The sequence below is a fragment of the Eublepharis macularius genome, chromosome 2 (genome assembly GCF_028583425.1).
Source record: "Eublepharis macularius isolate TG4126 chromosome 2, MPM_Emac_v1.0, whole genome shotgun sequence".
Taxonomy (NCBI): domain Eukaryota; kingdom Metazoa; phylum Chordata; class Lepidosauria; order Squamata; family Eublepharidae; genus Eublepharis; species Eublepharis macularius.
Window position 1 is genome coordinate 15025459 of NC_072791.1, and position 137062 is coordinate 15162520.

Genomic DNA, 137062 nt, shown 5'->3' on the forward strand with positions numbered 1-137062 from the left:
AGACATCTGTGACTTGAGGGCGCTCTCTACCATCACCACCACCACGTTTGCCAGTTGACAATCGCCCTGCTTAAATTTTAATCTTAAAACTGCTGACAAAACTATATTGCAATGCCAGAATAACATTTCCTGGGTCTGAATGACAGCCATTGTTTCTAGCGACCAAGTTCACTTCCTCCCCCCTGTCCCTTCCTCTACAAAGCATCATTAAGTACAGCTCATAAAGGAAAGCTCACTGTGGTTAAATGTCAAATTGGTTTCAAGGTTAATTCAAGATTTGATACAATAGTCTGACACGTTAAGATTAGTTTCTGTTTTAACTGGCTTAGGATATTGTCCGTATTCCCCACTTGGAATCGACCTGTGATTGCAAAAGACAGCCAGAAAGCGGGCTGCAGACCCAACGTCACATAAGAGCTGACAAGCAGATGGAGATTTTTTAAAGGGGGGGGTCAGTATGTGTGGGCCTCAGATGCCACCGTTTTCTTGACAAGCGGGGAAATCTTGCTTGCGCTGCGTATGGCAGTAGCAAAGCTCTATCTGCAACTGGCCACCCTCCCCAAGCCCAGATCTATGAAGATGTCGCCATATGGATAAGAGAAGGAAAATGTCATCGTATCCCACCCACACCCGGATTTAAACACATCTCTAAAGAATGCTAACACTTAGGTTAAAACCTCATTAAAAAAAACACAGTAAAAAATAAGCAGCTCAAAGCAACTAACTACAAATGATTGCAGTGTCTCTGTCTTAGATGAGTCAAGGATAGGGTGGGGTTGCTTTAAATATGTGCTCCTATGAGCTACCTGTGCATCATGTTGTCTAATGTTGGTCCTAGAATTGCTTCTGTTCTGTTTCAGCATTTCTTCAACTCTATATTGGGTTCTTGCTAATGCTATGTCTTTGTAAACTTGTATTTATTAACCCTATGGCATGGTTTATGGAAATGTCCTTGATACTGATTGTACTAATCTCACACTGGGTAATCCACCTTGCATCTCAGTGAGAAAGGCAGGCTGTAAATGACATAAATAAATAAAGAAGGACAAGCCTGAAGCCAGTCCTAGAGTACAAATTTCCCTGCCTACAATCACTGAGAATCAGCGGCCAGGCCTGAAAGGCAGCCAAGCCAAATGACACCGACTCTCTTCTGTTGACAAGGCAAAACGCTCAAACATCCAATGAGGCCCGACCAAAGACAACACTTCAGACTTCCTGCCAGTCACATGTTCAGGTGGGCAGCCATGCTGGCCTGCAGTAGAAGAACAAGCCTGGAGTCCAGAAACACCTTAAAAGACTCAACAAGATTTCCAGGGCGTATGCTTCCAAGAGTCCAAACTGACAAAGGGAGCTTTGACTCTCGAAGGCCTATATCCTGGAAATCATCTGGTCTTCAAGGTGCTACTGGACTCGAATCTTGGTCTGCTAATGACAGGAACCGATGCTGTATGCTCCCAGTTCTTCTGCACGTGAAGGGTGCTCTGACGTCCAAGTACTAGACCTAGAGGCTGGGAACTCAGGGCATGAAGTTCAGGCCCCGTCCCCAAGTGTCCAAGGCAATTTAAAAAGAATTTTCATAGAAATACAGGGAAGCCTACTGGAAGCTCTTTGTTGAATCAGAATCATAGAGTTGGAAGGGGCCATACAGACCATCTAGTTCAACCCCCTGCCCAGTGCAGGATCAGCCTAAAGTATCCCTGACAAATATTCATCCAGCCTCTTCTTGAAAACTGCTAGTGAGGGGGAGCTCACCACCTCCTAGGCAGCTGATTCCACCTTTGAACTACTATGAAGGTCAGTGAGGGTAAGCTCATTAGCCCCTTCTGCCCCTCACTCCAATACAAACCTCTATCATCCCGCAGACGAGAACGCCACTGGCAGAAGCTCATGTGTTCTACAGAAAAGGATCACAGCCAGAGACCAGAACAAAGCCGCTCTTTCAAAACATGTCGCTTTACCAAACCTTTTTGCCCCAAGCCAGGGAAAAATTAAGTCAGCATATTAAGTCAGCATCCTTGAAAGCCCAGGGAGAGATACAAGACTATGTATCTCTGTATGCATCTGACTATGTATATCTGATGCATCTGACGAAGAGAGCTGTGGTTCTTGAAAGCTTATGCTACAATAGTTGGTTATGCATCTGACAAAGAGAGCTGCGGTTATCGAAAGCTTATGCTACAATGAAGTGGGTTATTCATCTGATGAAGAGAGCTGCGGTTCTTGAAAACTTATGCTATAATAGAGTTGGTTAGTCTTCCCCATCCTGTTTTAAAATAGTGTTTTTCGAGGTATTTTAGGCACCATCATGGTGTGTGTTTGTGAGTGTGTGTGTAAGAGAGAGAGAGAGAGATAGAGAGAGAGAGAGATGGCGTGTTCTTAGTGTTTGTTTGGCAGGATTTTTAGTATGATTATCCCCGACACCAAGTACAAGCACTACTTTAAAAAAAAAAAAGAAGAATTTACATTATTTATATTTTGTCTTTCTCACAAAAACTTAAGTGGCAAAATAAAATTTTGAGCCTGCGGAAACATGGATGGAAAGATAACATGCCATAAGAAATATGGAGGGAAAGGTAACATGTCGGCAGAAAAACAGTTCTTTAGAAAAATTTCTTTGGCATATTTTCTCTTCTTGAGGCTCCAATCGTAAGTACATGATAAAGGAAGGAAGATAAGGCTCCACTGCCGCCAATGGGATGTTTCTGAGTAAACGTGCTCAGGATCTGTGGGGTGTGTGTACAAAAGTTACATTTGGCAACCACATCAGCGAATAACTCAGCACGTCTTTAAAGTCTTAACACTTAAAATGAATCACAAGTGGACTTCTCCACAGCTTCAAAACGTTCGTTTCTTCTTGCTGTTGAAAGGGATTTGGCGAACTTTCACTCGCCGGCGAACAGAGGAAGCCGTTTTCATTGAGGCCTTCTTTCCAAAGGCCTTCTTCTCCACTGCTCCAAGTTTCCATAGCAACAGCTGAGCATCCTCTCCCCCTGTCAACAGAGACTCATCTGCCATGTCCCAGTAAAAAGAGCGGACTGTTGCCGAGTGTCCTCTTTGAAGGGTTGCCACTGGACTCAGACCATCAATACCACAGCCCAGGAGATGGAGGCTTCCTGTTGATTCCCCTCCAACAATGAAAAGGTGGTCCGACTTCTCATGATAGAGGCCACCAATCAAGTAGCTCAGCTTAGCCTCTCCTAGACTGACCACTTCTCTAGCGTCTGGGATTTGCAACAGTGTGATTGGCTCCTCGGTATCCAGCTGGGCAAGATCCCACCAAGAAAATCCTTCATCGTGTGTCATGCAGTAGACCTGCAGAAAACCTTTTCCAGACCATCCAACAAAACTGACTGACGAGCCTGAATTACAAGTCGACATCAAAGCATCATCTTCGCTGTCCTGGTCAATGTCAAAGACGTTCACCAGCCCATCAGTTGACCCCGAAACTACCAAGTTCGGTTTGCTGGGATGAAAAGAGATTTTCGTGATATCGTCGTTGTGAGATTCTGAATACACGCCCAGAGGGCTTTTGCTGGAAGGCACACTGTTTGTGCCACTTCGGGCATCCCAGAAGGCCATGAACACATCTTCTTCCACCTTCTCTGTCCCAGCACAAACAATGAGATCGTTGCAGTTGACATCGAAACTAATGAAGACGTTGGAAGGATAGCCACAAAACAGCTGGGCTGCCTCTGACGAAGCTAAACGTGTATCCCAACATTTCACCGTTCCGTCACTGCAGGCTGAAAACAGCATGCCTTCTTGCTCGTGCGCAAACCTGACACCGCTGAGCAATCCGGGATGGCTACTGTACTCCCGTAGCAAATTCAACGTCTCTCTGTCGTAAACACCAATTGATTTGTTGGACTGGGAGACAGCCACTAAATGGCTTCCTCCTCCTCCTCTTGAAACGTCTATGTCCAATAAGTAAGTTGGGTCTTCCGTTAGCATGTACCGTCTTGCTATTTGGAGACTGGAAAATTGCTCTCTGATCTTCTCCATAGCAACTGTGGCTAACTCTGCTTCCAGAAAAGGTAGAGGTCTGCAACAAACCAGACAAATAACATTGCCAGAGTTAATAATATCTATAGCATACCCCAAAGGGGGGGGGGCGCAGAGGTTGCAATTTTAAGCTTGTTTATCCTAATAATAGCTAGGCACAGGCATGGTCCAATATCGGTATACCGAAGAGCCACTTTATTAATCCAGAAAAGCAGGAGATGTGTTTTTCTCCATAAACCAATCTTTCTCAGGCTCCAGAATAAAACTCGGTACCATCTAGCAGTGAGAGTTTCAAGTTATAGAGCGCCCATGTTGGTACATTACATACAAAATCCAAGAGAGACATTAGCCCAGTGGTACTCACTTTGTAGTTTGGGGAGAGCCACATCTGCAGTTACCAGCAACCCAAAAAGCCACATGGGCTTTTTTTGGCTCTCTGGCATGAGGCCTGCACCTCAGGGAGGCTCAAAGCTTAACCCATTCCCTCTGACAGCGGCTGTTTCAAGGTGCGAACCAGCTGCCGATCACAAGTGCAGACAAGGGCCTTACCCACCTTCCTGAAACATGGGGCAGGTGCCACACTGGGGAACAGTATTCACAAAAGCCGCAGGAGGCATGTTGAAGAGCCACGTGTGGCTCCTGAGCCTCTGGGTGAGCATCACTACATTAACCAGGGCTTTTTTTCAGCTGGAATGCACTGGAACGGAGTTCCGGAACCTCTTGAAAATGGTCACATGGCTGGTGGCCCCGCCCCCTGATCTCCGGACAGAAGGGAGTTTAGATTGCCCTCCGTGCTGCAGTAACACTTTCTGTTAAGAGAGTTTTCTGAATACAGTGCCTCATGAAAGGTTTACCGATCCTGCTATGATATTATATTTCGTCATGGTGCTTGGACTTCCCCCTGCCTCCCCCTACCCTGCTGTCACTCTTTCAGAAACATTTAAGATAAGCTGCATGATTAGATAATAATAAATCATTGATACATGATTGGAACAGCCAAGATCTTGTTGAGATGTTCAGTGATGGAGTCATAATGGTCCGGCAACAGGAATGCCTGAGTAATGAGGAGTGGATAGAAGCAGGGCTTTTTTTCAGCTGAAATGCGGTGGAACGGAGTTCCGGAACCTCTTGAAAATGGTCACCCGGCCCCCTGATCTCCAGACAGAAGGGAGTTTAGATTGCCCTCCGCAATCTCAACTCCCCTCTGGCTGGAGATCAGGGGGTGGGGCCACCTGCCACGTGACCATTTTCTCCAAGGGCAACCCACTGAGTTCCACCACCTCTTTTCCCAGAAAAAAAGTCCTGACATGAACGCATCCGAGTATGAAATACCTCCCCCGCCCGCTGCTCCTTTTTTCATTCTCATAAGTGTAGGAAAACTTTTACCACAGCTTAGCTTGGGTTCCAGTGACGCAAGAATTGGTCAACGAAGATGCAAGACAGCATTTTTCTAACGGGTTATCTCATCAAAGGAATTGGGGGAGGGGTTGCTTTGTAATGTATTAAAGGGCTTTGGGAAGAATTGAAGAGAGTCATGCAAATTACTCCAGTACTCGGTAAGAATTCTCTCCTTCACCCCATTTCACAGTTCAAAAATGCTTCAGCATATTTCTAAACAGTAACATCCATGGGTAGATTTTTCTAAAAAGCCTGCAGTGAAAAAGCTTAATTCCCAAGTCACAAATAATCTCACGAAGCCCTTTTGCCGCAATAATATCCTGTGACAAGGAGGTCCCCAGGTTAACTTTCTGCATCAAAGCGGCCCTTCCCAGCACTTTTGCATTATTGTTCCTGTTTTAACATCAACATGACGACACCAAGTGGAAACTGTTTTTCAGCCAAGGGACAAGAAAGTACCCATTTCCTTTCGGCTGCCTGTCTGTAAGCAGCAAAACAACGGCGGCCTAAGCTGCCCAGCCTCACTGCCCTAAATCTGTCCTTTGCCCAAGCTATTAGTGATGGAATTACATAAAGAGCACGCCCAGCCCCTAAATACCGCTCAGTAGCCTGAGCATTTCAGAAGGCACGAACTGGGGCTTCCCTGGGATTTCCAGAACACACAAAGCTCCGGGGAACAATGTCGTGCCTCTTTTAGTATTAGCAACTTCTTATTCGCTTCATTTCCCTTGTTTTGCTAAAAATGTTGGGAGTATTTCATTTGAGACTGCAAATGCACAGAGTAAGGGCTGACTGGGCAGATTCTAGGTTGGGGGGTGGGAGAGGCAGAGAGAGCCCAGGGCCCCCTCCCCTCCTCTGCCCACCACTGAGCTCCCTTTTCCTGCCCCCCACATGCCTGTGTGTCTTCTTTCCACTGGCTCGTGAGCCGTCCTACCACCTTCAAAGCTGCCCGCACACCCTTTCCCTGATGGTGCCAGGCAATGTGCAGCTGGGACCACTGCCGCTGTGGCCACACAGAGCACTGCTGCCCGTAAAACCCACCTGCCCTTCCCCTATGATACTAGGCGGTACACGTGGCAGGGAGAAAAGGGGCAAGAGCGGATGGGGAAAGGCCTAGAAGCAGCGGATGGGGCAGGCACACAGGCTGGGGTTGGCAAGAGCATGCTCCAGTCCTGGCACTTGCCCCACCTCAGGGCATGTCGTTGCCAGCCCTGAAAAGTGAGAAAAGGAGCTTGCGAAAGAATTAACTAATTTATTTGTTCGTTGGATCTCTTATGCCATACGATTACATTTTTCTTCTTCTTTCTTTGCTCCATGATCTGCCTTGAATCTCAGGGAGAAAGGCGGGCTATAAAATAAGCTAAAATCAGTCTTACTTACTACATTTATTACCCAACCTTTCTCTCCAGGTGGGGACCCAAAGCAGCTTACATCGTTCTCCTCTCCTCTTTTTTATCCTCACAACAACCCTGTGAGGTAGGTTAGGTTGAGAGTGTTCAACTGGCCCAAGGTCACCCAGCAAGCTTCTTAGGGGTTTAACCCTGGGTTGTCCTAGGTGTTAATCCAAACCAAGGCTTCTCAAATGGCAATACATTAATTGTGGGAAAGATCAAGAATCCAGTAGTACCTATAAGACTAACAAAATTAGTGGTAGGGTTTGAGCTTTCGTGAGCCACTTCTTCAGATACAGCTATAATATGAGTCCATCTGTCCTTATATCTTGGAGAGTGGAGTGATTACAGAATTGCAACTGATGACAAAGCTCAAGACAATGCATCCACCTGGGCCGTTTCCAGATGGCTTACCTGCCTCCGGAACGTTGCGCCATCTTGTGGGGAAAACGCGAAATATCGCGTTTTCTCGCGCGAGTTTTGCGCGACGTCGTGCAAAACTCGCGTGAGAAAACGTGATATTTCGCGTTTTCCCCACAAGATGGCGCAACGTTCCGGAGGCAGGTAAGCCATCTGGAAACGGCCCTGGACTGAATCAAGACCTTGGCTTCCTGTCTCATTACCAGTGCTGATTTCTCCACACCCACCACCCCTCTGCATACCCCACCCTATCCAATCACGCCTGCCATTGTCATTTACCAGCTATTATCATTTGGCTTCTGTAATCACTCCACTCACCAAGATATAAGGACGGATGGACTCACATTCTAGCTGTATCTGAAGAAGTGAGCTGTGGCTCACGGAAGCTTATACCCTACCACAAATTGTGTTAGTCTTATAGGTGCTACTGGACCCTTCCTCTTTTCTACTGCTACAGACAGACTAACACATCTACCCATCTTGATCAAATACATTAATTGTCTCTCAGAGTGCAATTCAGCATTACCAAGAAAATTAAGTAGATTTAGACTTCCCAATCCCCCTTCATAAAGCTAATGCACAGGCAGAAAGGATCTTCCAAGGGTCTATTAAAGTTTTCTTTCATCAGTCAAACCTCCCCTGCAAATGCCCACCTCTGTACCCAGTGCTTTTGGTTGACTTCCCCCCCCCATCCCACCCCAGGCCCCCAAACCAGAATCAAAATCAACCTGGGTGGAGGAGAATGGTGAGAATCAGAGAATTGCTGGAGCCTGGAAGGATAAAGTGTTTCAGCCTCCCACAAAGCCTCCTCCTCCTCCTATTACCAACAGAGGTTGAAGAGCCAGAGTGGTGTAGCGGTTAGAGCATCGGGCTAGGATCTGGGAGACCCAGGTTCGAATCCCCCATTCTGCCATGGAAGTTGGCTGGATGACCTCACACACACCCAGACTAACCGACCTCATAGCATTGTTACGGGGATAACATGGAGTAGAGGAGAGTTATGTAAGCCACCTTGGGTACCACTGGGGAGAAAGGCAGGGTCTAAATACAGGGAATAAAATAAATAAGTCTCTGACTGCTAGCAACAGTCTCTGTCATCAGAAATGCAGAATTACTTTGGACTCATTAGATCCGCTAACCAATCTCACAACAATGGATGCTGGCTGAGGTGAAATTCCATTGCCAATAAATATCTGGGAGCTCTGGACTTTTTTTTTGTCCCCCACTTTGAAATATCTGGAGACCCCCAAGATCAGTGGGCCAGGAGTTAAGAACTCCCTCACTAGCTTACTATCTTGGTACTGCAAGGAACTCTATATATGCTCTGAGGAATCTGCTACAATCTAGATAAAGTGTACTTAGCTGAGTTGGTGGCAGAGAGTGCCCTCAAGACATAGCTGACTTATGGCAACCCCTGCTGGGGCTTTCATGGCAAGAGACTAACAAGAGGTGGTTTGCCATTGCCTGCCTCTGCAACCATGGTCTTTGTTGGAGGTCTCCCATTCAATTACTAACCAAGGCCGACACTGCTTAGCTTCTGAGATCCGATGAGATCAGGCTCACCTGGCCTCTCCAGGTCAGGTCACTTAGGTGCATTAGGCAAACTTTATTGCTTTTCTGTGTGTGTGTGATAGTGCGCTCTTATCTGTGTTTTGTCCCCTTTCCTAACCCTTCAGAATCCACCCACCATTTCTACTCTTTTTTCTATAATAAACCTTTTCATAAAGACATTTTTTGGCTTCCTTAATGCAGTACATTAATCTGAGATATTTCTCTGAATCTCTTCCCTACGTGCCAAATCACTTGAGCACGACATAGTTTGCTATAAGGTATATTCCAGACACCCCCCTCACCATTACTTTACTTGACCTTTTTAGACTTAAGATGATGTTTTCTCTTTTCCCATTGACCTCTCTCTCTCAACAGCTGAGGTTCCACAGAGACCAGAAAAGGAAAAATATACTGACAGCTAGTGTCCTTAAATCTTGGTAAATGTCTTTAGTTTTGAGGCAAGCAGCCTCAGAAAAGGCAGCCCGTTACACTTCTGTGTGAGCGGCTGCTCTTGCAATCAGGACACTGGATCGGAGACTCATGCAGAGACAGTGGGCAACCTCTTCCACGAGTGGTTAACTCTCTCTTTCCCATAAACTAAAAGGGAAACATGTCTGTCCTTTGAATTCAGTCAAGGCATTCTCACAAGTTTCAGAAATGCTTCCTCAGACTTGCTCAAGGGTCCTTCTGGTCATTTGGAAACAGAATAAATCTGGAATTCTTCCTACGGAGTATTGTATATCTTTATGTAAAAATTAATTTCCGTGTTTTCTGGAGCAAGGTTTGCATGTCCTTGCCATCATACGGGAAAAGGCAATATCCCCCACTATGGGGTAATAGCCTACGATGCTATATTTTTGTCGACTGCCACGTCTCATCAAATCGTGTCAGGGACACCCAACGAAATGTCAGCCGGTGAAAACGAAGTCCTGAGCCTCCGTAGGAATGCCCAGCTGAAGGTTACATAAACAACCCAGGCAAGTTCTCCAGGGTGTAGCCGCCAGCTCTTCCCCTTCGTAAGAGGAAGTCGCTGCTGGGTTTGGAAGGGAGAGTTTGAATAGGAAGTAAAAGGAGGCGGCTTGAGGGAGAAATAGGAAACTGTAATCTCCCAAGCCCAAGAGGAAATGAAGAATCGGGAAACAGCCACTTGCAAACTTTCGCAAGGTGGGTGGGTGGGGCTTGCAAGCCCAGCACCCAAGCCCCCAGGTGCCATTCTCACCCCCTAAGTCTGAGTCCAGGGTCCCTCTTCAGTGCAAGAACCCCTTATTCTCTCCTTTCACACTGTCAAACTCTTCTAAAGGGGCAACCATATGCTGCTCACAGGAAAAGACAAACTTGCTGAATAGGTGGCCAGATAAAATCTATGTGGCCCTGAGCAGTAGACGCCGGCTTGCAAACCAGGAACCACGCCCCCCCACACCTTCTTCGCCACCACAGCATCGTGCAGCGCATGCCCACGGCCTCAGGCAGAGGGGAAAGGGAGTGAGACGGGACCCAGCTTTTCCTTTCCCTCTTGGCTCAGTTTCCCAGCATTTGGCTCGATTCATAGAAACATAACAACAACGACATTTGATTTATATACCACCCTGCAGGACAACTTAACGCCCACTCCGAGCGGTTTACAAAGTATGCCGTTATTATCCCCACAACAACAACAACACCCTGTGAGGTGGGTGGGGCTGAGAGAGAATTGAGGGAGCTGTGGCTGACCCAAGGTCACCCAGCTGGCTTCAGGTGGAGGAGTGGGGAATCAAACCCGGCTCTCCAGATTAGAGTCCCGCCGCTCTTAACCGCTACACCAAACTGGCTCTCATAGAGCTGGAAGGGCCCCAAGGGTCATCTAGTCCAGCCGCTTGCAGCAAGTTCACAGCTCCCTCCCCCTCTCTGCCTTCACCCCTCTATTCCTCTGCCCCCCTCTATTCCTCTGCCCCTTCCATGCTTCCAGTCCCAGGTCCCTCGAGAAAGCTGGCTCTCCTGAGATAATGTCATCACCATCACCTTGCAATGGAAGTGGCACCCCCTGAAGAAGACGGGGACGCATCTCCTGTTGTCAGGGCAATGGGAACACTGGCCCCCATCATGAGGCTGCTCCTCATTTCATCTCCTCACCCATCTTCACATCCAGGCCAGCCCCCCACACATCCGTTCAATGAATGTCCTAACTGTTGATCGTTATCATATTTCGCTCAGCGAACGTCCTAGCTGTGGACTACATCGTATTCGCGTGCACTGCGTAATTCGCCTTGGCTCTCCGTGAGAAAGGCGGACTACAAATGAGCAAACAATCACACACCTTCCCTCCTAAGCCTGGTTTGCCAAGACATTTCAGGCCACAGTTTAGAGCTTCGCTTTATGCAGGGGCAGCAGTTTGCAGCGAGGCTCCCGTGATGCAAAAAATGCAGTCAGCACCAAAAAAGGATGGGCGGAGGGGGGGGGTGGATTTGCAGGTCCATGAGTCACCAGCTTCTTCCAACTCAGCAGCCCCTGATTCCAGGGAGAAGGTGTTGGTTGTGCACCAGGTCACCCAAGCTTTCAGGTGTGTTCTGCTTGCACTTGCACAGGACATCTCCAAGAAGAACTTGTTTACGGCGTTCCGATTCGCCCCTCTCCCATCTCTTTAATTCTCCATTCCATAAAGGGGATGCAGAATCCTGTTCACTTTTTTAAAAGGGACAGGGGCACCCACTCTAAGCAGCCTGCCCAATTGACCCCTGGGGTTCTAACGTAATTCGGAATATAAAGATATGTATTGCAATGTTCAGCGTTTGACACATTAGTTATAAACAGCATTTCTTGGGCTAAAGAGAGACCCGTGAGTCATTTTTATTCCTACAAGGTTTTCAAAAATAGCCCGGTGATTCATAAATTACATTCTTCCACCTCCTCTTAGAGAATCTTTTGGCAAGGATGTGATTTTGCATCTCTTTTTGTATTATCCCCAAGAGCAATGCCACGGGGCTGTGTACCCCCTAAAGAGCAAAACCCACAAAAGAAAACAGAGAAAGATTCTTATCTGTATCAAGAATTGTTAACATCTAGCCAGTAATGCTTTCTTCATCCTGTTCTCCCTCTCTCTTCCCTTCCTCTTCAGCTCATTCAGAAAAGTCTCAACAAAAATCTTCTTTAATTATCATCATGCCCCCACCTCCTTTAACTACTTTTCTGCATGTCTCAAGCTTCTAGTCCTTAGTTTTAAAGGCTCCTCACCACCACTTACAGGCAGGATCTCAACTTACTGGGAGGCAGAACCAAAATCAGGCACAGGAAAGGGGGTGCCCTGGTGGCCACGATAATAATATAATATTCAATGTATATATCGCCCATCAGGACAACTTAATGCCCACACAGAGTGGTTTACAAAGTGTGTTATTATTATCCTCACAACAATCACCCTGTGAGGTGGGTGGGGCTGAAAGAGCTCTGGAGGAGCTGTGACTGACCCAAGGTCACCCAGCTGGTTTCAAGTGAAGGAGTGGGGAATCAAACCTGGCTCTCCATATGAGAGTCCTGCCACTCTTAATCACTACACCAAACTGGCTCTCCCAATCCCCAGCCTTTTGACACAACGAGATTGCAACCTTCCCAAAAAACTTCAAATATCTGAATGAACTGAGGTTTTCTAGAGTTGAGGAGTGCCCAACCTTCATAAACATTCTGTTGCACCCAAGAGCCAAGCCTCTAAAATTTTTGCATGGGGGGGGGAGTAGTTTTGAATTTCCTGCATTGTGCAGGGGGTTGGGCTAGATGACCCTGGAGGTCCCTGCATTGGGCAGGGGGTTGGATTAGATGGTCTGTAAGATCCCTTCCAACTCTTGATTCTATGATCTATGATTCTCTAATGGGGAAAAAATATCTCCCAAAGAAACCACACACACCAACAGTTTAATATTTAACATCCTTGAAGTTGGTGCACTTCGTTTTCCACATAATTCAAATAGTTTTCTCAATTCACACTGTGATTCAGAAAACCATAAACATCAAACAGTTTCCTAATGTTTTCAGATCCTATTTTTTTAAGCTACTGATAGGTGAGGTTAAAGGTAAGTCCCCTGTGCAAGCACCGAGTCATTACTGACATGGGGGGGACGTCGCATCACAACGTTTTCTTGGCAGACTTTTTACGGGGTGGTTTGCCATTGCCTTCCCCGGTCATCTACACTTTACCCCCAGGAAACTGGGTACTCATTTTACCGACCTTGGAAGGATGGAAGGCTGAGTCAACCTTGAGCCGGTTGCTTGAACCTGGCTTCCACCAGGATCGAACTTAGGTTGTGAGCAGAGCTTGGGCTGCAGTACTGCAGCTTACCACTCTGCGCCACAGGGCTCTTAAGCAACCGATAAAGAGATAAACCGATAAATTATCCTCCTACTTATTACATCAACCTCCTCTTCTCCCACACGCTTCTAACTTTTAGCATACAGTATAGTTTGGTTATAATATCAATATTTTAAGAAAGCTGCAAACACAAGAAGGAGATCAGAGATTCTTCTTACAAAGACAAGGAAGGGGGGGGGAAACTCTCCACCCTACATGTGACTATATTCACATGCACATGGAGCTATATCATCAGTCCCTCTAGTACCGCATCTATTTAAACCAGCAATGGATCTCTGAGAGTCTTAGGCAAAAAAGGGTCTTTCTCAGTATTTCCTACCTAGCACCGCTGGAGCAGCCTGATTAATCTAGTTCGTTAAGCAGGGTCTCTCTGGGGACCAAGATCAAGATAATCCAAACTGTGGAATTCCCCATTACGATGAATGGATGTGAAAACTGGACCGTGAATAAAGCTGATAGGAAGAAAACTGATTCATTTGAAATGAGGTGCCGGAGGAGAGTTTTGCGGACCACGGATGGCCAAAAAGACAAATAAGAGGGTACTAGATCAAATCAAGTCTGATTTCTCCCTAGAAGCTAAAATGACAAAACTGAGGCTATCATACTTTGGTCACGTTATAAGAAGACAAGATTCACTAGAAAGGTCAATAACACAAAGAAAAGTGGAAGGCAGAAGGAAAAGAGGAAGACCCAAAACCAGATGGCTTGACTCAATAAAAGAAGCCACGTCCTCCAGTTAGCAAAATCTGAGCAAATCTGTTAATGACAGGATGTTTTGGAGGTCTTTCACTCATAGAGTTGCCATAGGTCGGAGGCGACTTGATGGCACATAACACACACACACGAGCAGGGTCAACCATGGTGTCATGTCTGTACCCCTACATCCATGTCATTGTTCTAGGTGGTGGACCATTGCTGATGCTGTACCTTAATTTCATTTTGCAAATGCTCTAACCATCACTTTCATTTCTCAAGCAGCCTGAGAACACAGCTGTCTTATCTCTTTCCTTTGAAGCTCACAGAAGTGACCTTGCACTATCTGAAATGTTACAGTTTACTCTTATGCCTTTTGTCCTGTCTAGGCGAATGTATAAACCCTAGAGGAAATTCCCAGACCCTTTCCTGCGCAAACCTGTGGTCTAAGTGGGAGGGGGGAAATGATTGAGTATTTAGAGCTGTACTCTGTTTACTGTTTACTGTTTTTAATTTGTTGTCAAACCGCCCTGAGCCCGTCTGACGGGGAGGGCGGTCTAAAAATGTAATTAAATAAAATAATAAATAAATAAATACTTTCTTCAAGTCTCTATTCCTACCAAGGAAGCATGTGCTTAGATGCTTTCTTGCCTCTGAGTAATTCTATGGACATATATATGAAAATGATTGGATTTCTGAATAAAACCATTTGACCAAGAGCTTGGATTTCTTGTTGCGATGGTACAGAGACCTGTCTGCCATATCCTGTCACCCATAGCCTGACATGGTTAGTACTTGAATGGGAGACTGCCAAGGAAGACTGGGAGGCAACAGCAAGCCAAATTCTGCTCTTCTCCTGCCTGGATCACCCCATGGATGACTCGGTTGTGACTCAATGACACACTCTTCTTTTTTGCCCTGACCTGGCAACCTAGGTAGGAGATTTCAGGAACTAAGAAAGGGCAGCCCTGGTTAGTTCCTGAAATCTCCTACCTAGGAGACCACCAATGAAAGTCTATGCAAAGGCAAGTGATGTTGAACCATCTCTGTTCATCGTGTGCTTTGAAAACCCCTTACAGGAGTCGCCATATATCAGCTACAAGCCGATGGCACTTTCAAACACCACTAGATCCGTTAACTGGAGAGGTTAGGGACTGATCCAAGGTCCTTCAGCATGTTCAGCCCATGAGACACAGGACTGCCTATACTCTATACAGGTGAGAGCAGATGTGCAGATTTAAGAGCGAATACAGGTGAGAGCAGACGTGCAGATTTAAGAGCAAATACAGGTGAGAGCAGACGTGCAGATTTAAAAGCGAATACAGGTGAGGGCAGACGTGCAGTTTTAAGAGCGAATACAGGTGAGGGCAGATGTGCAGATTTAAGAGCGAATACAGGTGAGGGCAGACGTGCAGATTTAAGAGCGAATACAGGTGAGGGCAGACGTGCAGATTTAAGAGTGAATATAGGTGAGGGCAGACGTGCAGTTTTAAGAGCGAATACAGGTGAGAGCAGATGTGCAGTTTTAAGAGTGAATACAGCTGAGAGCAGACGTGCAGTTTTAAGAGTGAATACAGGTGAAAGCAGACGTGCAGTTTTAAGAGCGAATACAGGTGAGAGCAGACATGCAGATTTAAGAGCGAATACAGGTGAGAGCAGACATGCAGATTTAAGAGCGAATACAGGTGAGAGCAGACACGCAGATTTAAGAGCGAATACAGGTGAGGGCAGACGTGCAGATTTAAGAGCGAATACAGGTGAGGGCAGACGTGCAGTTTTAAGAGCGAATACAGGTGAGGGCAGACGTGCAGATTTAAGAGCGAATACAGGTGAGGGCAGACGTGCAGATTTAAGAGTGAATACAGCTGAGAGCAGACGTGCAGTTTTAAGAGTGAATACAGGTGAAAGCAGACGTGCAGTTTTAAGAGTGAATACAGGTGAGAGCAGACGTGCAGTTTTAAGAGCGAATACAGGTGAGAGCAGACGTGCAGTTTTAAGAGTGAATACAGGTGAAAGAGTGAATACAGGTGAGAGCAGACGTGCAGTTTTAAGAGTGAATACAGGTGAAAGCAGACGTGCAGTTTTAAGAGTGAATACAGGTGAAAGCAGACGTGCAGTTTTAAGAGCAAATACAGGTGAGAGCAGACGTGCAGTTTTAAGAGCGAATACAGGTGAGAGCAGACATGCAGTTTTAAGAGTGAATACAGGTGAGAGCAGACGTGCAGTTTTAAGAGCGAATACAGGTGAGAGCAGACGTGCAGTTTTAAGAGCGAATACAGGTGAGAGCAGACGTGCAGTTTTAAGAGCGAATACAGGTGAGAGCAGACGTGCAGTTTTAAGAGCGAATACAGGTGAGAGCAGACGTGCAGTTTTAAGAGTGAATACAGGTGAGAGCAGACGTGCAGTTTTAAGAGTGAATACAGGTGAGAGCAGACGTGCAGTTTTAAGAGCGAATACAGGTGAAAGCAAACGTGCAGTTTTAAGAGCGAATACAGGTGAGAGCAGACGTGCAGTTTTAAGAGTGAATACAGGTGAGAGCAGACGTGCAGTTTTAAGAGCAAATACAGGTGAGAGCAGACGTGCAGTTTTAAGAGTGAATACAGGTGAGAGCAGACGTGCAGTTTTAAGAGTGAATACAGGTGAAAGCAGACGTGCAGTTTTAAGAGTGAATACAGGTGAGAGCAGACGTGCAGTTTTAAGAGTGAATACAGGTGAAAGCAGACGTGCAGTTTTAAGAGCGAATACAGGTGAGAGCAGACGTGCAGATTTAAGAGCTATTGCTGCTCCTTAATACATTTTCCCCACCCTTCCTTCAACCAGCCCAGAGTGGCAAACACTTTCTTCCCTTCGCCTTTTTATCCTCACAACAACTCTGCAACTAGGTTCAACTTAAAAAAAAAGTGCCACATGCGCATTTATACCCAACATCCACCTTACTTCCTGCCTCTCACAAACTTGGGGGGAGAAAAAACCTGGTCCAAGGATTAAGGGAACAATTTTTGTTGACATCACAAGCGCTAGCCTGTAGGTGCCTTCTGTGACCAGTTTTCCCATGGTTCAAGCCAACTACGTGGGGAACTTGCAGACCGCGTTTATCAGAGCTTTCCCCCAGGACAGAGACAAGAGATGTATTTGTATTGGACACAGCGACTGTGTTTTCAAACCACCTGAAAAAAATTCTACATCTCTCCTTGCCTCCTAGTATAATGAAATTCTTGCTGAACAACTGCTTGCTGTCAGCGTTTATCAGTCCCATCTGAGCCATGATTAACAACAATAACAAGTAACAATCTTGTAAGTGTCCAGGCCATAGTAGGTACAGAGATAAATATCAGGCAGAGACCCTGCACCAGCAAGCTTATATTCTAACATTATAATAGGAAAAGGAGAGGAGGCAGATCCGTCAAGGAAAATCTGAGTAGAGAGACAGCCTTCATAGAAACAAAGCAATTGTTAGAACGGGAAGAGTATTCTTTCCATGGGAAAAGCCCTGGCTTTAACTATCAGCATGCAATGCAAGTTCTCCCCCCCACACACACACCTTTTCTCATCACAGATTCATGTCAGAATCACAAAGAATCTGAAGAAGGGAAATTTTCATACCTTGAAACTTTCATTGATCTCTAAGGTGCTTACTGGACTCATAGCCGGCTGTTCTACTGCAAACCAACATGGCTACCCATCAGAAACTAGAGTTGTTTAGGTTGCATAGCTAAAAGAACATGATATAATCTTAAGCGTAAACTGCCTTATTTGAGAAAGGGGGGGGGATCCTCCAGTTTTGCTCAGGAGAGAATTTTTAATTTGTAACTATTGAAAGCAAAGATGAAAACAAATGCCACCTAAAGGAGAATACGGTGGGATTCAAGCAAGCCTCAAGGTGAAAACATTCCCAAGGTTGTATTGTCAAAGGCTTTCACGGCCGGAGAACGATGGTTGTTGTGGGTTTTCCGGGCTGTATTGCCGTGGTCTTGGCATTGTATTTCCTGACGTTTCGCCAGCAGCTGTGGCTGGCATCTTCAGAGGTGTAGCACCAAAAGACAGAGATCTCTCAGTGTCACAGTGTGGAAAAGGTGTTGGCAGTTCATTTATATCTACTCAGGAGGGGTGGGGTTGAGCTGAGTCATCCTGTAAGAGTTTCCCAGGGTGTGGAATGCTAATGGCGGGAGGCTTCACTGTATCCTGAGGAGGTTCTGAAAAACACCAGGCTAACAAAACACTCTATACCCGACAATAGTCCTGCAGAGAAGATTAGCACATCAAGTACCGATCCATATACAAAAGAACCTCCTCAGGATACAGTGAAGCCTCCCGCCATTAGCATTCCACACCCTGGGAAACTCTTACAGGATGAATCAGCTCAACCCCACCCCTCCTGAGTAGATACAAATGACCTGCCAACATCTTTTCCACACTGTGACACTGAGAGATCTCTGTCTTTTGGTGCTACACCTCTGAAGATGCCAGCCACAACTGCTGGCGAAATGTCAGGAACTACAATGCCAAGACCACGGCAATACAGCCCGGAAAACCCACAACAACCATTCCCAAGGTTGCCTCCAGTTTCACCTCTACACAAACATGCTGGACTGGACAGTACAGAAGGAAGCAGTCCTTCATGCACCTCAGTCCCAAATTATTTAGAGTCATAAAAGATCAGAATCAGCACCCTTCATCTCCCCCAAGGGCATGGGTAAGGCCTCCATTTAACTGTGTTCCTCTCAAAACATAAACGCATCCTGGTGGAGATGACACCAGCAGGAAATGGTGCAAAGCCAACAGGTAAATGCACTCGGCCTTCCAGAAAAGTCGCTGGGTGTTTATAAATAGTTGTAGAAACACATCTTCAAGTCATTGTCACCTCTGCTCAGATTTTTGGTGTAGTGCAGGGGTTAGAGCGTCTTTAGGACTGGAAAGATCCAGGTTCGAATCAGCTGCCCAGCTCCCTAGGAGAGTCACCTGGTCTCGGCCAAACCTACCTTAAAAGATGACTGTGAAAACAGAATGGGAGAGGGGAAGGGCTGTGGCTCAGGGGCAGAGAATCTGCTTTGCATTAACATGGTCCCAGGTTCAATCCCCAGCATTTCCTATTAAAGAACCTGATGTGAAAGACCTCTGCCTAAAACCCTGGAGCAACGCGGCCAGTATGAATCGACAACGCTGACTGTGATGGACGGAGGGTCTGTCTGATTCCGTAGAAGGCAGCTGTATGTGTTCATGTGAGAACGATACTCACTCTCTTGTCCTCCGCAGAGGAAGGGCGGGATAAATACATGACAGATAAAATCACTCTGATAACTAGGAGAAACAGCCCAGAGGGTGGAAGTCGTTTCTCACAACTTGACACAACGAAATAGCTCTTTTAAAGTCTCGGCATGACTCATCTTCCACATTTCATGATTTCTCCGGCTGGGCCTTCGAGCGATCTTGCGATTCCCACTGATATTACATAAACCAGGTTGCCAAGGCAATAGAACCTGAAAAAAAACCACACATGGCAACCAAATTCACATGGCACCACTAAAACGGAGATTTGGGTTGAAGCAGAGTTGTTTCTTTTTTTTACCTCTGAATCACTGGGGGTGAGGAGCCTTCAGTGAAACCCTATGCACAGTAATTCAGAAGTAAGTCCTGCTTCGTTCAGTGGGGCATACAGGCAATGAAGCGCGCCGCAACTTACAGCCCTGGGCACCTGCTGACCAACAGGCACAGTTACAAGAAGGGCCCAGGAGCAGGCACACAACTTAAGAATCAAAAACTCAAGAGACGTACGGATGACGTTCTACCTGGAAGGTCGGCAGGTCTGTTTTCATTTTGCTGAATCGCAGTTGAGAATCAGGCACAGAACGCTCACTGGCCCATAAGACTGGGAAAGGAGGCTTTAGCACATGGGAATAACATCGGATGAATCAGTTCACTCAACGCACAATTCATTTTATCAAGCTCATCCCACAAGGCACAGAGAAAGCCATTAGCTCCGATGGCTTCAAAAGGCAACTGGACCAACTGAGGAAGGAGAAGCCTGTAATGTACCGGAGCCGGTAAGATGTGTGAAAACGGCCATGGTATGCCATTTCCATGGCTCTATAATCCTGGTCTTCTTTGGAGGTCTCCCATCAAATTACTAACCAAGGCTGACCTTGCTTATCTTCCAAGATCTGCCAAGATCGGGCTTGCCTGGACTATCCAGGTCAGGACATCTTCATCATACACCTTGCTTATTTATCTCGTACCTTTTTATCACTCTCTTCCTCCAAGGAACTTGGCGTAGCATCTCACATTCCCCCCCAACTCCATTTTATCCTCACAACAACCCTGTGAGGTAGGTTCAACTGAGAAAGTATGACTGGCCCAAGGTCACCCGGCGAATTCCTATGGCAGAGTGAGGATCATAGCCCAGCACTCTAACCCAAGGTGCCCGCAACCTTTTCTAATTAAAGAGCTAAACGACCTCAAAATCCAGAGCGACAAAGAGCCAGTATTAGAAAGCCTATTTGTATAACTGAAACTAACAACTTAACATCACCGATAATTGACCTGCTGATTAATAACCCATAAAATTCCCACCCTGGTGGTTATGAGTCCTTTATTAGGAAGTGGCACGCTCAAGGTCTCGCAGGAAGTAATAAGTACACACAGGAGCCTGCCTGCATGAATCTGTTCACCTCTCTCATTTCCCTTTTTGGAAAGCATCTCTAAGAAGCCTTTTGAGACCCACAGAGGTCTTTGCCATTCCCTTCACATACTGGTTATTCTAGTCTCCCCTAACTGGCCAATTTTCCTTAAAGCTTTCATTCTCCTTTTAAAAGAACCCTATTTGGTTCCATAATGAGCCTGATGGAGCCATAAGGTTGCATACCCCTCTACTATATCCCGGTGGCATATTATTATTATAATGGATTGCATTTACTCCAGATCAGAAGAACGTGTCATGCCTTCATTAGGCCACTTGATGGCACTAAGCAGCCATCCTTCCGTGAAATCTCTGCCAGTCCTAAACTTTACCAGGGTGCTACGCTGGAGCACCACCTCTCAGCGGAGAGGCGGCCAGTTTCTGATGCTAGCAAAGCACCCACCTTTTAGTTATTTACAAAACGGAAATATTTAAAACAAATTTCCAAAACATGTTCTCAGCAGGGCATGTACATGTCAAGGGAGAACGCGTCCGTCACAAGGACTCCTGAACGGCACAGAGCGGGGCGCAGGCTCTGCACTCAGGAACACGTGGTACACTGCTTAGGGATGCCCAGCAGCCATGCAGCCATTCAATCCCACAGGTGGCAAGGCAAATTTCATGCAAAGAAGCATACCCAGTCATTGAGTGATTCCGCACACGTTGGATAATACACTTTCAATGCACTTTATCAGTCGTTTGAGGTGGATTCTTTGTTCCGCACACGAAAAAATCTGTTCCAAATTCAAGAGGACCAGCCACCAAGGATCAAGCCATAACCCCCTTCCTTCATTTGCACAACCCCACCTAAATTTCCATCTCTTTAAAATTTGACGTTTTGAGAACTGGTCCCCCGGGGTACTGTTATTAGAGTTTGTCCACCATGGCTCTCTGGGAAAGATGAACTTTGCACCCCTGATTTGACCGAGATGCTGAAAGCATTCTGGTTTTTCAAAGACCTTTTGCTTGCACCTGAAGAGTGTAAGACAATAAAGTTCAACTTCTGTTCATTTTCATTGGCCTCGCACAGGAATGGCTGATCTTCTCTCCCCCACGATGACTTCAACGTGTAATTTGTTTGCACGGAAATCATTGGTGCAGCGAAACAAACACCACCATGCCCAAATCTTGATACAACCACGAGAGCCAGCATGGTGCAGTGTTTTTTGTTTTTAAAAAAACCAAGTTTGTAGCCTATTGCAAGGTTTATTGGACAAGTTACCGTCTCTTGTTGCATTATCTACTTTTCTAATCCCATTTTCTTCATTGTTAATATAACCTCCGATACCGTTCTCCTTCCTCCCCTCTGTTTTACATTGTTTTTCTTACTTTTGCAACACTCATCCTATTGCATCGTTCCCTGGAGGTCTCATGCTGCCTGATTACATTGTTTTTATAACACATAGGCTACCTTATGTCTCAGCGAGAAGGGTGGGCTTAAATAAGCTAAATAAATGAGTAAGTAGTTTGTGTTACACCATGGCCAGGGACACCCAGGCTCGGCTCCCTACTTTGCCATTAGAGTCGCCAGGTCCCCTTGCCCTCCTGGCGGGAGGGTGGGGGACCCTAGACTTACTTTACCAGTGCAATGATGTCACTTCCAGGAAGTGACATCATCCTGCAAGACTGAGAGCATGCCTGCGTTTTGCTGCAGGCTGATTTGGGCCTCAAATAGGTCAGCCTATTTGGGGCCCAAATCAGCCTGCTGCGAAGCACTGGAGTACTTTCAGGATGGTGATGGAGGCCTGTTTTCTGCCTTTCCCCCTCCAGCCAGGTTAGCTGTGGCAGGGGGTAAAAGATGGGAGCAGGAGATCCCCCGCTCCCACCAAGGGAATGGGATCCCTATTTGCCATGCAGTTCCCTGAACATAAGACTCAAGAATCCTGCTGGATCATGTCAGCGGTCCATCCATTCCTGCATCCTTTCTGACTCAGTGGCTGGACCGTTACACAGGAGGGACAAAAACATGGCACAGGGGCTGAGGCCTTCCCCTGATGTTGCCTCTTGGCAGTGGTATTCACAGGTTGACTGCCTCTGTGCATGGAGGTTCCCTTTAATCTGAAAACTGCTTTGGCCACTAAGAGGAACAGGATGCTGGACTAGATTGACCACTGGTCTGATCCAGCGGGGCTCTTCTCGTGTTCTCAATCACCAGGGCTAGTAACCATTGATGGAGCTCTCCTCCATAAACCTGCCTCATTCCCACTTAAAACAACCTCTACATCCCCTGGCAGCGAAATCCACCGTAAGCGCTGCAGTCCTAAACACAATTACTCTAATCTAAGCCCATTGATTGCAGTGGGTTGAGACTGGAGTAACTCTGCTTAGGATTGCACTGTTAGTTACGCATCGAAGACAGAAATATTTCCTTTTGTCCCTCTGGAATCTATTGCCCAGCAGCTTCACTGAGTTCTAGTATTATGGGAAAGGGAGAAAGAAGTTATCTCTACTGACTCTCTCTGCCCCACGCATACCTTTATAAACCTCTATCATGTCTTTCCTTAGTCTTAAAAAAAAATGGAAAAGTCCCAAACTTTCCCATCTTTCCTCATAGCAAAGGTGTTCCGACCTCTTAATCATCTTGGTTGCCTTCCTTTCTACCTTTTTTCAGTTCTGCGATATCCTTTTTGAGATATGCTGACCAGAACTGTACAGAGTGTACCAAATGGGGCCGGACCGTATCTCTATACAAGGGCATTACAGTTTGGGCATTTTATTTTCAACCCCTTTCCCAATAATCCAGTATGGTGTTTCCCTTTTTCATCACCAGGTGACCTTCGGCCTAGCCTACTTTACAGGGTTATTGTGAAGATACACTGGTGGAGCGCTGAGATCACATGTTCTACTCTTGTGCGCCTTCATGAAAAGGTGGAAGCAAATATGTAAATTTTTTATAGCTGTAAACAGGGCTGGATCTATGTTTGCCAGTGCCCAGGGCAACCGAAGTCCGGCCCCTCGTCCGCGTGCACAGCGTGCACGCGCTCCTGGCACTGCATGATGACGTCGCTCCATGACATCATCACGCAGGCGGCACGTGCAGCCCCGCAGCAAGCCGGCTGTCCCGGCGCACCGCAGAGCTGGCGGCGGCAGTGCGAGTGGCTGGGAGGCCACCCGCACCATTCGCCTGCCCCGCAGGACAAGGGGCGGTCAGCTTGCCACACGCCCCTTGTCCTGCTGGGCAGGCAAATGGCGTAAATGGCCTCCCAGCCACCCGTGCTGCCTTTTGCCTGCCCAGCAGGACAAGCGGCATGTGGCAAGCCGGCCGCCTCTTGTCCTGCTGGGCAAGCAAATGGCGCGGGTGGCCTCCCAACCACCCGCACTGCCACCACCAGCTTTGCAGGACAGGGGGCGTGCTTGCCACTCACACGCTCCTGGGGTGGCAGCTGCACCCGGCGCCCCCTCTTTGGCGGTGCCGGGGGCAGACTACCCCCCCTGCCCCCCGTCGATCCGGCCCTGGCTGTAAATATATTTTGGAGAGGGGCTATGGGTCACGTCCTCCAGTTTGCAGGATCTGAGCAAATCTGTTAATGATAGGACGTTTTGGAGGTCTTTCATTCATAGGGTTGCCATAGGTTGGAAGTGACTTGACAGAATAACATACACACTATGGGTCTGTGGCAGAGCCCCTGCTTTGAATGAAAGAAGTCCCTTGGAGTCTCCAGTCTTGAAAGCATCGCATTAGCTGGGGCTGCATAAGATCTTGGAATCCTGCTGTCAGACAGAGGGAATACTCCTCGCTTAGAGCCAAGCTACAAGAGATGAATTACACGAGGCAGAGCACATGAAGGGAGTCGCAATGTTAGCCAGGAAGCTGAGTTTTAAAAGAGATCGGAAGGCTCTGTCAATTTCCCCTCTCTACAGCCCCAGGAGATCCCTGCTCAGAGGGTTTGTTTATTTCCTCTTTGCCTCTCAAAAGGGGAGGTGAAACTGACAGAGCCTTTCAGAGGCAAAGAGGAAATTAACAAACCCTCTGAGGAGCCATCTTCCCTGGCTCTGTGGAGAGGAGAAATTGACAGAGTCCTCCAATCTCTTTTAAAACTCAGCTTCCCTGCTAACACTGCGACTCCCTTCACATGCTCCTCCTCATGTAATTCGTCTCTTGTAGCTTAGCTCTTAAATGGCTGAGCGGCCTGATTCAGTATAAGGTAGCTGCATACGTCACAGCGAGTAAAACACACTCATACGGCCTTACCCAGTACAGCTTTCTCCCTCTTTGCAAACCACAGGGCTTTGCACAATTAAGAAAAACATGGATCCTCGGAATCTACCCGCTGCTCTTTTCAACCCTGTGCAAAAGTAGGAATATCAATCTGGCACGAACTTCTTTGCCACACAGTGACTATCGCATTCTCATGGCTAACATATCGTTCCCCAATTCTGCCAGATAAGCAGGACCTCGAGATACCTTCTCTTGCTTGTTGTGTTCATAACTGATTGTTTACATGAGCCATTTGCTGGTCCCAAGTTCAATCGCCAAGTCTGTAATGCTGTCAATTGGTTTGTCGCTTATCAGTTACAAGGTACTTCCCACTGGCCTTCATAAACACTTTCGGCACGTGCCATGGCATAAACCAATAATAGCCATAATCTTGGCAATAAGTGCAGACTTTGAAACAATCCGGAAACGAGAGAGCCCTCTGAGGTGTGGAGGAGACAGAGCTATCGCTACATGTTGCCTTAATAATTAATAAAACATTTTTCACATGCGAAGTTCTTCACAACACACGTGTCATTTGTCCTCACAAGACGTCTGAGAAAGATCATTACATTTGTTGTCTACCAAAGGCCGAGTGACTTCCCCAAACCCACTTGGCTCACCAGAGATTTGAACCAAGGCATCAGACGTTATTTTCCAGGCACACCTAGACACTAGCTCAGACCAGACATCACACTTTAACTACGGTTAGCTTGTGAAACCAGGATTTGGTTCACAGACAACTGGTGAAATCCTGCGCTGCCTCAACAAGCATTCGTTTCATTATCTTCTCTCTGCAGGACAAGCTAGGATACCTTTGGGCAGAATCTAATGAAAAGGTTCAGGTAGCAAGTGATATGAAATACTCTCCCTGGGACTGCAATGAGCTGCTGTCAGACTGAGTAGATGATACCGACCTCGATAAACCAAGAGCCTAACTCTGTCTCAGAGCCAAGCTGCAAGTGACTCCCGACACGAGGAGGACAAGTGTCCGTTTCCCAAAAGTTTTGACAGGAAGTGTAGACGTCTTGTCTGACTGCCGCTGCCAGCTCAGCTCCTTCCCAGCCACTGGGGGCTGGAGTTTGCCAAGGAATTCACATAGATAACACCATAAAACTCGTCCAACTTGCAGAGTTGGAGGCACAGCGCCTGCATAGAGATTGCTAGTATTTACTACATACGATTATTACAACCCAGCGTGGCACTGGCAGGGTGCAGGGAGCTCACCTTCTCCCAGCCCAAGGGCGCCCCTGGCCGTTGCTGCTGCTCCAAGCCCCCTTACACTGTTTCACCACCAATTTGCAAAGCTGCCAGCAGCTGGGACAGTAGGGACCGCTCTGCTGGCAACGGTGCACCCCTTCTGGCCCAACTGTTCTCTTCTTCCGGCTGGCCGTTGAGAGCTCCCTGCCTCCTGTTGGATCCCATGCAGCTCTCCGGCCCGAGACAGGGCAGGAGGGGAGCCGCAGAGGCTTCCTCCGGATGATGAGGCGGCGGCAGGCAGGGCCCACAAAGGCCGGGCGGGCTGCGGTGGGGGTGAAGCAGGTGGAGGGCGGGCAAGATTAGGGAAGCTTCCTGCCCCACCTGCCGCCGCGTGGAAAGCTTCCTGCATGTGTCCACATGTCTGCATCCACGTATCATATGACATTATAGTCAAAGCTAACCATAGTTAATAAACCAACCGGATCTTTATTTGATAGTCTGCAATGATAGTTAGCAGAATGGCCTGCAAGTTAAGACAATCACACTAACTGTAGGTAGTATAACCATGGTTATACAACCACATCAGATCTGTGCTGTAATGGAAGATCTCTGCCAGTCACTGCCAATACTCAGGGCCAAAACAGATACTATAGCAGACAAGAAAATCGTACCCTTGCGCCTAGTTCTTGCCATAAGGTCTACAACAACAACAACATTCTATTTATATACCGCCTTTCAGGACAACTTAACGCCCACTGAGAGGGCTTTACAAAGTATGTTATTATTATCCCCACAACAAAACACCCTGTGAGATGGGTGGGGCTGAGAGAGCTCTGCGAGAGCTGTGACTGACCCAAGGTCACCCAGCTGGCTTCGAGCAGAGGAGTGGGGAATCAAACCCGGCTCTCCAGATTAAACTTCTGCCGCTCTTAACCACGACACTAAACTGGCTCTAGAGAAATTTAACATGTCGTGTGTATTTCAGAGCTGCCATGGGTGAGGCAACTACCAGAAGGTCATCAGCTGAGACCAATCAAAATGTTTCACTAAGTGTTACCGGGAGGGTAAGGGAACAGACCTGCACACAAGACTGCCACTTTCAGCAGCAGCCCTCCACGTACCTGAATGCCTCGTTCCACCCCAAGTCTACAGACAATATTAGCAACCATACAGGTGCTACGGGCAACATTGGTACAAGTATGACATTTGAATACCACCATTCTGCCCCAGCAATCGAGATTTATGCTACCTACAAAATAATAACATGGCAAAAAGAGAAAGGCTGGGCAGAAGGAAACAACACAAATTCAAATGCTAACTCTTAGGTAACTCACAGCACATTCCTAAGAATGTATTTATTTACTTACTTATTTATTTATATTCAATTTATATTCCACTCTCCCCACAACAGCAGGCTCAGGGCGGATTACAACTGACATACTGTTTAAAATTACATTACACAGTTTATACAATTTAAAACCATAAAACTTTTAAAATACCGTAACTACAGTGTGTGTGTGCGCGCATGCGCACACGCGCGTGAGCGCCAACCAACCACCCTTTAACCATCTCCAGAGCATTGTGGCAGGGAATATGTGAGAAATGGAGGGTGTCACTAGTAGGGAGGGCATGTGTTATGTTCACCTGGCCAGGGGGCACTGCCTAGCATCGACCATATGCCTGGCGGAACAGCTCTGTCTTACAGGCCCGGTGGAAAGATAACAAATCCCGCCGGGCCCTGGTCTAATTGGTCAGAGCGTTCTACCAGGTTGCGGCCAGGACCGAAAAAGGCCCTGGCCCTGGTTGATGGCAGGTGGGCCTCGGATCTTTAACAGATGTTTATCACTGGAACGGAGAGTCCTCTGGGGTTCATAGGGGGAGAGGCGGTCCCGCAGATACGCCAGTCCCAGTCCACATAGGAAGAAGTGTTACTCCAGTCTAAACTCACTGAAATAATTATCTTTCAGATAATGGCAACTGTCTCAAGAAAAAAGAAGAGGCACAGCTGCAAACAGCAAGCCAGGTGGATGGAGCAGGCCTCACTCTTTTTGCTGCAGTGAAGTTGAACAGCCAACAAAGGGGAGGAGTTGTGGGAGGGGATGTCGAAGTTAATAACGTTACGATATTATTTTCCTACTTCTTCCGATCAACCTTTTTCCTGGGAAATGTACAAAAAATATTGTTTATTCACCACTGGGTTATGATTTCATGTACAGCTAGATGTTACTATACTAAGCTAAGAAGAGTAGCCATTTGCACATACTTAACAAACACCGGTCTAATAAAGACACGTGGATTACCCTGGGCAGGGCAGGGGGGGGGCAAAGAACACAGGTTCTTTTTAGCATGGTTCAGCATTTGGTGGGCATTCTGCATGTTTGCAGAATATGCCAATCGCAGAATATACAAGGAACCCAGGCAGATCATGAGAGGGAGGGCAGGAAGGGTTACATCAGTGCTTAGTTCTTGGCTTTGGGGTCAGGGAGCAATTTTCCCCAAGCCAGTTTAGCTGTGAATTGTGCATTGTGCAGGGGGTTGAACTAGATGACCCTGGAAGGTTCCTTCCAACCCTATGATTCTGTGATTCTATGATTTACCTTTTACGATTTCTGGATCAGCCCTTATGCCTATATCTGAAGAAGGGAACTCTGATTCTCAAAGGTGCTACCGGACCCAAATCTTGTCCTTTTGGTTGGATGCTGAAGTCTCATTCTGGGGAGAAGCCAACTGGGGCTGATTTCCTCCTAACATTCTGCTTCCTGCTCACATTGCTTTCTGAAACACATGCAAAGACCTCTAAAATTGTAGGGATGGGGTCTCAGGTGCTTCACTAACAAGTTGGGGATCATAGACTTCATCACCATTTTTGCCTCATATATTATCTGCTGCTTTAAATATGTACTCCTATGTACAACCATCGCTCCATGCTGTCTAATGTTACTCCTAGAATTGATTATGTTTTGCTTCAGTATCTCTATTACGTCTTGGATCCTTGCTAATGCTATGTCTTTAAACTTGTATATGTTTACTTTATGGTATTGTATTGAAATGTACTTACTTCATACTGGTTGTATTAACCTCATACTGTGTAATCCACCTTGAGTCTCAGTGAGAAAGATCCAGAGGAGTTAGCCGTGTTCGTCTGTAGTAGCAAAATAGAAGAGAGTCCAGTAGCACCTTTAAGACTAACCAACTTTACTGTAGCATAAGCTTTCGAGAATCACAGTTCTCTTCGTCAGAGCTTAAAACTTATGCTACAGTAAAGTTGGTTAGTCTTAAAGGTGCTACTGGACTCTCTTCAGTGAGAAAGGCGGACTATAAATGATGTAAATAAATAAAAATAAATAAATACTAATTACAGGGAGAGGTACCCCTCATCAAGAACATACTCCCTTCTCGTCCTTTCACTGGATCCATTCTATCCACCCCCATCTCTTCTCGGTATGTCACCTGATCTATTTTTTTTGTTATTTAATTCAGTTACTTTATTTATAGCCCACTTTTCTCACTGATACTCAAGGCAGACCACAGTGTGTGGGTCAGTACAGCCAAATTCAAAAGACATTTCAATAAACAGCGTAATAAGGTTTATAAATGCAAACTCGCAAAGGTTTAAAACCAGGAGGAATTCAATACAGAGCAGAAGAAATGTTGAAACAGGGCACAAGTAATTCTAAGCCTGACACATCAAACGACATAGAAACTCCTTTTGCAAACCCGCCCACCTTCTCACAACAGCAGCGTCAGAAAGGTGTACAAGAGCCCAGGGATTTGTGCAGTTTCTTTTACCAAATTAAGTCATACCTTTTAGGGATTTTATCGTTTATCAGAAGGGGAGACGTGATCTATCACAGTTATACAAGGGAAACAGAGGAGGAAATTTTGACCCAGTGTAAAGGATCCTGCAGGTGTAGGAAACTCATTCCCTGGGAATCTAGCTGGGTCTTTAAGGTGCTACTGGACCCGAATCTTGCATTCTCACACAAGGGCAGCCATTCGCACGTACTTAGCGAACACTAGCCTAGCAAAGACACGTGGGTTACCTGGCGCAGAGAAGCGCAGCTCCGATCCTCCCTTCCTGCTCCTGCAGCCACCTCCCACCGAGCCCCCATTGGCTGCTCACGACAGGATTGCGGCCCGCCTCAAAGACGCTAAGCTACCGCGATTGGTCAAAAAGTGAAGAGGGGGCGTGGCCTCCCAAGTGTGGAGGTCACGGGCTCCATACCAGCCCTTAGAGATAGGGAAAGCTCAACACTGAACCCAGACCATCACTTCGGGTTTCCACTCGAATGCGTGTGGGTTCTAGGCGAAATATGCATCACATCTGATTTTAGGATCATATAGCAGAGTGCGAGTTCCCAAGAATTCTTCTCTCGATACAAATTTTTTTTTAAGTTTAAAAAGAGCCTAATACCAAGAGAAGTTTTTTTAAAAAAAAAATCTAGAGGAGAATTAGAATGGATTAGGTGGGACCTGGAGATCTCCTGGAATCTCCAGACGGCAAAGATCAGTCCCCTGGAGGAAATGTTAGCTCTGGAAAGGGGGCTCTGTGTCATTTTACCGAAACCCCACGCAGGCTCCACCCCCAAATCTCCAGGATTTCCCAACTCGGAGTTGGCAACCCTACGAAAGTCTAATTGGACGCCAATTGGCATGTGATTGCCAATGGGTACAGAGCGATAGGAGCCTAGATCTTATTAATTCCGTTTTGAACCATACATGCACTGGAAGACTCGTACGGTTGCCAATCTGACGTGGGAAAGTCCTGGAGATTTGGGTGTGGAACCTAGAGTGGATAGGGTTTGGGGAGGGGAAGGATCTCACCATAGTATAATGCCAGAGAGTGCAGCGTCCAAAGCAGCCATTTTCTCCAGGGGAACTGAGCTCTGTACTCTGGAGAGCAGTTCTAACTCTGGGAGATCTCCAGATCCCACCTGGAGGTTGGCAACCTTATACTCCAGCCTCTCCCTCCCCGTTTCTATGAAGACAGGTAGGGAGGGCATCACTCTAGTGCCCCATCCTATTTCTATTCTAGAGGAAGCTCACATTCTGAAAGTCTTGCTGGTTTCTGAGGTGCCATCCTATTTCTGTTTCCCTGTTACCCGCACTGACCTCGTGTTCGATTGAGAGCCCGAAGTGCCTCCCTACTTTGAACGAGCACGTTGCTCTTTGCGACTGCCTAGTGGAGGAGGAAGGGGCGGGGCGTCCTGGTCGCGGGAGCTGAAGACGCTACCGTGTAGCCTGGGCACCAGGGGGCGCTGCCGGGCTGCGGCTTGGTTGAGCTCAGGAAGGGAGGTGCTTTGGCTTACTGGAAATGCAATCCTAAACAGAGTTACTCCCGTCAAAGCCCATTGCAGGGAATGCCCCAGCAGTGAAACTAAGATCGTCTGGGCTGGGAGGCAGAATCACGTGTACGTGCGTACTAACGCACGCATATGCAGGTTTATTAATTTATTAATACATTTATTAATGTATGACATGCATTATGCCATCTTTTTTCAAGGAGCTCAGGAGCATACATCAAACCCCTCCCCTTCATTATATCTTCACAACAGCCCTGCGAGGTAGTTTAGGCTGAGTGACAATGAGACTCCCAGTGACCTTCATGGTACAGTAGGATCTAGTCCAACATATTAATCCCTGTGCCATACTGGCTAATATTGTGTTTGCTTTACACCAGGTATTGGCTTGGAGCTGGAGCATTTCCTGTGCCAATTCTGAGTAAAGGAAAACAAACAAATCAGAAAGATTGATAAAAGTGTGCCAGAAGTTTGCTTGGAAGGCTGGCCTTCCTACAAGCCACTTCAATCGGTTGAATATTCACTCCTTCTGCTGCAGGAATATTAGCTCAACAAGCATCTTGGACAGAGAACCTTCAGCACCTCACCGCCTACAATGGCCAAGTTTCTTTGCAGGTTGATGTAGCTCTGGTAGTGAGACTGGTTTACAGCTTTTAACCAGTTGGTAGGGTAGATGCACACAGAGTGCCTGTTGCTTTTTTAACCCAGAGATTCATTTTTGTAGTGAGCACATGAGGCAGAATCAGACCCTCAGTCCATCAAGATCAGTATTGCCTACTCAACTGGCAGCAGGTCTCCGGGGTTTCAGGTGGAGGTCTTTCGTGTCACCTGATCCTTTCAACTGGAGCTGAACCTGGGACCTTCTGCGTGCAAAGTGGACGCTCTCCTGCTGAACGCCCCCCCCCCCAACGAAAACTTTGGAAGCGGGTTTAGCCCAGTAAGTTTCACAAAGGCAACATGGTGTGGTGGCTAGAGTGGGATCTTGGCGATCCAGTTTCAAATCCTCACTCAGCTGTGGAGCTCAGTGGGCGCCCTTAGACCAGCCACTTCCCCCCAGTTTAACCAACAAAGGGTTGTCAGGATGGTAACATGGAAGAGGCAAAGCTATTTGGGCCATCCTGTGCTTCTTGGAGAAAGGGTGAGGGGGGAAATGCAACCAATACACACCCAGCTAAGCACATGGTTGCCCCCGGGGGCAACAGCGAATGAAGGTGGGAGCAAAATCACCAGGAAGAACACCATACCTGGTGGCGACCGTGAGCCTAAAGCAATGTGGAATCTTATTTGCATTCGTTTTTTTAATTTATTGTAAACCACTGCGATTCTAGAGTATTGTGTGCCGTTCTGGAGGCCTCACTTCAAAAAGGATGTGGACAAAATCGAGAGGGTGCAGAGGAGAGTGACGAGGGCGATCAGGGGTCTGGAGACCGAGCCCTACGAGGAAAGGCTGAGGGCCTTGGGAATGTTTCGTTTGGAGAAGCGGAGATTGAGGGGGGGCATGACTGCTCTCTTTAAATATTCGAAAGGCTGTCATTTGGAGGAGGGCAAAGAGCTGATCCAGTTGGCAGCAGAGGGTAGGACTCAAAGCAATGGGCTAAAACTACATGCACAAAGGTACCAGCTGGATATTAGGAAGAACTTTTTCACGGTCAGAGTAGTTCAAAGGTGGAATCAGCTGCCTAGGGAGGTGGTGAGTTCCCCCTCACTGACAGTTTTCAAGAAGAGGCTGGATGAATATTTGTCAGAGATGCTTTAGGCTGATCCTGCACTGGGCAGGGGGTTGGACTAGATGGTCTGTATGGCCCCTTCCAACTCTATGATTCTCTCTGAGGAGCAGCAAAATGGTCTTTTAAAATGAATGAATGAATGAATGAATGAATGAATGAATGAATGAAATGTCTTGGCAGGATTTTGTCTCTGCAGCTGGAACTTTCACTCTTGACAAAACAGGGAGGAGGCACAACCGATGTTCTCACACCCAGCATTTGTTTTCAGAACAGCAAACTGGTAGCGCAGGGTTGCTCAACACAGACTCTCCCAAGAACAAGTCAGTGCAGGCACGCCTTGTAAAACATAGACAGCCTGCGACTCAGAGCCCTCTCTGCATCGGAGAGGAAAGCTGGCAGGACGGCACCTGGCAAAACCTGAGCGGAAAGATAAATCACACAGAGCAGGGAGAATGAGGCAGTGGGGAGCCGGAGATCAAACAACCAAGATCAAGCAGGAGGCCAAATTAAGACTTTGCTTGCTGGTTGCATCAAGCAGGGAGCAGGCTGCTGACCTTGAACACTGAAAAGCATTGGCTCTCTGTCAAAAAAAATAGGGGGGGGGGGCTAATGATTTTCATCATAGCTTCGGCACCAAGTAAAGCCTGCTTGTGCCAACTTCCAGGCCTATGGCACTGTTCCCGCTACAGGGCAAAGGATTCAGCTTTTCTTGTATGCTCCAATGGCCCTTCAGTACCAAGTCCCTATTCTTGGGTATCTCACAGAGCTAAGCTACAAGAAACGAATTACAGGAGGAGGAACATGTGAAGGGACTCACAATGTTATCTGGGAAGCAGGGCCAGACTGACGGAGAGCAGGGGGGGTAGTCTGCCCCCAGTGCTGCCAAAGAGGGGGCGCCAGGTGCAGCTGCCAGCCACCGGGAGGGTGCAGGAGCTGGCGGCAGCAATGCAGGCAGCTGCACAGAGGGCTGGGAGGCTGCCCGCACCATTTGCCTGCCCCACCGACGGGGCCGCCCCTTCAGCGGGACAGGCGAATGGTGCGGGCAGCCTCCAAGCCCTCCGCTCAGCTGCCTGTGCTGCTGCCGCCAAATCCGCGGCACACCGTGCGCCGGGGTGGCCATCTTGCCGTGCAGGCGGCACGCACTGCCCTGAGTGATGACGTCAAGGAAGTAACATCAACACACAGCACTGGGAGTGCCGCCAGCTCTGCAGCACTCCCGGGGAGAGGCCAGACTTGGGTTGCCCTGGTCGCCAGGAACCCTAGACCCAGCCCTGCTGGGAAGCTGAGTTTTAAGAGAGATCGGAAGGCTTTGTCAATTTCCCCTCTCTACAGAGCCAGGGAGATCTCTGATCAGAGGGTTTAATTTCCTCTTTGCCTCCTAGAAGGGGAGGTGGAACTGACAGAGCCTTCCAGAGACAAAGAGGAAATTAACAAACCCTCTGATCAGAGATCTCCCTGGCTCTGTAGAGAGGGGAAATTGACAAAGCCTTCCAATCTCTTTTAAAACTCAGCTTCCCAGCTAACATTGCGACTCTCTTCACTGTGGCTCTTCCTTGTGTAATCTGTCTCTTGTAGCTTGGCTCTCAATTCTGCTCTTCGAGAATCACACTATCCCTGTTCTACCTTTGGAGGAGATTGCGAGAAATGGACTTAATACTGCCATCTTTTTAGGTTTCCATCCGTTGTGCTGAATCCCTAGATGTGAAAGCTGACCGGGGGGGGGGGGCGTAATTTGTTTTTAGATATGCTTGTAAAATGCATACTGATGGTGACAACTAAGACCTTGTGTTTTATAGGCTGAAGTGGCTGGTCTTCTCTTCTGAAACCACTGACAGGACAATTGAGTTCATTTCAGCAGCAACAACAAAAAGTGGCATTCTGAAATTAGGGTAGTACAGGGTAGTTTCTTCACGGGGCAAGGTTTAAATGGTGCAAGATGATGTTGTTTACGCAGGTGGAGTGACATGGGGAGTGTCATTTTTTTTAATGCTCTTCTGAAGTAAAGATCTCCCAGCATGTAACAAGCTGGCACATCTTTGGAACCACGGTTTAGAGTCTCCCACCAGTTTTACAATGGGCAAGGAGTATTTTGCACAGAGAATCCCTCTAAAAGAGAGCCGAATCCTGCTGGCAGGCTGAAGTGACCCAGTCCAGACCCACACCATCTCATTCTGCATAATAAAACAAGTGGGAGCTAACAGATTGCGTTTCAATGGCTACATTACTATGCTGTTTCCCCATCTAGTACTCCCCAAAAGCAAACAGATAAAATCATGTTTTATTGCCAAAAGCAAATATAGTCGTACAATTAAAGGGGTTATCTTTTTGCAGCAAAAATCAACAGGAACCTTAAAGGCTAAAAAAATGTTTTCTAGCATAAGCCTTTAAAGACCGCAGCACACGTCTTCTGATACAACCAGGGCTTTTTTTCAGCTGGAACATGGTGGAATGGAGTTCCGGCACCTCTTGAAAATGGTCACGTGGCTGGTGTCCCCGCCCCCTGATCTCCAGACAGAGGGGAGTTTAGATTGCCCTCCATGCCGCTGGAGTGGCATGGAGGGCAATCTAAATTCCCCTCTGTCTGGAGATCAGGGGGTGGGGCCACCAGCCATGTGACGATTTTTGCTGAGGGTGATTTAAACTTTTAAAAACTCCCCCCCTTATTCCAGCTGACCCAAAGTGACATCATTAGCCCTGGGAGTATGCGTGCACTTTGTGCAAGCACATGTGGTACCTGGGGCACCACCTCCCGCCAAGAGTTACCCCCTGTGCTGGCAACCCACTGAGTTCCACCACCTCTTTTCCCAGAAAAAAAGCCCTGGATACAACGAATGGATTTGCACTATGCTGTCATTTTATGTAGGTTCGCCAAACAACACACAAGCAGGATCAAGCAGCCATGGAATGCTGGAAGCCTAGGATGAAAAGTAATGATGTAAAACTCAAACCAGATCGAGAAACATACACAGACTTGTCCTGGGTGGTGAGGTTTTGCTAGGATAAGCCATACCGATAGTGAGTCACTAATCCTAAGTTTTTATTCAGCCCTGGTTGAGACCTCTTAATAAACCTCCAGTTCAGCAGACCTTTGAAGTTCTTTTGTAAAAGAACGGTGACAGCTAGATGACTCCAATGTAGACAAGGATACAGGTTCATAATGGCATAGCAACCACTGGCAAGGAGAGCCAATCCCAGTAAAGATATGTCCTCCAGCCAGCACTCGTTGGTAGCGTGAGGAGATACAAGAGAATGCCAACTGTGTTTGTTACATTTTTATCCTACCCTTCCTCAGAGGAACCCTACGGCATCATACATGGTTCTTCCCTCCTCCATTTTATCCCAACACCCCTGTGAGGTAGGTTTGTGTTGTAAGGGAGTGACTGGCCCATGGGCACCCAGTGTATTTTCATAGCAGAGTAGAAATTTGAACCCAGGTGTCTCCGGGCTTTGTTCACTCTCACCGGTACTCCGTATGATACCGATGAGTTTGTAAAACGAGAGTTGTTAAATCCCCAAGTTCTTCTAGTCAGAGGAGATTCTGCACACACATGTCCCTTGCCTGATTCAAACACAATGCAGGCCAGGCAAAATAACTTGCCCGTGTGACTTCCCACATGCTGTGTCACATTACAAGTAGGGTGCCACCTGTGCAAAGGAACTACACATTGCACATCAGCATACCAGAGACCAGAAGCAGCCCAGGTTAAGTAAGATGCCCGTCACCTACAACCATTCAAAGAATCTCCAATTAAAAGGATCTTGTGTAACCAGGAGACAGACTTGTGCCTGAAACCCTGGAGTACTGCTGCCAGTCAATGTTGCGCTGTACGGATCCCATATCCTGCTGCAGTACAGCAGCTTTATGTAGGCACTGAAATATGCATGAACTTCCTGACCTGTGGCACTGCTCTCTCTAGGTACAATTTGAAAGAAGACATGCTGTTGATGTACTTCTGTATTCGCTATAGATACACCCCTTCCGATCTTGCTGAGCTCACCAAGCTGTTTGTAGCTGGGCTTGATCATCTGCCCAGATCCCAAGTCCACAAAGCAGATGTAAGGAACTGCATGATCTAAGCAGGTTCATTGTGGCTTAGATCCCGTGAAAAAGATCCTTGTGTCATATGGAATATGCTTCTTCTGCTGCTTTGAAAGCCATTGATCTTGTGCAAATGGAGTGTCAGCAGCAGAACACAGCACAGAGTATCTAGGGCAGGGCTCTGCAACGTGGCACCCACAGACACCTTTCCTGGTGACCAACAAGTGTTTTTGGAAAGTGTGCGGGACCGGGAGGGCTTGTCCCAATGCAGTTCCTGATTAGCTACCGGAGATCTGACAGAAGAGTAGTTCTTAGCTAGCTCAGTATATATACTTTTATTTTTGTATTCTCTGCAAAAAAAATTAAAACCATGTTTATTTTAAAAAGCATCCTGTTCAACATCACAGGCAGAAGCTCTGTTTAAGAGTTACTATTAGAATTATACAAAATCCGACATTTTGTGGTTGGCTCCACCTCCCGTGGCAGCTGTTTTGTGGTTGCACCTACCACATTGTGCCTGAAGTCCAAAGTTGGCTCTAGTGTCAAAACGGTTGGGGACCCCTTGTCTTGGGCATCACAGAACTTGTTTGCAGGATCCAAGCCTATGTGAGCAGGATTGCAGCCCAAGCTTCAAATTCCTTCCCAGTCGTGAAACTCTCTAAGTTCCATTCTCTCTCTGAGAGCCAAGCCACAAGTGACGCCTGACACAGGTTGGACACTTCTCAGCTTCCCTCAAGTTTTGATGGGAAATGTAGGCGTCCTGGTCTTGCAGCTGTAATGGAGAGCCAAGCTGTAAAACCAGGACGCCTACATTTCCCATCAAAACTTGAGGGAAGCTGACAAGTGTCCAACCTGTGTCAGGCGTCACTTGCGGCTTGGCTCTGAGTATCATTAGAGAACAAAGTGAGATGAGGGATTATTATAAGCCACAAAGAGCCTTTAGGAAAGAAGGGGAGGGTAATCAAAATGAACAATCTACTCACAACTATAAAGCAGAGATGAAAACCAACCTGTAATATGAGAATTACCCAAGAGGAAAGGTGGGAGAGGGAAAAATCCAGACATGCCCTGAAGGAGGAGCGGACAGATTTAATCTAACTTCATTATGAATTTCAATTTAATTACTGTGACATACTTAATAATCATCAAGTCTGAATTGGATACTCAAGTACATACTCTTCAAAGAGTATGAGTCTGTAGGGATGATCAGAACGACGTTGTTTTCCTCCTTTCCTCAAGCAATCCTCCTGTGGCTTAGTATGGTTTTAACTCCAGATCAATGCACCAAGGAGCAGGAATGTAATGTAGGAGCAGGAATGCAATGGCATCCATGCCATTGTTGTATTGTATGCCATCGCTGTGTTCTGACTTCTGTACTGAGAACGATGTAAACAATTCTACCATTGTGTTCTGCTGCATTTTACACTGCATTTTATATTACAACACTGTATCTTAGGCATTTTATGAGAAGACTCCTGAGGGTGTCAACTGCTAATATTAATTGCCAAAGGAGCTAGCAAGCTCTTCCTTATCTCTAAGAAATATGCGCTTTCATTTCTGTGCGGCCTTGGCTGAAAGCTTGCAGCTGGGTACTGAAATGTATCTGTTTCACAGGAGAGAGGATTCCACTGTGGACCTTATCTCAGACTAAACTGCTTTTTGTTCCCATGTAACTTTTTAGGCTTTCGCCCGTAAATGCAACGGGGCGGGAGAACGTCCCTCTATATCAGTAGTCCTATTGATTGCCTAATTACTTCTGTCAACTTCTACCTACGAGTGAACACCTGAACTGTATGGATCTCTAATAAAGTTTTCTTCAACCAACGCACCTGCCTGCCTGCTGTGAGGGATTTGGGAATCTAATTGCCAGGGGTTGACACCCTAGGACTGACAGGGAGCAAGCCAGGCCTAGCAATATTCTGAGTCTCTTCTCCGAATCTTCACCTTTCATTAAAAAAAAAAGTTATACGAAGCTGCCAACTACCAAGTCAGACCATTGGTCCACCTAGCTCAGAACAGGCTGTGCTAAGCTCGATCTAGCAGTGTCTTTCTAAAGCAGCTGGCCTTTTGTCAGCAAGAAAAAAACACAAGGGGCACCGCGTACTATGCAACTGACAAGAGAAAAGTACTTTCTGCAGTAACCAACTACCCACTCTTACGTTATGAAAGTGCACCGTGCAACAAAAGAATTATTTGTATTAAAGTGCTAGGTGCTTAACAGCTTCAAAGTTCATAAACAATGTATACATAAGACCAATAGGTTCACATCCAGAACTCAAACCTGTTATGTGAGCTACAATTCTTGTTTGGAAGCACCTTTTTACTTCCAAACACCATGTAAGAGTTAGTTTCCCAACTTCAACATGGGACATGGAGTCCCTCTAGAATTGCAAGTGATTTCCAGACTGCAGAGATCAGTTTCCTGGGAGGAAGCAGCAACTTAGGAGGCCAAACTCTATGGTATCACCCCCCCCCTCCGAGCTCACTCCCTTCCCTGAGCTCTGCCCTCTCTGACACCACCCCCCATCTCCAGGAGTTTCTCAAGCTGGGGTTGGCCAAGCTAGCTCTGGGCTGTTGCCTCTCCCAAATAACACTTGTATAAGAACACACAACACTGCTATATACAGGGTTAAATCATTGGACCATCTAACTTAGTATTGTCTATTGATGAGCAGCATAGTGGTTAAGTGGTTGGGATGCAAATGAGCACTCTGCTGGTTCGAATCCCACTACCGCCATGAGCTCAGTAGGTGTCCCTGGGTAAGCTACTCTTCTCAGCCGCAGCTCCCCAGCTGTATTGTGGGGAGTTCCGAGCTCTAATCTGTCTAGAAGAGCAGTATATATATTGTTATTACTGTTATTATGGAGATTCCTGGGTAAACATGGAGGCTTCCCAACTGCTCAGCAGGTGCAAAAAATGTGAGACAACAATCCCCCTCCTGCCAATTTCCCCTTGCCAATACCTCCATACCTGCATTCGTGTCTCAGCAAACCAAATTCAGGAGCAGACTGGCTAAGGTGGCTCCTAGTTTTGCCTCCAGAAGCTGTACTGCTCATCTTGAGAGCTGCTCTGGACTTAAGTCAAAGCCCAGATCAAAAACATTCAAGATGCATCTTACAGTGCAGAACAGAAGGGGCGGGGGGAGACAGTAAGGCTTTGAAGCCAGCACCATTTTACACAAATATTTGTTAACTGCTTATATTCTGTCAACTTTTAATTAATTTTACCTTCTTATTTAATAGGATAGAATACGGTCAACAGGAATACTCAAGGGACATATTTTGATACGGAAAATATTCATAATCAGAGAACCAAACTGCAAACCAATTATTTCTGTGATTAATTTGTACCTAAGTTTTGTCACGATTTGCATTTCTGTATCAGTTCCCAAGGAGAGTTGAACAAAGTGCACCACAAGATTCTAGCATTTCATTTTATTTTCAAATCGTATAGATATACTAGTGATCAATGGTTAGGGCATTCAAGTCCAATTTAAACAAAAACTTCTATAATAGAGACTAAATTAAAAATGCAAATGGGAATCACATTTTGAGAAAGGCTGGAGGCAGCATTAAAAATAATATACAGAGTAACAGTAGAATGTGCTACAGTGCAATTAAAAAAATAACCTCTGGAGACAGACTGCTCATTACCACGCGCCCACTGAAATTAGCTCTTTCAGCAAAACTATTTCTTTCTGCGTTCTTGGTTACATTGGTCAAACTTGAAGAAGAAATCCCACATGGGACTGCAAGTTATTCACTTAGAACAGCCATTCCCTGTACAGCCCTTTCTACCATTCACGTTAACATTCTTTATTAGAAAAGCCAAGTGCATTAAATGAAAATGTAAAGGGAGGCAAGTTCTCTAAATACTAGGATCCTCACCACTGTTAACTACGCAGGGATATATGAAAGGGAAAATCTCCCAGCTGGTTACTGAGAATTTTCTAGTTTTAAAGCATCATAACTATTTGAGTTCCCTCCAAAGCTTTTTTTCCCCTTTTAATGCACATTCAGCAAATACTTATCCCAATGGTGCAAAGTTACAGATGCTGCTGACTCAAAAGTAAACACCGCTGTCTTCAATGGGATTTATTCTGTAATGTGCAGGCACAGGATCGCAGTCTACAGAACTGAAAGGAAAAGTGCACCAATACTTAGATACTTATTTGTAAGCAAATTCCCCTTTAGCAGCTGATAAAAAAAATGAAGTTAGCTGTTTGCAACTGATTGATAACCAAGATTTTAAAAGGCTGCCTTGGCTCAGGCGAGAGAGACTTGCACAACTCCCAGGGAATGGGGCCAACCTCTTTCCTTCAACTAGCAGACTCATTCCTGCTACAAACTGCTTTTGTATTGTCCCTCAGTTTCAACAGAGTATACTGTGAGGCATGCAGAACTGCACCTCAAACAAAAAGCGAGTCACACACACACACACACCCCTCCCATTTCTCTAGCTGGACCAAGGTGGTATACTTCAGAACACATCTGTAGCAGTGTATCATCACAATGTACATTGGGAGAAATCTCCGGATCTATGGACTGAAGGATGGTTTACTGCTCGCCACAGCAGGCAATGTATAGAAAGGCAGTACCTTTTCCTAAGCTTTAGATATATAGCTGTCTTGGTTTGCAGCAGAACAGTATGATTGGAGTCCAGTGGCACTTTAGAGACTGAGATTTTCAGGGTATGAGCTTTTGAGAGTCAAAGCACTGAAGTATCTGAAGAAGGGAGCTCTGACTCTCGAAAGCTTATACCCTGAAAATCTTGTTGGTCTCTAAGGTGCCACTGGACACAAATCCTGCTGTTTTCCTAAACTGTTAGTTTATTATAGTACAAGGCTGAGTTCATAACAAAATAAAGAATCCAATTCCAAATTCAAATCTATCCCCACCCCACCCCGCAGAAGAACACAGCAAAACAGTATGCTTCTACCCCATTCCAAATTTAAAAACTGTGTCAACACTCCATAAGGTTCACAAAATCACCCATGTCTTATTTCAGCATTCAAATATTACAGAGTCAGAAGTAGCAAACCACAGCCCATTGTGCTTAATGGCAAAATGACCTATTGAATTTTATGGCTGATTTAACCATGTATTGGCCAACTTAAAAAAAAAAAAGTCATGTCGCTAAAATAAAATAAAAGTCATGGGGAAAGTCAGTCTTGAACATTCAGTCATATTTTACAAATGGCAAAAAAAAAGTATGTTGTGAAAGACGGAAGGTTCCCCAGAGATGCACAAACTCTCGGTTTAAGCTTTGGTTAATTCTGGTGTTTGCCAAAGGCTCCGCTTTACCACTGGCTAGCCTTTGCTCAGATCTGGGCAAGTCAGACTTTGCTCTCCAGCAAGGTGAGCTAATAAGGTTTTTGTTCCTAGGCTGCTGGAGGCTGATCTCCAGAGATCCCAGGGACCACAAGCCACATTAGGCAGCCTTGCTGACACAAGGACCTCTCCATTATTTCTTGTTGTCTACAACCTAGCTAGGGCAACCTCACTTTGATCCAGTATATAGCCTTCATCAAGACATTTCTTTTGGTCATTCTGAGGGATTTTTCAAAACCAAAACTGATACCAAAGCACCCAATTTCCATAGGACAGCTGGCCATAGTCTTGACCATACAATGCAGCAGTCTAATAACTGGGAAGCAGAATTGACAATTTATAATATGCAAGTTTTGTGCCTGTTTCTACTGAAATTTCTACTGTTAAAACTGATCCGTCAGAAAGAAACTGAATGTAGGGGGGATCAATTTACAGCGAACATTCACATGGCTTAAATTTGTAATTTTTAACTCTTTCTTTGGAACAAAATAAGTCTATATTACACAATAAATCAGCAGAAAAATATATGTTCTTCCAATAACATACAATGTGCTTAAAAATATCTATAAAAAGGACTTAAGCATCTGTTCACAGCTATTAAATCCCAATATAAGTTTCTGCTTCCTGCATTTTCATACTTTTAAAATACAAGATAAAATCTTTATCCTTATTAGTTATATGACTAACTACATTTTAAAATATCTGCTTAATTCAGTATAATTTTAAAATAAAATAATGGGCTTTCTCGTATAAACATCACAGTATATGGTGCTTTTTACTTTAACAACAGAAAGGCACAAGGATCAAGCAAAATATACAGTATCCAAATCTAACTGTTTTGTATCCACAATTTAAATGTTATTTTAGAATATGAACACACATCTGGAACACTCATTTTTCTAAGCCAGATTTCATTAGAGTGTTGGTCCATTGGAATAGTTTTCCTACATAAAAGTGGCCCAAAGACACAAATAACTTAATATGAAATGGCTTAAAATGACCACAGCTCAAACTTTTGGATCAGCTATAAACATACCTGCTTTAATACATCCAAAGAAAGGGAGGTACATTTATAGTCTGAGGCATTAACAGTATATATGCGTTACAAACATAGACACACACACACACGGCATGTTTACAGTTTGTTACCCCTTTTGTAAGACTACACATGGCGTTTTCCAGGGACCTGAAGCTTCTAGGTCTTAAGAGCCAAGATTTGAGCTGTCTTTGCTTGCCATATATTATTTCAGCAGCGACTTCTCTGCATCTCTCAACTAGTGCACCTTTTCTGAAAAATGTTAATGGTCCGCCTCCCTTCTCACATCAAGCAAATGCCTCCATCAAGAAAGTCCCATTACACGAAACAGGGAAGGAATGACGAATATGAGCATGAATCCCACCATTCCATAGGTAAAATAACGATAAGGCAGTTCTACTTCCATACGCTGCCGGGCTTGTCGGACATCATTACAAGGGATGCAGAAGATTTTGCAGGCCAGTGGGATGGTGACTTTCTTCATGGCCGTTTTTGTTAGCAGCAGAATTACCACTCCAATCAACAACCGCAACATGCATTTTCCAAGGGCAGTCACCGTGAGAGAGGGAACTGTGAAGGGCAGTGCTTCTGGGGAAGGATCTGAAACAAATTTCAGCAAGTAGTTCACATGAGAACCACAAGCAACTCCTGCTCCACAGCCAAGGATCTGAGCTGTGTCCCCTCGTGATGTACTCCAGGTGTCAAGAGTAAAGGAGAAAATCCCCAGGGCAAGATGAAGACTGATGATGATTAGTGGAGCGTACTTGAAGGTTAAGTTGAAGCTATCAACTAGGTCCACAACTGGAAGGAAGACAGCCAGGATCAGAATAGCATAAAAGAATCCAGCAATGACATCCTGTGAGGAAGAAAATATGTTGTATGTTAGATTTGTGGTGGCTGAAGGTTTTAGACATGACACAAAGTATTTTTAAAGTAGTTCAAAAATGGCATAGGCATGGAGCAAAAAGATCAAAGGGAAGTACCTCTCTTCACTAGTGAGGTCACATTCACTATTCAATAGTGACCCTCTGCCAGGTTACTACTGGACTGCTTACTGGGCAGAAGGCAATACAGGAGGGGGGGCCTTTTTGGTTGTGGCACCAAAACTTTTCAACTCTCTCTGCAAGGAGATTGTCTCCTTCTTTTTATTCTCATCTTCTGCTAGTGTTTCATTTGGTATTCCCTCAATGATTTCTCCTTCCTGCCTCAGATTTTAATTTTAAGTGTTATTTTTTATGTTTTTGTATGTGTACTTTAGCTTTTGTTTTAATTGTTTTAATGATGTGGGGGAGGGTTGTTGGTTTTAATAGTTTTTAAGATGTGATTTTTATTATGTATGTTTTTAATCTGTCAGCTGCCTTGGTGGCCCTGATGAGGGCAGAAAGTCAGGGTATAAATTTTGTATATAAAACAGGTGTCCATGCTGCTCACAAATGTAACACACGGTGGCTGATTTCTGCAGGTTAGTAGGTACTTTTTCAGGCACTACAAATTTTCACAGTAGTACGCTTATCATTTTTGGCTTATTAAGCTGTTCTCATCTTCATAACACATTAAGTCTGTGCCTCTAAATAGTTACGTAGCTGCTACAAAGCCTTTCAGCACTTTTGTCATATGGTTGCATTAGTATAGCACTATGTTAGTTTTGTCTGTTCCGTTTTACTTGTGTGGTTGTAAAAGTGTGCAGCTGACTCTGTGTGTACTGCTGTCAGTGGTGGAAAAGGGCTTCAATCATTTGCTAAAGGAAAGCAAGCAAAAGCCCTGAATACCATATGGAGAACAGGGAAAGTAGAAGGATCCAACCTTTTCTTCCAAAGAGGTACACATCCCCGGGGAATACTTCTGGTAGATCAAAGAGGGTGAGATGCACATGTGAACAAGATGTGTCTCCTTCTACATACACAAAACTCTACATACATTCTACATATGCAAAAGCAGAAGGCCAAAGGCCTTTAAAATCTAACATGCAGATAAACCTGCACATACTTGGTCAAACATTAACAAAGGATTTTGGCCTATGCCCAAAGGCAGGCATACTTCAAAGGCTATTGTCTTTAAAAAGGAAAACATGCTGCTTTTTCCAATTTAAAAAAAAATTTTGGTTCTTCAGAAGGAAAGTTTGAACAAAATCCACATTTTCTGCTGCAAGTACCATAGAAACATCCAGACAGAGCAGCACTGTCTTAAGAACTGGCAACTGCTGACCTCTAATTCAAATACAGTACCCCGCCGCCCCCACAAAGCAGGATGGCCACATAATTCCCAATGCTTTCACAAGGCAACCGAGTGAAAAATGTTAAGATTATATGAGGATTGGCAGAACGTGGAACACAAATCTGATGGCGGATCACTAACCCATTTCTAGTAGATAGCTAAGCACCTGGAAGTTGCTATGATCCTTGCAAAAATAATAATAATAATAATAATAATAATAATAATGAACTATGTGGCCACGATCTGATCTAGTAAGGCACTTCTCATGTCCTTAACCAAAAGCACACACTCAAGCCACTAGTTACATATGTTTTAATTGTCAAGAAATCAAGAGAATGTACTCTTGCTTTTAAGACTAACCAACTTTATTGTAGCATAAGCTTCTGAGAGCCACAGCTCTCTTTGTCAGATGCAAGTCAGAGCGGTGGCTCTTGAAAGCTTATGCTACAATAAAGTCAGTCTTAAAGGTGCTACGGGACTCTTGACTATTTTGCTACTACAGACTAACACAGCTAACTCCTTTGGATTGACTCTTGCTTTGTATTTTCAATTATATCAACGGATCACAGGGATTTTAATTTTTAAAAGTGCCAAACTGAAGCCAATCTATCCTTGGCTTACATTATACAAGAATAACAGCCAGGTAGCAAGATATTACAAACTACTTTTGAAATAATTTCAAAATCACTACCATGTAGCGTGAAGGACTGCTGTTAAAGAACAGTCTCCATAGGACTCACTGTACAGTTCTTTAGATTCTGGCCTATGCTTTTATTTACATTATTTATAGTCAGACTTGAGGCAGATTAGTGTAGATCAATATGATCAATGGCTGGGGCATTCAAAAAACAATGTAATAGTGTAGGGATTGCAGAAATTTGAAAACAAACAGAAATCCAATACAGAGCTGAAAAACAATACTGAAACAAAACATAAGCAAATTGACATGACATATTACACAACGTGGAACTATCCAGTAGGAGCATACTTACAGCAACAAACAGTACACAGTAGTATAGTCTACAGTCCTTATCTTTTTCTAACACATCTTTCTGAACATTTCCTGAAGGCTTAGTCCTATTATCTGTGTCAAAAAGCTCACATGTATAATTCAGTTTTGCATAGTTTGTGGAAAACCAGGAGAGTGGATACTTTCCTGATCTCCTCAGGCAGGCCGTTCCATAAAGGGGGGTCGCTACAGATAGAGCACATGGATGGGCAGCTGTTGATTTTGCCCATTTGCAGGGTGGCATTTGCAGAAGGCCCCATTCAGATGAGCAAAGCTGCTGTGGTGAGGCACAGAAAGAGAGGTTATCCTATAGATACGAGGGACCATGGCCATGAAGGGCTTTGTATGTGATAGCCAAAACATTGAATTGAACCTGAAAAATGATGGGAAGCCAATGGAAATGACTGCAGGAGGCAGTTAATTCATTTGGTGCAGAGAAGAGACAGGAAAGAGTTAAGCATCCCTGTCCGTTCCCTGCCATTTTCAGCCCCAAACTGTCCTCTTTGGAGAAACTGCATTCTTTAATAATGGACTGATATAATTAGTATATGGCATATAATTAGTTCTTAAGTTACCATAATGCTTAACAATTTTACTGGGGCATAGGTTTTTGCTGTAACATAATTTGGGAGGATGTGTGTGAATTAGATCCCTCCATTCACTTTTAAGGTGCCATATGACTTTTGTTACTGTAATTGCAAAGATGTTACAACTTGAAACAGTACCTTTCATCCCACTATATAAAAAGCAGGCCGTATTTGTGATAACTCATTTTTTATCCCTGTGCATATGCACTCGCATGCCCCTCACAGGGATAAAAGGCGAGTCTTCAGCAACACGGCTTACCTCAGAGGCCCTGGGAAGGCTGTGGTGGCAGCAGAAGGCCCAGTGCAGCGGCACAGCCACTGCAGGGCCTTGGGAGGGTTGTGTCTGAGGAAGGCTGCTTGAGGTGGAAGGAGACATTGATGTTCACAGAGTGGAGTGATATAACCTAATATTTTTGGTAGTGTAGTTGCCAAACCACTTGATCAGATATGATGAATTGCAAAGGCAGAACTCCTTCCAGAGAAGGGTACAAATGTTTTGTTAGGGAGAAGGAAATACAGTCTTTGTTGCTTGCAACAAGACACATTATGAATTTCACACTAAACAAAGGGGAGAATGCTTTTATTGTACAATAGTGTCAAACTCCTGATCTGTTTCAATGGCAGCTTCATAAATAAAATCTTTGTACTTAATGCTTGCCTACATTTGCATGAACAAAATAGCATGTGAATCATAAAGGTATAATTGCATATAATAAAATACATAGTAGAAATCACTACAATTACAGAAGAGTATCACATTCACATTCTCTTTCTTCCAAGTGCAAATGAGCACAGTTGTGATGTTGATTTTCAGTGGCAGAAGTACACGGTGAACCGGCCCTTTGATTGGTTTGTCCCTGTGTATTTAGACATAACTGGCATGTTCACAAATATTTAGTAATGAATTGTGAGCATGTTTGGCAAAACCATTTTATACAGCACATAATTGTCTCCCCTAACCCTGAAAAAATTTTTAAGGCATAAACCCAATTTTGGGTGGCGATACACATAGTGGCAATACTGGAAGTTTTTTAAGCTGCCAATTCTGAGCTTTTTAACAGCTCAGTATTTTAATCATAAATGTAGAAATTCAGTATTTTTACAGAGCCTGTTGTGTGGAGAAATACAATGAGCTCTAGAGAACGGATTCGGCCCCAATTCAGGCTGCTGCAGACCCCAGGAGCACCGCTGGGGTGGCGCGGCGGGCACTGGAGTGCTCCGGTGCTCTGGAGCAGGCTGAATCGGGCTGCTATGGAGCCCAAGAGCACTGTTGGGTTAGTGCAACAAGCCCTGGAGTGCTCTTGCACTCTGCAGCGGCCCGATCTGGCCCCAATTCAGGCCGCTGCGGAGTCCCGGAGTGCTTCTGGGGTGGCGCAATGGGCCCTGGAGCGCTCCTGAACTCCCTTCAAAGGCCACTGACTTAGAGTGGAGTGATTCTGTGTAGGACCACATTGTAAGGCTGCTTTCTTTACCAGCACAAGACAAAAAAATAGTTTGCACATTCTACTAAACATGACAAATGTGAGTCAACTGCAGAAACAGCAGTCTTCTCCGCTGCAACTCGTGTGCTAAATGTATTAGTTCTGAGCCAGGTAGATCACTCAATCACTTACTATCCCCTATTGGATCTGAAAGCAACAATCATTATTTTCATTTTGTTTACTTAATTGTTTTTCTATTTATACAGGCAGTGCTAAAAACAAAAACAAAGTACCACATTGTTCCAATCTCTTGGCAAAAGAAACGGAATGGAGAAAGCAGTTAAACAACTGAGTTTCCTGTACATGTTCTATGTGGTAAGGAAATTACTGTGGGAAAGCAACTCTGGATATATAACAATACTTTTAACAAATCAGAGTTCCAGCTGACATACATCCTTTTCACAAGAACATTTTTCCAGAGTGTTTTTGGTATCTTACACTAAACATGTTAGTTAGGATATATGACAAGTTCTTCACATTGCTGGAATTGATGCAACTAATTTGATAATTTTAAATAAAGTGAACAGTAATGCTGTTGCATAGAAATTTTTTGGCCTGTGTTTGAGAATTCATTCATAACATTATAGGTTGCTCATTTTCCTTTATCTTCTGAATTGCTAGCTCTAATGGTTTCAGAGGTTGTATTGTCGAAGGCTTTCACGGCCGGAGAACGATGGTTGTCGTGGGTTTTCCGGGCTGTATTGCTGTGGTCTTGGCATTGTAGTTCCTGACGTTTCGCCAGCAGCTGTGGCTGGCATCTTCAGAGGTGTAGCACCAAAAGACAGAGATCTCTCAGTGTCACAGTGTGGAAAAGATGTTGGCAGGTCATTTGGGAAACTCTTACAGGATGACTCAGCTCAACGCCACCCCTCCTGAGTAGATACAAATGACCTGCCAACATCTTTTCCACACTGTGACACTGAGAGATCTCTGTCTTTTGGTGCTACACCTCTGAAGATGCCAGCCACAGCTGCTGGCGAAACGTCAGGAACTACAATGCCAAGACCACGTCAATACAGCCCGGAAAACCCACGACAACCATCGTTTCAGAGGTTAATAACGAAAAATCCATTCTGGAACACCTCAGCAAGATAATAGATACAAATTGGGGGCCTATAAACAAATCACAGGATACTATAAGCTCTTAGGGGCTTGAGCAAGCCAGTTTCCCCATCCCCCTCCGTTTTTTTCCCTTCCCTCATTTTAACTGATTCTCAATATTCTGAGGGCAATCAAGCTTTGCAGCTTTTTAATTAACAAAGTAATTTTTCTCTACAAACCAGGAGAACAGAAATCCTTGCCTGTGCCTGCCACGGCACTACTGATATGTACTTAACCATCAAGTCTGCTATTACAGGGAACAAGCAGAGAACCCACAAGCAACCACAGCAGAGTGGTGTTAATCTGGAAACTGAACCTTCTATAAGGATCTTATAAGAGCTTAAGCGGGCTAATTTCTTCTCTCTCTCTCTCTCTCAATCTCTCTCGTTTCTTTAATGAACTCTCAACCACTCTCAACATCCAATGCCTCCTGAAGTATGCTCAGTTCTGATGAAGCTGCTTTTCAAGTAGTTTTTTTAGTTAATTTACAAAGTAATATTTTTCAGTATGTCATTAAGTCCCCAGAATATGTAGATATCCCTATCTTGTCCATGAGTGCCCTTGGTTTTACTGCCTGTATGACTGACAGTAATGGAAGTGGAAAAGTGGTGGTTTATATACCGAGATATCTTAGAATTTTCACAAGGTGAAGTTAAAATAAAATCAAGAGAAGAGTTATCAACAGAGGGACTTACTTGTTAATGGTTTACATATATGCAAATCTTAGAAAGGTTTAAAGTAGACAAGAGGCACTATGATTTTAAACAATCAAAGACTGAATTTGAGATGTATCTATGTATAAATGATGCACAAATTATTGCTAAAATGTATAAACTCTTGTTGAAATTTGACACAGAAGATGAGCAAGTGAAAGAATATATTATTAAATGGGCTAAAATTTTTGATATGATATATTAATGGAACAATGGGAAATTATGTGGTTAAAAGGGTTGAAGTTCTAGTCTTAAGGAGAATTTTGTATAAGATGATGTACCGTTGGGATATGACTCCTGAGAAATTGGCTAGAGTGTACAAGGGTATTTCGAACTTATGCTGGAAATGTACTCAACATGAAGGATCTGTTTACCATATGTGGTGGACTTGCAAGAAAGCAAAAAAAATTGGACATAAAAACAACTATTAATCCAGAATATTTTAAAGATTATACAACTGAAACCAGAGAGTTTTTGGTTGGGAATGATGGATATACAAGTTGGAAAGTCATTACGGAACTCTGTTCTTATATATGATTACTGCAGCAAGACTATTATATACACAAAAGTGGAAGAGTCCAGCACTACCTGCAACAGAGGAATAGTTGATAAAGGTGCTGGAACTTGCAATGATGGCAAAAATTACAGCACTGATTATGGAGAAGACAGTAAGTTCATTTATTGCTGAATGGAAACCTTTTATAGATTTTTTATATGAAATAGACAATAATGATTTGATGACTTGTGGATTTACGGACTAAGGACTATGGACGTAAGAAAAAAGCATTTATTTTTAACATAGCGTAAGAGAAAATTTGAAAATACTAATATTTGTCACGGAGAAAATCGGAAGCTTCCTTTTAGTTTATATCGTTTTTCTTTATCTTGTCTGTTATTTTTGTTCATCTGTTATTTTTATTTGTCTGTTAGTTAGCTGTTGTGTAATTGTATCTTTATCTTTTTTCCTTTTCATTATATAAAACTACTAATTTTTTTAAAAAGGAAATGGAAAAGTGGCTCAAGTTACCCACTTTTCCATTAGATAAAGTAAGAATGATCATTAGGTATAAGCTCCATTCAGCTGTCCAATTTAATCAATGATATAAAAAATTGTGCGAACTGGTGCACACTGGGCTTGTGTGTGCCCGGCTCCCCTCGACTCTCTTCCATCTCACAGAGAAAAATTCTGGTTATCCAAGGTATACATGGTACATGCAGGTACACAGCTTACCAGGAATTTTCTTTCCCCTAACCAAGATCCTAACTCAAGATTAAACTTTGATTAAGAATTCCTTCTAAAAACAACAACTAGTCTTACTTTTATTTCTATAATATTACAAATTATATTCAATGGAACTTGGACATTTTACCTTATTGAAACATTCAATTGCAATTCAGATCTGAAATTCGTTATTAAAACTGATGAAGTCAAACATCAAATAAGATAACCTTAAATAACACATATTTAAAATCTGATTCTTAGAAAAGATCTAAGATCTAGATCAATTAGCTTATGAAAAAATATGACATGACATTTGCCTTACCAGAATTGAATGCATTCCCATATATACTCGACTAAAGCAAACCAGTAAGCACCAGCAGACAGCAAGAACCAGCCCGTATAACACTGGATACTGGAGAGGAAGAGAAAAAAGAATACATTCAACCAGTTAGAAATGAAAATGTTATTGGTAAGTCATTTTCAATGTAATAAATCTTAACAACATTTCACAACATCCCACAAAAAAAAATTAAGAGTAGACCAGACCAGCATATTCCCTCTCCCAGTTATCTTTCCAGCATCGATTCCCTTGTGTGTTATGGTATATTATTTGATACATTTAGAGATCACATTTCTGCCAATCAAAGTGGTTTAAATTCAAAACAACTGTCTAAAAACATAATGCAACACCCGTTAGGAGTCAGAATGGAAGAGAACAACAAGGAAGTCTAGGTATAAATGCCTAGATAATTTAAAAAATTGTTCCATAATGACCAGACAGAATGCTCTACAGGAGACAAGTTCTGGGAAGGGAAGTGTCAAATGGCAACAGGCCCCAGACGGGCTGATGGGAGAGGCCTTGCTGAGGCAGTCAGAGAGAAATACTGTTGATGGTAGCCAACAGGAAACAGAGGAGCCAGACTTTCAAAATATGTCACAATGTTCACACTAGTGATAAATAATAGTTAATATTAAACAGGTTTAAATTTACATTCCTACATCAACTTCAACTCTTCGTTTCAAATAGATTATAAATTAATACTATAGTCTGATCAACTCTGACACAGAAAAGGAAGAGGAAAATTCACGTGGAAGAGGAGAAAAGGCAAGCAGACCCACTGCCCAGTAATCATGGAGAAGCATTATATAAGGCTTGGGCCAGGTTTTTAAGTCAGGTTCAAATTCCCTCAGAGCCGTGAAGCTCACTGTTTGGCCTTAGTGAGGCCTGACATACCAGTGTTGTGTAATGGTTAGAGTGTTGGACTGGGATCTGGAAGACCCAGGTTTGATTCCCTGCTCTGACATGGAAGCTTGCTGGGTGACCATGGCCCATTCACATATTCTTAGCCTAACCACAGGGTTGTTGTGAGAAAAAATGGAGGAGAGGAGAATGATGTAAGCCACTTTGGGTCCCATTGAGGAGAAAGGCAGGATAAAAATGAAATAATTAAAAATAATCCAAGGCTAAAATGACCCTTATGCCCCGAGATCCTTAGGAACCTGATATATCAGCAAAATAAACAAAAGTGAGGCTTTGACCTCTTTACTACTACTTCCCCAATATCTAATTACCACAAGTGCACATATCAGTGCCTGCCTTGGCAAAAGTAGAGTATAACTGAGCTATTGAGAGTAAATGATATTCTTTCAGCTAAAAGAAGAAAGCTAATTGCTTGAGCCAAGGCACAGGACAAACCCATTTTCTAGATTGCTACTGACTCTTCAAGTATAAAAGATAACTTACAAGCAGTAATTGTATAAGGATGGTAGGGCTGGTATTCTGCTTCACAAAACCCATGGGGCTATCATATTAAAGCCAGCAGGATAAAAGACTAATATGTGTAAACAGAAAACAATGTTCTAGATAATTAAGCTATTTCATCTATTGTCATAAATGTCATCAATCCAAGCAGCCTTTCAAATAACTTCATAAGTTACTAACAGTTGCCCCCAATACACTGTACAATCCTGGGGCCTATGCAACCAAAGAGCAGGCAGACTCCACCTTGGGATCAAACAAGAGAATCATGGTAAGAATTAAGTGAAATTAGAAGCAGTCACATGATGAGACAGCCAGGTCCCCTTGAGAAACTGTCATACCTCTTCATTAATTGCTTTTCTTAGGACTCTATGGTGCTAGCAGTCAGGGCATTTTATGGATATGGAATATCATAAACCTCTTGCAGTAAGTCCGAGACATTGCCTGATCCCAGGCAGAGTGAATGCCAGCCGGTCTGGATGTCAGCCCTCCATGCCCCGGAGAGAAGCAGAGAGAACAAGGCTTCCTGAGAAAACTCTCTCCCTAATCTCATTATCACCTTCCTCCACCTTTCCTCTCCCACTTACTTAATCAGAGCTATTCAGCACATCTGATACCCTTCCTTCCCAGTACATACCAGGCCATCAAGCAATATTTTTACAAATAATCTATCCCAGACAGTCATATTAGACCTCTCCCAAGTTATTGTCCTTCCTCTGGATGAACCATTAAGCCATTATTTTGGAGCAAAGATGTCAGTTTTGCCCCTGGGTACGTTTCATCCTATAACTGGGCTGCCCAGTCATGTGCTCAGTGTGTGTGCGCACTTTGGTACCCGTCCACACACCCACAATCCATTTGGGCTTCTTCTCTTCGTGAAACACTGGTCATTTTGCTGTTCCTCTGTGGACCCCCTTCTCTCCGAGACTTGTCACTACTGTCCTTCACTATTGCCCTTCCATTTCTTCACTGTCTTCTTAGTTACTTCTGTGTGTATGCTGTGTGTTTTCTGTATGCTTGCCTTTTCTTTCTTTTACTAAAAACCCTTCCTGTTGAACATTTGCCTGTTTATTTGAGAGTTATCTAAGGGAACAATCCCTGTTTACATAGTTGGAGAATCCCAGTTACCCCTCTCGCTGCCTTCTTAATACTAATCCCCCCAACTAATTAAGGAGACCTATGTGGGTAACAATGGGATCTCTTCACATCCAGACCAAACCGAATGACTAGTACTTACGGGACAAAAAAAATTGTTTTGTTCCAGCCGTTCTTGTGCTCAGCCCAATCCTGACCTTGCATCTGGCTGGTTGGAACAAAAAATACTAACTTTAAATATATGCTGATGGGGTCTGAACTGGCTGAGTGAGAAAGAAATCTTGAAACTGTAGTGTATACAGCTCAATGAAATTACTGGCTCTGTGCAGCAGCAGTGAAAATGGCCAATTCCATGTTGGGATTATTAAGGAAGAGATTAAAAATAAAACAGCCAATCTTGTTATGTTCTTGTAGAGAGCTACGGTACAACACCATTAGAAATACTGTGTACAGTTCTGGTTATCATATCTCAAAATGGAAGTTGCAGATATGGAAAAAGCGCCTTTTCTGTGAGAAAAAAATGAGTCTGGGACTTTTCACTCTAGAAAAGGGGGAATTAAGGGGAGACACGATAGAGATTTATAAACGTTTGCATGGGCCGGAGAAAGTGGAGAGAGAACTTTTTCTGCCTCTCCCATAATACTAGAACTCACGGACACCCAATGAAACTGATGGGCAGTAGATTCAACATGGACAAAAGGAAATACTTTTTTCCTCAATGAGGATTAACGTTATGGAATTCACTTCCAGTGGCTGTAGTGATGGCCAGAAGTACAGGTGGCTTTAAGAGGGATTAGACAGATTTGTGGAAGAGAGCTTCATCAGTGGCTACTAGCCTTGGTGAGTAAAAGGAACCTCCATACATAGGGACACCAAACATCTGACGGCCAGTGCTAGGAGGCAGCATCGGAAGACCTTGGCCTCTATGCCCTGTTTGTTGGCCCTCCTGGGCAACTGGTTTGGCTGCAGTGTGAAATGGGATGCTGGACTAGATGGATCACTGATCTGATCCAGCAGGGCTCTTTCTCTCTCTCTCTCTCTCTCTCTCTCTCTCTCTCTCTCTCTCTCTCTCTCTCATCCCCCCTCCCTCCGCAAAATGCAGCTCCAAGTACTTGCCTTTGTATACACTGACCTGGGATCCCAGACTATGGCTGAAAAGTGTATGCATAAAGACCACCCAAAGCACCATGCAAACTCTGGCATTAGTAGTCAGGAGCAGGAGGAAGATCAGGGTCAGTAGTTATCTGGAGAAGGAGGTGATAACCTAGAGCCAGCAAACAAGGCGATGGTAAGCAGGGGCAGCCAGGGCAGGAAATGGGATTTCCCTCACCCTTCAGGACCTCATGGATCTCCTGTTGTTTACTAATAATATCAATACAGATGTAACATTCCATAGGCTTTTTGTTTATGTAGTACTGAGTAAGTATGAAAAAGCTGTTCCTAGTGAGTACAAGGGCAGAGTAGGTAGAGTAGCAATAATTTAAGACTGCCTCATTTCTGTGTTATACATGCAAACTAACAACAGCAGAGGGAATCAAAACTGCTTTCAGTGGCATCTGTGAAATGTATTGGAGGCCCACACATTATGAGGCAACTAACTAGACAAAGAGCCAAACAAAATGTTACATTTTTAACCAGTTCAGTTTGGGTTTCCTCTGGCCAGATTCTCACTGCCCTCAGTCAAACAGCAGTGGCTGAGAACTAATTTGGATCAGGACCATGGCAAGCGGGAAGGAGGGGCGTCAGCCTTCTGCCATGCTGTTTTCCTGAACCAGAATCAGCCAGGGGCAAATTAATTTGCTGAGTAAGCCCACCAGTTTCAACTTTCTCCGCTCAATTAGATAAGCGCTCAGCATAGCTCCTTATTAAAATGTGTGTGTGTGTATGTTTTTTCATTGGATGTATGTCCCGCTACGTAAAATGGGGTTTACTTTCTGGTAAGCAGGCACATTATCAGGACCAATGCTACCTAACAGAAAAGTTGTTTAAAGGAAAAAAACCAAAAAAAACCCCTCCTGAACTCCCGAAAAGCTTTCTGGATACTCCCAGAATATCTATCCTATAGGGAGGGTTTTGTCAGCAAAATAACCATTTATCAATCAAAGCAATTGTTTATGATTCTGAAACAAAAAGGAGGGGACTCAGAACTTTATGGGAAAACCATCCGAGAAAGTCCTAAAGTTCTATTATACAGTATTATAACAAAGAACAAGAAATGTTTTTTTCCCCTTTCAGCTACCATATTGCAGAAGGCTGTGTTACTCAAAAATGGAAAAGCAAGAACAGCAAAACAAGACAGTAAAATTAACAAATGCAAAACCTTTATGCAAGACTACCTGCCTATGACCTGTTTTTGGGGAGAAAAACTGGATACCAAGGGGGGACTGGCTAGCAGTTAGGCATGCCAGTAGTGCTTTGGAGGAATAAAGGAAACACTCTGCCTTATTCTACTGTATCTGTTTTCATTGAATGTCCTAAGTGTTATCATATTGTATTTTTGCTCCCTGAATGTCCTAGTTATTGATTATAGTGTATTCACTTGCAGTATGTAATCCACCTTGGATCTCAGTGAGAAAGGCAGACTATAAATAAACAACAAAATATGAGCCTGCGCCTGAAGAGGAAAAATGGGTGAGAGTTCAGTCCAGCAGCCGATAAAGGAGATCCCAGAACGAAGTTTCAGGGTTCAAAGGGTGAGAAAGCTCAGTGATTTCAGCCAAAGAGCAGGGTTCAGAAAGTGAAGCAACACAAAGGTGGGGAAGCAGGCTACCAGAAAACCAGCTACCAGATGCAAGGGGTGAGGTCCAAGGCAGGGAGGTTTAGTGATTTTAGCAGGAGTAAGAAAGTAGACCACCCACGAGGCTGGGGTAATGGGTAGGATCTGGAAACCAGCTACAAAGTTAGGCGGTTTGGAGGTTGGCAGTTTGGAGGTTGATTTTTATATGCCTTTAATTATATCAACAAAGCTTTGCTAGGATTTAGGGTTGGATTAGGATTGAAACGTGAAATCTCTTAGAGAGTTTGAAAAGAACCATTAAGGTTATTTCAAGAGGGAAGCTTATTTATTTATTTATGTCATTTGTAGTCCGCCTTTCTCACTGAGACTCAAGGCAGATTACACAATGTGAGTTAGTACAGTCACTTTCAAGGGCATTTCAATAAACTATGTAATGGGTATATAAATGCAAGTTTGCGAAGTTTCAAAACCATTAGAAATTCAATATAGAGTTGAAGGACTGCTGAAACATAGTGAAAGCAATTCTAAGATTAACATATTAAGCAACATAGAACTACCCAGTAGGATCATATTTAAAGCAATGCATAGTACATGGAACCACAGAGTAGTAAAGTCTACGGCTCCTATCTCTATAATGATGGATCTCTTTGAGACCCTTACATTACAACTCACCTAGCTGAGTAAAAAGAAAATAAGTCTAGTGACTGAGTTATAAAAAGATGCTGAGATGTCGGTGAGATCTACTCAGTGACAATGGCTTGGGCAAAGCCAGAAGGTCTGCCTACAAACTTGTCTGAATCAAGTTGGGGAGTGGGACGGGTTTCAGCAAAGTCAGGAGCCTCAGTTATTGTCCAGCAAGCTTGAGTCAATTATTCATATCCAGAGTGTGAGGGAGCTCTAGAAGTTTGAGACAAAAGGTGCTTCATCAAGGGACTCCATAGAGTATTCCAGCATGTAGGCAACTCCCTTTGTAAGAATGTCCGGGGATATTTCTGCCAGTTTCTGGGGTCCCTAATTTAATATCAAGCTGGATATTTTATCCAGACCTCTGGTAGTCCAGCCAGAAAATCTTTAGGGATTAACTATAGTGGGATTAACTTTAGGAATTAACTATAACTCCCTGTGTGGGAGAAGTCTTATAGATAATAGCTGTACTGTTCAAGATTGGGTAAAATACCCTTTCATATCTAGAAAATATTTGCCACAGTGCATTACAAAATCGTAAAAGGGAGATAGTCATAAGACATGTGGCATGTTTCCAAGAGCTTCATTTCCTCTGCTAGTTCCTCAAAACTGCAGCTCATATAGAATTTTTTTTTACAAATAGAGATTGTACAAAAATTCATGCCTGAAAGTGTATCTCCCCCCACCCACTCCCACCCCACCAGCATTCACAAGTTTACCATACTTATTAAGTGATGCACATAAGCGTTTCTGTAATGTTTGATGATTTGTAGTAAAATATACTGCTGTTTAAAGACAAAAACTAAGAATCTTATTCAAAATGAGGATCTGCTAAGAACACACATGAATTCTCCCTTGCAAATGCCTCCTGACTACTCTTACCCAGACAGTCTTATTTTAGTCTTGGAGCCCTGCTGAGAAAAGATGGATTTTAAATGGCCAGAATGTTTATAGGGGAGAACTGGTGGCTGAGGAAAGCGTTAAGTTTTTCCCACCCACCAGTTCTCCCTCCATTAGCATTACAAAGGGTTGAAATCTTGCTGCTGTCTCATAATCTGTAATCACAGAAACTCTTTATATTGCAGAACATGGATAGTTAACCTTAAACACAGACACTAGGGTTGAAGCAAAGGCATAATAGACATGAGCAGGAAGGTTTCTGGATTAGACATGACAGAAAGACAATCCACAGTGTAATCCTAAACAGAATTATGCCAGCCTGAACCCATTGATTTCAATGGGCTTAGACCGGAGTAACTCTGTTTAGGATTGCACGGTAAGTCTGCATTACTACTTACCTCTCCAATGCTGGGTTAAGTGTGCACACACATATATATAGTGTACAGTAAACAAAACAAGAATTATTCCAAATCTGAATTCCAGCACAGTTGCAAATAAAAATCTGGCCACCAGTAGACAAGGTAGATCTCTGAAGGAATATTAGTATTTGAACTTGGATCAGTTATTCCCTGTTAGTATTCAGTATTTTCCCTCCTCCCATATTCCCTATTTTGTGATGCTGCTGGAATGCATTATGCCTCTGTTTATTTTGTAATGCTGCAGCAGGAGAGGAAACTACCGCTTTTAAAACAGTGGCTAATACTAAAATATAAAAAAGTAAAAAAATATAAATAGCATTAATTTATTTTGATAGTCATTGCATGGTACAGCAGGCACCATAGGTGTTCGTGCTTGTTTGGACTCTAAAATAACTTATACACAACCATGTAACAAGTAGTAGTTTTCACTGAAACAGTATGTTCTCATTTCTTCTGGAGACTAATATGTTTAACAAAATCCTCTACTCCTTCCTTTCAGCATGAGTTAATTTCCTTCAGTTGTAGAAAAGACATTAATTTCTTGTAATAGCTGGCATAAGATGTGAAGCATGATTAAAAGACACAATGGGGCGGGGGGGGACTTACACCACAGAGATATTCACAATGTCATCCTAATTCATCCAATGTCATCCATGATGATGCCTCAATCCTGGATCCATTCCAATCTGGCTTCAGGCCTGGCCATGGTACGGAGACGGCTCTGGTCGCCCTCACACACGATCTGCGGTAACACCTGGATTGGGGCGGGTCGGCACTGCTGCTACTTTTAGATCGTACAGCAGCGTTCAACACGATCGATCATAATCATCTGACCCACCGCCTTGCCAATGTGGGGATTCGTGGAACAGCCCTGCAATGGCTGAACTCCCTTCACAATCGGGGACAGTGTGGGGCACTCGGGGGAACAGATGTCCGCTCGCCATTCTTTGGTATGCGGCGTCCCTCGGGGGGCGATTCTTTCCCCGATGCTATTTAACATCTGTATGTGCCCCCTTGCCCAGTTAGTTCACAGCTTTGGGCCGGGTTGTCACCAGTATGCGGATGACACCCAGCTCTATCTGCTGATGGAAGGCCAGTCTGATCTCGCTCCGGATTCCTTGACCAAGGGTCTTGAGGCTGTGGTGGTATGGTTATATCAGTCACCTGAAATTGAATCCCCTGATGACAGAGGTTCTGTGTCTGGGTCGTGGGGCAATCGAGTTGGGGACCTGGCTCCCAACCCTCGACGGGGTACAATTGAAACCTTTGCCAATGGTGAGGAGCCTGGGTGTGACCTTGGATGCCACATTTTCAATGGAGGCCCAGGTCACAACCGTTGCCAGGTCTGCCTTTTTCCATCTTCGACAGGCCAAGCAACTGGTGCCCTATCTTTTGCCCCGGGATCTGGACACAGTAATCCATGCAACGGTCACCTCCAGGCTAGACTACTGCAACTCACTTTACGCTGGGCTGCCCTTGGGCCTAACCCAGAAGCTGCAGCCGGTTCAGAATGCAGCGGCACGCATCCTTACTAGAACGCCAATCCGAGCGCACATTCATCCTGTGCTGTGCCAGCTGCACTGGCTCCCAGTGGAGTTCAAGGTGTTAACCTTGGTGTTTAAAGCCCTTCACAGACTGGGACCTGCATACCTGCGGGACCGCCTCTTCCATTATGTCCCCTGCAGGGTGTTGCACTCTGCAGAAAAGCAACTCCTGGTGGTCCCCGGCCCGAAGGACATCCGTCTGGCCTCAACCAGGGCCAGGGCTTTTTCTGCCCTGGCCCCGGCCCGGTGGAATGCTCTCCCATTGGAGATCTGGGCCCTGCGGGACCTGTTACAGTTCCACAGGGCCTGTAAAACAGAGAAGTTTCGCCGGTCCTTTGGCTGAGTGCCAGCATGAGTCCCCCTTCTTCCATCAAAGACCACCACTTTTTCTGGGGCTGCCCTCAATCATCTGCTATGCCCATATATGGACTCCCAAATATTTATTTAAATAGCCTGCATCTGGACTATTTTAATAACTTTTAAAGATTATTATTGATTTTATGGTTTTGATTGATTCACTGTTTTGGGGGAAGGTTGTTAGCCGCCCTGAGCCCATTTGTGGGGAGGGCAGGGTATAAATCAAATCAAATCAGTCAATCAATAAGCAGATCTACTCAGAATCCTGCTTAGGTTTATTCAATTTGGCTTTTTCTTTAAAAAAAGAGCCAGTGTGGTGCACTGGGTAGAGTGCCAGACTAAGATCTGGGAGACTCAGGTCAGAGTCCCCACTCTACCATGGTAGTCCACTGGATGACCTTGGGCCAGTCACACTCTCTTGATCTAACCTACCTCACAAGGTTGTCGTAAGGATAAACAGTGGAGAGAAGAATGATAAAAGTGCTTTGGTTCCCCCTTGGGGAGAAAGGTGGGGGTATGAATGAGGTATAAATGAATGGTGGGATATAAATGGGGTCTCTTTTGAATTCTTCTATCTTTACCAAGCAGCACAAAACGAGCTCCAAGTTATATACTTAGAAATTACACTAACTGTCTCTGAGAAACAGGAACACGAGCTAAAAGGTAATCTTTAGGTAAACTCAGGTGTCATTTATAAATGGGATTTAAGTTTCCTGTGCACACAATAGCAGACACACACTTTATAGTGTACAAAGATTTCTGGATAACAAATAGTCTGATAACCCTCTTTAGACACCAGCTGAGGTTCTCTGCTGTCAGAGGATCATATAGGTCTTATTTATGAGAGCTTTGTTTCCAGTTTATTGGCATGACCATGTGAAAGTTTTCAAAGTGCCTACAAGTCTTGAGAGTTCCAAGGTGGAAGACAGCAAAATGTGAAGTAGGGTGCTGACAAATTTAAGGTAGTGTTGGGGAGACTGAGCTAATTCACAACAAAAATCTATTGAAGAAGAAAGCCTGAAGGAAACCCCATAGGAAAAAAAAACTCCATTGCAATAGAGGAGGAGGGAGAGAAGAAAGGAAAGTATGATCCGTCCACTGTTGGTTCCTGAGCTCCACAACACAAGCAGTTAGAATGAACAGAGAAAGAAGTTGCAAGGAGAGCAAGAATGCTAGCACAACCAGGGTGAGCTCAGAGGTCAACTATTAAGAAGCAGGAACTTCTTGTTGCTGAGAGTATTTGATAACAGCCTAGAGAATAGACTGACCACATACGTCTTATGTAAGGTATTTAGACTTCACCCTTCAACCCAAAGATTGATTTAGAGCTCCCCTCACCATGTTAGTAATACTTATGTAGGTTTTAGACTACCTCTGAGGAGGGAGGGCGACAAAACCCAACCAAAGTGAATCACTTTGTTAAACCAAGCCCTGTTGATTTCAATTGAAGAAACTGAAAAGTGCTTAATGTTAGCTAGGCTATGAGCCCATATTTTTAAGGGTACAGTTAGAGGGATAGCACAGTACAAGAGCTCTAGCCCACAAAATACAGAGACACTTCAAGAAGCCAAGGAAACACTGAAAGTACTTTCTAGGGAAGTATCAGGGTTAGTCTGCTGCAGCAAAAAGAACCAAGATGGAAGAATTTATTGTAGTAGACAGTTCAATGAATCAGAGCCCACTTCACTGGGAGCACAAACTGCTGTTGCGTTCATTTGGCAGAGATTTATACTCAAAGTTACAAACTGCAGAAGGTCTGGATCTGAGTGCAGAAGGCCCAGTTTCTTAGGACTAGGTGTGTTACCTTGCACTGCAGAGCACAAATGAAAACAAAATCCAGTCAGATGAGTAAACAATTTACCACCATAGAATTAACGACGATTACAAAAAAAAAAAACAGACTCCATTGCTACAAACATTTAGGTAAATGCAAAAACTCTAACATGGCCAACATTTCTTTCCTTCTCAATTTCTCTCTCTGTAACAATTCAAACATCTGCATGAACACTTTGTTTATATTACATAACTGTAACAGAAAGTACCCAAGCTATAAATACCTCAGCAGTCAAGAAGTCCCAGAATATGAACTATTTTTTCTTTTGTTTTTAAGTAGTCTTTGGCAAGCTGTTACACACCAAAAAAATCTGTTTTTTAAAGAACATGAAATCTGTAACAACTCTGCTATTAGAAAGAAACTGAGTTACAGTTTTAAAACTTATTAATGATGGTTAAAATGTTTCATACTGTTGAGGAATCAGATTAGTTTGTTTGATTTAACCTTAAACCTTCATCTTTGATCTCTTAAAACAATACATGCATGCAATAGCATAGCACAAGGCCATGAAAGTACCTTGAAAGTATCATAATAGAGAAAAAAGGACACTTTAGAGGGTGCCACTACTTCCGTAGCTTTTCAAAAAGTCTCTTCTAATTTATCTAACAGCTCACAGCTGTTCTATCCTTGTGTGTTTGCAGAGAGGCTTAATGGAAATACAAAGGCAATCCTGACTTGTTTAATATGCAGATTAACACTGGTGTGTGCAGTTATGCATGTTCTGCAATGCAGAAATAGCCGCTGCATGGTTCCCATCTTGGGAAATGACTAACTAAAAGCCTGTGCAGACCAAAGCAAAGCAAAAAAGAAAAGCTGGTTTTTTAAAATTTGTATTTGATATCAACAGCTAACTTTGAAAGCTAACACACGACACCAATTTGATGATAGTAAGAAAGGGCTGGGGTGGGGGATCTGGGTTTTTAAAAATCTTTTTACAAATCTCTGGGAGTCTGTGTTTTTCCCATTAAATCGCTTCTCATTGGGGAATTCCCTTTTCCATATTTATTACATCCTCTAACAATCCACGGTTTACATCCTGATTCAATACACTGAGAAAAGACTTCCCATTCTCCTCCTTTCTAGGGACTGAGTTACTGCCAATAGCCATTATAAGGAAACAATTGTTTCAGGAGTATTCATAAGGAAACAATTTGTCTTAAATGTTTATGACCCAGGATGAAACTTTTTAACTTTTAAAGAAGTACTTTAAATACTTTAAATTCTTCGTATTGTAGACGCAGATATACTTGAGATCTAACATACAGAATTAATATGTAGTTGGGGGACGCCTAATTGTGGTCCACAGATAGCTGGAATAGAACACAGTGATGGCAAACCAACTACCCCATGGTACCACCAACTTCCTCTACAGCTACAGACTATTTGTGAAGGATTAAAATGAGGAAATAATGCTTATTAAGTAGTCATCTGCTCCAAACTTTTTAGTTTCATACCATGTAATTTAAGAGCATTTTCTAAAAATGAATGCAAGAAATACACGTGGCCCTAGGAGAATTACTGGTAGTTTTGAACGGGATTTTTAGCAGCAGCAAGGATCCATGACTAGGGATTCCATTGACTAGGATACCAACAAGCCTGCAGTAAGAAAAGAAGTATGCCCCTTTGTAATCCCATTGTGAAATCTAATAATTTTATGCACCCTTATCAAAATAACTTAACTTCTCCTTCCCATGTCTAAACCTCCTTCTCACCTGCAATTTATAATAATAATAACAACATTCGGTTTATATACCGCCCTTCAGGACAACTTAATGCCCACTCAGAGCGGTTTACAAAGTATGCCATTATTATCCCCACCACAAAACACCCTGTGAGGTGGGTGGGGCTGAGAGAGCTCCAGAAAACTGTGAGTCTGTGACTAGCCCAAGGTCACCCAGCTGGCTTCAAGTGGAGGAGTGGGAAATCAAACCCGGATTAGAGTCCCACACTCTTAACCACTACACCAAACTGGCTCTCTACTAAATTGACCGGCACTGAAATCAAAATTCAGTGGTCTAGAAGCTTGAAAATTTGCAGTTCATAGGTATGCATGTGTACTCAGAAATAAGTCACACTTTATTCAGTGGGGCTTGCTCCTTGGTACATGTGCATAAGATTGCAGGCTTTAAAATCCAGTGCTACAATAACTTCTTGCCAGCATTCTGACAACAAAAGCTGATATTGGCAACAGATTCACAAGCAACCACATACCTATTGGTTTTCCATCTTCAGAAGTGTTTTAAATGTAACAAGCATTTGTTTTAACTGAACTTAAATGGAATTATTCTGACCAGGGGTACATTGATCAAGCTGCTTATACAGCATGTTTCAGATGCACTACTCAGGCCTTGCCCTGACCTGGATAGCCCAGGTGAGCCTGATCTCAGAAGCTAAGCAGGGTCAGCCTTGGTTAGTAATTGGATGGGAGACCTCCATGAAAATGCCACTAGGGGTGGCGATAAGACAGCTATGACTTGAGAGCACTCTCTACCACCACCACTTTGGCCTCAATAAATTCTGCTAAATAGAGTTTTCTCTGCAAGAGAGGACAGACAGTCCATTTTAAAGCAGCAAAATAACCCCAGTTTTGCCTAAAATGAAATTATGACGTAAAATCATAGAGCAAAATACTCCATCCTAATTTTTGTAATCCAGACCCCCTCCTCCAAGACATTTTGTATCTCAGATTATTTCCACACCTACTAAACAGAACAATTTTACCAGATTTAGATAGGGAAAACCAGCTACCCCTGAAAGTATATTATTTGGTAAATTGCACAGGTGAAGAGTAGAGTGGGAAGGAGTTTCTTATACTATTATGTTGGAGAGAGAGGATCTGTGAAATTCTGTCAACAGAAACAGTCTCTACAGAACTGTTCCTCTCAATGCATTCTCGTTGCCTCAACTGTCAGTCACTGAAGACAGCGATTTTCCTGTTGTCTTTTAACAGCAGGATGTGGCTAGTGAAGATAAAGACAAACTGGGTATTAAGATTTTTTTTAACAGCAAAGATTAAACATTTTTTTAAAGTGAATCAGAAGCCACTGGGTATAAATGCCAGATAAACAGATGAGCATGGGAAAGGGGCTACGGAAGCCAATGATTACAGCTACACAAGACTTTTCAGAACTTGAAAGAAACATTATCATGAAAGTGACATAATTGTTATCCAAGACTTTTCTCAGCATTATTCCCATCTTTGCCAACTCCATGAGATTGTTACCAAAGAAGTGCAATTACTTCATGGGACCACAGTATGAAAAACAATATTAAAATGTAGTTAATATGTTATAGTGGGTCCTTATAGAGGCAAAAACTCAAAAAACCCTGTTGGAAGAAAGATTTATGTGCCAAAGTGGGATTTTCCATGTATGACTGATGAGAACACAGTTGCCTATGGATGCTCATTTGCGTCAATATCACAGTGTTCATCCAGGCCTCCCTTCAGCTGGTTGGTTGTGTCTTTTGATCTAGACAGGATCTCTAGCTGGAGCATGGAGTTAACTGCATGCAACTGGAACTGAACCACAGCCAAGTTCTCAACTGGTAATCTACATCTCTGTCCCCAATGCTCAGAGGTCCCTTTAATTAGATCCTAAGCATGTTTACCTCAAAGCAAGTTCAATAGGGCATTCCCATTGAGTAAGAAATTGTGCATAGGATTGCAGCCATAGTATACAACTACAATGAGAAATTTCTAACATTAAAAATAATTAGAAATTACTGTATGTCAAGTTAGCAGAAGTTGTGCACTAAAGCCTGTATTATATACTAAAGTCTGTATTATACATTATATATTATATAATTATATAATATAATTATATATTATATATATTTTTGTTATGACCAAGACAGCCAAGAATAGAACATATAGTTAAAATTGCTACCGTTAGATATTGTGGGTATATTTAAATCTTCCAGCTGAGAGAACAGAAAATTACTTTAAATATATTGTTCTATTTTGCAAGTCCTTTTTTGGCTTATGCTTCACCCTGGCTTTCAGTGTATAATGTAAAAGCATACACACTGCCAGCAGATGAGGCACTCTTCAGGGATTGCAAATGAAACACCTGCAAGTACAATTTTAGAAGGTTTACTGAATTATACTAGTTTGACACAACAGAGCATATGGCCCCCATTCTTCAAAACAAGTTCTCCTTCTTAGAATCCTGGGATTACTGTATTAAGATCAACCTTCAAACTAGCCTAAAGACATTTATATCACACCTACTTCTTTTTTTAAAAAAATCCCATCAATCTTTCCAGAAGATCAGAAAGGCATACATGGTACCCCCTCCACCCTCAACATTTTAGGGTTTGACTAAATGTAGCTGGCCCAAAGCCATCCAGCAGGCTTCACAGCTGAGGATTTAAACCAATCCTTGTAAGAAATTCCTAGCCACTGCACTCCACTAACTATGGCAAAGTACCTGGCACCAGCTGTTCCCCCGATAAAGGATATGTTCGTTTTGCTTGTGCTGTAAAAGAGCAATGCTATCTGCTATGACATATCTCCACCAGCCTATTTTACCAGTTTTAACCTAGGCTGAAACTCTTAATATGAAAAAGAACCCCCGTCCGCATGCACTTACCTGCCACCGTCCGTAGCTGAGCAGAAGCAGAGTTAAAGGGATGGCAGTGCCTGCCATAGCATGGGTGGAGGGCATGCTGTACTCAGAGTTGTAGAAGACCTCCAGCTTCACCACTGGAGGAGAGGCAGGCCGCGGCCAGCGGATAATGTCCTTGGTACACTGGCCCAAGTACATGACCCAGACCCAAATTATAATAACCCTCCTGCCGATCCAAGCATCCACATTCCAGATGCAAAAAGGGAAAAACAGTATATAGAAGAGTTCGTTGCCCAACTCTGTGCCCAGTGTGAACAGGTAATAGAGGAAGTGGCTGTGGATTCTGAAAGCTTGGCACACGGATTCCCCCACCAGAGAGTTGCGCCGGGGCTGCTTCTTCGCACTCCAGCTCTGCTTCTTCCCTTCCTGCTGAGGCCCTTGCTGGGATTCTGCCACACAGGCTTCTCCAGAAACTACTCCATTCTTCATGCTATTCGAGTGCCACCCATCACCCTTCTCCCCAGCATCCAAAGCACCTCGCAACCGGCGGCGTCCATCACCTTCACCATCTGCCTGAGGCACAGGGCTGCTCCCGTTGACCAAGAAGACTTCAGACCTCTTTTTTTCTTGAGCCTCTTCCAAGGAGCCAGAACGCCAATCTGGAAGAGCCTCCACACCACACAGTCTTTGGAAATGGGCAACTTTCTCCGGATCCTGCAAGTAACTGGCCAAACGGTGAAACAGGGCCATGGCTGAAGAGGCTGGAGATGATTCAGGACTGGTGGACAAGGCAGTCTAAATGGTGTCAGCCAAGGCAAGAGATTTGGAACAAATTTCTTGCCTCAAAGACTAATGGGGTGGGGGGGTCGGACTTGGGGGCTGTCTAAATTTGGGGTATCTGACTAAAGGAAGGAGTTCTAACCTGGAGGATGTCTAAATTTGATGGGTTTGATTGAGGGGGGGGGGGCGGCAGTCCCTGACCTGGGGAGTGTCTAAATCTGGGAGATCTGATTGAAGAAGGGAGTTCTGACCTGGGGAGTTCTAAATGTGGGGGATCTGATTTGGGGAATCTATGTTGGGGGCCTGCCTTGGGGCCCAACAAGGAGGCCACAGGAAAGGGGTGAGGGACCTTAGCGGGCGTCTGGTTGCATGAAGCTGGGCAGGGAAGGGGCAGCAGCTCCAAACTGGGTGGCCTGCGGGAATGGTGGAGAGGGACGAAGGGGAAAAAGAGGGGGGGCGTTTCAAGGGGGTGACCTGAATGAGGTGAAGGAAAGCGGGCTTATCCTGCCTGGAGGGGGCAGGTCTGCCTCACGGGAGGGGGCACGGGGGCGGTTGGGCCTCGGGGTCTGGGGGAGCTGGAGCTGGCTGCGGCCCCGCCGAGGAGCGGAGCGAAGCGGAGAAGCGGCTCGGCCTCGCTCAGTCCGTCAGGCGGCCGCCCAAGCGCTCCGTCATCCCGTCAGTCGGAGTCTGGCCGCCTCTTGCCCCCCCGCCTTAGTCCTTTGCGCGCTCCTTCGCGCGGCTCCGCCCCCAACACCCGCCCCACGCGCCCGCCCCTCGCTCCCTCTCCCTCGCGCGCGCGGCCGTTGCTTTCAACCGCCGCCCGTCCGCGCGCGCGCCGGTCAGAAAGACCCAAGCTCTGTAAGGGAGGGAGGACGGGAGCGTGCACGCTGCCGAGCGCCCTCCGGCGAGCTCGCCTAGAAGATGGCCTCCTTCACCGCGCGCGCGCACAACCGTTCTGTGTGTGTGTTTTTCTCCCAACGGTTTTCCGTGCCTGTGTGGCGTTATCGTTATTTTTATTCCTGATTTTTGGAGGGGCTCTTCCCCCAACCTTAACATGCTTTTTTAGGTACATTGTTTGTTTAGAATTTCTAAGAAACAAAGCCGGAGAAGACGGGAAATCTTGTTTGTGATGTTGGGTTTTCCCCCCCTCAGGTACCCTGAGGGAAAACACAACACAAACAAGATGGAAGACCTGCTTAAATGAGTTGCTTTGGAAATTCCACTAAGCTGCATGGGGTCCCTTTGGGGAGAAAGGTGGCACAGAAGTGCCCTAATGAATAAATAAATATGCAAGAGCTAGGCAGGTGTACAAAACTGCGTACACTGCCTGCTCTGCAATAGGGTTGTCAACCTTCAGGTGGGTCTGTAACAACAGAGAATATAACAGAACACCGTGAAAGCTAAGGAATTGTCCAAAATATTTATATAAATACATGTATTTTTAGTGGAGTGCAAGAAGGAATAAATATATATGATTGAAATAAATGTGTCTGGTTTTTATACAATAATTTCAACAGTTTTTCTACCTGTCTATTACACGGAACTGTGAATTGTGGTTTTTTAAAAATTATTGTATAAATACCAGACATATTTCAATCATACATATTTATTCCTTTTTGCAATTCACTAAGAATTTATATAACTATTCTTTGACAACTCCTTGATTGTAGTTAGCTTACACGGTGTTCTGACGACTATAAACCTTTGGGTGGGGCCTGGAATAGGGTTGCCAGCCTCCAGGTGGTGGCTGGAAATCTTCAGGAATTATAACTGATCTCCAGGCCATATAGATCAGTTCCCTTGGAGAAAATGGCTGCTTCAGAGAGTGGACTCGATGGCATAATATTCTCCAGGCTTCACCACCAAGATCTCCAGGAATTTCCCAACCTGGAGCTGGCAACTCTAGCCTGGAGATCTCCTAGGCTAAAGAGATCAGTTGCCCTAGAGAAAATGGATGCTTTGGAGGGTGGACTATATGGCATCACATCCCCCACTGGGGTTCCTCCCCTCCCAGGTCCCACCCCCAAATCTCCAGGATTTTCTTAATCCAGAGTTGACAATCCTATTTTCTAGGACATTTTGAGCCTGTAGAAAATTGCTCCATGAAACACATTGCCTCAACATTGCACTTAAGCTTGACTTTAAATGAGACTGGGTGTGAGTGAAGTCCCACAAGCCAGTTCTTCTGCCTCTCCTAATCTCATATTTAAATCCAGCTCAATTCGTTAAAGAGGAGAAGAAATAAACTTTTTTGTCCAGCCCAGTTCTATGCATGTTTCTTTACTTTGAAGCAAAATCCCACAGAGTTAAAGGTCCTTTGAGACCTTAGACCTGAAGAGCTCCAAGATTTTCCTTGGGAGGAGGAAGGGAATAAAAAGGAGTGGGCCAGAATCCAAAGGGCAAAGGGTCCCCCCCAATTGGCTTGCAAGCATTTGTGGTTGGCTTTGTGCCTATATCCAACACGCTCCATCCCTGACCCACCAACTACCCCCACTATCACACTCCTGATCTACCAGAGTGCATTCCATCTCTTGTTGCTTTCCAGAGTAGTACCTTTGTTTGTTGCAACAAACATCAAAAAAAGAGAGAGTCTTCTGGAACCTTGAAGTCCAATCCATTCATTGTGGCATATGCCTCATGCACTTTTGTGGATCAGACCTAACAATGAAGCTTATTTCTCACACAGTTTGCATTAAAGCTCCTATGCCCTCTTACTTGGAGTTAGCCTCACTTAAATCAATGATACTCAGTTGGTACATTCACTATGATACATAATAGTTTGATGCAGCAGAATGTAGGAAGCCTAGGTTCAAATCCCCACTCCACCATGAAATTCTCTAGCAGATCTGGGGCCATTCACTTTCTCTCAGCATAACCTGCCTCACAGGGTTGTAGAGAAGACAAATTAGAGAGGGGAGAGCCATTTACTCCACCCTGAGCTTCTCAAAGGAACAGTGGGATAAAATTATAATAGACATGCGTAGGCATGTGCCAAAAACCTCATTTTTATTCTTCCTTCCTGAAGCATTTTGGAGGATCACAATAAGCAGGGTGAGGGAGGTGTAGGAGGAGGGTTTGTCAGCAGTGAATGGGAAGAATAAACTTGTAAAATCTTTTCTCCCCCTAGTTGCATAATCAGCGGCTGCGCAATCAAACCCACTTACTGTCCTATAAAAGCCCTGAGGTGAGTAGGGAGGGAGGAAAGGAGAAAGAAAAGGAATTGGAAATGGAAAAAAGTAGATCACAATGGTTTTTATTGCAAAATTTAACACTGTTTAGTGTTAGATTTAATCTAGTGTTAGATTTAATTACAAATGTATATAATTATATCTCATAAGTAGATAACAATATTGACTTACCTGTTGATGTAAGTATTACAGAGGTAATTATGCAGAACACTCTGTCTACCCAAAAAGAGCTATATCATTGCCATTATCATCATGACGCAAAATGTTGAAAGTGCTCTAATCTTTCCACCACCCCTACCATGCATATGCAGCAGGGAAAGAATCTAAATAATTGTTGAAATCCCTTCCGTACAATATCATCCTGTTTTCTGAACGAACCAACCACGCAAACCAAAAATAACTGTTGTTGAAAGCAGAGAAAACCAGGATTCATACTTGGTTGGAGAAACCACACTGTTGCATGCAGTAAAAACAGGTCTGGGAGGGAGTAAGGCCTAGGGAGGATGGAGTTTGCGGAGGCTCCAAAGCTGCCATTTCCGTACATTAGTTTAATGTAGTGTTGCCAGGCCCCCTTACATTCCAGGGGGGAGACCTGGCTCTTACCTCCTTCTTCTCCCACGACCTGGCCGTGTTGTCATCACGCTGCCCTGGGAGTGCGCCCAGGAGGCTCGTGCTCATGCCTTCCTCCTCCACTGGCCAGGTAAGTGGAGGTGGGGGGCAGAGGGTGAAAGTGGGGGATCCCCTGCCCCCACTGGGGAAATGGGATCCCTAATTTGGTGTAGTGGTTAAGAACAGCAGGACTCTAAGCTGGAAAATTGGGTTTGATTCCCCACTCCTCCACTTGAAGCCAGCTGACCTTGGGTCAGTCATAGCTCTCTCAGCTCCACCTACCTCACAGGGTGTCTGTTGAGGGGAGAGGAAGTGATTGTAAGCCACTTTGAGTCTCCTTCGGGTAGTGAAGGGCAGGGTATAAAACCAACTCTTCTTCTTCCTCTAGGGAACAAATCTTTGTACTCTGGAGATCCACTAAAGTTCTGAGAGAACTTGAGTCCCCCCTGGAGACTAGCACCCTCATGGGTGGAGAAGGCAAAACTAGTTCACAACAATAGAATTTTACATGTCAGCATTAGAGCTGCATGTCACCTCGATTGACTTTTATCATCATGTATGTCATATCCTACTTTCAGTCTTCCCAAAAATCTTTTCCTGAGGTTGCCTGTTTTTCTGTTCATCAAGTAACAGAGCAAAGTCTTTTTCCTTAGATGACCTGTGGACTTTGCCCAGTTGTTGTGAACAGGTTAGGTAGTATCCGTCTCTCCCAGCAACTTGGCCTAATTGTAACTGAGGGCAAAGCTCAGGAAATATTAGCATCTCTGTTTAAATCATCACAAGGCTTATGCGTGTGTTGATTTGTTTCTGCTTTGAATATCAAGACATTCATTCAGCAATGCTTCCTGCTTGGTGACCCTGTTTCCCCCTTCTTTTTTGCAAGTGCTGGGTGAATCAACAAAAATTCTTGAAAATTCAGCAAACACACACACCACACACTCTTCTTTGTGGTTATCTTCCCTGATTGTTTCAAAACATGAGAAGAGCCTTGCAGGACAACACCAGATTACTGTTTCATGCAGTGACCAACCAGACCACTGCATGAAACAAACAGAGCAATGATGTCAGGGCCTTCTTCTGCTATTGCCTGCCATATAGGGATGCCAAATCTGGGTTGGGAAATTCCTGGAGCTGTTGAAACCTGGGGAGGGGAGAGATCTCAGCAGGGTTAGGGCACCTCCAAAGCAATCATTTTCACCAGGGGAGCTGATTTCTGTTGTCTGGAGATCAGTTGTAATTCTGGGAGATCTCCAGGTCCTATCTGGAGGCTGCCCCCCCTCCCAACACTGTTATTCAGAGGTTTGTTGCCTCTGAATATGGATGTTCCCTTTAGTCAATATAGCTAGTTGCCATTAGTAGACCTATCCTCCATGAATAGTAATCCCTTTTTAAAGCTGTCTGTGCTTACGGCTATCACTATGTCTACTGGCAGTGAATTCCACAATTTATTACTCCTTGCCTGAAGTAATACTTCCTCAACCTTCATTCATTCTGTGGTAAGGTTATAACAACATATGGCTGAGTTTCTTTCCATCCTGTCTTTCCTCCAATGATTTCATCCCTGTAAGAGTTCTGTGAATAAGCTAGGCTGAAATGTAATGACTGGCATAGGGTCGTGCTGCGAATTTAACGAGAAAGGATTTGAACCTGGCGTTTCCCTCGTGCAAACAGAATTTCAAGACAACCTGTGTAGCTTTCTCCACAGCCATACTGCAGCTGCCAGGAACTTATTTACCTAAGAGCCAAAGAGCCTTATCGGGACCAGGGGAGGTGGGATTCTAGCCTCCCCGTGGCATATCCCCAAGCTGAACCAGCCTCGAGGCTGCACATGTATGATCCAACTCATGGTCAAATGTATTGTATGATTTGGCCCTTACAGATGGACAATCGACTCCCGGTTCACAACCAGCAGAGAGTGAGCTGAATCAGCCAGTGTTCATGGATCCCTAAAGGCAACTCAAGATCTCATTTGCCCTGCTAACCCCAAATCAATGTTATCTGGAAAAACCCTTAAAGCACTAAAGCTGAAATTCTTCAAACATTTACTTGGGAGGGAGTCACTAAATTCAGTGAGATAACAGCTTGGTCTAAACATCTGATAGATATATAAAGTATTTTTTTATCCCACTTTCCTTCAAAGGAGCTCTGGGTGGGTGCTCTATTTTATCCATTAAAATTAGGCTGGAGAATCTTGAAGTGGAAAAGCAAACTTCAGATCACAGGTGAAAAATATTATTTGTGAATGCTTCCTTGTATATAAAGAAAAAAATCTGTGCAAGAGAAGAACTAGCACATTAGACACAGATATCTATTCTTAACCCAGCCGTCTGCTGGTGTTTTCTGTTTGCAGGGGATTGTTGGTGGGGGCCAGGGGAGGAGTGTTAACATAGAGAAACATCCAAAAATATGAAAATTAATTTACAGCCAAAGGCGGTAATGTTCATTCTACCCATTCTGTTGCACGTGTAGATCCAGGTCATCTTTTGAAATAAACACACGTAGAATCAGACTATAAGCTGAACTTCTCCCAAGGTTTCCCTGTAAGGCTAAAATTTTGTCTCGCACAAAGACAGAGATGATTTTATCACCAGGCAATCATTCAAGGAAATTGCTGCAGGCACTGTTAAGCAGCAGACTAATCCCGATTTCTTGGAAATCCAGTGAGAGTACCAGGAACTGCCATTCATTCCAATAATGTCAGTCTTTGGTTGTTGGGGGTTTTCCGGGCTGTCTTGCCGTGGTCTTGGCATTGTAGTTCCTGACGTTTCGCCAGCAGCTGTGGCTGGCATCTTCAGAGGTGTAGCACCAAAAGACAGAGATCTCTCAGTGTCACAGTGTGGAAAAGATGTAGGTCATTTGTATCTACTCAGGAGGGGTGGGGTTGAGCTGAGTCATTCTGTAAGAGTTTCCCAGGGTGTGGAATGCTAATGGCGGGAGGCTTCACTGTATCCTGAGGCGGTTCTTTTGCATATGGATTGGTGCTTGATGTGCTAATCTTCTCTGCAGGGCTATTGTCGGGTGTGGAGTGTTTTGTTGGCCTGGTGTTTTTCAGAACTGGAGCCCATGCTCTGTTCATTCTTAAGGTTTCTTCTTTCCTGTTGAAGTTTTGCTTATGCTTGTGAATTTCAATGGCTTCCCTGTGCAGTCTGACAAAGTAGTTGGAAGTGTTGTCCAGTATTTTGGTGTCCTGGAATAAGATACTGTGCCCTGTTTGAGTTAGGCTGTGTTCAGCCACTGCTGATTTTTCAGGCTGTCCAAGTCTGCAGTGTCTTTCATGTTCTTTTATTCTTGTCTGGATGCTACGCTTTGTGGTCCCGATGTAAACTTGTCCACAGCTGCAGGGTATACGGTATACTCCTGCAGAGGTGAGGGGATCTCTGCTGTCTTTTGCTGATCGTAGCATCTGTTGTATTTTTCGGGTGGGTCTGAATACTGCTTGAAGGTTATGCTTTTTCATAAGCTTTCCCATCTGATCAGTAATTCCTTTGATATATGGCAAAAACACTTTTCCTGTGGGAGACTGTTTTTCTTTGGTTGTTTGATTCATCCTGGGTTTGATTGCTCTTCGGATTTCATTTCTGGAGTAGCCATTTGCCTGAAGTGCGTGGTTTAGATGATTAATTTCCTCATTGAGAAAGCGCGGCTCACATATCCGACTTGCACGATCCACTAATGTTTTCATTATGCCTCTTTTCTGTCGGGGGTGGTGATTGGAGTTTTTGTGTAAGTACCGATCAGTGTGAGTTGGTTTCCTGTAGACCTTGTGACCTAACTGAAAGTTTGCTTTGCGGATGACCAAGGTATCCAGGAATGAGAGTTTTCCCTCACTTTCTTTCTCCATTGTGAATTGTATGTTCAGGTGGATGTTGTTGAGATGATTCAAAAACTCCATCAATTCTTCCTCCCCATGGCTCCAAATGATGAATGTATCATCCACAAACCGGAACCATACACTGGGTTTGTGGGGTGCTGATTCTAGAGCTGTTTATGAAAAAGCATAACCTTCAAGCAGTATTCAGACCCACCCGAAAAATACAACAGATGCTACGATCAGCAAAAGACAGCAGAGATCCCCTCACCTCTGCAGGAGTATACCGTATACCCTGCAGCTGTGGACAAGTTTACATCGGGACCACAAAGCGTAGCATCCAGACAAGAATAAAAGAACATGAAAGACACTGCAGACTTGGACAGCCTGAAAAATCAGCAGTGGCTGAACACAGCCTAACTCAAACAGGGCACAGTATCTTATTCCAGGACACCAAAATACTGGACAACACTTCCAACTACTTTGTCAGACTGCACAGGGAAGCCATTGAAATTCACAAGCATAAGCAAAACTTCAACAGGAAAGAAGAAACCTTAAGAATGAACAGAGCATGGGCTCCAGTTCTGAAAAACACCAGGCCAACAAAACACTCCACACCCGACAATAGCCCTGCAGAGAAGATTAGCACATCAAGCACCAATCCATATGCAAAAGAACCGCCTCAGGATACAGTGAAGCCTCCCGCCATTAGCATTCCACACCCTGGGAAACTCTTACAGAATGACTCAGCTCAACCCCACCCCTCCTGAGTAGATACAAATGACCTACATCTTTTCCACACTGTGACACTGAGAGATCTCTGTCTTTTGGTGCTACACCTCTGAAGATGCCAGCCACAGCTGCTGGCGAAACGTCAGGAACTACAATGCTAAGACCACGGCAAGACAGCCCGGAAAACCCCCAACAACCATCGTTCTCCGGCCGTGAAAGCCTTCGACAATACAATGTCAGTCTTTTCTCCCTGAAGACTGTGTTTACGTTTGCTGGGTTTTTCCATCCAAGGCAGAAAAAGGTTTTAGGCCAACCCTACAGAGCTCATCAGATCTCAGAAGGTAAGCAAGGTTGGCCCTACTTAGGACGTGGAGGGAGGACCGTCAAGAAAGTCCAAGGCAGGCAATAGCAAACCACATCTGTTCATCTCTTACCTTGTAATGCCTACAGGGATTGTCATGAGTTGGCTGAGATTTGATGCCACTTTCTGACACCACCACTGAAAATCCATTTTCCGAATCCCTTCTCTAGTTAAATGGGCATGGCCCTACAGCCTTAAAAGAGGTTGGGATCACACCCAAACAGCGTGAATTACATTCTAGGAGCAGCAGTTTGATCCTTGAAACTGGGTCAGTGGCATTGGTTTCAATGGGGTGGCATGACATGACAGTTCTTCTGTACTCATTCATCCCTGAACCTTGACCGTTTCTTTCTCAGCAAGATATTGATGGTGTTCGCTTTATCTTATCGTCAGGCAAGTTCCCATTCCTGACAGGCAGCGACTGCTTGAGCAACAGATTCATACAAGAATTGGCTTACCCCTCATTTTTAAAAAAGGAAATTTGTAGTCGGGTATAATTCTGCTATATTTAAACAAGATTGATTTGAGCCTCTTATTATTCAGAAAGGCCACAATACTACACAGACATATAAGTATGCCTAAACCTATTTGACATAGGCACACAGTTCTCCACTAGACTTTGGGCCTAAGGGGGAAAACAGAGTGGAGGGCGGTGGTCTTCAACTCACAAGTCAGGAGTGCTGGCAACAGATGGGTGGGGACATGCAAAATAGGTGCTGCAGCAACTCTCCATGACTTCTGGCACTAACCTGGAAGTGACATTAGCTTGTCAGCACGACACTGTAGGCTTTCACCCAAACTCTACATTTTTACCAAAGAGTTTGGGTAGAATCCTCGGGTGTCCCACCGAAGCACTGAAATCACTTCTAGGTTTGCACCAAAAGTGATGGTGTGGGGTTGCCACACCTCCCCCGCCCTGCATTTTGCAGCAGTGAGTGGGTCGAGGACCTTCACCTGGCTGGTTGCAAGCTCCTAGAGAGCTGCCTTTTTAAAAACTTACTGGAAGATTATGCTACTCATGGACATATTTAGAGAGCAAACATGCAAGGCACTCAATCCGGGAACAGCAACAGGATGGAAGAGTACTACTGGGGAAAACTCTTGTTAGCAAATGCAGGGTCAAAGACCCCTCCCCACAAAAGCGCTCTTCTTTCTCTTTCCCTGGGTTGCCACACACACACACACCCAGTTGGTTCTTCAATGCCCTGTGTGCACTTACAGCATATATCCCTTCTCCCGTCTCGAGGCCTTAGCCCTGCTCCTCCTCTTCCTGTCACATGATTCTGATGTAGTTTTTTCAGAAAGGTTGAGGGGAAAGGGTATAACTATTCTCAAAAAGCAACGAGACAAAAACTTTAATAACCAAATAGCAATCATACAAAATCAATAAAATGTATAATAATACTAATTATGTAAGAATAAAGCAAAGAACCAAACTCATTTGACGAAGTCTGCATCAGTGGTCCATCGTCACAAAATTACCATGCTTTGCTGCTCCATGGTTGGAAGGAAGCCCTGCTGATCAAGGGCTTCCATTCAGGTTTCCAGGGCGACAGAAGGAGGGGAAACACAGCTCAGGCATTCCCCTGGCTCCGTTGCCCCGGGAATAGATTACTGCCGCCTGAGTGTCTGGCTTCCTGATCCGAGCACGATCCAGCCCCGATCCAGCCCCCCTCCCGATCGCTGGATCGTTGGCCGTGGCCGATCACGATCCGCTGAGTCACGATCGCGTGATCGCCATTATCGTGGGGTTTTTTGGATCATAATTCGGATCGTGCCCATCTCTACTTCTAACCACTAACAATACCTACTCAGCCTCACACGCAGAAAGTAAAATTTCAAAAGTGCCAGTAAGATCTCCCATGAAATCTTAAGCTTCCTTCAGGTAATACTTCTTATCCAAAATGACTACTGGGGTCTGGAACAATTTCTTTCCCCCCCAAACTCACACAATTAGCAACAACTACAGTCAGACCCTAGGGTGAATCGTGTCTCTGACATACCACTCCAATGAGTGAAGTTCATTTATTTATTTATTAAAATATTTATTCCCCCCCCCCCTACACTCACACCTTTTTGTCCGGCTCAAGTTTGAAGCCTTCCTTTAATCTCAGGAGACTTCCTCCAAATTAAGTATCTGTTCCACTGGAAGTGCTGTCACTTCCCGGAAATGACATCATCACACAAGCACACAAAACCAAGCACACGGAAGGCATGAGGTAAGTATACTGGGAGGGTATGGGGACCTGGGGACCCTAGATCCACCCTATTACTGGAATAATATAGAGCAGAACCACAAGTGACAAAAGGCACAGATTGGACACTTGTCAGCTTCCCTCAAGTTTTGATGGGAAATGTAGGCATCCTAGTCTTGCAGCTTGGCTCTCTGACTGCTGTCCAATGGACTTTTCAACTGTCACTTGTCCAACATTCCACCAAGCTGCCTACATTTCCCATCAAAACTTGAGGGAAGCTGACAAGTGTCAAATCTGTGCCTTTTGTCACTTGTGGTTCTGCTCTTAGTCACCGCCTCCAACTGAAATGAAGCTTCAGTCCATGTAGCTGTATTTGCTGATATTCCTTATGTTACTTCTGTCTCTTCTTTCCTTTTCCTCCGCCTATCAAACTGGGGAAATAGGCCAGTAGTCTTCAACCTTTTGAGATCTGTGACCAGCTTCTGGGAAGCAGCATTGGACCTATTAATCATGTGACAGGAAGAGGAGGAGTCCTGCCTGGGCTGAAAAGAAATCCTCTCCATCACTGAGTAACCCCACCTTGCTGACCTACATGCAAAGAACAGCAGGGGACAAGATGTCATTGCTCTTCACACATGCTCATTAGCATCAGGTTCTACCAAAAGGCAACAAAACATGATGACTTGTGACCTAGTGGTTGGGGCTCTGTGGCTCACCTGGAGATTGTAACTCATGGGCTGAAGACCAGTGAAGTAGTCCACCTTCCAAACTATATCCCATTTCTCCACTATTGACATCGGTGTCCAGATGATGTTCTTGTAAAAACATGGTTAAGCCATTCGTTTCTCATATTTTTCTCATAATTGTTCCCCTTATTGTCATGGTTCTTCTTCTTCTTCTCCTTGAAAGCAGGATAGCATCATAATCAGGTCTATGTAAAAGCCCCCCCCCATTTCCTGGAAGACACTCTTATGACATGAGTAGTGATGTTAAAGTAACCAACCAAGAAGGGAAGGCAATATATACAAAGTAGCACGTTAGTATCAAAGTATTTATAATATCAATTGTATATAAGGTGCAAAGTGCAAAGTGAACCACACAATTCAATAGTACATTCAATACAATTTCCAAAGTCGGCTATAATAGCCACAAATAGACCAAATGATTAGTAATCAGTCCAACTGGTGCTGGTAAGTTGTTATTTTGCATGTGTGCAGAGCATCCTCCAAGTTGAAGGGAAATAAAGCCGTCCTTCCAAACAGCCTACGGGTCTACGCCAGCCTCCTTATCAATCCCCGTTTCACGAGAACCGCTTCCTCACGGGCATGATGTAATGGCTACAATAAAAATATATATTCAGTCCTATGCAGTTACATTAATTACATCAGTTTACAAATGGTTACATTTCCCATACTCACTGGTCACACAGAACTCATTATTTCCAACCAGTCGTAGCGGTCAGACGGAACAATGCCGTGCTGCTCCCCAATTAACGCGTGCATTTATACCTAATTGTCTTAAAGGTACAATATCCCATGCATACTTATTTACAGACTTGCAATACTTCTAAGAAGACATATTACATTATGAGAAATACAGAATTCATAGAAAACAGAAAAGATCCAACTCTTGATTCAAACTGTCAGGAACTTTATTTTTAAAGTTATAAATACACTCCATTTCCAATTGAAGCAACCTGCATGTGCAATCTATATGCGGTTTCGATTCTGACACGTGTAAGATGGACACTCTCATATCTCTCGTCTTATGTTGATTTTCCATGAAATGGGCCACCAATGGGGCTTCTAAAGCTCCAGTCCTAATACGCGAGAGATGTTCCTGCACCCTGGTCTTTAGGGAACGAGTCGTGCTACCTATGTAAATCAAAGCACATTTGCATTGAATAATGTATACGACATTTGTGGTCTTGCAAGTAGAGAAACTGCAATGTTGGTTCCGGAATCTAATATTAGGATGAGATATCTCATTGATTTTAACCATCAGTCCACAAACATTGCAGTCACCACAGGGAAAATGTCCACGTGGTGATGTACTAGATACGGTGTGTCCCTCGAACTCAGACCTCACTAGCTTATCTCTAAGGTTCCTTGATCTACGATACCCAATTGCTGGCGGTTCCCCGCACCCAGGAATCCCTTCAACAAGGTGCCAATTCTTACAAATGATTCTCGTGATAGCTGGGGCCATGCCCGTATAATCAAGCACCCACTTTATCCTAGTATCAGGCTCACGTTTCTGTATAGAGAGAAGGTCCTGACGTGCTGTATCACATGCTCTTTGTCGCGCTGTTTTAATGGTACCCAGTGGGTATCCCCTTGATAAAATGCACGATCCAAATACTTACAGTCTCATGTAAAATCTGACATAACCGTTGAATTGCGCCACACTCGCAGGTATTGTCCCATGGGAATATTCTTCTTTAAATGGCCAGAATGGAAGGAGTCAAAATGCAAGTATGAACTCCTATCGGTGGTTTTTCTATGTAGTCTCACACTAAGGGAATGTTGATTATATTTGTACACTACCACATCAAGGTAACTGACGCATCGCGTGCTGCCCTGCCAAGTAAATTTAATATTAGGATTGATATCATTCATCCAATTCAACAGAGCCTCCGCCCGTCTGTCAGTATCCAGGATCATGATGATGTCATCAATATACCGCCGGTAAAATATAATGTCCTTGATGAACGGGTTAGTATGGGGATGCAGAATGGAATCTAAGGATGACATAAATAGATTGGCTATGCTGGGGGCGGCGGCACACCCCATAGCCACCCCCTTTACTTGGTAGTAGTACTGGTCCTCATGCTTAAAATAATTACGCTGCAATATGATATCCAAGAGGTTAAGCAGGAAGTGAGTTGAGGGTTGTTGCTTCTCCCTCATGTATAAAGCCACCACCTTGTTTCTCAACCACCTCCCTTGTTTCCTGGTGCGGAATAGAAGTGTAGCGGGAGCAAGTTTGAGTCCAGTGGCCCCTTAGAAACCAACTAGATTTCTAGGGTATGAGCTTGAAATCTAGTTAGTCTCTAAGGGACCACTGGGACCAAATCTTGCTGTTCTAATACAGACCAACGCAGCTAGCAACCTGAAACTATGAATCTTTCTACACGAGACATCTTACATGGGGTCGCTCAAGCGTAGGGAGACACAATGTTAGCCAGGAAGTGTAGTTTTAGAAGAAAGAGCTGGGGGAGATCACTCCTAAGAGCGTTTGTTAATTTCATCATTGCCTTCCCTAAGGCAAATTTCACCTCTCTACAGGAGGGTAGTCTAAAAAAACAGAGCAGGTGGAGAGGGCTCTTCAGAGGGTTTATTAATTTTATCTTGACAGAGCCTTTAGAGAAGATGAAATTAACAAAACCTCTGAGGAGCGATCTCCCCAGCTCTGTCTTTTTAAACTATGCTTCCCGGCTAACATTGCATCTCCCTACACTTGAGCACCTCTGTGTAAGATATCTTGTGTAGAGAGACTCTATATTTAAAATCGGTTAAGGTGAGAGTGTGTATGACTGGCCCCAGGTCACCCACTAAGTTTAATTCCAATAGGAATTTGAACTCAGACCCTAGTCCAACGCTCTAGCCACTGCACTTGGAGGGCTGTCACATGCAGTGCAATCCTAAGCATGTATACCCAGAAGTAAATCCAGCGGGACTTACTTTCTAGTAAGTGTTCGAAGAACTGTAACCTTAGACTGTATGTCTAAGAACTTAATGCGTGACTCTGTCCGCAAGATTCATGCCAGATGTTAAAATGGGAATTGTAGCCTTTCAGGATTCCAAACGCAACAAGGAAGAAAACAGAAGACGCTGTTAAAAGCACTTTGTCAGCAAAGCCATTGCAGGAAAGCTCTCTCTTTCCACTTCTTTTGTTCATTCTTTTACGGGCTTATAAAGGCTCCCTGTAACAAGTTCGTAAATCAATAACAGCATATCCCATTTCAAATAATCCCCAAATGTAGGTAGAAGCAAGGCGACATTGTCACACTTATCTTGAGAAAGCTATAATAACTGGGTCAAGTAGGGCAGATTATTTCATCCTGCCTGTGGTAATGGTATCTCTGTTAATCTCCTGGCCTGTACGAAAGCCAGCAATCTCACACATAAATCCTTTAAAAAGCATTCGTTTATGCCCCGGTGCTGCTTGTTCTCATGTTCTCTGGAGCACCAGCTGGAAAATTATGGGATATCTGCATTACAGACTTTAAAAGGCCGATGTTGTTTCTTCTTAGGAAACTTAGGAGCTGTAGCTTTGTGGGATCTTTGACGCACACTCAAAACCCTTGCCAAGCTATGATTACCAGGATTATTTGATGGGGGAGAACCGTGACAATTTAATTGGTATAAAACAAACATGTTTGTATGGCAGATACTCAGGACACGGTACAGTTACAGACTCTGCTTTTCAGAGGAATGAAAAATTCTATGGCCAGTACTGGACTGGAAAGAGCAGTGAAAGGTTATAATGTTTTTGCAGTATTTGATTTATTTAGAAAGTCTGGCCCTTCTTGCTTTACTCACCAGCCCCGTAGCTTGCTGAATTCCCAACATTCAAGTTAGAGTTATGCATCACTTCAATCCCTGACATTTTGCGGTTGGCTCTGCCTCCTGCGTCAGGCATTTTCTGGTTATGCCCACCACCCTGTGTCAGAATCCCAACGGCACGTGCAGGATCAAAGAGTTTCGGGAGCCCTGCATTGGGGGAACACGTGGCTGCAAAGGAGCACTTATGTAATACAGCAGATGCATTACCAATATTAGATCCCCAGAGGAGGAGTCAGAGAGCTTCAGCCAATTCATAGCAGTCTGCCTGTTCCAAATTCAAATCTGTTTTTTTCACATGCACATACCGAGTCTTAAACCTCCCTTAATTAGGAGCAGGGCTATTACCAGCTACAAGGGAGTCCACACTGGACTAATGTTAGTGAATTTGGGGGTAGCCCTGATTTCCAATTAAAACTCATTGATCTGGACTGCTCAAAGCCTGTGAGAAAATCCTTCTTACACCCTATGTTTTGCATTCTTGTTCCTACAATCTATTATATATAACAGGTGTTGGTGACGACTCACATTTTATCCAGGCACAGGCGCAGTCTGGCCTCGAGGCTGCTGCAAAGTGCTCGCTTGCTGCCAGAAGGGGGCGCGCCAAATCGACAACCTTAGCACTCCTCCCCGTGCCCCCCCCTCAGCACCCTCCCGCTCTGGCCTGGGGACTGCCACAAAACATCTGCTAGCTGCCACAAGGTAGGTCGGTGAATCAACGGCCTGAGCACCACAACTTGCCTAAGCGCCCTCCTGCTCTGGCCTCCAGAATCCAGAGTGCTGTGAAGCACTTGCTAACTGCTGGGAGGGAGCACACCGAATCAGTTTCCTACAGCCTGTTGTATTTTTTCGCACAACAGGCATTGATAATAGTTAACAATAACAATGTAAATGCCTCGGAAAGCACAGCAAGCCCTGCAAATTAATTTTCATTACACACGAAGATTATAATTGTTATCTCCACAACTTTTAGTCCCAGCCTTGGGCATGTTCCTTCCTTAGTTACGTTATTGAAACTGTTGGTGCCATGCAAAATGTGACTCATAACCTGTCAATACATCATAATGAAGAAATCATGTAACTTTAATTGGATTGTTTGAAGAATGGATTGTTTATAGAACTTTATGAGATCCTCTGTACTGTAAACAATATTACCTTATATTGTCGAAAAGGTATAAATGCAGATGCTGACAACTTATTGTTATGCACCTTGCTGTAATAGAGTGTGCATCAGGATTATGTGAGAACTTCTCATAATAATGCTTTTCTGCTTCTAAGATCACCAAGTTTGAAGTCTTGATTTATTATTCAGACAAGGAGAGAAGGGGGACCTCAAAATTGGCAGAGGCAATAAAATTTTTCCCCAACAACTGACAATTCCAGATAGAATATATTGATGCCGAGACTCTTTTTAAGAATGTTATTTATGAGAAACGAATAAAGAAACACAAGACCTAAGACTTTCATAGTAGTTTCTCTAGCCAGCTTACTCAGAAATGTGAGTAAAACCTGGGCTGGAAGTGCTCCAGATTCCAATGCCCTAAAACTAATATAAAATGTGAAACGGTCTGCTGAATATTACAGAACTATTTTCTAACAATTATTCTCCACCAAAGAGGCATCCACAGCAGTTAAGTGATATTAACATTCTTTTGAACCCTATCACAGCCCCCTGTAGGCCAAACCCATCACAACAGGTTTTTTTTGCTTGAGAGAGGAGTTGTAATCGAGCCTTTTACAACACATGAATTATACATAAAAGATACTCAGGTTTTCATTCTGGGGGGGGGGGGGCGGGGGGAAGCTGTAGCATACCACATTAGGGTTGCCAACCTACTGGTGGTGGCTGAAGATCTCCCAGAATGACAACTGATCTCCAAGCCACAGAGGTCAGTTCCCGTGGAGAAAATGGCTGCTTTGGACGGTGGAGTCTATGGCATTATACCCTGCTGAAATTCCTCCCCTCCCCAAACCCCACCCTTTCCAGGCTCCACTCCCCAAATCTCAGGGAATTTCCCAGCCTGGAACTGGTAACCCTATCTGTAGTTGCAAGGAGAAAGAGAACTAGGGTAGGGGTCTTTCTCCTAGGTGAAAAGACGAAGGTTCCTTTGACTCAGTCTCCCCTCTCCCTTAGTTTTCCAAAAGTTACTCCTCCTGTTTATACTGGCAAAATGGTTCCAAGTAAAAGATGAATGGACATGAGTCTGCTTTCACACACATTGGACAATGCTTTTTCAGTGCACTTTAGTGATAATTTGCAACTGGATTGCAAACGATCATTTAAGTGCATTGAAAGTGCATTATCTAACGTGTGTGAAAGCAGCCTAAGAGACAGAGACACTTACTGCATGACTTCTGCTAAATACATTTCAGTAGAACAAATGTTCTTAAAAGACACTGGGATTTTTTTGGGTAGTTTACTCTAAGCCTTATCTTACCACAGGCCAGTCATTCTGGCTGACAATGGCCATTTCCACATCTTAAAGGGACAATCCACTCACTGTACACTGGTGGCTTTTCCCCTTGACTCGAGACATCTCATTTTTCAAAACAGTTGCAGGCTGTTTGGCTTCTGGTTTTTTGGCAGATTTTCTGGGGCCAATTAAGACCCTAGTGAATCTGAAACTATGCCCAGGATACTACTTAGTGTGTGTTTTTTATCTATTTCGGGAAATTATAAGCTGTTTCTAGTCCTGCTCGCGGCAGCTTAGCGATACCAGCAAAACATAAATTACCAATACAAAAACAAGCCATTAAAAAACTCCATGACAATATAGCAAAGTTGTCAGCTGATCTTATACAGCAACTTGATTGGCAGAAATCATCAGGTGAAGCTTTTTACTGCCTTGAGATAAGGGTTGTCACCTGTTTATGGCTGCGGAGGTGGTGGCAGCTGCACAGGACAGAATTTTGTTTAAAAGTTGGCAGCTCCCAGTATGCATTGAAAGCAGAAAAATGAAGCTGGACGTCCCGAGAAAGCAGCTTTTATTTTTTAGGCAGCAAACATCACTGTTGCTTTTTCCACTAAGAACTTAAGAGACTGGAGTGCTGTAGAAGGGAGGTCAGTTCTACACTCCTTCAGTCCAGGGTGTGTCCGCTTCAGCAGAACAGTATTTGTTATCCGCCCTGAGCCTGCGAAAGCAGGGAGGGCGGAATATAAATATAATAAATTAAATTAAATTAAAGGACGAATTATCCTAAAAAGGTTTGCTGGCAGGAGTTTGAAAAATCATATGATTTACAAAGTGGCGCCACCGCTGGAAGCATGCTTCTACCGCGCAAACTCAAACAGGGGCTGATAACATCGTCCAACTGCCTACGCAGAAACCTCTTTCTCTTTTCTTGTCACATGGCAAAAAAATTGTGTATGGGGGGTGCAGAATGAACAGCCTAGTATCATTCACCAGAGAATAAGCAACTGCAGAGTTCTTGCTTCCCTCTTCCTTGCCGGAAAAAAACGCCCCGCTGCTCCGACTTTTAGTTGCCCTGCCACTGCATTCCAAAGGACCCAGTGTCAGTAATCCTAATGGGCACAGCCAGATCCCAGCAATGGAAGATCAGCCTAGCCAAAACAGGTTTCAAGTTGCTGCTTCGGCCCCAAGCAAAATAATAATTAAAAAAGATTCACACAATATTCATACCAAAACGAAACACAACGGTGTGACCAAACATCATGTCAGTACCTGTCAACTGCTAACCACTCTGTCTGTCAAACAGAGTGTCCTTTGCTTTCTTCTCTCCATTGAAGGTTTGTAAGAAACACGTTTATATATTTTTTTAACTTCTTGGCATAGTTATACTCCAAAGGGGACCGAAGAGGCTTATAATATTGTCCTCCTCTCCTCTATCTTATCCTCACAGGATTCCCAGGTTCCTGTTGGTGGGTGAGGAATTTGTTTTCCACCACCACTCTGGTGGCAGGCAGCAGGGAAAAAAATAAAAATCTCCATCAGAGAGGGTTGCCGTTCCCCCAGTGGGCATGGATGATCTCCCACTCCCAGCCTTCACAACCCCTCTACCACTTACCTGGCCAGCAGCGGGGAGGGGAAGGTGGGGGAACAGGCCTCCAGGGCACACTTCCGGGGCGGTGCAACATCCCTTCTAGAATCGGTGCAACTCCTGGGGCGGTGCAACATCACTCCCAGGATGTCATTGCACCGCATCAGGATCTGGCCCCCAAACAAGCCAATTGAGCCCGTTTGGAGCCCAAATCGGCCCAGTGTGTGCATGCTCCTGGGCCTGAACAATAACATCACTTCCTGGAAGTGACATCATGCAGGTTTGGGAGTGCATGCATGAAAAGCAAACTGAAGGGGGGAATGCCAGGTCCCCTACCTCCTGCTGGGAGATAAAGGGGACCTGGCAACCCTACCATCAGACAATGATGTGACATCACTTCTGGGGATAGAACAGAAGTGACATCAGTCCACTCTAGAAATTGCCAAAAACCATAGCGTTTTACCATAGAATTTCCTCTCATCCCTAGGCAAACTGGCATGACTTCCAGGTTTTCTCTGCAAGTGAAACCACACCATCACCTGACAGTGTCCCCATGTCCCTGGAGGTCAGACTGTGCCTGGCAACCCTACCGCACAAGAACAGTTCTGTCAGGTATGTTGGGCTGAGATAGTGACTGACTTGCGATCACCATGTAAGGTTCCATGGCAGAGTGGGGATTTGAACCTGGGTCTCGCAGATCCAGATCTGATATTCCAACCAATTTGCCCTGAATTTTAATCAACTTTAGGAGACAATTTTTATCTGAAAAGCATGATAAAAATATAGCAAATGAATGAATAATTCCTTGAATAAGAGGGGTCAAGAACCAAACCTGCCTGGAAGCCCCACTTCCCAAACTTAGAGTTGCCAATTGCCTGGAGGGAAAAAAAGTGCCCCTTTAGTAGAGGCTCGTGAGATCTTAATTATCCTATCATGAAGAGCTTCAGCTGTCCATTCCCACCATTAATCTTCTGTTAGAGGGACATATTTTTCCTCCAAGCAGTTGGCCACCTTAACAAAGCCACTTCAAGCAACGTGCAGGCGTGGTGGTGGTGGTGCTGGGATAGGGCCAGCATCATAAAGCAGCCATTTCTGCTGAAAGCTGAAGCAATTAGTGAAGGACATAGTGTACCTGAGGTAGATTTACCTACAGCTATCCTAGCTTCAACTTGGTTAGAATCCTGCGAAGGTGCTGGGACTACTCCTTTCCTGACCCTGCCACCATTCCAGAATGTTATTATAACAAACAGAAGCTCCCTTAGTATAACCAGGCAAACTGACAGTGGATAACCACACCTAAGGGACTAAAACTACCCACAAAATGATTTATTCATACTATGAATTTTTAAAATATATATATTTGAATTTTTTGAAATGTAAAGTGCCAAAGCGCGAGGTTCTAATAAATACTGGTATAAATACATAAATAATCAATACAATTGTATACAATTATTCCTCCAGGAGCTCAGGGGAGCTCAGGGGTGGCTTTTTGCAAGCGAGAGAGAATCCCCACCACCGCTTTTCTCCTTGGCGGAGAATCGCATCATGACTCTTTCTCTCTTGCAAAAAGCCGCCCTGGGTTTCCTGCCTCCTGTTACTTCCATTCCTCTCGCCCCCAAGCTCCTGGAGGAAAACCTGAGTGGAGGCTTTTTGCAAGAGACAGAGAGAAAATCCCTCCCACTGCTCTGCCCCTGGTGGAGAATCACATAGATCGGCTGTTCTTTGTAAGACTGCACTACCCAGGGAAACTTGCAGGACATGACACATGAAGAACACGTATCGGGTGTCTCGTGTAGTTTGGCTCTGAGTCTGTAAACATGTGCGGGTTGCATTTCTGTCCCCAGACTTGGGCCAGCCACTCTCTTTCAGGTGAGCCTACTTCACAGGGTTGTCTTCAGAACAAAATAGGGACTGGAAAAACCTTGGAGGCTGTCCTGAACTCTCCCGGGGAAAGATAAGATAAAGGATATTTTTCTATTTCACATACTTAGAAGCGCATTGTTATCATGGCAAAAGGCAGCCCTCTGAATGGGCCCGGAAGCCTAGCTCACATTATTGAAAATCAATGAACCATCCCTAAGTGTTATAATCTTGCAAGCATTATGACTCTCATTTCCGCCTAAATGTTTATACATTGTTTAAGAAAAGTTAAATAAACAGCAGGTGAGGGTACTTTAGTGACACCGAACGAAAGGCAAGGATTTAGAGCTTTGCAAATGCATTGCAGCTACCCTTATAGTGCCATCTCGGCTACCTTATGTTTTTAGACCAGTGTGTTTCCCTTGAGTCCTGCTCTGTTTGATGTGGATGCGGGCTAATCTGTCCCCAGACATTTTGGGGTTTTAGGTCTCCTTTCTTTCCTTTTATTTTGGTCAGCAGTGTCGTCTCCTCATTGACAATCATATTCAGCTCATGCAACATCATGGATAGTTCAGTTGTGAGGAGGGAGTTGTTTTTGAAATGCAAGGTCTCTACGGCTGCCAATGCCTGCTTGGGATATTTGCAGAGATTTGTCAACTGTCACAGGCTGGGCCAGCCCAAGCAGGGTGGTTCAAGTCCAAACCTTAAAGCCAAAGTCAAAGGGGAGTTCCAAGAGCAAAAGCCAAGTCAAACCAGTGGTCAGAGCACGAGATAAAGCCAGGAGTGAGTCCAGAGTCCAAAAGCAAGGTCAGGCACAGTCCAAGGTCAGTCACCGATAGTGTCAGGTCCAAAAGCAGGCACGGGCAAGGTTCACGAAACACGGAGTGGCTGCAAGCAGTAGACACGTTGCTTCCACGCCCAGCAGTTCCTCCAGACTGGCTCTTATAGCCAGGCGTGGTTTTCAGCCAGCTGCTGGGGCTCTATCCTGTCACTACTCATCATCACTCCAGCAGCTGGCGTTGGCTTAAGAGGCGAGCACTGCGCCGTCTCTCCTGCAGTTCTAGTCTCTGGCGCTGCCTGCGGCGTTCCTTGGGCGTGGGTGAACCTGGGGGGGTGGAGACTCTTGGCTGCGCTGCACCTGTAGAAGTCCCTGGCTGAGCTTCCTCTGTAGTATTGGGGCCAGAGGGTGCTGGTGCCTCAGCTGTTGGCTGTAAGCTCTGATCAGCCAGCAGCTGTTGCTCCTGATTGCTGGCTTCTGCTGAATCAGGGCTAGGGCTGGCTACACAGGGCTCCTCTTCTCCTGAGGAGTCCTGGCTGGCTACACGAGGCTCCTCTCCTCCAGAGGAGACCTCACTCTCAGACTGGGCCATGACATCAACAGAGTTTGGAGAGGAAACTCTGTAGGAATGTAATACTTCCGTCTACTCACTGAAGCTGCCATTTACTCGAGGGGAACTCAAATGACCTCTATTGTCTGGTTGGTTCAGTAGAGCTGCCAACCTCCAGGTAGGGCCTGGAGATCTTCCAGAATTGCATCTGATCTCTAGATTACAGAGACCAGAAGGAAAGATTGAAGAACTCCGTCCTATGGAAAATGGTATTAATGGCTATTACAGTTTAGGAGTGTATATGAATTTCAGTTGATATTGTTGTGCCTTTGAATAAGCTATTTGTCCTGAATGGAATCGTGGTTTTGATAAAGGCTTATGGTTGAAACGAAGGAATAACCTGTTAACTGACAACAGAAGTTCTACACAGTACAAGTTTAGAATTGAAAGCGCTTTATAACAGAAGTTCTAACTACAGGTTGAAGGCAGTTTAACGTTGAAGTTGGAATTTGCCTAAAATCAATATGGACCTTATTTTTCGTGTGTGGATATTGTAAATATTGGATATAGAACACTTTACATTTAATTGTAATAATGTGTTCATATGTCTTTAAATTGTTATTTTGTATGCTTGTGTAGGAGATAGTGTATAAAAACACTTTGGCTAAACCTTGTTTCTCATTATCCTGTTTTCACAGTGGCTTGTTTATTTTTGCTTCTCTTACATGCAGGGCTTTTTTTCCTGGGAAAATAGGTGGTGGAACTCAGTGGGTTGCCCTCGGAGAAAATGGTCACATGGCTGGTGGCCCTGCCCCCTGATCTCCAGACAGAGGGGAGTTTAGATTGCCCTCCTCGCAGAGGGCAATCTCAACTCCCCTCTGTCTGGAGATCAGGGGGTGGGGCCACCAGCCATGTGACCATTTTCAAGAGGTTCTGGAACTCCGTTCCACCGCGTTCCAGCTGAAAAAAAGTCCTGATTACACTGTATATCCTGTTGCTTTTTTCCCTTGGAGAAAATGGCAGCTTTGAATGGTGGACTCTATGGCATTATAATCTGCTGAGGTCCTGTTAGAAGAGGAGGTTTTGACTCCGTCCCTTTCCTCAGGTTTCAGAGGGGGACAAACTAGAAAGTTAGAAAGATAGAGAGGTCAGTGCATCTGTTTAGTCCTTACTGCCCTGAATTACCCTTTGATGAGTCCTGAACTACCCTTTGATGAACTATCCTTTGCTAATCTCAGGACATCCTTCTGGTTCTCCCTTTGTCACACTTCTGCCTCTTCTGTCTTCTCTCCATCTTGCACCATGCATGCAAGACTTATCCTGCAATCCATGCCCATCCTTAGATTAGATAGGTAGGTAGGAATCTGTCTCTCCTCGTTTCCTATCAGAGTATGGAGTTCCTATAATAAAGAACTCTTATTTCTTTTCTAAACCCAAGCTAAGTGTAAGTTTACTTTCTCTCTTACACTCACACCAGCCACCATGCTCCAAACACCCATCTCATTTTCTTTGCAATTAATACTACTCTGCTACTCTCTAATTTGTGGAGGATCCAGTTATACCATTTTAATAGGTTCCGGGCTCAGATACAGCTTCAATAGGTCCACACACAACCCAGAATCTACCTCCCCACCCCCAGCAATCTTCAGAAAGTTCCCTGGTTCCTTAGTTGTGATCCTGGCAGATCTCCAAGCCCCACTTTAAGATTGGTAACCCAAATTTCCCCCTTGTGCTCTTGCTTCTAAGATTTGCTCTTTCTTCTCTGCCCAGTCTCTGTGTGGTACCAGTTTGGTGTAATGGTTAAGAGCGGCAGGACTCTAATCTGGAGAACCAGATTTGATTCCCCGCTCCTCCACTTGAAGCCAGCTGGGTGACCTTGGGTCAGTCACAGCTCTTTGAGACCTCTCTCAGCCTCACCCACCTCACAGGGTGATTGTCATGAGGATAATAAGAACACATTTTGTAAACTGCTCTGAGTGGGTGTTTAGTTGTCCTGAAGGGCGATATATAAATTGAATGTTGTTGTTGTTACTATCCTCCTGCCCTTAAGATCCCTCCTCAAAACACACTTGATACCTGATAGAAATAAGATGGCATTTTAAAGAATGCTCCTATATGCTATTGAAAAACGCACTGAAATTAGAAAGACAGAACTGCAAGCAAAGAGAGGTAGAAGAAGCTTGCATTGCTAATCTATTTACATAGAGGTTTTTTTTTAAAGTAAAGGATGCCATGGGGAGGTTGGCTAAGCTCCACATTGCCCCTTCCCTCATTCAGCCCTTTAAAGGGCTTTTTCATTTGTTTGCCAAGCAGCACTGTAGCTCTACAGCACAACCAAAGAAAGGAAATAAAACAGCCCTTTAAAAGGGGCATTGCAGGGTGGGTGGAGGTGCAATGTACAAGAGCAACAGGGAGTACTGGGCGGCACCACCAGAGCAAGCTGCAAGAACGGGGCGTGTAGACACCATTCCTGCCTGTTCTGGTGACACTGCTGGCCGATGACATAATAGGTTGTGTTTTCGTGCCATCTGCAGCATTACCAAGATGTGTAGCCATGTTAGTCTGTCTGTAGCAGTGGAAAAAACAAAAGTTCAGTAGCACCTATGAGATTAGCAAAATTTTGATAGGGTATGAGCTTTTGTGAGTCACAGCTCACTTTGTCAGATATCTTCAGGTGACTCACGAAATCTCATACCCTAACACAAATTTTGTTAGTCTTATAGGCGCTACTGGACACTTGCTCTTTTCCATCTGGCAGCATTGTTTCTTTCATTCTTAATCAGCACACTTCTGTGTGTAGCTTTCCTGTCGGGGTTCTGCCCGTTCCTGTGCCGGGACATCTTATGCACCGTGCTCCCACTTATTCCTGCTCTCCAGCCACAATGGTGTTCTTTGGTTACGGTCTTCCAGCAGTTGTGGACGTGACATTCTCATGTCCATGTGTTGTATTTCCCACAGCAGGAATGAAGTGCTAACTATTAAAAACGAGACCACTGGGTCTGCCTCTCTCGTCTTTTTTTGATGCATCAAGCAAATTATTAAAGCAATCTGCATTTGCTAGCCGCAGGGAGGGTTGGTCCCTATCACTGAACGTGTCTAGACAGCTGGCTGGAGATGATGCCGACGATGCAGAAGCGAGATTATGAAACACAAGATGAGTTAATCTCTGAACCTCTTCAGCTTGAGCATTTAGCTACAGGGGATTCGGTGATGGAGCCAACATGGGGCTGTGATTGCACTGCCTGGCCTGGAGCGCTGATCTGGCGCACCTAAGAACTTTCGCTTTTAATAAAACAGCTGCCTTCTTTTCTCATGAGCAAAGCTGTGGTTCTGATGTGACTCCGCACACGTTGGATAATGCACTTTCAATACACTTTAGCTATCGTTTGGAAGTGGATTTTTTGTTTCACACTCGAAAAATTCAGTTCCAAATGATCTCTAAAGAGGACTGGAAGTGCATTATCCAACGTGTGTGGAATCAGCTTTATTTCCACACCTGGAATGGGAGCTCGCTTTCAGAATGGGAACATTTCTGATGATGATAATGATTTTTGAAGTGATCCTGTTAAGATCTGTACCCGCCTGACTCACCTGTCTCTACTCCCCATGGTTTATGATGGGTTTTCCAAGATATCCCCTTTACACTTAGGTGATCCCAAAACAAATTTTGCTTTGTCTGCTATGATTTCTGAATCTGGTACGATGCTTTGAGGAGATAAAGGGTAACTTACAGAAGCAACCGGTTTATTTTCAGGAAGGTGTCATAAGCTAGTAAAACATTAAAATAGCAATGCTTATTCTATTGATACCCTGATGTGGGTAGTCCAGACAAGCCCAATCTCATCATATCTTGGAAGCTAAGCACCATCAGCCTTGGTTAGTAATTGGATGGGAGACTTCCAACGAAGACCAGGGTTGCAGAGGCAGGCGATGGCAAACCACCTCTGTTAGCCTTTTGCCTTGAAACCTCCAGCAGGGCTAACCAGCTAGACAGTTTATTTGCTGATTCAAAGTTTCTTTGTTTAATATATTTCAATTTCATTTCAATTTCTCTAATTGTTACCATTGATAATAACTACTGTTGTAACATTCTTGTTTGATAGGTAATTTTGTTATTGCTGGGAGCAATTTTTAATTCCTCCTCTTTTCTCTTGATCTCCTCCATAATTTTCTGTGCTATCGCTTGTCAGCCTTTTGGCTAAGATCAAGTGTAGCATAATCTTCTGTGCTTTCTCTCGTCTCTTCTTCTTCTGTTTGGTATAACGTTGCATTAAATAGCCTCTTACGAAGGTTTTATTAGCATCCCATACTATTCTCATATCGACATCCTTATTCCCATTAATCTCAAAACATTATTTTAATTACCCCGTGCAGTCTTTTACAATTGTTTCTTTTTGCAACAGGGCTTCATTAATCTCCACCTAAATGCCCTGGATCTAGTTTTACAGGACTGACTTACTGGATTATGGTCTGATAAAGTCCCTGGTTAAATTTATATCTTCAAAATCTTTGTGGCCAAGTTATTAGTAGTCAAAAAACACGTCTATTCTTGAAAAGGATCTATGTTGCTTTGAAAAATAAGCATATTCTTTGAAAGAACCATTTTCAGTCTCGAAATATTTATTAGGCCTAAATTGTCCACCAAATTAAAAAAACAACAACCAAAATTCGACCTATTAGACCTAAGTTGTCCAGCAAATAAAAAAAAAGACTTTGGTAATTTACCTTACACAATACTTGCGTATTCTTAATATTTTTCTCTGAAAATCTGTCTTTCTGTGGACAAGTCACCCCATGCCAATCTGCTATCAAAGATCACATTAACGCCCTACCGCAAGCTCTCTCCAAGATCAATATACTTTCATTAACTTGTTCTAGGTTTTTACTTATGAAACTATTTAATATAAAGTGCTCTGTGCTCTTATTGGGCAATGCAAACAAGTGAATGAATATCACCTTTCAATATAGTTTAGAGTAATAGTTAAAACCAATTCACAAAGTTATAATCCTCTTATATATGTCACTTGTCACAATAATATTCAAATAGATATGCAACCATAAACATGTAAGTTATATCAATTTCTAAGAAGTCCTTCTCTTGAGGGATGCTGGAAGGAAATCACAGGCGAGTACAATCAGCAAAATGTGTGTGGGAACTGTTTGAAATTAGAAGCACCATATTGAAGAGAACTGTAGTTCAAAAGACTGTACTTTGAAAGAATTACCGGACTTCTTAGACATTGATATTACTTACATGTTTATGGTTGCATATTTATTTGAATGTTATTGTGACAAGTGAATTGGTTGTAACTATTACTCTAAACTATATTGAAATGTGATATTCATTAATTTGTTTGTATTGCACAATAAGAGCACAGAGCACTTTATATTAAATAGTTTATTAAGTAAAAACCTGGAACAAGATTATTAAAGTATATTGATCTTGGCGAGAGCTTGTGGTAGGGCGTTTGAGAACAGTTACTCTCTCTTTAAGAAGCCTCTTTCGTTTTGTAAAGAGATCACATTAAGCCAACATTAATTTCGTGCACAAAACTTGTGACTGATGGCAAGCCTTATGCTCGCATGCCCCCCCCATCCTTCTCTCACACAGCGAAACCTGGTCAGATTCTCTAATTACCAACGAGACATGAGTGCAAATGTGCAAAACCCACATGCCTGCATTCATGCAGCATTACTCAGTGGTGTTAGCTTTTCCTTGGGATTCTCCGCATGTGAAGGGAGGGGCAGGAAAGCAGGAGCACGCAAAGCACATGCCGGGCAACCTGTCAGGTTCTTGCACATTCCAGCTTAATTTTAGATTGTGAAATCTGAACACAGCTGTAATTATTTGAGTTTGGTGACAGGGATGTAGAAACTTCTGTTGGCTATAGGAAATCACTCCCATTTGTTTCTTCGGAACGATGGCACCATTACCTAGCAACTGAACAATCCAATCGCAGTCAGTGCAGAGAGACCACCCAATGGTGCCCCCCCATCTCAGCAGTAGTTGATTGGACAGAGGCAGTGAAATTTAGAATGGCAGATCATGCAGAGAAGCAGCAGGCAACCTCCTCTCTGAGCAAAGCAGCAGGAGCAACCTCCTTTCTGACTGCTGTTGTGGTCACACACCTTCACAGTGGGTCATAATAGTGGTAAACAAAGATATATGAAAGATAATCACTGTGTTTTGCCAACACGTTAAGGACAGCGTATTTCTATATATCCCCTGTATTCCATCTTGAATCCTAAAGTGTCTTAAGCAGGATTATAAAACAGAAGTCCAGCAGCTTTTTAAAAATTAGCATTTATTCCAGCATGAATTTTCTTTGTAATTTTGCTACAAGTGACTTACATGGCCACCCCTCTGGAATTTATATAGGAGTCTCGGGAAGGCTCCTATCCAGGCACTGGCCCGATTCAGACCTGCTTTGCTCCACTGAGCATAACAGGGGTTACATTCCCTTGGATTTTCAGTTCAGGCCACCCAAAATCACACACTGAGAGACAGCACATACCATAAGATTCTCTCTACACGAGATGCCTCTGTGCATGTTCATCTCGGGTAGGGAGATGCAATGTTAGCCAGGAAGCATAGTTTTAAAAGACAGAGCAGGTGGAGATCACTTCTCAGACGGTTTGTTAATTTCATCTTTGCCTCCCCAAAGGCTCTGTCAATTTCACCTCTCCAGTCTAAAACTGGGTGGGATCACAAGCGGAAGGCAGTGAGGAATGGAAATGGGCTGGAGCTGCCTTCCAGAGCCAGGCTTGGACCCAGAGAGGTTATAATGGGCCGAAGTTTCCCTTTCAGCATTTCACAGCCCCTTCACACAGCTCCAGTGTACAGCAAAACCTTTTCCTTGCTGCCGGCTCTGTCTTTTTAAACTACGCTTCCAGGCTACCATTGCATCTCCCAACATGTATTCTTCACATGTCAGATGTCTCATGTAGAGGGACTCGCAGGAGTTTTTTTTTACTATCTCTTTCATTACACTATCAGCTCTAGTTACTTGGATCAGCAAGATGTTTTCCTTGGGAGCCCCTGTGAATGGAATTCTAATCATAATTATTGCAATGACCGATGCAATTTTTTTCCTGATCTCCAGCGACAGGCCTTATCCAAGCATGAACCAAACAAAAGGTTTCACCACTTTCTTGGAACGTTTTAGGTAGGTTGAATAGACTGACCCTTTCCTTATCTTACCTTATCAAACAAACTTCTTGTACAGGTCAATGCAAAGTGTATTCCTGGCTGTTCTCAATGAATTATCAAAGCAATCTTTTGGTAAATAGAGCAGTCACACTGACAACATAGCTGGGTTAACATATCAACTTTTTAAAAAAACCTTTCTGAGGAGGCTTTGGCTATAGTTCACAAAGATGGGGGTTCACCTCGTCATCCATCTGTCCAAACCTCCTAAGAAATGTCTCCAACTGTTCCCATAATCTCTGATCGACATATGGGCATTATTGTGTGTGGTTATGACAATGATGGAGGAGAGAAATGTGGTTACCAAAGACAAGGCCTTTCCTGTGCTTTGCCTGAAATCTAGAATTCTCTCTCCATGTAGACTTGATTTTCCCCTGGCTCCTGTTGCCTATTGGTGCTCCTGTGAAAGAATTTTTTTTAAAAAACCTGGTAATGGTGTCTGCACCATTAGGTCACTTCTGGAGAAAGCCCAGAAATCACATAGGGTAGCTGGAGGGGGTCACCAGACTCTATGATTTTACCATGGGAGTTCCAGCAACTCCTAGAGCTACCCTGTTTTCCTGTTCATTTCCTGTTTTTTCCCAGAAGTGATGTCACTGTGCACAAGAAGTTATGATTAGAGATGGGCAGGAACTGAAATACGAACCAAAGTTCATCATGAACTGGGCCGGTTCGTGGTTCGTGAACTGGTGGTTCGTTGGAGCACATTTCTGATGAAATATGATGAACCGCTACAATTTTTAGAGCAGTTCATTTTTTGGTTTGTCACTGTAGACAGTCTGGCGCCAATCAATCAGTTCCCTAAGCAATGGGTGTGTATGTGTGTGTGTGTGTCTGTGTCTGCGTGTGTGTGGATAAGCTTTCAGCAGACCTTCTGCTGCCCTGGAAATGACATTTTCACGAACCAAACGAACCGGTTCACAAACCAAGCAATTTCATGCTAGTTTGTGGTTCGTGGAACATGACAAACCACGAACCACAACGAAACTCCATTTTCCTGGTTCATGCCCATCTCTAATTATGACTCCTCATCCCCGAGCCACCCACTAGTTGCCAGGCATGGCCTGCAACCTTACTGCCAAGAAGCCCACCAGAGTGGGTCAGGAGTCAGCAACACAGGGCCAAGAGCCTTTGGGAGGGCCCACTGTGCTTTGCCTAACTAGCAGCTGCCACCAGTTGTCCTTTTGCCCCACATGGTGGGGGCAGAATTGTGCCTCCCAGGGCAATTGGGACCCACCAAGTCTATCCAGGAAAATGACAAAAAAGTGTTTCCCACTGAAAACAGAGAAAACAGATGAAACTGACTATACGAATATGAAGAACACATGATGCAGCAAATAAGCAGTTCTAAGTAATTGCTCCCTAAGACGTCTACAAGCCTTGTGCACTCCTACCATCTGATCTCAGCTTGGTCCAAACAGACTAATCCATTTGGCAATCTAATTTCCACACAAGAAGCATTTAATTTATTTCTCATAATTCTCCATTTGGGAATCACCAAACATTCACAGCGGGGTGTGGAGAAATGCCATTTTGTTTGTGGAGTTAACTTTCTATGGGCTGCAGAGGGGAGGGGCCAGTTCTGGAGTAGAATGTGATTGGAGGGAGAGCGAGTCAGTTGGTGGAGGGGAGTTGGCAGTTGGCAGTTGGTGGCTGAAGGGAGTTGAGGGAGAGATGGCTCTGAGGGGAGAGGTAGATCTAGTGTAACCCCAAGTATCAAGGATTGGGCCTGACCTACACAACATCTCATTAGGGCGTGAGGGAGACAGAGTAGGGGTTTCTGTTTCTGTTTTATTATTCCTTCCGTTCACTGTATATTTGCCTGTGTATAGTAAGAAGTTAAATAAATGAGTTTTGGAATTTATGAAGGAAGAAAGCTCTTCTGTTCCACATAGTCCCCCAACCGCTTGGGCCCACTAGCAAAGGAGGGAGGTTAGGAGGCTGTCCCGCCTAACCAGGACCCCATACAGGGACAGTGGTGGCAGCAACTGCCCGGAGACAGGAAAGGGAGACAACCCCTTCAGGGGCCTGGCCAGAGGCGAAAAGGGAGGGGTAGGCAGAGCAGGGTCTACCAGTGGGAGGAAAGGCCCCGTTTCACCACACGGGCCATCATCGAAAACAAAGAAATGCTTGGCAGAAAGCTGCATAGCAAAGCCTTAATGAAAAGAATCCAGTACATGATATTTCTCTGGGAAGAATATAAGAACTGGGAAGTTCTTTCATTGTTAGGGCATATGTGTATATAAAATCTGAAAACATATCTTTCAAAAGTTAAACTCATAGGGACCAACTTAGATGTGATAGTAGCAGCCATGTTTGCTTAAGCACATGTTTGCTCATTCATAAGTAAGGCAGGGACTGGGGGACTGAATTCTAATAAGAACTAATTCTAACATCAAAAGGAATACACACAAAAAATTCCTTCTGCTTAGCCAGGCTACTGGTTTATCAAGGTCATTACCTCTATAGTTATGTCCTGAAGTCCGAGAAAGTCAATGACCTTTATGAAATGCGTTTTCTGAGTCCCATGTTCAAAGGTCGAATTTAAAACCCCCTCTTTATAGAAAAAGATTTACAGACTCGGAGACAGGGATGATAGGACAGACTAGAAACTGCTTTGCTAAAAAGATGCCAGGGCAAAGAAAACAAACCACGTTCTGGTTGTTCTGATTGTAAACAGATAGGGCCTCCAAGCCTTAAAGCACTTCATGCTTGCCATAAAAGGAAACGAACCAGCGTCAGCAAAGGGGTCTATGAGAACAGGTCATGCTTGCTGAGATTGTTACCGTGCAAGGTAATGAATTTGGACTCACACCTAAAGGGACAAAGATTGCTCCCAGTTTGGATGCCCAAACCAGATGAAACACGTGAGGTGCGTGAACAGTGAACATTTGAAGGCAAAGCACTGCTTCATTCAGCTCATCATATATTGATTGCAAGCGGCTCTCGACGGATTCAGGCAGAGAACAATCGTCCCCCAGCATCTGTTACCTGTGATCCTTTAAACTGGAGATTCCAGGGTTTAAACCTGGGGCCCACATGCAAAGCAGGTGCTCTGGGCCTGAGGTACAATCCCTCCCCAAGATGAGATTGCTTAACACCATCATTTTCTTGATCTTGTCAGACACTCCCCTCACATTTCCGAGGGGCCGAGTTTTCTTATTTGGAGTTTGGGTCATTTTGAGTTTTGAAAATATTTTTTCAGTGCTTGGTTAGTTGTTACGGCCACGATTCTCGTTGTGTGTCAAGATTTTTTGCTTATTTGACATACAGTGGCCGTTTCCACACGGCTTACCTTGTTCTGGAAAACAGCAAAATCTCGCAAGAAGATGCAATAACAGCGTCTTCTCACGAGATTTCGTGCGAGATTTCGCTGTTTTCCGGAGCAAGGTAAGCTGTGTGGAAATGGCCAGTGTTATGATTTGGCTTTAGCTTTCTTGTAAGCTGCTGTGAATCCCCTGTTGGGAGAAAGGTAGTGTAAAAGTTTTTAAACAAATGATATCCATTTTGAGCCAAAAAAACTGCCCTGGATAATTTCCTCCCCTGGTTGCTTTTCAAGAGCAGTGTGTGTGGGGGGGGGGGCAGGGGCAGCGCTAGGGTTTGCCACGCTCGCGGCGGGCCGGCCAAGCGCCCCCCCTGCGCGCACGAGCACGCGCGCACCTGCCTGCATGATGACGTCATGCGTGACGTCATCACGGGAACGCACGCGCCACCGCCGGCCCGATCACTGCGGCGGGCGGCCCCCAAGCTCTCCCGCTCAGTTGCCTCTGCCGCAGCAGATGTCTGCCCGCAGTGGCTGCGCCCAGCCGGGGGCTTGTGCTGGCTGCGGCGGCGGCGTGGGGTGGGAGGAATGGGAGGCTTCTGCTTTGGGGGGCGCGCTCTTGCCCCCCGCGCCTCTTCCAGCACTCCCTCCGGCACCCCGCGCCTGCGGCCACCGCCTACCTGGCCTCAATAGGCGCACCGCCCCTGGTGTGGGGGGGGGATATTAGGTCCCCAGACTCTCCCCCACCCCACCCAGGAGAAAAGCATTATGCAGAAAGGAACACTGTTAGTCTGTCCCTTGCACATCTCTCTGTCACTCAGCTCAAAGAGGCAGCTTCCTCCACTTAGCTGGCCTATCCTATGTGTCCCGGATTAACCCTTCCTTGAGATGTATCACTCCAGACTGCTTCTCCTTCACAAAGTTTGCCTGGACATCTGCTGCTGTCACATACTTCTTGGAGGAAGGTTGGTGCTTAAATGTAATCAGTCAGTGTGATGATTTCAAGTAAATGTGTGCGTGTATCTTTAAATGCTTGGTGTGAGATAGGTGAAGAGTGGGGGTGAAAGAGGGGGATGAGTGAGTGATATGATTGGTTGATGACTGAGAGTGTGGGTGGAGTGAATGGAGTTGGAGAGAGTGAAAAAGAAAAGTTCAGTCAGAGAGAAAGAGAGGCTAGCTGTGTGCTGCCTGAGGAGTTTTAAGCATTTCTGTGAGAGAAATATTGAGTTAGAGAAAGAGGCTAACTGTGTGTGAAGCCTTAGAAGAGATCTGTGTGAATGAGTTTAAATGAAGTAACTTTAAGAACTGAGAACCACTTTTAAGAAACCGATACGCTTCTTGACAAAATAAAAGTTTATTTTGTTTTTATTATATCCCGGAGTAGCTGTCATTGCTGTATCCCATTCCTATCCTCAGGGCCACATAGAACCATGAAGGAGCCTGACGCTTAGGCACGTTACCAAAGGGAAAACTTAAATAAAATATCTTGGAATATAATATTCCTGGTGGCAGCAATCTACCCAGAGGGTGTTAAGGGAAAGATTAAAGGTAAAATCTACCCAAGAGAAGCAAGGGTCATAACAGTCAGGTTATGGCAATATTCTTTGCAACTGATACAGTAAGACCTATGTATTCAACAGCTGGATTGTGTTGGGTCGTGGTATCCTAGGCGCTGAGCTAACACAGGTCCAGATATTCCAAGTGAACTCATTTGGCACGTTCAGAAGCCATCGAAACAACTAGATCTTCGTATCAAAAACAGAACAGGAACAGTAATGTGAGCTTTCAGAAGAAGTTAATTGATTTTTGACTGTGAAACTGAAGAAGGCGCCTCCATTTAGACAACGAACACAACTGCTGAGGGTATACCAGCATTACATGGGATATTTGCCAAAGCAAATGTGTTAAGTATGGATACCATATTGGATTTGTGCACAGAAGATGCATGCATACAAGATCAGAGAGCCTCTAACTGGGCCAGAGGTCCCACAGGTAAGAACATGAGTGTTTAGAGATGTGTTCGTGAATTTCTGGAGTGCTCTATTGTTTTCTATATGTGAGTCTTTGTGGTCTAAATTTACTAAAGAACTTGTGAATAAAACCCTTCTATTTGCTTATCACTCTTCATTCCATCCTGTATTTTGGTTGTATTGAAGGCCTTACGGTGTGCAGTCAGTTTGCACTCTGAGAACAAATGAAGACTACATATTCCTTCCTACCCTATTCTAAGCCTTGGGGATGTTCTTCCTTAGCAACATAGAGACAACCAAGGAGTCCTTCTGATAGTTTATGTTACATGACCTAAAAAGAAAATAGATTTTCCATAGTGCTTACTAGAGCAAAGCAAGGTAGGTGCTAGGTGAATGTATCCAAGGAGGACATTCTAAAGATGATGGGCAGCCACAGAGAAGGCCCTATTTCTTGTATGAACCTGGAGTTGCCAGGTCCATAGAGGGGGTCTCCAGGGCTTTTTTTCAGCTGGAACGCGGTGGAACGGAGTTCCGGCACCTCTTGAAAATGGTCACATGGCCGGTGGCCCCGCCCCCTGATCTCCAGACAGAGGGGAGTTTAGATTGCCTTCCGTGGCGCCGCACACGTCTGGAGATCAGGGGGTGGGGCCACCGGCCATGTGACCATTTTCGCCAAGGGCAATTTAAACTTTTAAAAACTCCCCCCTTGTTCCAGCTGACCCAAAGTGACATCATTGTGCGGTCCTGAGTTCCACCACCTCTTTTCCCAGAAAAAAAGCCCTGGTGGTCTGTATGCTATCGCTGCCACTGCATACTCTGAGCTTCCTTCCCTTCCCAACTTCTGCCCTTCCCAGACTCCACCCACCAAATCTCCATGAATTTTCCAAGATGGAGTTGACAACCCTAGTTGTAATTCTGGGAGACCTCCAGGACCCTCTGTGAGGTTGGCCACCCTACTACCACCTAACATCCAAAATTCAAAGCTCTGTGTTCTTTAGCCTGTAGGACCACATTGAATCATCTCAGCACTCCTTTTCATATGGGCTCTTTGGCTTCTGAAGGGAAATGGAGTTTTTGGAAGTTTTCATGATTATTTTATTATTTTATTCCATTTTTAGCCCTCCCTCCCCACAAACAATAAAACCAGGAATCGTAATCAAATAATCTTTGATTATTTGGAACCCAAAGGGTTCTTAGCATGCAGAAAAGACTATAGACTTTGGTTTTCTCTTTGACTGTCCTTATGTCTGAAGCTAGTATGTTCTTTTACACTCTCCGGGGATCTAATTATGTTTATATTTGTGTACTTTTTAATGCAAATAATAATAAAAAGAATCATAATATACATAAAATGTCCAGCTTGTGGGCAGTGTCCTTTGGGCGTCCCGACTTCATCAGTACCACCTACATGAAAAAAAGAAACGAGGAAGATAAAGGATCATTGAATACTGAGAACTGAAATATACTTATCTTTAACTGTGAATAACTTACCTGTTGGATGTCTTCCTGCGTTACGATTCTTCTGCCCCTTCTGGACTTTAAATGCTAGTGATTTAACTTAAGTGCAGCATTTACCACATAATGGTTTAGAATTGTGTGCAGGGCCGGCGCCACCATTGAGGTGGTGAGGTGGCTGCCGTGGGCGCTGGGGCCCCAGAGGGGGCGCCGGAGGGGGTGCCAGGGGCAGAGGAGCGCGACACAGAGCTGGCGTGCCTGGCCCACAACTGCTGCAGCCGGCCAGCCCTGTGCTGCCACCACCACACACCCCTGGCCAGGCGCAGCAGCCGCGGGCCAGGCACGGCAGGTGGCCGAGGTGGCGTGCAGAGCGCGGGCAGCCTCCATGCGCCGCCCCAGCCACCTGCCAGCCAATGGGCCCAGCTTCGCTGCGTGATGACATCATCACGTGGTGATGTCATCACGCAGTTCGGGGGCGCGGATGTTGGGGTGGCCGCAGGCACCAGAAACCCTGGCACCGGTGGTGATTGTGTGTTTGATTATAGGGTTGTTAATTGTCTTTAGACTGTGTTTTATAAGTTTATTATGTTAATTGATTTATATGCACAGAAGTTATTACATTGATGGTACTTGGTTAATGGTGATTTTTGTTTTTTCCTTCATTTGTGGTTTTCTACCTATGTTATTCTATTGAGTAGTTTGAATGAGTATCTGTTTTTTGTTTAATGCAATCCCCAAGATGGCAGTACTCATCCTTAGCGTCTACCCTGTTAATAGTGCATAGGGGGAAGAAAGGGAAGGGAAGGAGGGAGCAACATTCAAATTGGGCTGATTCATAAAGGGGGCCAAGATGATAACACAGCCCCCTCTCAAACAGGAGACTGGTAGGGAGGCTCACCAGATAGCACAGAATGGCCTCAACCATATGCCTGGAGGAACAGCTCTGTCTTACAGGCCCGCCGAAAAGATAAGAGGTCTTGGCAGGCCCGAGTGTCCACAGACAGAGAGTTCCACCAGGCTGGAGCCAGGACCGAAAAGGCCCTGGCTCTGTCCGAGGCCAATTGAGCCTCCCTGGGGCCAGGGGTAATTGTTTCTCAGCAGATCCAAGTGGTCTCCGGGGTACATGTACCTTAAGGATAAAACACTGTCCTCCTGCAGTTAATGAAGCTTGAATCCAGATTTTCCAGAACCTCTTTTGATCCTATGGTTATGGTTGTTGCACCTTATCCTTTAGATGTGAAATCTTAGAACCTCAAAAGAAATTTTAAAATGCTTTTGCCTTCAGGAGCCAAAGCAGGTTTAAAGAGCTTGTATGAAAAGGGGCCTGCATCTGGAGATGTCCTCCTCCACCAAAGGGCCGTTTTCAATCTACATGGTTGGCCCTCTCTGTCTTCTGTTGGCCTTCACCCTGCCCTCCCCGTTCACTGACTCCTTTCATCTCTGCCTACTAATGCTTCTGGGTTGCCACCCCTTCTCACCTGTGCTTGTTCCTGTGCTAAGGTTCCAGCCTCCAGGTGGGACCTGGAAATCTCCTGGAATCACCTCTCCAGACGACAGACATCAGTTCCCTTGGAGAAAAGGGCAGCTTTCTATGGCACTGTCTCCACTGAGGTTCCTCCCCTCCTCAAACTCCACATTCAAATCTCCAGCAATTTCCTAACCCAAAGCTGGGAGCCCTTCTTCTTCTGCGTGCCTTCTTTGCACTCCAGTCCTGGGTGCCCTTTGTTTATTTATTTATTTATTGCATTTCTAGACTGCCCTCCCCATCAGACGGGCTCAGGGTGGTGTGACAACATACAATTAACAACATACAGTTTAAAAACGATAAAAACATTATAAATAAACATGAAAACACTATTCCATATACAAGTCCTGCCCAGCTTGTCATATTTCATTAGCTAATAAGAGCAAGATTCAGGGTCCAGTAGACCAATGAGATGTCCAGGGTATGAGCTTTCAAGAGTCAAAGCTCCCTTCATCAGATATATGGAGTAGAAAAAGGTAGGAGTCTTTATACTCCATGGGCGGAAATCTAGTTGGTCTTTAAGAAGCTACTTGTCCCAAATCTTGCTCTTCTACTACAGACCAATACAGCTACCCACCTGATATTAGCTAAGAATAATCCCTACAAGAGTATCCACATATCAAAGTTTTGATGTGGGTTCTAAAAATAGTAAATCTTTAAATGGTTTTAGTATATGGCATGCTTTCTGTTCTTTTTCTCCCTACATAGATTTATGTGCAAGTAAATTTTAGATTTTCATTTTTTTTGCCATGCTGTTCCTCCTTTCTTTCCTTTTCAGAGTTCCTACGGTCAAATAATCTTGAGCAATGAATAACAGAATAATACGTTAATGTCTAACACAAATTTCTTGACAGAAATTTAGCAACCAACAAGGTTCAATTTGGATCACTACCTAGCATCAGCTAGGAAAGAATCTCCCCCTGAGAATTATTAATTGGAGCACATGTTAAAAGAAGTAAAATCTGACTATTCCTAAAAACAGTAAAAAGAGGACATTCCAATAGTTTATGAGACAAAATGTCAATTTTACCCTGACCACAAAAACAAAGGCTACCTGAGTATGCAATTAGCCATGTTAGTCTGTAGTTGCAAAATAGTAAAAAGTCCAGCAGCACCTTTAAGACTAACCAACTTTATTGAGGCTTAAGCTTTTGAGAACCACCGCTCTCTTCATCTCATCTGACAAAGACAGCTCTCATCTGACAAAGAGAGCTGTGGTTCTCAAAATCTTATGCCTCAATAAAGTTGGTTAGTCTTAAAGGTGCTACTGGACTTTTTACTGAGTATAGATCCAGAGGAGTTAGCCGTGTTAGTCTGTAGTAGCAAAATCAAAAAGAGTCCAGTAGCACCTTCAACAGACCCAGATGCCAGCTCTGCCCCTATATCTACCCAGGGAATACAATTACAGGACCCAATGGCATCAACTACACTGTCTCTGGCTCTTACAGCTGCTCATCCTCCAATCTGATATATGCCCTCATGTGCCAACAATGTCCTTCTGCTCTGTACATTGGACAAACCAGCCAACCTCTACGCAAAAGAATAAATGGACACAAATCTGACATTAGAAATGGAAACGTCCAAAAACCAGTGGGAGAACACTTCAATCTACCAGGACATTCCACCAAAGACTTAAAAGTCGCTGTGGTTCAACAGAAACCCTTCAAAAACAAAATCCAACGGGAGGCTGCTGAATTGGAATTCATATGCAAATTTGACTCTGTCAAGCTGGGACCGAATAGAGACTATGAATAGTTATCACATTATCACAGGTAACAGATTTCCTTTACAGAGGCGTGGTCTGGGGGAGCCCAGAGACGCCTGGTGTGGGCTTTGTTTGTCAATTATCTCAGCCTGAGTGCCTGTGGGCTTTCGGGGACCACAGTTCTCTTTGTCAGATGCAGCTGGCAGGGAGAGCTGTGGTTATCGAGGGCTTATACTACATAGGAATTGTATACCTTCACTGCGGCAAACTGACTCCACACCAAAAGGAGATGTTTACATTTACAAGCAAAGGAATGTTTTGATTGCCTTCACACTAATTGCATTCTGTCTTCTTGTGATATATGTCCTGTTCTTTCCCCTCCCCTCCTCTTCTGTATTTGACCAGTTCGGATCAGGCATCTGACAAAGAGAACTTGATTCTCGAAAGCTTATGCTACAATAAAATAAAATTGGTTAGTCTTAAAGGTGCTACTGGACTCTTTTTGATTTTACTGAGTATAGAAGATGATAAAATCTGCCATTCAGTACTTCAGAGGGGTTATTCTGTCCTACAGTCCATTTGCTACAGTCCATTTGGAGAGACCTAAGTTGCCATTTTTGGAGAAAACCAAGATTGTAGATTTTTTGTAATTTATTTGCAAGTCCCCATCTAGGCAATGACCTGACCTGGATTGCTCAGGTGAGCCTGATCTCATCAGATCTCAGAAGCTAAGCAGGGTCGGCCTTGGTTAGTAATTGGATGGGAGACCTCCAGCGAAGACCAGGGTTGTAGAGGCAGGCAACGGCAAACCACCTCTGTTAGTCTCTTGCCGTGAAAACCCCACCAGAGGTCACCATAAATCAGCTATGACTTGAGGGAACTCTCTACTGCTACTATCTAGGCAATAATTTGAAAAACATCTCAACAGTTTCTTCAGGCTTCAGATATAAGGACTGAATCATCTGCATAGAGCGGACAATGGTAATTTGCCATGTTGTAAATCTTTGAAAACAAAAATATTCATTGTATAGTAAAGCCCTCTAGTGGAGTATGGAAGATATACTGCAAACTAGAACACATACATATTAAGTGAGTAGAAAGTCTTTCCCCCTGGTTCTTCTGTCTCTCTTGAATAGGTGTTGATAGCTCAGAGGTGCGTGCTTAAATAAGAGTCTCTCTACACAAGACATCGTACACAAGTAGGCTCAAGTGAAAGATCTTACACTTGTTCTCCTGTAGTGGATACACATATACCACTCAAGTGTAGGGAGACACAACGTTAGCTGGGAAGTGCAGTTTAAAAAGACAGAGCTGGAGAAGATCGCTTCTCAGAGGGTTTGTTCATTTCATCTTTGCCTCCCTGAAGGGGAAGTGAAATTGACAGAGTCTTCAGGGAGGCAAAGATGAAATTAACAAACCCTCTGAGGAGTGATCTCCGCCAGCTCTATCTTTTTAAACTATGCTTCCGGGCTAACATTGCATCTCCCTACACTTGAGTGTCCCCATGTAAGATGTAGAGGGACTCACAGAGTACATTTGAATATAAGACCACACAGAAAGTAGGTTACTTGAGCAACCCTGTGTAAGATGTCTTGTATAGAGAAACTCTAAGCATGGCTGGATTTGATGGCTGGTAGCTACCAGACAGTGCATGCTTTGGTGGCAAGAAATGGCCATCCAGTTTGAACGTAGCCAGCAAAGGAGAGAGAAGTATAAGTCTGCTAGTGAGTAGGAACCCTGAGGGGGATAATTGATGATGCTTAGGAGACTAGCACTGCCAGTCCAGAATTTCTTTCTATATATTATTCATAGCCTGCCTTTCTCACTGAGACCCAAGGCAGATTACACAATGTAAAGCAATGCAATCCATAGGATGAAACATCTAATAAGCAGTGTTACGCCTGGCGATTGCAGACATCTGAAACAAAGCTTGAGCACTGGACATGACATGCTAAACAAGCAGTAAAGGGTATTACATAAGCAGAAATACAATGTGCTGATAACAAAGTCACGCATACAGCAGCAGATAACACACCCCCAGCACATGAGTAAAGTCTACACTAGAGATGGGCACGAACAACAAAAAAACTGAACCATGAGGTTCGTGGTTCGTGGGTTTTCACAAAAGAGGAACCACGAACTGGCATGAACTGGGGCAAGTTCATGAACCAGTTTGTGGTTCGTGGGGTTTAAATGCCTCTTTCTGGCTGCTTAGCAGCGGCAGGGAAAGGGGCATTTGACAGTTTAAAGGGCCCTTTCCTGCCTTGCAAGGGGCAGGTCCCTTTAAACTATCAGCTGGTAGGCGGTGAGGGGCAATCCCCCCTGCTGCCTGCCAGCTGATAAAGGGACCTGCCGCTTGCAAGAAGCAGGAAAAGTTTACTGCCCCCTTAATACGAACCAAACGAACCAGTAGACCAGTTCGTGGAAATGAGCTTCCATGAACCACTGGTTTGTAAACCATGAAACGGGCTGGTTCATGGGTTTTTTTGGTTCGTATTTGGGTTCGTGCCCATCTCTAGTCTACACCCTTCATTGAAGTATCTCCTGAACCAAGCTGTTATAATGGAGTCCTATCAACTTTATAAAAATGCCAATCTGAACAATTTTGTTTAACACAGTCTGAGGAATACCAGAAGTGTGGGCATTGTCTTGATTTCCTCAGGCAGGGTATTCCACAACATAGGGGCCACCACAGAGAACACACAATCCTGACCTGTTCCTCTCCACTCATTGTATATATTTGCAAATAAGCAGATACTACAACAACACTTTAATACTGACAAAGAAACCCATTTAGTAACTGCTTACCTGTTGAAGAAGTGAGGGAATACTAAACAGTAGCGAGGGGGCGGGCAGTGGTCAAATTTGAAAGCAAACTGTGGTTAAAATGTCCGACTAGAATCTGAGATACTGTTGGGGGAATTTTTTATCGCCTCTCTTGCCAATTATGAGGTCCTCCTCTCGTATGAATAATAAAGGCTTCAAACTTAGTGATCTTAGAAGCAGAAAAAGTTTATTATAAGAAGTTCTCAAATAAGCCTGATGCATACACTATTACAACAGGGTTCATGCCAACAACCAGGCTGCACCTACATTTATACCATCACACAGGCATGATGCAAGTAAACAACAATTGCTTACAGAACATCTGGTACTTACAAGGTCATCAAGCACTTTTCCATCTGTAGTCCGCCCATCAAACCTCTCCCAACCTATTGTCCAACCTCCAGACAACCCATTAAGTTATTGTTTCAGGGGCAACAATGTCAGTTTGCCCCAGGGAGCATTTTGCCTTTATCTGGGCTCCCCAACCACCAGTGAGTGTGTGTTCAGGATCCATCAACATGCCCCCAAATTCATTTGGGTGTCTCCTCTTCTCTCCTCCGTGAAACACTGGTCTTTCTGCCTCTGTCTTCAAGACTGATAACTGTCACCCTCCTCAAATTTGCTCTCTCTCATTCTCTTAGTTAGCCTCATATGTGTGTTGTGTGTGGTTTTCTGTATGTTTCCCATTTTATTTCTCTTTAATAAAAGAACCTTTCTTGTTGAACATCCGGCTACTTTATTTTGAGCGTTCTCTTAAGGGAATAATCCCTGTAAACATGGCTGGAGAATCCCAGTTCTCCTTTCTCGCTTGTCTCCTTTAAGCTAGTCCCCCCAACTAATTAGGAGACTGCCTATCTACACCTGTGCTTGTTCCAGGCCGGCAAGGGGACATCTTTGCTTGTTAGGGGCCTTATATAGCCTATTTGGGTAACGGGAACCCAGCACTCACCTCCATTTTCTCCCACCATATACAGAATCCTCTCTGGACTAGTCTTCAGGTGGGTTGCCATGTTGGTCTGCAGTAGAAGAGCAAGGTTTGAATCCAGCACTACTGGAAAGGCCAAGATTTTCAAGGTATAAGATTTCTGCCAAAGGGAGCTTGACACTCGAAAGCTTATATAACCTTGTAAGCGTCTGCCATGATGGACAAGCGGGGCCAACACACAACTTCTGCGTGGGGGGGGGCAGACAGACCTCCAACCAGAGAGGAAATGGGTCAGCAGCACCATGGGTCTTCCTACTGTTCCTCCACCCACCCACAACCAGTTAGCTGTCAGAAGGACGAGCTTGTCCCTGTCCCTAATGAGGAAGACTTTCTGGGATATGCCTGCCCTTTCTTCTTCCTCTTCTTGCATCCAAAGACTGCTCCAACAATTGGCAGGAGCTGTAGCCAATCCATTTCCCTTAAATGGCTGCCTTGCTCCCCCTCCAGCCATCTAATGCTGGCACATTAAGACTTAGTGTCCTTCTGTGCAGTAAGCTGATCCTCCCTTGCTTGGTCCCTTAGACAGGCCTGCTTTTGATGGGCCTACGCATGGAGGGTGGATTGCTCTGCTATATTGTCCAGGAGGAGTGGGGCTAACTCCTGAGGAATGCAGGCTGTTGCCAGGGGCACTGGTCCAGCTTGCCCTCTCTCCTTCACCTCTGATAATTATGGAGATGCTGGGGGCACCCGCCGGACAACCCTGGAAACCTTGTTGGTTTTCAGGATGCTGCTAGATTTGAATCCTGCTAACTGGTTTCCTGTTTGCTCAGCTTTATACGTAGCCTGTTATTGGATTGCGTTCGTGATGACAAGTCAGTGCTCTTGCTTAGTCATGCTCTGCATAAAGAGTAGAAGAGATTTCTTTTTCAAAAAAAGAGAAACACGATCCCTGCTGCCCTTTGGTTTATCTGTGTCTGCAAGCAGTGGTGAGAGAATCGGGAATTCTAAACGGAGCTTGTCCATGATTCAGACTGTAAATGGAATGGTTTGGTTGAGGCTCTGATCTCTCCTTTTACAGGTAGCCCCAGTCAAGAAGCCCTTATCAGCCCCTGCACCCTGTTCCACATATGGAATTATTGTACAACCTCCAACAAACTACCTCCAACAAAAGGGAACAGAAACCTGGTAGGGATTCCAACGCTGGATTGAGAAATTCCTGGTTTTGGGGGTGGAGCCTGCGGAGAATTAAGGAAGAGAAAGGTATAATGCCATAGAGTCCACCCTCCAAAGGAGCCATTTTCTCCAGGGGAACTGATTTCTATGTCTGGGACAACGTGCGGCTGGGATGGTGCATGGGTGGCCTCCCAGCTCTCCCACTCGGTTGCCCTGCGCTGCCCCAGACACTTGCCCGCTGCTACTGTGTGTTGGCAGCGGCGGCAGCGCAGGGCAGGAGGGCTGGGAGGCTGCAGCTCCGTGGTGCGCGCTCCTGCCCCCAGCGCCTCCTCAGGTGCCCCCTCTGGCGCCCTGTGCCCTGAGGCAACCACCTACCTGGCCTCAATGGGCGTGCTGGCCCTGGTAGCCACAGTGATGATCTTGCCCCATTGATTTCAGCTGGACTTCAGTATGGCCAACTGAAATAAATAGCAAGATTCAACTCCAGTAGTGCCTTAAAAACCAGTAAGATTTCCAGGATGTAAGCTTTTGAGAGTCCAGCTCCCTTTGTTGGAGATGTGCATATACCAGGGCCATTTCCACACGTCCTGGCATAGTGCTAAACTTATAGAACAAGAGCATATTCCTGGTACGATTTCTGACATCATCATGCCCCAAGAATAGAACTGTGGCATGATGACGTCAGAAATCGCACCAGGAAGATGCTCTCGTTCCGTAAGTTTAGCACTATGCCGGGATGTGTGGAAACGGCCCTGGTAAAGCCTAGTGATAAATAAATTGTATGCTGGCCCCAGAAACCTAATTAAAGGATTCCATATTTGGGCCGTTAGCAGAGTCTACTGTTTAGCAGAGAAAGCATAATTCTAGGTGGTTGTGATCTGATTCTGCTTGCTGACGTGTGTAGGAATGAAAATAACAAAGCATACACTTGTTTATATTTAGAAAGGAAATAAGAGTTCTTTATTGTAGGAACTCTATACTCTGATAGGAAACGAGGAGAGACAGATCCTAACTAAGTATCTAGTCTAAGGATGGGCATGGATGCTGGAACAGGTCTTGCATCCATGCTTCCAAGATGGAGGGAGGAGAAGGAGAGAGATGTTGCCTGGAACAAAGCCAGGAAGAGGAGGAATTCAGGAGGAGGAAATCCTGAGAATAGCAATCTACATATCAAAGGACAGTCAGAGCAGTAAACAGGAGAGTGCCCTGACCTCTCTATCTTTCTCTTTGGCTTGTCCCCCTCTGTAACCTGAGGAGAGGGACAGTGCTGAATCCTCCTCTTCCAACAATACCCTGGAAATCTTGTTGATCTTTAAAGTGCTACTGGACTCGAATCTTGCTCTTCTGCAGCTGACCAAGATGTCTACTCAACTGATATTTATTTATTTATTTGTCATTTATAGTCCGCCTTTCTCACTGAAACGCAAGGTGGATTACATAGAGTGAGATTAGCTCAGTCACTATGAAGTACATTTCAGTAACAATGTCATAGGATAAATACAAGTTTACAAAGACATTACGGCTGATTCTGCACACGTTGGATAATGCACTTTATCAATCATTTGAAGTGGATTTTTTGTTCCGCACACAAAAAAATCCGTTCCAAATGATCTATAAAGAGGATTGGAAGTGCATTATCCAACGTCTGCGGAATCACTCAACATTAGCAAAGATCCGACATGAAGTTGAAGAAATGCTGAAACAGGGCATAAACAATTCTAGGACTGACATTCGACAACACAGAACTACCCAATAGCAACAGGTAGTACATAGGAGTACATACTTAAAGCAACAGGTAGGACGTAAGGCAACATAGTAGCGAAGCTTCTCTTTGAGACCACCTCCCTACAGTACAGCCCTCCTATCTGAGTAAACAGCCTTTTTGAATAATTCAGTTTTGCATCATTTGCAGATGGCCAGGAGAGCGGGGGCTCCCCTGACCTCCTCAGGCAGGCTATTCCATAGGACAGGGGTCACTACAGAAAATACATATGTATGGGCAGCTGTTGATTTCACCCATGTGCAGGGTGGCACCTGAGTTACACGTAACTGTGAAAGAACAATTTGAGTAAGAAACTCAACTTTGGTGCAGTGGTTAAGAGTGGCAGGACTCTAATCTGGAGAACCGAATTTGATTCTCCACGGGCCCCACAGGCTCAAACAGAAGAGCCCCATCTGTGGAAGGCTTTTGGTGAAGGAAGAAAGTGCCACTATGAGCTGAACAGATTTCTAACATCTAGCCCACAGGTTTTCCTGCCGAAAAACAGTCCGCCCCATCCTCATTTCCAGCCTGCAAATCTATCAAATTCTACTCCAATATGAAAAAGAGTCCAGTAGCACCTTTAAGACTAACCAATTTTATTGTAGCATAAGCTTTCGAGAATCAAGTTCTCTTCGTCAGATGCCTGATCCAAACTGGGCAGATACAGAAGAGGAGGGGAGAAGAGAGAGAGGAGAAAGAAGGGGACATATATCACAAGGGGACAGAATGCAATTAGCGTGGAGGCAATCAAAACATTCCTTTGCTTGGAAATGTAAACATCTCCTTTTGGTGTGCAGTCAGTTTGCCGTATTAGTTTGTAGCAGTGAAAGTATCCAATTCCTATGTAGTATAAGCCTTCGATAACCACAGCTCTCCCTGCCAGCTGCATCTGACAAAGAGAACTGTGGTCCCCGAAAGCCCACACCAGGCGTCACTGGGCTCCCCCAGACCACGCCTCTGTAAAGGGAATCTGTTACCTGTGATAATGTGATAACCATTCATAGTTTCTATTCAGTCCCAGCTTGACAGAGTCAAATTTGCATATGAATTCCAATTCAGCAGCCTCCCGTTGGATTTTGTTTTTGAAAGGTTTCTGTTGAACCACAGCGACCTTTAAGTCTTTGGTGGAATGTCCTGGTAGATTGAAGTGTTCTCCCACTGGTTTTTGGACGTTTCCATTTCTAATGTCAGATTTGTGTCCATTTATTCTTTTGCGTAGAGGTTGGCTGGTTTGTCCAATGTACAGAGCAGAAGGACATTGTTGGCACATGAGGGCATATATCAGATTGGAGGATGAGCAGCTGTAAGAGCCAGAGACAGTGTAGTTGATGCCATTGGGTCCTGTAATTGTATTCCCTGGGTAGATATAGGGGCAGAGCTGGCATCTGGGTCTGTTGCAGGGCCTGGTACCTGTGCTGGTGACTCTGCTGGCTGATTTATGATTGTAAGTGAGAAGTCGTTTAAGACTGGGGGGCTGTCTGTAAGCAAGGAAAGGTCTTCCACCCAGGACTTCTGAGAGAGAGGTATCATTTTCCAGGATGGGTTGTAGCTCACTGATGATACGTTGGATGTGTTTGAGCTGGGAGCTATAGGTGACAACCAGTGGTGTTCTGTTGTTAGTTCCTTTAGGTTGTCCTGGTGCAGACTGTTTCTGGGTACTAGTCTGGCCCTGTTGATTTGTTTCTTCACTTCATTTGGTGGGTACTGTAATCTCAAAAATGCTTGTTGTAAATCTCCTAAGTGTGAGTCTCGGTCGAGAGCATTGGAGCAGATACGGTTGTAACGTAAGGCTTGGCTGTAGACAATAGACTGAGTGGTATGTTTAGGGTGGAAGCTGGAGGCATGTAGATATGAGTATCGGTCTGTTGGTTTCCGGTATAAGGTGGTATTTATTCGTCCATTATGTAGTTGTACAGTGGTGTCCAGGAAGTGTACCTGTTGTGTAGAGTGGTCCAGGCTTAGGTTGATAGTAGGGTGAAAGTTATTGAAGTCCTGATGAAATCTCTCAAGGGCTTCCTTCCCATGGGTCCAAATGATGAAGATGTCATCCAGGAATCTTAAGTATAGTAGTGGTTCCAGTGGATGGGAGCTGAGGAAGCATTGCTCTAAGTCCGCCATGAATATGTTAGCATATTGTGGTGCCATGCGTGTGCCCATGGCTGTGCCATTAACCTGTAGATATAAGTTGTCACCAAATTCGAAGTAATTACGGCAAACTGACTGCACACCAAAAGGAGATGTTTACATTTCCAAGCAAAGGAATGTTTTGATTGCCTCCACGCTAATTGCATTCTGTCCCCTTGTGATATATGTCCCCTTCTTTCTCCTCTCTCTCTTCTCCCCTCCTCTTCTGTATCTGCCCAGTTTGGATCAGGCATCTGACGAAGAGAACTTGATTCTCGAAAACTTATGCTACAATAAAATTGGTTAGTCTTAAAGGTGCTACTGGACTCTTTTTGATTTTGCTACTACAGACTAACACGGCTAACTCCTCTGGATCTACTCCAATATGGATATTCTTTGACCACTAGGTGGTGCTATTGCTTCTGCAAAAGGCACAGTTCTCTCTAGGACCCTGAAATAAGAAATTTCAGTACCAGCTATGAGAGAGTCCTTGAAGCAGTAATTAACTGAAGACCTTATCATATCAGCACATGCTGTAAATGTTATTTTTTCTCATGTGTCCTTGTACAGACACCTCATAAAACAATATTCAACATCTGCATCAGATATGGGTCATTTTTCTTCTGTACTCAGCCAGCCCCTTCTCTCTTGCAACATTCTCATTGACCTCTGACCTCTCTGTTTGCTTCTTGTATTTAATGCTATTGGCTAAACTTTGGACAGCTCAATGAGCTGTTACAGTTGTGTGGTTCCTAGTCCCTCTGACTACCATTGGCTTAGCTGCTCTGATGTCACAGGAGGCCGCAAACCTAGAAGGGAGAAAAGCTATGAAGATCTTATACCTAAAATGCCAAGACCACCTGTGGCTAAATTATAATAATAATAATATTTGATTTATATACTGCCCTTCAGGATGACTTAACACCCACTCAGAGCGGTTTACAAAGTATGTTATCATTATCCCCCAACAACAATCTCCCTGTGAGGTGGGTGGGGCTGAGAGAGCTCAGAGAGAGCTGTGACTGACCCAGGATCACCCAGAGGGCTTCAGGTGGAGGAGTGGGGAAGCAAACCCGGTTCTCCAGATTAGAGTCCTGCTGCTCTTATGATGGCGTCCAGTGCCATAGCTAGCCTACAAATGAATTGTCCTAAAGGCTTTTGCATAGAGGTTGAATAACATGGGGGATAGGATTGCACCCTGTGGAACCCTGCAAGATAAATTCCACTCTGGAGATAGCTGGTTTCCAACAGTGATCCTGTAACGGGAATATGAATTAGAGCATGTTATACCATAGTAGTACGTGTGTATTCTACTGAACTGTGTATGAACTTCAATGTAGTTTTTTATCAGATTGTATAACCACACAGATGTTCCTTTCATCTTTGACAGCCAGTTAAAAGTAGTGAACAGTAGTAGATAAATAGTTAAAATTGTAATTGAACGATCAATTACAAAGACATTCTAATAAACAGTGTAATAGGGTTTAATAATGCAAATTTGCAAAGAGTTGAAAACAATCAGATATCCAATACAGAGCTGAAGAAATGCTGCAACAGCACATAAACAATTTTACAACTGACATACTAAATAACACAGAATGCTCTCAGAATCTGCCTTCGAAAATTAAGCGAGGAAAATGCTCTGCAGATCTCCTTTGAAAGCCCACTGCAGAAGACAGGAACAATAACTGAGAACTGTCTCTACCTAATTGTGGTGCTCAGCACTAGACATGGGCACGAACAGAAAAAAACAACCAACATGGTGTTCGTTGCTGTCCACAAACAATGAACAATGAACACTGACGAACATGATCCTGTCACGAACATGTTTGTTGTTCGTTGTTCGTGGGGGCCAGCAGGCTCTCCTCCAGCCAGCAAGATCCCTACTGCACCACTCCCAGAAACCCTACCAAAGCAGGCAGCAGGGAATTTACCAATAATAAATAATAGCTTGGCCCCAGAGCCTGGCAGCAGCCCTGGAACCTTAAGGGGTAGATCCCTATCCCACCACACAAAGAAAATTCAAGCTCCATTGCACTCTCCCTGTCTCTCTAACAGAAGTTGTCTCTCTCTGAAAGCCAGAGCTGGGAGCCCCCTCCTCGCTGGTCTTTTCCTCTTGTAACAAATTTGGAGCTCCAGTCCCCAAATGGAAGGAAGACCTGCCTATCAAGCTAAATTGGGCTTAGATTGGAGTTTCCAGGGCAACTGCAGGAGTTCAGACAGAGTTCAGACAATCCCTGCCTGAGTTGCCAAGGGAATTGATTGCAGGTGCCAGACTGTCTGGCTTGACAAACAGCAACGAACAAGGCTTGCAACGACCACCTGTTCGTTTAGAATGGGGACTCACGAACAGCTTGTTCGCGAACAGCAGATTGGGCTGTTTGGGGGGGGGGTTAGTTCGTATTGCTGTTCGTGCCCATCTCTACTCTGCACATGACAAATGGAGAATATGCCTAGAAGATGATCACTGTGGGCTTGAATACTATTGGCACTACAAACTCCAAAAATAAAGAAATCAATCGATTGATCCTGCTCTTCAGTGGATAGAGTTCTACCTTCTTTGCTGAGGCTGGGTGAGTGTGACAGGTCTTAGGTCACCTGCAAGCTTCAGGGCAGAGGGAAGATTTGAACCCGTGTCTCCCAGATCCTAGTTCAATACTAACCACCACATCATACTTGCCAATCACAACTGATGGACACACTTTGGAGGGATGAAAAATGTAACGTCGTTTTCCCAGCCACAAACGCTGTCCTCAGAGTATTAATGAACTGTAACATCTCACAATGGGAATCTCGCCTTGAGGGAAATGGGATAGATAAATGAGAAACAAATGTGCCTTTTTTCCTCACTCCCCCTAACAAAAAATATGTGGTACAGTCCTCAATTAATTCATTTGTGACAAGTAGTTAGAAAACCTCAGACTTTTGTGCCGGCTCAGGGCCAAGCTACAAGTGATGAATGACACTTGTATTCCTCCTTGTTCACTTGTGCTCAACTTGATCACTATGTGATCACTATGACAAATGGAGAATATGCCTAGAAGAAGCTGATCACTGTGGGCTTGAATACTACTGGCGCTACAAACTCCACAAATAAAGAAATCAATCAATTGATCCTGCTCTACGTGATCAAGTGGAGTGCAAGAGGAGCGCAAGTGAACAGGGAGGAATTCACGAGAGTCTGTTCACTTGTCATTCAACAAGAGTGATTCTGCACACGTTGGATAATGCACTTCCAATCCTCTTTATAGATCATTTGGAACGGATTTTTTTGGTGTGCGGAACAAAAAATCCACCTCAAACGATGCATTGAAAGTGCATTATCCAACCTGTGCGGAATCAGCCCAAGTGTCATTCATCACTTGTAGCTTGGCTCTCAGTCTTGGGTTGTTAAGAAGCCTCACCCATCCTAAGGACTGATTTGCTGCTATGCTAATTTGGAGGGCTCTTCCAGGCCAAAGGATCCGACATTGATGCTGCAACAATCCCTTGGGAAAATCCCTTGTGGGAATGTGGAAGCGGGAAAGTTCCGCTCTTACATTTGCAAAAAAAGGAAATGTTTGTCTCAGGACTGCCAAGCAGATTAAATGGATTGACAGCCCTACACATAACTTCTTCCCCCCACCAGGGTGTGTTCCAGCTCTTGAATTAATCCCAGGAAGTATGGGCTTTGTTGGAGGGGGGAGTAGAAGAGCATTCTTATGCGGGAGACTCATGGTGCTTCCTTAAGAACACTTTTACACAGACTTGACTATAATGTTTGTGTAGAAGGCTAGGTTGCCAACTCTGGGCTGGGAAATTCCTGGAGGTTTGGGGGTGGAGCCTGGGGAGGAAACTCAGTGGGATATAATGCCCTAGACTCCACCCCCTAACACAGCCATTTTCTCCAGGGGGAATAATCTACATTCTGGAGATCAGTAGTAATTGCAGGAGATTCCTAGGCCCCACTTGGAGACTGGCAAGCAGAAAACTCTCTAAATTGCTTCTCTTGCACTGACTGTGCGAATGCAGGAGAGAGGCATTTGAAATACAAACGAGCATTCTGTTCTACGGAGGTTTGGTGTGAGGGTTATGTACCCAGGTGAACAAGTTAGGATCGTCAGCTCCAGGCTGAGAAATTCCTGGAGAGTTTGGAGGTGGAGTCACAGAGAGCAGGGTTTGTGGACCTCAGCAGGGTATAATGTCCACCCTCTCCAAGCAGCCATTTTCTCCAGAGGGACTGCTCTCTGTGGCCTGGAGATAAGATGTAATTCTTTAAAATATCCAGCTACCACTTGGAGGCTGGCAACCCTAGAATAATAACAATTACTAACATTTGATGTATATTCCACCCTTCAGGACAACTTAACACCCACTCAGAGTGGTTTACGAAGTATGTTATAATAGTAGTAGTAGTAGTAGTAGTAGTAGTAGTAGTAGTAACAACAACATTTAATTTATATACCGCCCTTCAGGTCAACTTAATGCCCACTTAGAGTGGTTTACAAAGTATGTCATTATTATCCCCACAACAAAACACCCTGTGAAGTGGGTGAGGCTGAGAGAGCTCTGAGAGAGCTGTGACTGACCCAAGGTCACCCAGCTGGCTTCAAGCAGAGGAGTGGGGAGTCAAACCTGGCTCTCCAGATTACAGTCCTGCCGCTCTTAACCACTACACCAAACTGGCTCTCAAATGTGTAAGGCATCTTCACATGATGATATAAAGAGGCCAGATCATTGGCTCTATCTTGTCTGCTCTGGGTGGCAACAGATCTCTAAAATCTCAGGCTGGGATCCCTTTAACTGCAGATGGCACAACTGAACTTGGGTCCTTCAGATGAAAAAACATGGAGGTTTCAGTGTCTGTAAATACACATAATATGACTTGGACATTACATTCTGATTTTCAGGTGTGTAGCCTGGTTAGTCTGCAATAGAATAGCAAGATTAGAGTCCAGTGACACCTTATAGACTAACAGGTTTTCCAGGGTATAAGATTTCAAGAGCTGATGCTCTCTTCTTCAGCTACCATTCTTATTTGCTACACTTGGTTTTAAATTATCTTGCTATAAGTTGGATCATTTTGCGAACTGCTGTGTGCGTGGGGGTGAGGACCAAAAAGAAGGGTTATCAATATAATAAAATAAATGTAATAAATTACCCCATAAGGCTATCCCAGCTAATTCCATGTCCTGATCTGCTTAGTTTCAGCAGTTACAATAATAAATAATAATAACAACATTCCATTTATATACCGCCCTTCAGGGTGACCTACTCAGAGCGGTTTACAAAGTATGTTATTATTATCCCCACAACAAAACACCCTGTGAGGTGGGTGGGGTTGAGAGGGCTCTGAGAGAGCTGTGACTGGCCCAAGGTCACCCAACTGGCTTCAAGCAGAGGAGTGGGGAATTAAACCTGCCTCTCCAGATTAGAGTCCTGCCACTCTTAGCCACTACACCAAACTGGATCTCAGAATGATATCCTGTGTTTTGGACCATTTAGCGGCCGCACTATGGGCAGACCTCTGTGGCATGGCTTTTCCCATGGTTATTATTGCCGGTCTTCGCTGACTTCAGTATATACAGAAATAGGGCTGGGTTTGCTTTGGGAACTTTCATTGTACTAGCACCCCTATGTGGGGGAACTCAGTGACCTTGGATACAAGTTCTGTTATTTTCACCTGGCACGGCTATAGCTTTCAACATTCCAAACACGCAGTTTCAGCAATAAAGCACTTTCAGAAACAGCCATTTGGCAGCGGTTGGTACTTTGATTCAGAGCACCAATTACCTGCAATCCAGGCATTCTGCAGCCGAGGATCAGCAGGGGAAACATGGCCTTCAGATATTGCAGAAACCTCAGCAGCATTCAACCTACATGCGGTTATGAACTGAATTACCTATTATCTGAAGAATTCTCTGAAGTACATTGGTGCAAGCTGTTGGAAGTGGATTCTGCATTGTCCCTCTCCCCAGGTTTCAGAGGGGGACAAACGAAAGAGTTAAAAAGATAGAGAGGTCAGGGCACTCTCCTGTTTACTGCTCTGACTGTCCTTTAATATGTAGATTGCTATTCTCAGGATTTCCTCCTCCTGACTTCCTCCCTCTCACTTCTTCTCTTCCTGGCTTTGTTCCAGGCAACATCTCTCTCTTTCTCCTCCCTCCATCTTGGCAGCATGGAGGCAGGCCTTGTCCTAGCATCCATGCCCATCCTTAGACTAGATAGGTAGTGAGGATCTGTCTCCTTTCCTATCAGAGTATGGAGTTCCTACAATAAAGAACTCGCATTTTCCTTCTAAATATAATGCAAGTGTATGATTTATTATTTTCTCTCCTGCACACACACCAGCCAGCAGAACCAGCTCACAACCACCTATAATCATGCTTCCTATGCCAAACAGTAGACTCTGCTAATGGCCCAAACATGGAATCCTTTAATTGGGTTTCTGGGGCCTACATAACTATTTATTTATCACAAGCAGCAAAGATTGAAATTGCTGCTAAAAGTCTGATTTATAGTGCAATGCTGAAACAGGATTGCTGACCTCCAGGTGGAGCCTGGAGATCTCCTGGAATCACATCTGGTCTCCAAACTCCAGCAATCAGCTCCCTTTGAGAAAATGGCTGCTTTGGAAGGTGGGTTCTATGGCATTATACCCCACTGATGTACCTCCTCTCCCCAAATGCTGTTCTCCCCCAAATCTCCATGCTCCACTCCATTTTCCAGCCCAGAGTTGGCAACCGTATCCTGAACAGAGTTACACACTTCTAAGAGCATTGAAATCAATGGCTTAGAAAGGTGTAATTCTGTATAGGATCGCTTTGCTAGGTTCCCCTCAATATTAACTATAGAAAACAGAGTTCAAATTGTAATTACTTTTGCATAGCACTTAGTTAATCATTTTAATTACTTTTTAAATAGGGTTGATATGGCCTCGATATTTAATTTTTAATGTGGAGATAGGCTCTGGCTTGGGGGATTCCCGGAGATCTGGGGGCAATGCCTGGGGAGAGTGAACTGTGGGATTGGGTGGGAGCTCAACAAATATGTGATATGTGATGTCATTAGGGTTGCCAGACATGGCCTGGCAACCAGTGTGGGGCATTCTGCGTGGTGGGTACAACACTCACAATGTTACAAGATTGCCTGCAACACACTAATGTTGTTCCCCATTGGCCCAGAAGTGATGTCAAGATGTTGCTGGGGGATGCTAAGGTCACTCTAGGATTTAGGCAAACTCTGTGTTTTAACCACAGAATTTTGTGCAAATGCTAGAGCACCCACAGTGATGCGCTGATGTCACTGCCAGGCACATGGGGAGTGAAAACAACATTGCAGGATACTTCCACTTTCACTCCCATCCCACCCACCACCCACCAGCCAACTGAGCAGCAGCAAGAAGCACCCACTAAAGATGGGGGATCTCATGTCCTGACTGGGGGGGGGGGACTGTAGATGCCTCTCAGACTTCTGTTCCTCCTAGACTCTGTGGTAAACCATGGAGTCCGCCCTCTGAAGGTGCCATTTCTTCCGGGGGAAATGCTCTGTGTAATTTTGAGATGAGTTGCAATTTTAGAGAACTCTAGGTCCTATCTTGGAGCAAGCAACCCCGTCAGAGATGCTGACTAGAGGGACTTCAATCTGATCCAGAAAAATATTTCTCGAGTTTACTAAACAAGAGTGAATATTTGGGATCGCTGAGACTAATAACAACAGATATGTAAGCTCTCTTCTGCTCAAATCATATAATTTGATCACATGATTTTTGAATGATGTTCTTGAGCGCTGGATAAAAACTGGACTTTTTTTTTGCATATTCAAGGATACCCTTTGCAATTTGTGTTCATGAACAAAGAAAGCTTTTTAACCAGTGCTCTAAATTAGATTGCTTTATTTCTTTGCACGTAGGCATTCTTACAGTACACTGAGGGACTGTGTGAGGGAAGGCGCTGCATTAGCTAGGCCGCTGAGCAACACTCGGAGTCCATTTGACAAAGATTTGAATTAGTTAACAGGAGTTGATCTCAATTATTTATTTATTAAAATACTTATATTCCACCTTTCTGCCCAATCGCAGTCACCAAGGTTGCTAACAGTTAGAACATACATAATAGGAACACATTATAAAAACACTTACAATCAGAGCTATAATACATATTAAATCCAAAACAGCAAATTAAAAAATAAGGGAATTCCACAATTTTGGTGCCACAACCAAGAAGGCCCTTTCTCAGGTTGCCACCTGTTGAGTCTCAGAAGGTGGGGCTCCCAAAGCAGGCCTCAGAAGATGAGTTCTGTGGTCAGGTAGGTTGTAGGTAAAGGTAAAGGTAGTCCCCTGTGCAAGCATTACTGATCCATGGGGCGACGTCGCATCATGACATTTTCTTGGCAGACTTTTTACGGGGTAGTTTGCCATTGCCTTCCCCAGTCACCTACACTTTACCCCCAGGAAACTGGGTGCTCATTTCACCGACTTCAGAAGGATGGAAGGCTGAGTCAACGTTGAGCCGGGTAGCTGAACCCGGCTTCCGCCAGGATCGAACTCAGGTCATGAGCAGAGCTTGGGCTGCAATACTGCCGCTTACCACTCTGCGCCACGGGGCTCACTTGTTTATCTACAAGAGTAGATAAACTTTAAAGTATGCTGTTCCCCAAGCCATATAAGGCTTTAAGGGTCAATACCAGCACCTTAAATTAGGCTTGGAAACAAATTGGGAGCCAGTGTAGAATGGTCAAGACTGGAGAGATATGTTCCCTACAATCCACTCCAGTTAATGTCCCAGCTGCAGCATTCTGTACTAAGTGGCGTTTCTGATCACTTTGGGGTTACTGTGGTACAAGTGTGGCAAAAGGTAACAAAAGGTGTTTTCCACGTGCATGTGGGGTTGGGGGGGGAGTGCAGTCAAACAATTAATAGTGCATATGCTACACACATCCTGTTTCTATTGTGAACATCCACATTTGGGAGCGGAAGGGCAATTCATGAAACGGCCATTGTGTGTCGAGGACGTTCAGATCGTGAGAGTGTTATTTCTGAAGACAGCAACCTCATTACTTACGCTTGAAAAGTTCAGGGTTTCTCAGCATGCACTGTTGCTTTATGAAATGAAAATGCATCAGTAGCCCATGACAAGTTTAATTTTTTTTTAAAAAAAGTGGACTGTGCAAAGATGCAAGTGAATCAACCCTTTTCACAAATTGAGCTGTTTTCTCCATGCAACCAGAAATGCAGCCCCCCTCCGCCAGACTTAACTGGGAGGGATCAGTTGTGGGCTGCGCGGGAGGAGGGCAGGATGCTGGGAGGGAGGGAGGGAGGGAGGCATGGGCTTCCAATGGCCTTTGTGGAGGCACAGCCCACATGGCCCAGATTCAAACACCACAGCCAATCAAAGCAGGCTGTCCCGGGCACCGAGGGGCGGGAAGAGGGCTGAGGACCTGGGAGGCGTGCCTTCTACACAGATCCCCCGCCCCTTTTTTAAGAGAGAAGAAGCTCCCACCCTTGACGCTTGGCTCATGACTGGCATCCCACCCAGCCCTCCCTTTCGTCACAACTTTGGAGAGAGCAGGCGGTGTGGGCATTGGGCACTGATCCGTGTGGGGGGGGGAAGGGCCTGTGAGCTCAGTTTCCTTATTATGGGGATCCCCTTAAGGGGTCTGGGGAGTGGGGCATGGCAGGTGCTGTCAGATCTGCCTCACTCCCAGGGGGCAGGGAATCCACACAGGGGTGCACACCCACATAGTACCCCACTAACTTCCATCCCATGGTTTCTCCCTCTTAGCAGGGTCTAAGGGGGTGTGACAGTCATTGGCTGGCAGGCAGGTCAGTCGATGTTTGGATCAGTGCCCTGTGCAGTGCTAATGCTCCGTGAGCTGTAAATCAATAAAGTTGTGGCCTCTTTTAACTCCGTCAGGGTTGTCTGGTGTATTTTGTCGCCTTGCCTCCTAGCTCTCCTCCCTGTCTCAGCGCTGGCTTGCAAATGTCTCCTCGCTGCTTTTAATATCTGACAAAGGAAGCTCTGACTCTCCGAAGCTCATAGTGTGGAAATCTAGTTCATCTTTAAGGTGCTGTTGGACCTGAATCTTGCTCTTCAAAAACAGATCAGCACACCTCCCTACCTGAGGCTGCTTTTAATAGTATTGGGACAATTGCCTGCTTTGCCAGGTGAGATGCTGCTCTCAAATAACTGTGCTTCCTGGGGCTTCTTGTAGCATTCCAGATAGGCTTCTGTTTTTCGAGTGTTTGCTGTGATCAACATGCAAACTCTGAATGAAAATGCATATTCAATTGAGAGAACTGTTGCTGAGCAGCTGATTTGCCCCAGATCCCTGGCACACACCTGTTGCCCATTTGGAGATGCACAGCTCCACTTTATGCAGAGAGGCCATTGCTCAGAGCCAAACCACACGATACAAATTACACGCGAATGACACGAAAACTTACTTACATGTGTTCCAACGTTGTTTTCAACTACACGCACCAGGACTGCAGGACCTCCATTGAACCCGTGTTCGCGGTGGCACGGATTTTCTCCGCGTACCTCCAAGATATCCCATCATGCATCTCCACTTTGCACAGATTGGAAGTGGAAGATATAGGAAATAAGGACGCTCTGCATTGCCGACTTACTAATCGTGACCGCGTACACGCACCATTGTGGCTACACTGGAGCAGAAAATTTTGAATGCGTGCCCGGACCAGGACACATGCTCATCAACAGAATGCTGGACACGGGCAACTGGGGTAAGACAGGACTCCTAACACTTGCTTGGTCTCGTGTAATTCGTATCGTGTGGTTCGACTCTCAGTGATAGGGTTTCACAGGTAAGAGTTCCCAGGTACAGTCTCCAGAATCTCCAGTAAAAGAATCGCAGATACCAAAGCTGGGAAAGAATATGCTTGAAACACTAGAGTAGTGATACTCATTCAGTGGTTCAAGGGGATGCAGTATTCAATTCTGAACATAGCAACAGGACAATGTTGTGGTTAGTGATATTCTGCTGGTGCACACTTCCAAACACACAGAGCGCATGTGCCAAAAAGCTGAAGCTGTCTGGCAGGATTAGAGTCCAGTGGCACCTTGGAGGTCTCTCTAGACGGGCATGCGCTGGTTTTAATGTGCTCCCTGCAGTCAGATGTCAGGTGAAGGGAAATGTTTTTTTTAAAAAAAGACAGAGCTCAAACAAGCTCAGAATGGCTCCACAAGCGGACGGAGAGCTCCTGCCTTCCCCCAAATCATTTTCCTGTAGTAGTTAAGAGCATGGGACTCTAATCTGGAGAACCAGGTTTGATTCCCCACTCCTCCACTTGAAGCCAGCTGGGTGACCTTGGGCTAGTCACAGCTTTCTCAGAGCTCTCTCAGCCCCACCCCCCTCACAGGGTGATTGTTGTGGGGATAATAATGACATACTTTGTAAACTGCTCAGAGTGGACATTAAGTTGTCCTGAAGGGCGGTATATAAATCAAATATGATGATGATGTCTGGGGGGTTATTTTGCTGAATTTGCTGCAAAATCAGTGAAACAACTTCCCTGATGCACAGTTCTCATGTGAGAAAACAACAACAAGCGCTTCCTCCTCCTGCAGCAGCATTTGAGCTTGTTTGTCCTCTCCTTTTTAAAAAACGAGGCTATTCCTCTCAGCTGACTGCAGAGAACTCGTTAAAACCAGTGCATGCCCATGCAGAAATGTATTGAGACCGCTAGAGACCAACAAAACTTTCAGAGTGTAAGTTTACAAGAGTCAGAGCTCCCTTCTTCTGATACCTTCTGAAATATCTGAAGAAGAAGTTACACCCTGAAAACCTTGTGTTTGGTGATGCCGTCCTTCTGTCCACCACCAGCCCTGCAGCAGCCCTGCAGCAGCAGCCACCATCTTCAGGCCTTGCAACGCGGCCTCTGGCAATACCTCAGCTGGGGCCCCTACAGAGCCCCAGGCCATCTTCACTCTCAGGACAGCAGCAGCCAATGCCCAGGCACGACCCTGAGGAACAGCCTCCAGCCACCCAGCTGACTCACCCTTCTACCCTTCTCCTGCAGTTGCCCAGGCAGCTCCACCTCAGCCAGGCCCACAGGAGGTTGTCGGCAGCATAAGCCGTGCAAACACAGGCCCCGAGCTGCGAAGGGAGCCACTGGAGAGGCCCCAGAAGCAGCAGGGGCAGACCAGGCAAAGAACAGGCAAATGCCCCACCCTGGGCTGGGATGGAGCGGGTGAGGCCAGGAGACTGCAGAGTCTACCCAGCCATGCCATCAGATAGGCTGGGAGAAGTGCCATTCAGGGAGGCTGGGTGAGGATTGGGAGAAAACCCGGGGAGGTGGGGCAATGGGAATCCTTTAAAGGCAGGTTCCTGTGATGGCTGAGGAGGAAGTGAAGGGAGAGACAGCTGGAGTGTGCTGTCACTCCCAGGGCAGGAGAAGGAACAAGGTGGTGCAACCCCCTGCCCTGCCCATCTGAGACCAGAGGACACCTGCCTGGAGAGCTGGTAGGATGGCAGACCATCAGGTGGGGGCGCCAGTGAGGGAGGAGCCTCACACCTTGTTGGTCTCTAAGGTACTACTGGGCTCAATTCCTGCTGTTCTACTGTAGACCAACAAGGCTACTCAAGTAAAACTAAGCTCTCTGGCAAACTGGCACATGACCTTGTGAGTTTGGGGACATGCATCCCCTTTGGGCATATGGTGGTTCAATTTCAGGGTACTAAGGCTAACTACCCGGTAAGCTGTACTAAGATCAGCTCTCAGATGCAGCAATCCAACATGGGGGGCTGAAAAATCTTCTGATTTGGAGGTTTTCACAATGCAGGAAAACAACTTCCTGCAACATCATGCAAACAAGAGGTTCTCCAATAATACAGATGATGAAACAAGCCTTAAAATAACAGAGCTGTTCCTATGCAAAAAGGGACAGATGACGGTTTGCTAAATATAGCCCTGACTTTTCAAGCCAGAACGAGAGGTCGTGGCTTATGTTGTCCGCTGTCCAGTTTTCCTCTTTTTTTTTTGCTTCCACAAAATCTGAAATGTTGTGCTGTTGAAAAGAGACCATGTAAAAAAAGAAGCACGCAACTGCAAATCGTCTTTAGCATGGATTGTTTTATGGCTGATGATGGATCCAAGGCAAGCAAATAAGTTAAGAGTTGGGAATGAGAAGACTTATTGGGGTGGCTCGCTAGAGGGAACAGGAAGGAACAGGTTTGTGGGGGAGAATAACAAGGACAGAAAGGAGGAGGAAAGATTTCAGCTTGAACAGCTGCGGATAAACAAATTCCACTTGTGTGGGGAGGGCGGACTATAAATTGAAGAAAATAAATAAAATAAATAATAATAAATCAAAGAGGTATCAAGGACTTCCATGATTACCCAAGACAAGAAAAAAAGACTTGAAACAACTACGGATGAGGGTTGAAGGAGAAAGTGCTAAAGCAGGATTACTGCAGAAAATCAAGAAGACAAAAGTAATGACCACTGAGGAATGACACAATTTTAAAGTTGACAATGAGGAAATTGAAATTGTTCAAGATTTTCTCTTCCTTGGCTCAATCATTAACCGAAAGGGAGACTGCAATGAAGAAATCGGAAGAAGATTGAGACTTGGAAGAGCAGCTGTGAGGGAGCTAGAAAAGAAAGATAAAGATATCCTTAAAGATATCCTTAAAGATAAAGATCTCTCTGGGGACCAAGATCAAGATAATCCAAACTATGGTATTCCCCTTTAGTATGTATGGATGTGCAAGTTGGACAGTGAAGAAAACTGACAGGAAGAAAATTGATTCCTTTGAAACGTGGTGCTGGAGGAGCGTTTTGTGCATACTATGGACAGCCAAAAAGACAAATAAGTGGGTACTAGATCAAATCAAGACTGAATTCTACTTAGAAGCTAAAATGACAACACTGAGGCTATCGTACTTTGGTCACATTGTGAGAAGACAAGATTCTCTGGAAAAGTTAATAATGCTAGGAAAAGAGGAAAACCTCAGATGAGATGGCTTGGCTCAATAAAAGAAGCCTCGTCTCTAGTTTGCAGGGTCTGAGCAAATCGGTTAATGATAGGACATTTTGGAGATCTTTCATTCATAAGGTCGCCGTGGGTCGGGGTGATTTGATGGTACATAACACACACACACAAACATTTAAACAAACAAATGATATTTAAATAAATTATTCTTGAGTGGAGAAATATGGATCATAGGGTAGATACTACCCCTGTCCTACTAACTCCATTGAACAGAGTTTGTAACAACAACAGTGTACTTATACACTACTCTTCTAGACAGATTAGTGCCCCACTCAGAGCAGTGAACAAAGTTAATATTATCCCTGCAATGCAGCTGGGGAGATGAGGTTGAGAGGAGTGGCTTACTCAAGGTCACCTGCAGATCTCATGGCAGTAGTGGGAGTCAAACCAGCGGAGTGCTGACTGGCAGCCCAACCACTTAATATTTATACTACATCTTTTCTTTAGGCTCAGATTTAAACTTTTTGCCATTGGAGGAAGGCCACAGGAGTTGGAGGAAGGCTCCTTAGGCCGAGGAAGGTTCCCTGGAAGATGGTTGGATCCACTCCCCCACCGCCCCATCCTTGTCAAGTGCTTGCAATTGAGGCTGGTGGGAAAGCTGGGGGAGGGATCTGTGCTGTTTCCTTGATGGACCCCCCCCCCAACCTTGATGGGGGAAAAGGCAGGTGGAGAAATGGGTGAATTTTCATACATACTAGATATAACTCAAGACAGGAGGCAAGAAGAAGACCCACAAATCTGAAGCAAAAACTTAATAACTTGAGGATCAGAGTTCCAAATGATGTTACTTTGGCAAATATGTGTATCCAAGTCCATGTTTTTCAAGATAATATAGATTTGAGTGGGGCGGGGGGGGGAGACTTTGCAGGGAGAAAAACTACGGACAGAAGAGTGGAGCGCTTACCCTTTTGTTATGTATTGCTTGAGTAGAACCGAAGGCTCCTGAGGCCTACAAGACTATTGGTCTTTTGTGCCGGTAACGGCCAATCATAACTGTTGCCTTATAGTCCAATCACAGTGCTGCAAGTAGTTACTTTGTATGTAGTTCATGCAAATGAAGGATTCTAGCTGCTTCTTTTGTATTGGTTGTTGTTCAAAGTGGGTGTGGTTTCTGTAAGTATAAATTAGTTACTGTTGAGCCTGTCTGCTGTCTGTCTGCTTCCAGCTTCCAATAAAGATGTTTACTATAATAAAGAGCTGTTAATCTCAATATATAACACCTTTCCTCACTCTACTGATTCAGTCCAGCAGAATAGCCCCAGAGATCAATATATTGTCGAAGGCTTTCACGGCCGGAGAACGATGGTTGTTGTGGATTTTCCGGGCTGTATAGCCGTGGTCTTGGCATCGTAGTTCCTGATGTTTTGCCAGGAGCTGTGGCTGGCATCTTCAGAGGTGTCGCACCAAAAGACAGAAATCTCTCAGTGTCACAGTGTGGAAAAGATGTAGGTCATTTGTATCTACTCAGGAGGGGTGGGGTTGGGCTGAGTCATCCTGTAAGTTTCCCAGGGTGTGGAATGCTAATGGAGGGAGGCTTCACTGTATCCTGAGGAGGTTCTTTTGCATATGGATTGGTGCTTGATGTGCTAATCTTCTCTGCAGGGCTATTGTCGGGTATAGAGTGTTTTGTTAGCCTGGTGTTTTTCAGGGCTCTATTCATTCTTAAAGCCTCTTCTTTCCTGTTGAAATTGTGCTTATGCTTTCAACAGGAAAGAAGAGACTTTACCTTTACCTGTTTTTCGGATCTAAAGTGTTATCTGGGGCTGCTCAAGGTTGCCAGTTTGAAACCCTCCTGGAACAGGGCCTGCTGAGATTAGGAGATGGGACCGGTAATATCACACTGAATGGCAGTATTACGGCTGATCCTTCCCAAATTCACTATGAATTGCCCCACATGGTCTGTGGATAAGTATAACTGCGAGCAGGTAGCTTTGGAGAGATGGAGTACTCACCCCACATTTTAAAATACAGAAACTAATTATACGCTTAGCATAAATGGTAGTCAGTGCGTGCTAAATGACAGTTCCCCTTCCCATCTTCGCCCTACATGGGCAGTAGTGATTCACAAACAAGCCTGCAGAGAAGCCGAGTGGGTTGGCTAGCTGCAGACCCAGGGATTTCAACTTTCAACTTTCCACCTCCAAATAAGAGTCTCAGGGCTGAGACCTGGCAACCTGACTCTTGCTAGGCAGGCAAGGGGAAAAGTTTATTGGGGGAGATAGCAGGAGAGGCACTGGCTTGCCCCCCAGCCCCCCTAGCCCCCCTGCCCAGCTACACAGGGAGGATAGGTGCTTAAGCCTCCACCCTGTAATAAAGTTCAAGCAAACACACACAAGAGATAAGCGAAAAAGAAACATCAGTCAGTCTCTCTAAGTGATTTAGGAACAGAGATCTCTTATCCGTCTTTTATTGCACTTAAAAACTTAGCAACTGTGGGGGCCGCTGTGAGATGCACAAGTTTTGTCTGTTCATGTGTAAGTTGGAGGGTCATATCTGTGCAAACTGTGCAGGTGAGGAGAGACAACATCTCCCCCAATAATAATAATATAATAACAACATTTGATTTATATTCTGCCCTTTAGGACAACTTAATGCCCACTCAGAGCAGTTTACAAAGTATGTTGTTATTATCCCCACAACAAAACACCTTGTGAGGTGGGTGGGGCTGAGAGAGCTCTGAGAGAGCTGTGACTGACCCAAGGACTCCCAGCTGGCTTCAAGTGGAGGAGTGGGGAATCAAACCTGGCTCTCCAGATTGCAGTCCTGTGCTCTTAACCACTACACCTAACTGGCTCTCTCTGGAAATCACATTCCTTACCTTGCTATATTGAGCCCTTGGTTGCTAAAAGCATTTCTCTCCTCCCAGTGTTGTTTTCAAGGGATATTTGTTCATTTGTTTGTTTGTTCGTTCATTCATTTGGTTTCTCCAGGTACTGGTTCCGGTTTCATTTATAAAGTGGAATGCAGAGTGGCTGTTTCTTACAAACAGATGTATGCATGTATATACAAGATGCACATGCGTTCACTCTAACATGTGAAGTGGGGTAGAGGCAAGAGAGACGGCCAGGACTCACTGCAAACATCCAGGACTTCAGAATTCCCCCCCCCTCCACAGCCCTCAATGTCTCTAGTCCCTGCCATTTATCACAGATGGTTAAGCAAAGGCACGCATGGTGTGTCTCTACAGCTTCTCCATGTGTGACAACGAATGGAAGGCAAAGGCGCCCGCTTAACCGGAACCAAGTGGAGAAGTTTTCAGCTGCAGAGCAGCAGCTGCGAGCCCTGGAAAGGCACCAGCTCATGACGGAGGAGATGAGAACCCTCTGAAAACAAGCGCCTATTAAAAGAAGCATTGAATGGCAAAAACGGCCGAGCCTGAATAGGCAGCTGATTGTTTTCCTCCTGGAGCAGAAAGGATTCCGGGAGATGCTAACACCTACAAATGTGCCCTGGGAAATCCTTCGTACGCATAATCATGAATTCACTAGGAGGCATTAGGGGGGCCTCTGCCCAGAACGCTCTTGGAAGGCTGATCATTTGGGCCTAGAAACTATCCTTGTGCAGTCACAGCAATGAGGATTATGACCAGATTTCATGGAACAGTTCATGCACCCAGAGCTTTTTTTCTGGGAAAAGAGGTGGTTGAACTCAGTGGGTTGCCTTGGGAGAAAATGGTCACATGGCTGGTGTCCCCGCCCCCTGATCTTCAGACAGAGGGGGGTTTAGATTGCCCTCCGTGCTGCTCCAGCAGCGCGGAGGGCAATCTAACCCCCCCTCTGTCTGGAGATCAGGGGGCGGGGCCACCAGCCATGTGACCATTTTCAAGAGGTTCTGGAACTCCGTTCCACCACGTTCCAGCTGAAAAAAAGCCCTGCATGCACCTATCAAAGGGGATCCTGGCTCATGAGAGCACGCTGCAACGCATGGATTTATTTACTAGGCTTCTATCCTGCCCTTCTATAGAGCATCTTAATAGTAAAACCTCAATAATTCAATTTTCAAACAATAAGGGAGTGGCTGCAGCCCAGTAGGAGCACATCTGTTTTGCATGCAGAAGTTTCCAAGTTTGAGCGCCAGTTAAAATGATCAGGTAGCGGGTGATGTGGAAGACCTCTGCCTGAGACCCTGGAGAGCAGCTGCCAGTCAGAGTATACAATATTGATTTTGATAGACCAACAGCCTGACTCAGGATAATGCAGCTTCATGTTATGGAGTGGGGCTGTAGCTCAGTGGGATGGTATCTGCTTTACATGTAGAAGGTCCCAGGTTCAAGACCCAGCATTTCCAGTTAAAAAGGATCAGGTGATGTGAATTATGCTGTCTGAGATCCCAGAGACCTTCTGCCAGTCAGAGATGACACTGACTTTGATTGACGGAGGGTTTGACAAGTCCTTCTGTTTAAAGAGACCCCAAATGCAACCAATTACAAAAATAATAATTAAAATTAAAGTCAGCAGTAGCCACAGGGAAAAAAAATCCAGTAGCTAAGAATTCACCAGAAAATTAAACAGTAATCATTGTTAAAGCCACAGAATCAAAAAAACCTGACCTAACAACAACAGACTGGGAATTCAGTCACATTAGTGCAAACAATGCAGTGTAGTGGTTAGAGTGTTCAGCTAGCACTTGGGAGACCCAGGTTCAAATCTCTCCCCATAAAGCTCATTGGGTCACCTTGGAACAGTTACTGTTGGTCAGCCTAACCTACTTCACAGGGTTGTTGTGTGGACAAGTGGGGGGGGGAGGCCCAGGTGTTCTGCTAAAAAATGATAAAGTCTTATTATCAGGGCTTTTTTTCTGGGAAAAGAGGTAGTGGAACTCAGTGGGTTGCCCTCGGAGAAAATGGTCACATGGCTGGTGGCACCGCCCCCTGATCTCCAGGCAGAGGGGAGCTTAGATGGCCCTCTGCGCTGCTCAGCGGCACAGAGGGCAATCTAAACTCCCCTCTGTCTGGAGATCAGGGGGCGGGGCCACCAGCCATGTGACCATTTTCAAGAGGTTCCGGAACTCCGTTCCTCCACGTTCCTGCTGAAAAAAAGCCCTGCTTATTATATTGAAAACACCAGCCTCTTTAACAGTGTATCATCATCATCTATACATTATGTCATATTACTTTGGACAAAACTAGTCACATTAATACTGCAATCCTAAACTGAGTTATACCTTTCTAACTTCAATGAAGTCAAGGGACTTAGAAAGCTGGAATCCTGTTCAGGATTACACTGTCACTGCACGTTTCCTCGAAAACACGTGTCATGCGTCTGCAGTCTATACAGAAACATCTAATGCTGTCGACTGTCTTGCATAAAAATCTTCAATCGTCACCGTTTTAGAAAGCGTTTTGAGTGCGCATGAACCTTATCTTAAAGCATTCCACTCATTCCGAAAGATAAGATATTTCACAGCATTTTTTAAAAACACAGTCTTATAATTTCCAGCTTTTTCTGTTGGAAAAATAGGGAGAAGGTCCCGGAGAAGCGGAGACCCATCACAGGGCTTTGGTTTCCCTTCATCAGGCACTCTGTTAACTTTCTTCCGATGCTATGCTTATTTGATATGGTTAAAAAGGTAAACAAAATAAAAAAAGGAATTTCAAGGCCAGAAGAACAGCACCGCTCCCTTTCCCAATTTCCCAAGCGATACGAATGCAGGCAGAAGGAGGGTTCCACCTTTCTGCAAAGCCAAAATGAGTCAGCAAAGGCAGTTACTATGGAGAGGCGCTCAAGTTCTAACTGGCCACCCTTTGGCACTCCTATAAGCTGTAAACTTTCTCCAGAGGTGCCTGGGAGGAGGAGAAATGGCAAGTGGCTTAGAAAAATGCACATTTCCTCCTTTGGAAAGAGAACAAACTGAGAAGGAGTAATAGTAAGATAAAGTCTAACTTGAGATGTTGTTACACAGTTGAACCTCTTTGTGCAATTTGTAGTAGATGCCTACTCCCCCATGAGCCAATTTTGGGCTTCATATTTTTACTCGAAGGGAGTTCTTTACATGAGGAAACATTCAAAAATGGCACCCACCACTTTCATTCCAAAGTGGTCCAGTGTGCTCAACCATCTCAAGACTACCACCACTTCAAGATTCTACTGTCTTGATATTCTAGCACTTCATTGCGACACGTGACCTATAGGTGGCCTTGGGAAAGTCACTGCCTGGTGGGGGCAGAGGATCCCCCGTTCCCAGCCTCTGCCCC

The 137062-nt window shown here is 44.7% G+C and overlaps 2 protein-coding genes across 2 annotated transcripts; both read right to left on the bottom strand.

The window, feature by feature from the left end:
- Positions 1–2488: 2488 nt before the first annotated feature.
- On the bottom strand, positions 2489–29934 carry WDR89 (WD repeat domain 89). The gene is made up of 2 exons (XM_054972317.1): positions 29903–29934; positions 2489–4042 (listed from the first exon to the last, which is right to left on the bottom strand). Exon 2 carries the CDS (start codon positions 4000–4002, stop codon positions 2836–2838), a length of 1167 nt encoding a protein of 388 aa, XP_054828292.1. The 5' UTR covers positions 4003–4042; positions 29903–29934; the 3' UTR covers positions 2489–2835.
- A 10411-nt stretch (positions 29935–40345) lies between these two features.
- Positions 40346–68983, bottom strand: SGPP1 (sphingosine-1-phosphate phosphatase 1). The gene is made up of 3 exons (XM_054971835.1): positions 67541–68983; positions 51942–52031; positions 40346–44148 (listed from the first exon to the last, which is right to left on the bottom strand). Exons 1-3 carry the CDS (start codon positions 68264–68266, stop codon positions 43597–43599), a joined length of 1368 nt encoding a protein of 455 aa, XP_054827810.1. The 5' UTR covers positions 68267–68983; the 3' UTR covers positions 40346–43596.
- Positions 68984–137062: the final 68079 nt, after the last annotated feature.

Excerpts from the sequence above, each read along its gene's own strand:
- WDR89 (XM_054972317.1), bottom strand. The coding sequence starts at position 4,002 with ATGGAGAAGATCAGAGAGCAATTTTCCAGTCTCCAAATAGCAAGACGG.
- SGPP1 (XM_054971835.1), bottom strand. The coding sequence starts at position 68,266 with ATGGCCCTGTTTCACCGTTTGGCCAGTTACTTGCAGGATCCGGAGAAA. Across the intron at positions 52,032-67,540 it reads TCAGCTACGGACGGTGGCAG|TATCCAGTGTTATACGGGCT; the intron begins GTAAGTGCATGC and ends CTTCCTCTCCAG. Across the intron at positions 44,149-51,941 it reads TGGGAATGCATTCAATTCTG|GATGTCATTGCTGGATTCTT; the intron begins GTAAGGCAAATG and ends TCTTCCTCACAG.